Below are 144,179 nucleotides of genomic sequence, written 5' to 3'. Positions count from 1 at the left end.
CTTGGTCTTTGGTGTTGCTTCTTTGTTCTGAACACGATGAGGGAAACGGAGCTTAAGGATCTGCTCTCGCAGCTCATCCACAATCTGATGACAGAAATTTAAGAGTTTGAATTTGGGTTAAACAGTAAACACTGTGAAGTTAATGCTCTCTGTGCTTGCACATATATGAGGATGTCAAAGGTGACTATTAACCCAAAATCTCCAACATAAAACAACACTGTCTCTTTGTTCATCTAACATCAGATTAGGCATGGAAGCAGCAAATATCAGGAAGGTTTAAAAAAATGCAAATATGTTCACTATGCTGTTGTATATTTTGCACACAAAAGAAAAAAAAATAGTAGATGACACCAAATTGTTTCAATGAACAGCTGAACATTCAGGCTAGATTAGTGCGACATTTTTTAAAATCAAGACTGACTCAAACATAAGAAAAAAACATATGGAAACACCAGTTTCTACATTTAAAACCTCACCAGTCTAGTGTGCAAATGATTCTGTAGGTAGAGCCTAATAAGCTGCTGATTGACAGTAAGCATGGCCTAACAAGACAGCCATAAATGGAAATAATGAAAGAACAATAAAACTTCTTAAAGATGGTAATTCGATTTAAAAAGTTGTTGGTTATTCCCAGTCAGGCGTGTCTAACATTTGGAGCAAGTACAAACTGAAAGCGATAGGAACAGAAAATGTACAACAATGTACACCATGTACACAACATGAGATGGAAACTGAAGTTAAAGCTTTTGACTATAGGAAAGAAGTTGACTGAAATGGGATTTCCATCCAGAAAAGCCAAACGTAAACCATAACCTACAATTAAACCAAACAAAACAAATTTACAGTGGGCTGAAGACAGGAAGTCATAGACTGTGGATGACTGGATGAAAATGATATTCAGTGATAAATTCCCAATCTGTATTGGACTACAGGATTTGGTGCAGGCCAAATAAAACATAGATGCCGGTATGAGGAAAATTTCCACCATCAGTAATGATAAGGGGTTGATGACAGGTAAAGGACCAAGGAAGATAGCAGTCATCGCCTATAAATACACAGGTGGACACTTCTCATGCCATAAATCAAAAAACGGCTTGTTTGTTTACCTGTTTAATACAGAATCACCTTACAATCTTATTACTAGTTCATAAAGCATTTAAAGCGTTGGCCTCATTACATCTCTGACTTTCACACTGTTTCACCAAATCAGGTCTCTTAGGTCTTTTAGTTGAACCCAGAATTTAATTAAAAAAATTATTTAAGACAAAAAAAAAAGGAGATAATATTCCCATGAAAAGAATGCGTTTAAGACACACAAGTTTGATTCTACAAGTTTAGCATCGGACACTGTATGTTTAACACTTTAAGTACCTTGTTTCTAACATGGGCTAGTGTGCCAATAGGGAAGCCCAGACGCAGAACCATGCAGGGGGTCTTTGAGATGAGACGGACCAGGTAGAAGGAGGTGGGAGGCTGGTCAGATGAACTGCGGAACCAGAAATAACTCAATATTAGATTTTTCAGGGTCATCTTTTACAGCTGAGCTGTTCTAACATGAGTGTTTTGGATCAAAAGAACAAAAGGTCAGATGACATCAGTGATACAAAACATTGCTGCTGAAGGTGCTTCACACAACTCTGCTGGAAAAATCTTGGCAATAGCTTCAAATAAACACGGGAGAAGCACTTTCATAAATCTGGATTCTAAGCATGCTGAGAATGTGAAGTTTAAAAAAAATCCAGCTAAAATCATTTAGTCAAGTCATCTACTAATCCAAATCTGCAGACTATGTTTCAGCCAGCACAGATGTGTGGAAAGAGATCTTTTCTGCATCTATTGTCCCACCTGTATATGAGTTTTACGTATGAGTACCCTTCCACCAACACAAAGCTGCTGCAGTCCCTCAGAAGAGATGTGAGAGCAGAGTGGGAGATGCGACACTGAATGGTGCTGTATCGTCCGTTGTTTCCAGGTGTGTGCAGGTGTTTGGGGACAGGCCTGAAAAAACAAAATTACACCATGGTAATCAAAAAGTCATAAGCCGCAATGAACAGAAAAAAAATGTGGCTGATATAAATACTTAGGCAATGAGTTTGAAAAAAGGCTGAGAATTTTTTTCTTTCAAACATTTTAACAGCACTTTCTTCCTTTAATCTCTTCATTTTCAGACTTTGCCCATCAGTGAAGCTGTTACTTTATCTCTGGGTCGTGCATATTGTGATTTAAAAAGTAAGAAAAGGTAACATATTCCTCACAAGTCGTGTTCAAGGATGATAGCGATGCGATGCATATGGAGCCATCTCTGCCAGAAGTTGGCATCCATGGAGAGGATTGGCTTCCAGTACGATGCAAACTGGGACTGAGAGGAGTCTTTGGAGCCACTGTGCTGCAAAGACAGGACCTGGAAAAAAAGAAAATCTTTCAGTTAGAGGAGGTAAAACTAAGTCTCCTCATTTTCTCTCTCCTCCGTCCTCCTGCCTATGATCAGGAAATGATCCGCTGCCAAACAAGAGTTAAAAAAAGTGGGCTCCAAAGTCTGGATGTCTGATTTTGTTTAATGTTATCTTGCCTTCCCCTGTCCTCGTGTCTGCCTTTGACTCTTTGACAGAATAAACTCTGGTATGTAGTGAGCAATTGTGTCTCGGACAAACACAATAAACTGAAGTGTGTTTGCTTTTAGTTAGAAACAATTAAGTGTGGACAGCGGTCATTACAAGTGTCTTAAAAATCTGAATTGTTTTGGTGAACAATCATGGAAAACTATCACAGAGTGGGAACATGTTCCACCAGCTTTACATCAGCTTGATGGTGTATGTGTATGCCCAGAACAATCAGCTTATTGCTATTATAAAAACACATCATGTAGCAGTGTGGAGACATGCATGCAGCCATAACGTAACAGTTCAGGAATGAACACAAAACACACACACACTGTTCCCAACGTTCTAGATAAGGACTGTACTGTACCGGGGTAGTAGAGCCAGGTGGGATGTAGAACAAAGGGACTCCATTTTTGGTACTCTCTGGAATCGTGTAGTTCTCAGGGATTGAATTAAACGACTGGAGGTGCACCAGCATCTGATCTGTCTGGTTGATGCTGCACACATAAAAAAGAAGGAGATGGTCAGCAGTTCTTTCAGCATCAAAATCTCCGCTGACCCTTTCCTGACGGCGATGCAGTACCTCTGAAGTGTGTTCCAGAAGCGGCGGATAACAGAGGTGCGGTACGGACTGGTGATGGGCTTCCTCTGGGTGCAGCTGATGTCATGCAGGATATCATAGCTCCCCTCCATGGTTACCTCCACCCTGGTGGTTCTTTTGGATGGATCCAGAGGCCAGGAGGCAGATGCCAGGTACTCGATAAGCATATTGTGTTTCCACAACAGAACCAGCTTCACTTCCAGCTGAGTACCACCTACAGAAATCAGAGAAAAACAATTCGACACATGAGATTTAGCCTTAAACTTGTAACAAATTTTAACATTTCTGTCTTTAATTTTAGTAAAGACAGATTTTTACCTTTTGTTAGGCTGATATCTCTGATGGTGTAGCCTTCTCTCAGTCGCACTGAAACCACACTGACTAAATGAGCATGAACTTCCTTTTCTGTGTGCTTCTTTCTCCTCATAACCAGAGCAGGGTTGCCACTGGCTGACACCAGGTGCTCATTAAACAGTTTGGGCTGGGAAACTAAAAAAAGAAACACATTAAATAACAAGTATTAGTACCTACAGAAATGGGAAATACAGCTGTCCTACAGAGGTCATAAATACTTAAATATAAAGAGAGTTGACAACATTCGGCTCAAACTTGAAACATTTTGCATTAAACTGATGCATAACAATAAAACCCAGAAGTACAACAAGAGTCCAAATCAGACAAAAAAAAAAAAAAAAACATCAAAGTAATACTGGAATAATAGTAAGCGTCTTTGTCTCACCACAGAAGTATTCAGAGTTCATAGACTCAGGGGTCTTTAGGAAGGAGTAGGTTAGGAAAGCCTTGTGGTAAGCATTCATCTCCCAGCTGTTCTGGTCCACGTCCGGACAGCTGGGCAGGTAAGACCCAAAAGTAGCTAACGATATAAACTTCATCAGCTCCACATTTGGGATGTAGCCAAAGCTGCAGTCATAGGAGTAGGCACCGCCAACCTGGACAGAGACAAACACAAGTTAAAAAGAAGTAGTAAGACTTCATTACTGCAACTCCTACATTTTTTTCTTTACTCTACACTAAGACAAATTTTTTCATTGTCAAAAAAATCTTTCTCAAAAGTTCTCTAAACATAATAGTATACAGACTTTTAGCCTCACATAACCTAATCCAAACATTGGGATGCCCCTGGGATATCATCAACAGATTTGGATAATCTGGTGGCATCTCTGTGTGCAAGGGACACAGCCGAAAACCAGTATTAGATGACAATGATCTTTGGGCCCTCAGGCAGAACTACATTTTGACTCTGTCATGACAATCACTGAATGGGCTGAATGGGAACAGTTCACCATTCCATTCCCAAAAGTACTGTCATAGAAAGAGGAGGTCATAAATTCCACTATCATCTCTGGACCAAAACATATTTAAAATTAACTGAGAAGATTAACTCAAATTTGACACTTTGTCTTCTGAACTAAAGAGAAAATGGACCATTCTGCTTGTTCACAGCGCTCAGTCAGCCTTGGGGTGGTTATCTGCTCCCATCCAGACGATGGTTTCAGGAAAGGCCTTGCAGATTTCAGCAAGAAAATGCTAAACCACACACTGCATCTATTACAACAGCATAGCTTTGTAATAGAAGAGTCCAAGTGCTTGGCCTGTCAGCAATCCAGAACATTCACTACTAGAAAATGTTTGGAGTTTAATTTGTTCAACAGGACTGTTTAGTAGCTAGAATCCTCTATCAGACCAAAATGATAAAACATTTCTCTCTCAAAGGTCCAGCAGCTGGTTCCAGAGGTTGACAGACTGTAGTTAAAAGAAGAGGAGATGCTGCACAGCGGGATACATGGAACTTTATATGATGTGTTGCTGCCATTAAATTCAATGTGTTGTTTTTTAATGAAATAGTAAAATCTCTTAAATGTGTATGATTATGTTAATAAACTCCTGATTTATGAGACTTACAGATCAGTGCGTTCTGCCTCTATTTGCATTACACACAAATGACCAACTATTTTAAAATTAGGTTTGTAAATACCATCCTGGTTTTCAGTATATTCAGAATACAAGGTTTTTACGCACAGAGCTGCAAACACTAAGACCTTCTCATCTTCACCTGTACAAAGGAGCATGCAGTGGTTCCACTCCTGAGCTGGTTCAGCAGCGTTTCACACACAGCTACATCAGGAACACTGGTCACTCCATCAGTGATTATGATGATACCTGCAAGACACAAGATAAATTTCTATTCCATCAGATTATGAGAAGAGTGTCACCTCATGTGTTGTAGACATCTTACAGTGATGGAGCATTTATTACAATGAAAAGCCAAAATCTAGAGGTTCTGCAGTATTTGTTGCAGACTTAACAGATATTAACTATCTAAGATAAATGTCTCTAAGTGTCAGAGGTCAGTTTTCTACATCTCAATTAGATTTCCTTGTTTTCTCCACCCTTGAAGGCTGTCTGTGTTTGTGGCAGGATAAACACAAACATGGAAACTGGCGGACAAGACAGAGTATTCAAAACATGCTGGTTGAGGCTGATGAGGATCTGTTATGGCTTTTAGGAAAGAAGATTTCTGCACTTATTTAATAATTCAACACCTCAGAAAGGGAGGAGTGAAGGGGACTCTTAACCTATTTAGCTCGGAGCACAATTATAAACTTGGGATATAACACAAATTTACCTGCACTGGAGTTTGGAGGCAGCAACTGAAGAGCCAAGATCCCCTGGCGTACCATGCTGACAAGACCCATATCAGCTGACACCATGGACATACCCTGCTTCCTGTGTAGCTGGTCCTCCATGTTGTTACTGTGCTGGTTTAAGCTTTGTGCTGGGTCCATTAACTACAAAGCAAAGGAATAAATAACTTAAAGAACATCAAATCAGGATACAATGATAAAGAATGAAAATGCAATATATGATACACACAGCAACAATCACTATGGGATTATAAGGCTTCAAAGATCATCACAGTGTGCAGTGATGACAGGTCTCATCTACACAGCAGTTTTTGTAATAAAATATAAAAGCTGACTACGTGAACCTACATGCTCTTGCTGTTGATGTAGGACTTCTGCAATGTTGCTCTCTAATGTTCTCAGTTGCTGGTAGATGTGATGCAAGAACTCATTCAGGTCTGTTCTATCCAGCTGGCATCCTTGCACCAAAACCTGGAAGATACACCAAGACTGTTAAGAATGCTGCGAACAACACATCAAATCAGCATGCAGAATCAGAGCAGACACCAAGTGCCAATAAATAAATACAGCCTGTACAGAAGGGGAATTCTCTCATTAGACTAATTAGATTCCCAAGTCAAGCACAAAAAAACATAATGACCTTTTACCTGATGTGAAGTGAGGCCAATAACTGATGAATAGGCCAAAATGGTGACGAAGATCTTTGGCTTGAAAATCTGATCAGTTCCAGGGACTTTGAATGGCTGAGCTAGCCCAGAAAGACACCTGGACAACGCATGGAACACTTCATCAAAGATCATCTCTCCTGTGCTGTCATCCTGCAGATTAGAGCACAACACACTTCAAATACAAACAATCCAAATCATATTGACTTGTGTCACATTTCATTCAGGTACTCATCCATAAACATTACATTTAAGTCTTACCACAATCCCTGTGGAGGGGCTGAGGTCCAGCTCGATGATGAAGCGGTACCTGCGGGCCAGGAATGTGGCCCGGGTAGATGGCATCAATACACAAGGATAAGCTGAGGGGGAGAAGTCTGGTTGCCATCCTTTAGGTAAGACGCTCAGCAAGTCCAGTTCGTTTTCGGAGTTCAGCTGGAAATGAAGACATCACTAACTTGCCATTTATAACTTTAAAAAGATCCAACTACACAAACACTTTCTCAGCTTCAGAGTGTTGAAATGCGTGGGATGACTTCCAAAAGTTTTGTTGCCTTGAAACCATTTGTTCAACCTTGTTCCTAATACTGCTGCCTCATTTAAATACAAATAGTTTGGCACTGGTGTATTACCCATACAGGCCACATATGGTGTGAAATGCTACCATGTGCTTTTTATCTCTTCATAATGAGAGCCCCCTGTATAGGGAACAGCATAAAATACATGCAGTAGATAAGATCTTGGCACACACACACTAGGTAGCACCAATTCTAACATTTATGATATCAACAAGACAGGGAGACCCTCGGCTAAAATACTCTACAAGGCATTGGTATCAAAACAAAATACAATTCAAACCCCAATCAATCTTATGTGAATGTAACAAAAACATGAGCACATCACTTTCTTCTTCACTAGAGTTTCTTCAAGTTTCGCCACTTCAAGCAAACCACACAAACAAGGTGTCAAGATGAAAGCACAAGACAACTGATTACAATGGTCTGTCACATCGCTGTGGGGCAAAAACTATGAACAAGCAGCCAGAGTCACAAAAAAATGAAAAATAAAAATCATAAGGCATGTCTTACTTTTGCTTACTCTGCTAATGTGTTCTCCTATGATTCTTGCTTCATTTGAAATCATTCATGAAGGTCCTGGAAGCTTGTGAAGATGAAAGTGGTTTACAGTGAAGTATTTACAATTCCATTTTGGAGTTTACTTCATTCTAGATTTTCTACTGGGTTCCATTAGATTTTACTCTGACATAGTAACATCTTCATTCTGACTTTCCTGCAGTAATCTCACATGTCTTGGCTTTCCTTTGAGAGGAAGATTTTACATACAGCCCTTGTAGTTGTGAAGATATAATTAATTTATTTTGGGTATGTCATTTCTGACAGGAGGCAGGAAGAGGTTAAATGACTCATTCATAACTGATACTTCATGCTATAATTTCATAATAAAAGATAACTTCACCTTGTAGTGATGTTTTTGTAAATGTTTTACTATTTTGGTTAATCTTGTTGGCATACTTGAAACTTAATATTCTTCACACATCTGACTGTACTAGCCAACCAAGTGACAGTCAACATATAACTGTAAATAACTAGGCAACGAAAAAGGGGAGTAGAGCTAGAGCTGAGCCCGTGGAATTCTGTGAGAGCACAAACACACCACAATTAGCAAATACAGCCACTTAGAAATGCCCATCGGAGAATCAGACTTAAAGTGAGTGTCCCACAAATGAAGCAGTCGGCCATAATTGGCTGCACCTGTATAAGCTGCTTTCTTCTATAACTCTCCCAGTCAGTGTGTCCCAGTCTCCCAGCTCTGACTCGGTCTATTCAGTTTTGCTACAGAACATCTCCTCCAATATGTTCCCTCTTTTCCGTGGTGCAGTAAGTTCAGTAAAAGGAAATGTTTAACATCAGTTGGCACTCCTCATACTTATAGAAGCTGGGTGACACCTAGGAACTTTACTTGGGTGCGACTGTTTTAAAACAGTGGAATAAGATTGTGGCATCATTTAGGTATGAGATCTTACATCTCTGTAGTTAATTATTTAGGCTTCATGGTAGGTTTTTAATTCTATAGTCTGTTAAACCCTGTTTGTGATTCAATTTTGATAGAAAATTGTATTTGAGGAAGTGTGTGTGTGTGTGATTGTGAGTCTCGTGATTTTGTCCCTCTGTGACCTGCTTAAACCAAATCTCATCTGTGCTCTAAATTAGCAAATTAGGCACAAAAATGTTCTTTCTCATTTGCTAAACCAACCATACTGCAGTGTGGCCTTGAACTGTCTCTCATTCCTCACTCATAGCATATAGTAAATGCCTAAAACTGGGGATGTTTAAATACTGTACTCATTAGGCAGCAGATGAGCAGTGGTAGAAATTCTTTGCATAATAAATTAATCATGTGTATAATTATATCCTAGCCAAATATTGACATGGAGGGAAAATTACCATGGAAAAACACTTCATCACATACAATTTTGATAAAAGGGTGAGAATATGTTCAGTCAGAGGCTTCTTCAGCGCCATTGAACCCTTCAAATAAATCAAATTTATCCATTGTCAAACCAAAAACTTTAAAGACTCCATATTATGTTCATTAATTACTGATGGGAACTGAAAACTGGTTCCTATTTTTCAAAAGCATCGGAATTGTACTTGTCTGAGTTTATTTAATCCTTTATCAGTTTCAGCAGATTCTGAAGAAATCCACACTGATTGCAGATCAATGTCATAGGCATGAATCTTTATAGGCTGCTATAAAAATAAAGTCCAGACAGAGATAACGAAGAGGACCACAGCAGGGCAACATTTCTCAAAGAAAAGCAAAAACTAACAGTTTCAAAGTCTGCAAAATTATTTTTTCACCAGCAACCCAGTGAAGCATCTTCATGTGATTCATTTCCATCAGTGCCTAATATCTGATGCTCCTCATATGTGCAACACAAGAACTTCTAATACTGTTTACCAACCCCTATCTATTACATTAGGTGATATTTAACCAATGGTAGATATAATTTCACACATTTTGAATGTGTCTAAAGAGACAACAGCTACAGCAACAACTAGACTGATCAGTTAAACCATTTCATACCCGCTGCACATGAAGGGGAAGAAATGAGCGAGTAAAGATTGAACAGGTCTCACACTGCAACTTTTCTTAACAGTTTAAAACCTTAGATCTTTAGGTTTGTTGTAATGGCAACTTCCTTTTATCAGCAACTTCATGTAACAAAAAAACCCACCCATTAATTTCAGGAAAAACTTTCCCACAAAAGCTAGCATCACACACAGAGAAGTCCAAACTGTGGGTATATACAAGTACGTAGGTACACAATCTGATTCTCAGCTTAAGTTTGATCCAAACATGAAACCGAGAACGAAATGAGGACAACAAAGAATTCAGCTGATGCAGAAGTTGTGTTTCTTAAGTGTATTCAATTTAATTTCTATCAGACTTTTATAATACTGTAATTCATATGTTGCTATACTGGCTTTTCTGTAAAGAGCAATAGCCTAAACACTTTTGTCAAAGTCCATTTAAGAAACTGCGAAAAAATAGACTGAATTTAAGAGGCGGCACCAACTCACCACTTCAGGTGTTGAGGCTGGCCAGATGACTTGATTTAGTTTACTAAGGAACCACGCCAGACGCACATTCCTAGATATCCGATAGTCCTCCTTCATGAGCAGGTAGATCTGATCAGCCTCTTCTACCTGAAGATGCAAAACACAAAGTACAAGAAGATATTGTTAAACCAAGCTCACTCATGTCAAATGATTGTGTGGCTTAGTCATCAGTTGTTAAGCTGACAGCATCCATTATATTGTGTGCTTATGTGAACTTAATAGTGCTTCACTAATGTGAAGTGGAAGCTACATTTGAAAGAAATGTAAAGTACTGAAGTTCAGTTCAGTTAAATCATCTCTAAAGTTAATCAAGTGAACACTAGATTATATGGGAATGGTTTTAAGTAAACCCAAATTCAAAAACAGGATAACTTTGTGCTGATTAAATGAGCAAATGTTTTCACGAAAGGGGAGGTTTCATTTAACTTTGTTTCAGACAGATGGAAAACAGTACTTACATTCGTCTTATATCTTACCCATTACTCACCCAGATAATCAGACCTGAGCTCGATGTCTGTAACTAACCATCTTAATGCTAACAGCTGCTGCTGCTGCTAGCTGTGGCAGCTAACGTCAATAAAAACTCCGTCAGCTCGAGACGTTTTCATTGTGTTTCACTTTGAACTGAACTTTATCGAGTTCTGACTGCTGGTACCAACCTACAAATGAAGAATGGTCGGTTTCTCTAAATGCACGCACTCTTGAATGTTACCTCATTGTCTTGTCTCTCTGCCATGCTTTGTGTCGCATAGGAGCAGCAGGAATGTCCGCGAGCCCCAGCCGATCAATATCCACTGTGGTTTGTCAAAAAATAATCTGTATAAATACTTGTTTACCATCTGCCTTGTCTAATGATCAGGTGCTCGTGCTGCACTGTCAGCTCCGATGTGGTCTCATGCAACTTCCGCTATTGTATTTCAAATTACAATTAGCCATGCTTGAACCAGAGGTAGTTCAAACTCTTTGTCCTGAAAGCAGGAACTCTTTAACGAGTCAATATTAATTTTAGATTTTTTTAAAACACACATTTTTAAACGCCATAATCTAACACGTTGATCTTGTGCTGTTATTTACTTTAGAAAAGAACAAATCGATTTTCCTATCTGTTCGTGTTTTACTTTGAATTTTCACAAGACACTTCCGGAATGTTTTTTTTTTTTTCCTTCTTTCTTTTTTGAGCGGCTTGTGACCCGGAAGTATCGCTGAATATTTGTTTGTTCACTTACTTGTTCGTATTCTCATTTTTATGACCAGGGAAGCGGAAAGGTGTTGTCACAAAAGCAAACAGGAAAACGGGAAGTTTAGCTTGACAATTGTTTGAGTAACTGCCGACCTATGATAAAACAAAGAGCGTCAGGGGTAGTCAAGTCCTTTATCGAACTATAATGATTAAAAGAGAGAGAGAGAGAGAGAGAGAGAGAGACTAAAAGAGCTTTAGGGTTGCATTTTAAACTATCTAAATGTCTTTTTGTTGTGATAACTATAGGGAATTCAAAGGCAAAGTCTTATTCTTGAAATTTGCCAGCCACTTATGTTGAGATTTATTTGTTTCTCGAGTCTTTGAATACTCAATCAGCGCCATCTGCTGATGTGTTGTACTTCGAGAAATGGTACAGTATGTAAGCTGCTGTGCTCTAGTTTTTTTGTTTTTTTTCTCGTTCCCCATTTTATGTTAATTTCCCATTATAATCTTCACTTCCATTAAAGACCTTAAATTATATTACTAGCTATTTGTTTTTCTAATAATTAGTTTTTTATTAGCATATTTTATTATAAAGATATTAGGTCATTAGACTATTTCACCCAGGCAAATATGTCGTTCTTATTACATGCTCAGTCTTACTCATTAAAACCACCAACAGCCAGCCATCTTAATTACACTGGGTGATAAAGAGCACTTATCTAACTAGATTTATATGAACAGCATAATATGCTAATTTCTAGTTCTATTTTAGCATAAGTGACTTTACCCCTCCATTTTTACTTTTTATTTGCACCCATTTTATTTAAAAAAAAATATTGCCAGTCCATGCTGCTTACAAATTAAATACTTGATAATAAATAAATAAATAAATAAAACCTCCTTACTCTTCCTTCAGAGCTTTTCTTTATATATCTCATCTCTATTTCTGGAGCCAAACTGGATTCTGTTGTGCCATTAATATATGATAACTCATCTTTAGACCATAGCCCAGACAAATATATATTTTATATCAGCTTGAAAAGGTCCCAAGTGACTCATAACATGTTCAAGCTGGTATAGAAAATGAATAGATGTCTATGTAAATACACTCACAATAACTTTGTCTTATGAACATCCCACAAAAGTCCTGATATTACTCTACACAAAGGGTGAAGTAAGAATGTTATCTGCAGGACCCAAGGCCAAGCACCTCCCTGAAGGCCAAGCACCTCAATCAGAACATGGAACCAAGACAAAATGTAAACAGATGTCCTGTTAACATCTTGAGGAGAATACTATAGGAAACCAAGAGTAGGTACTGAAAATGTCTTTTTGATACCTTATTGAGGTCTTCTTGTTTGCTGGTAACTTTCTCCACTTAGTTTCTTACCTTACTTCTGCTCTGTATCCATGGTGTTTACTCTTCAACTTGATGGAATGGGTCTTAGCAGGAGTTAGGAAACTTCAATCAGCTTTCCCTGCTTGTAAAGAAACTCCTTTGTTGGTACAGTTACTCATCATAACACAATGTTAAATTTGGCAAGTAAGAGACATTACTGAAGCAGCACAGCATCCAAACCAAGACTTAAAAAAATCACAGAAACAGATAAACATAAAAAACATCAAAACTCAAGATATAAAATGTCCCTCTTATCTACTTGCGAGATGGTTCATAAATATATTTTCTTGTCGAAAAAAATAATTAACGTTTTGGGACTCTTGCTTTCTTATTTAAAATTCATGAATTATTGTGTTAATACTCTAGTATGTAACACCAAAGGAATATAGATGTTATCCCATTAACGATTAGAAGAGTGTGAAGACTGATTAAACCAAGCAGATGGCTCTAATGCTTCCTCTTCGCGGATGAGCTACTGCAAAACATCGAAGAAGTGGTGGGTCGCGCGATGATGACATCATATTTTGCGCGACATAAAACTGGCTTACCCCACGCTGTCAGCCTGGATTTTAAGTTTGTCTGTTAGCAAACCATGGAGAAAAAAGCGGCTAACCCTACCAAAAAGAAACCAAAACCCGAAAAGATGAAAAACTGCGATGATCCTGTCAAAAACTTTGAGAAGTGGAAGAAAAAGTACAATAAGACAAAAGCACGAGTGAAACACGAGAAAGCGCAGAGGAAGAAACCCGAGTGGCAAGTTGAACGAGAATACATCAACAAGCTTGTTAGTAGGTACGGAGACGTCAACATCAAGGAGGTTGTCAAATTTTCAGATTTCCCTCTTTCCAAAAAAACCTTGCTAGGTTTGCAGGAAGCTCAGTTCAGACAGCCTACTGAGATCCAAAGGCAGACAATCGGCTTCGCTTTGCAAGGTAAAGATGTTCTCGGTGCGGCGAAGACTGGCTCAGGGAAGACCTTAGCCTTTCTCATTCCGGTGCTGGAATGTCTTTATCGCCAGCAGTGGACCTCAATGGACGGCCTCGGTGCTCTCATCATATCTCCAACCAGAGAGCTTGCATACCAGACCTTTGAAGTTCTCCGCAAAGTGGGCAAGAACCATGAGTTTTCCGCGGGGCTGGTCATCGGTGGCAAGGACCTAAAAACTGAGTCAGAGAGAATACCCCAAACTAACATTGTCATTTGCACACCTGGCCGGCTGCTTCAGCACATGGACGAGACAGCCACTTTTCATGCCAGCAGTCTTCACATGCTCGTCCTGGACGAGGCAGACCGCATCCTGGACATGGGTTTTGCAGAAACACTCAATGCCATTGTAGAGAACCTTCCCAAGTCCCGACAGACCCTCCTTTTCTCTGCCACACAGACCAAGTCCGTTAAAGACCTGGCCAGGCTCAGTCTCAAAGATCCAGAGTATGTCTGGGTCCATGAGAAAGCCAAATTCAGCACGCCAGCCACCTTGGAGCAAAGCTATGTGGTGTGTGAGCTCCACCAAAAGGTAAACATGCTTTACTCATTTATAAGAAGCCACCTAAAAAAAAAAATCATGGTCTTTTTTGCCTGCTGCAAGGAGGTGCAATACCTTTTTCGAGCCTTCTGCCGTCTCAGACCTGGAATCCCCATCCTGGCCTTACATGGTAAGCAGCAGCAGATGAAGAGGGTGGAGGTCTACAATGATTTCCTCAGAAAGCAGAATGCAGTGCTCTTTGCTACGGACATAGCTGCCAGGGGCCTTGATTTCCCTGCTGTTAACTGGGTGCTGCAGTTTGACTGTCCAGAGGATGCAGACACTTACATCCACAGGGTGGGCCGAACAGCGAGGTACAAGGAAGGTGGCGAGGCCTTACTGCTTCTGTTGCCTTCAGAGGAGAACGGCATGTTGGCACAGCTGCAGGAGAAGAAGGTCCCCATCAATAAGATCCAAGTAAGACGACATGCATCCACAGATCTAATACACACACCTCACACACACAGTAAGCAAAAATATAAGAAACACTGAAAAGTGTTGCAGTTTATGCTCAATGTTAATTGACTTAAAACCTAAACAACAAACAGATATGAAGAATATTGCAGCTTTCCTGTCATAAAAACAATTTCATCAAAGGATAAAAAAGATTATATGATAAGAGTTTCATTTCATTTGTAATATTAATTTGAGTATAGTGAAACATATAGCAGCTATACTAAAATTAGATTTTAGTTGACGAATGATTCAAACAAGGGATTGTAATTGGCTGTGTGGTTGGTTTTATTTTTAAATAAGGTTTTAAATTTATAAATGACACACTTGATGAAAAGTAATGCAACCAGTACAGCACACATGTTTCCACTGGCCTTTTAAGTGAAGAACTGCTTGTGATGCTGTGTTTGACAGTGGATTTATATTTATTTTGTATTTGGTACACGGCTGGAACGTGCACGCAGCTGTCCTCTGTGTTCAAACATCACATTTTTGTCAAAATGCAAGTAGAGCTGAAGCCCCTGAAACCCAGTGAACATAAATCTGCTCTTGTGTCACCGGGTTCGATCGAAATATTAGTCACTTCTCTCAAAACCTGTAAAACTGAGCTGTTTTTGTGAAGATGATGGTTATGTAAAAGGACTATGATCATTTGAAAATTGAATCTATTTATTTTAATATTGGAATTTAAGATTTAAATATTAAATATTTTTTATGGGCCTATAAAGAGAAAGTTATTTCCCTTGGCAGTCGGAACTAAAAGATTACAAATTAAATGGGCAGAAACATAATTTGTCATCACGGTGAACTAGTCCTTTATTTAATTTTAAAATTAATTTGGTTGTGAGGCAGCGAGAAATCGTTTTGTTCTCTGTTAAATTTGGACAGCAGTTTTTTTTTTTTTTTTTTTGTTTGTTTTTTTTTTTACAATTTTTTATTGTTTTCAACAAGTACAGCATTCAGACAGCAATACAGGTACATTGCTATAAAATAATACAAAAGTTAAAAAAACAAACAAACAAACAAAACAAAAAAAAAAAACCTTAGTGGCGGTTTTAGGATAGTATCGGCATCAGCACCATGCATTCTTGTTACTGATAGCGCCATATTTATTATATCAATGTATGTGTTAACCCAGAGAGGCCCGTTAGGAGCATGCGTCTTTTCCAACATGTCAGCTGTAGTGAGGCGGTATAATTCAAGAGTAACACACTGGGAGAACAAGGTACAGTGATATCCAGTACAACAGATAGATTAGCACAGCCTCGCCCCAAAAAAGCCTCATGTCTTTACATTCCCAGTACATATGCATGTATAATTAGAGAACAGTTTGATGGGACTGACCAGCTGTCTGACAATTACAGAAACTGGAGAAATGGAAAAGATGTTTGGCAATTTCCCTGTTGTGGAGCTTTGTGAACAAAATGAAAAGCACCGTTTTATGTGACTTTTAAGATTCATTAATATATTTTCAGACTACATAAGACATTGCAGTTATATAGGTTTAATCTGAGGTTACATTAATATGTATTTCTACAAATCTATGATGCAAACAAATCTGTGTGAGAACCACAGTTTAAAAGTTTTTCATTTTAAAGCATAAAGTGGAGAACAGTAAAATTGTGCAGATGTGCTTAAGTGGAATTTGTTTTCTATAAAACAGCTAATGATGTGCTTGTTTTTTTTCAATATAACATCTTTATAAACCATTTATATAATTTCTCGTTGTGTTTGTTTGGCCACTGTTCAGTCAAACAGGGAAAGAAAGTGTTTCTTTGTTTTATATCTTCATCACATCCTGGTAGCTTAAAGTGAGCCATGTGGAACTGAACATTCGGAGAATATTTAGGTGTACCTGCTGTCCTTGAATACAGTCCAATGAGTTATGGCCCATGTAAACAGCACAAACCTAAATATTTCACTGTTCCAAGACCAAAAAACTCAATGGCCTCCTCACCGTTGATTAATTTCATTGTTTGTTTTATTCCAGGTGAACCCAGACAAACTGCAGAGTGTACAACAGAAACTCGAGGCCTTCCTGGCCCAGGAGAAGGAGCAGAAAGAGAGAGCACAGAGGTGTTTTGTTTCCTACCTGCGTTCGGTCTATCTGATGAAGAACAAAGATGTGTTTGATGTCTTTAAACTCCAGATCCACCCGTATGCTCTGTCTCTGGGCCTTGCTGTGGCTCCTAGAGTGCGCTTCCTGAATAAAGCTCAGGCACAGAAAGCTGAGGCAAAAGGACGAGTAGAGGAGGAGCAGTCCGATGAAGAGGAAGAGCTCATGAACTTTAAGGCCCAGCTCAAAGGGAAGGGGTCTCATGATGAAAGCCAGAACTCAGAGTCAGAGGCCTCCGAGGATGATGAAAGTGCAGAGGAAGAAGGTATGGATCAGTCCAAAATGCTGCTTCTAGGTGACAATAGTGAAGATGATGACGATCTTCGAGACGTGGACCTACTGATGGTGAAAAGAAAGGATGTCTTTAATCTCACAGAGGACCAGCAGATGCCAGAGGAGCCTAGTGAGGACTCTAAAACAACAAAGGGAAAAGAAACAAAGTACAAAGAAGCCAAAAAGGTCCTCAAGAGAAACTTTCAAGTCAACACCAAGATGACTTTCAGTGAGGCGGGAGAGGCTGTGCAGCTGTGGCCTCCTGTACAGCGGGCAGTGGCTGGAGACGAAGATGAGGAGGAGGTTTCAGGTATCGATGTGGAGAAGGCTAGAGAGAGGCTGAAACGTGAAGATCAGGAGTTTGACAAGCAGGAGTACAGAAACAGGGTGAAAGCCAAACACAGAGAGAAGAGACTGAAGGCGAAGGAAGCCAGGAGGGAGGCGAGCAGGCAGCACAGGCAGATGTCTGAAGAAGAGGATGAAGTTGTGGCGTACTTGGCCAATCACAGTGAAGACGAGTCTGATTCCTTCTCCCTACCGGACCCTGACAAACCACAGTCGTCATCATCATCTGAGGAGGAGGAGGATCAAACAAAGTCTGTTAAACGGCAGCACAGCAGTGAAAACAGCAAGGATGATGAGGACGAGGAGCTCACTATGAGCAAGAAGAAGAAAATGAAGCAACTGGATGATGAGCACACAACTCTGGACACGGGTCTGTCTCTGGCTGAAGATGAAGAGTTGGTCTTGCATCTATTGGGTGGACGAAGATAGAAATGAAGATTCAGACACAAGAATAAAAAAGTGTTTACATATACACTTAAGATTCTGCCCAGACTTTGAGTCCAGTTTCTGTTGACTTTGGGGAAAAACAACCAAGCGAAAGGGCGACTTCACCGGAAATCAGAGGCAGATGTGTTTTGTTTGGACGAGCTAAAACAATTATTACTGTAGTTTAAAATTTGAGCTAGAGATGAATGATGTTTTTCTGTGGTGATCTTAACAAACCCCCGATTTATATATATTTAATCTATGTGGACATTTAAAGAGCTGTTTTTATCAGTCTAAATATGTGTAAGCATTTCATGGCTTCAGCGCTGTAGAACAGACAGGTCATAAACAGATTTATTCAGGCAAGCCAAAGGCTTTGTGTACAGATAGGTCTGTGCTAATCGAACAACCTTTCTGTTGAATGTTTTCTTTTGTATGAATATAAACTACAGCCAGGAGGCTCTCTGTTTCATACTTCTTTCTCAGAGATCTTGTATGCTATTTAAAACCTTCCTCCAGTAATAAGGACTGAGTATTTAACAGGATCTAAGTCTTATGTATTAATAAAATCAGATAATGCTGTAACAGATTTGATATGACCCTGCTAAATTACTAATTAAAGAGTTTTATTGCCCATTGAGTCTTTATATAATGGTATGAAAATAATTTTGATGATGGAGATATTTGTATGCATTTTAGGTACATTTATTAGGTTAAATACTCCACATGATAAACTATTTGGGTCACTGAAGAGTCGCACAGGTAGTTAGAAATGGTAAACAAGTTTGTTTCCCATGAGGTACAGCTGGTCCAACAACTGACAAGTCATTTTCTGAAGAATGAAAACACATTTGAGTAGGAGGTTGGATAAGTACTTCACTTCCACAATCCTACACCCCTGACCAGTTGCAGCATTAATACACACAGGTCTGGATTCTCCTGATGAAAAATTAAGTTCTAGTCATTGTCAGTTCGATGCATCACAAAAAATATCTTTTTGCCCAAAAGAAGACAGCCAGTTGGTTCACAATTATGTATCTGAAGTCACACTTCACCTGTCATGGTCATGTCAACACCCCCTTTATATTACATGTCACTTAAGAATATCCTTTTTATGGCCTTATCTGGGTAACAAAATGTCAGAACCAACAAGGTGCTCAGTGAGCTTAAATACCATCAATGAAACTGTAGTTTTGCTGTAGTAATTTATATGAATGACTAAAACAAATATAATGTTGTATTAAAACAGTAGCAGTACAGTTTTGTAGGGCAAAATATGAATTACTAAATATCAAAACTGATATGTAGGTAATCTGACAACAAAAACCCGTTTTATGACGTTTAAATTGAGTATGACACATCTGCATCCAGCAGGTGGAGCCAAAGTAACTTATTACTTGGGTAATATAAAAATTTTCAGCTCCAGTTTATCCTGTTATCTGTACTTATATATGTGGTTGCATGCTACATTCCACATAATTTTGTAATAAAGAAAATAGATTAATAGGTTTTAAATAGAAATCCAAAGTAGTATAGGGCTTAATAAATGTTGCAGTGTGTTACCAGCTTGTGGTTTTTAGAATACAAATGTCAAATGCACTCTCAGCACTTTCATTCATATTTATTTCACTTAAACTTCATAAGGTGAGTCATTATGTGGCTGCAATATTCCAATCTGCAGTTATAAATTTTTTTTTTAAATCGTACATCTGGATGTTACTTGCACACATCCATCTTTCAGCAGGCAGTTTCACGGACGTGGTCACGTATTAAAACGCCTGTTTTTTGGGGGCATTGAACGCTGCAGTAAGTAGCAGCGCGCCGCCAAGCAAACCCATAACCTGGCTGGTCGTCTAGTAATGGACGCGGTGAGTTCTGGTTGAAGCCTAAGATTGTGGCAGTTTTAACGTACCATTAACAATATAAACTAACTTAGAACTCGTATTGTATTTTGGTAACAACTTCAACCACGTGGGTGATAGTCATTATTCCTTTTTTTCCGATAAAAGCGATTTATTTAAGCTATGTCAGACTTGTTTTCGCTAGCAAGCTAACTACGGAAAACTTAAGAACATTTTCCGTTGGTAATCTTGATACCACCTTCAGCACATTAGTCTTGTTTTTAAAGACTGATGTAAAGTTTAAATAAAACCAACTGGTCGTGAAGTGACAATGACATGGTCTCAAGTTCATTAAAGTAATTAACACGAAATAATCGGGTTTATTGGTTCTTCACCCCCCCAAACAAAATTTAATATGGCATTTAAGAGATCAAACCCTTGTAAATTCATTTGAATTACAATTATGCTCGTTTGTACTAATTCTTACTCTTTTTTTTTTTTTATCATACTATCCAGGCAGAAAAAAATATGATCACCGGTAAGGCGATTAATGGCGACCAAAAGCTGGACTCATGTGGGGCACCAGTGAATGGTGACCCCTCTGTCCAAGTCAGAATAATGCAAGTTCCAGCCAAATGTGGGCCCATCACTGCCGTGAAACCTTCACCTTCTGCTGCTAGTAACTCCTCACAGAGTGAATCTGTTGCTGGTACCGGCCCACATAAAGTTATCTCCAATATTCAGGGGTACCAGCCAGCATCCTCTTCTGTTCCAGGGCCTCTTACTACTTCATCTGTCATGGTGTTTGGAAAGACAACAAACCCAGGAGGAGTGGGTTTCACCAGCCAGCAAGTAGCTGTGAGTCAGGTTCCCTCCATAAGTCAGGTCACTACACCAGGAAGGACAGTGGTGATAACTGTGCCCAGATCAGCAGTTCCACAGCCAGCCGCCCCAGCGCTGCCACAGGCTGCTTCCCAGCAGCTACCCTCTAATATCCAGATACCACCAGGTGAGCTGCAGCAAACCACTGATTGCACACAAACTGGGCTTTTGATTGATTTTAAAATTTGTACTTAAATGTGTACTGTGTACAGGTTGTGTATACAGTGTTTCTTATGTTCATAGTTTTTGCTTACTACATGTATAGTCCGTGTGACTTAAATGTAGTTGAGGACTGTCCAAAATGTCCTAGAGATGTGAATCATGGCTTATTCATTTACCATTACATCAAGCTGAATTGTATTGAATTGAATTGATTCGCAGTCTGATGTGGACCAAAGAAATAAACTGGTCCTCAGATATCATAGCAAAGATATGTCAACAGTATGTCAGTTCAAAATAATTATTGAAATGCATACAACACAAGCACAGGATCCAAAAGAAGTATCTGATCAGATGATGATACACTTGATATCCCAGAGAACTCTGCAATGTGTTGTTGTCTGGTTTTTAAATTTGAGATATTTTCTCAGAGAGCTAACAGAATAGATGAAGAAAATGTTCATCCATCCATTCGTTAGCTATACCTGCTGTTTCCAGTGCAAAGGTGCCAGGAAGGACAAAACCAAATACATTAAATGGAGAGGATAAAACAAATCAGTTCAAAGGGATTTTAGTAGGAACCCAACTTGCGAAGATTAGATAATCATTATAGAAAGACTAATGATAAAATCAGAAAAGAAAAAAATGGTCTTACACTTGGCAAGCTGTGTAAAATAGTTTTTGTTTTATGTTTTATTATGTTGTTTTTTTGCAATTTTCATGAAACCATGTGTGGCTTAAATTGGTTTAAGAAAGTGTATCTTGCATAGATTGAACAATGCGTGATATAAGCACATTTTTACAGCTTGTTCTTCCTTTATAAATCCCAGAATTTGTCTTGGAAAGGACATACTTATAGTTTTTGTGTGTTTTCATCCTGGTGCAGATTACAGTGCAGCCCTAATGTTTTCAGCAGCTGGTGAAAAATGGGGTTCTTTACCACCAAATAACTGTAGACCTTAAGCTATGAAAGCTGCCACAGCTTGGTTTATGCAAATCTCCGAGTTAGAGCACATTAATTCTTGGATGGAATATGGAGTTTTCAGAGATTAGGGTTTTTTGTTTGTCCACCCCCCTTAAGTGGGGTTGTTTAAAGTGCAGAAGAGGATTCATGCACAGAAGTTTTCTTGGTGAGTGAGCTAAAGCTAACATTGGCCTGCATGCTGTCTGATAGCAAAAGCCTGTGTTTAATTTAAAAACATTTGCAAGACTATTTGGCCATATAGACTGTGTTACATGAACTTTTTCAATGTAACTGTTTGTGGCAGAAGGGATGCTGTGTAAATATGGCTCTTGTTCAAACCACTATTATTGCTGAATTCTGTCTCCCTTCTGTGGATCATCCCAGTGACATTAGTTAAACATTGTTGCTACATGTAACTACTTTAACTTCTAATTGTTCTTCTGTTTTCTTGCAGTTGATCCTACTGCAAAGACATTTGCAACATTATTTTACTAAAGCAAGAAAGACACCAGTTAAAAATCATCTATTTTCCCTCTTTTATGTTCACATAAGCATTCTTCAGCCAGCTGTTTTTTTTTCTTTTTTTAAGGGGAAAAATCCTTTAATTATAGTGGGTTGCAATTTTGAAATCTTCCTCACTGCAGGTATGATGCTGATCCGCAGTGATGGTGGTCAGCTGATGTTGGTGACTCAGCAGGCTTTGACACAGGCTCAACTGGGATCAAGAATTGTCAGTAGTCAAGCACCCAAAACACCAATCCAGCAGGTATATATTTTCCTGCTTTTCATTTATTGCAAATCCTCTAAAAGAAGTCCCTCTTTACTATCACTGTTGTCTCAACTAAGGTTGACATGTCTGGAATTCAGGTATCGACAGCTGTTGGAAATAAAAATACTGAGAAGGTAACAGTGATCAGGATGGCAACCACATCTACTTGCCAGCCAGGACCAGTCCAGAAGACAGCTGTGGTAAAGATGCAAGTACTTGTTTACGATTAACAGACACTAACAGCAGATCATGGTCAAATTCCTTGGGGTGTGTTGAGGGGCAAGTAAAGGAGAGATGTTGACTTGTGAATATGTTTATAGGAATGCAACAATACAATGATTTGTAATGTTTTCCTCATTATTTTACCTTTTCCAGTGAAAATAATCCAGTCTGTTCTGTTCTTGAACAAGGGCATTGAAATCTGGCTGAATGTCTGAGGTAGCTATGCGAAGGACCGTTGAGAGGTCATCTGTGAGGATCTGTGTTTAGATTTGTTGAACTTCATCACTGAGAATATCTGTTCACATACATAAGTAGATCCAAAGAGGACTAGAATCCTCTGAGCATGCCTCCTCTTGTGTGGAAAGTTCTCTTCTTTGATGGAGGAATAAAAGTCTAGCAGTGAGACTGACCTGAAGTGCTCTCCCAGAAGTGTGTCAGACTGCAGGTCAGTGAGTTCCATCTGGACATCCCTTTGAGGATTATCCACACTGCAGTTGAAGGGAGAAGAAACCATATGCATTTCATTCTCAAGAGCTTTGAAATCTTGAAATCACATTGAAAACTCTGCATGCAGTGCTTCTAACATGGCTGAGTACTTGTGGAGGTGATCTGCTGATCGTGTGGCCTTCACTGCACTGTACATCTCATGCACAAAAATGCCCTTGCACTGCAGTTTGACATTTAGTTCGTTCACATTAGTGCAGTCACATTCACAGCGAATCCAAGGTCTGCCACCCAGTCTTCATCTCATTCTTCATCAAGCTCTGGGATGTCATGTCCTTTCTTTACACAGAAATCCTAAATCTATTCTGTCAGGTCCCAGACACTTTTCAGTTCCTTGCCTAGGCCGAGCCACCTGCCAGGGCAGTGATAGCTTATGTCGCCATGTTCCATTTCATTTCCCTCCAAAACTGAAACAAATTGTCTGTGATTTAATGCTCGCTCTGTTGAAGGTAACTGTTCTAGTTACAGCATCAACAACGTGGTCCATCTTTAACACTGTCTTACACAACACTTCCTTATGTATAATACAATGCAAAAATGTCCATTTCTGCACAGAGTTAATTTCTGTCACTTTATCCTGCATTCTCTTTAAAAGACCAACATTTTTCCCAGTCAGATTTAAACAACCATCTGTTGTCACACCTGCTAGATTGTCCAGTTTCAGTCATAACTTGTCCAAACACGCATAAACCTCTGTGAATAAGTCATAACCAGTGGTTGTCCCTTTCATTGACTGCATTGCTGCCAGCTCCTCTGTGACTTGAAAGTCTGCAGTTATTCCACATAAGAAGATGAGAAGCTGGGCCGTGTCATGCACATCGCTGCTCTCATCCAAAGCCAGAGAAAAATAGTCAAAGTCTGCAGCTCTGTTCTTCAGCTGAAGTTCCAAGTTTCCAGCGATGTCCTCAACCAGCCTCGTCACAGTGCATCAGGAGAGTAAGCCGTTCTCAAACATGTCCTTTTTCTCCGGGCATATCAGTGCAATAGAGTCCAATAAGCACTCCTTAACAAACTCTCCATCAGAAAAAAATTACTTTTTCTGGCAATTTTGTGAGAAATGACATAACTTGTCCTAACTACTGGATCCTAACGGCTGCATCTCTGTGAAGTTTGGTATAAAGTCCTTGTTGGGTATGAAGTTTTGCCAGCAACACTACAGACACCCCTGCATGCTCTTTTTCAAACAGATTTTTGTATTTGTCCTCATGTTTGGTTGTGTAGTGGCGATTCAAATTGTAATTTTTTTAACACAGTGACCTGTGCAATACAAATCAAGCACACAGCTTTACCTTTAATTTCTGTGAAGAAGTACTTGGCAGTCAAAGTATTGTTAAAAACACAACATTCGTTATCAACTTTTCTTAGCGTTAGCTGACATCTTGAGGGTAAACTTGCTAGCATCACTTGTCGCTGTTCACCTTAACTCAAAGCGTGCATCACGCACATACGTCAATACGGAAGTAGCTTAATGCTTTTCAAAATAAAAGCAGCACGGTTTTATTGTGCGCACAACATAGATATTTTTATAATCTATCTATGTTGTAATTTCTGATTGGCCTTACGAGGGCGGGATAGGGACGCACAAAGGGCCGGATGTGGGCTGTAATATACCCAGGTCTATACTAAACTGTGGCTTAGAGGTTTTCTTGCATCATCTCGGGCTGTGGTTCCTGTGAGTGATTCGGTGGAAGTAAGACATACCAGATTATGTAGCAAGGACAGGCAGAAGAGCTGTGTGCATCGTTTACACAGAATAAATTCAGCATTTGTTTTCTCTAGTGGAGCAGATGCAGTGGGGTTGAAACCTCCAGAGATCAACATGAATGATTTGCTGTTGTTTTTAACGTTGCGACAACTGAGCGGAGGACATCAAAGACAGCACTTGACATCAGTGGTGGTGCAGGCATTGGAGTCTGATAAATACTCTTGTAGTCATAGTTCTGTGAAACCCAAGATGCTGCATTCCTGATATTCCTGCTACGTCCTTACGAGTACTCTAAGCTCATTGGTTTATTTGCCAGTCACCTCACATTCTTTATTATGATCAGGGGAAGAGATGGTTTGAGCTTTTGCCATCTGCCTGACATCCACAGTGTTTTCTCTTCAACTCATAAGTGATTTGTGGTCAGATCTTAGATTTGTGGATTAGTTGTGCTTTGGAAAGCTCAGTCAGCTCCTCTGATTTGTGAAACACTTATCATCTTAGATGTGAACTCAGCTGTTTAAAAAGTGTCAGAAATAAAATAAGAAATCAACAGCTTCCACACCAGCTTAGAAAAAGCAATGTTTTGTTTCAGAAAGCTACAAATACACATAAAATGATTGGGGCTGCTGCAGCTTGCTGCCACTTGGTGCAACACATTCTAAAATTATAAGTGGGTCTGGCATTAAGTTTGAAAACTCAAAATGACACAGCAAAACCCCACCCCGCTGTGGACAAAGTTTTTGTGACGTATGAAATGGCCCTCTTCACTATACACCTCTTCACTCAGTGCAATCATTAGCTCTCATGGTTTCTCCTACCACTGCTATGCAGATGACACTCAGCTTTTCCTTTCTTTCCCACCTGACGACACAACCGTCTGAGTGCGAATATCGGCATGCCTTGCTGATATCTCCGCATGGATGAAGGATCACCACCTTCAGCTAAATCTGTCCAAGACCAAGCTTATTGTCTTTCCAGCCAATCCTTCTTTACCGCCACAGATGAGCGTGCAGCTTGACTCTATTACGTTTGTTTCTACATCTTCTACCAGGAATCTTGGTGTCATGGTAGACAACCAGCTGACCTTTAAGGACCATGTTGCCTCGGTTTCCTGGTCTTGCCGATTTGCTCTCTACAACATCAGGAGGATCAGACCCTACCTGACTGAACACACGACCCAGCTCCTGGTCCAGGCTCTGGTCATTTCACTCATTGACTACTGCAAGTCCTTACTGGCAGGCCTGCCTGCATGCTCAGTTAAACCTCTGCAGATGATCCAGAATGCAGCAGCATGTCTGGTCTTCAACCAGCCCAAAAGAGCTCGTCACTCCGCTGCTAATCGCTCTTCACTGGGTTCCAGTCGCAGCGTGCATCAAATTCAAAACTCTGCTTCTGGCTCACAAAACAATAACCCAAACGGCTCCTGTCTACCTCCACTCCTTAATCCAGAGCTACACTCCCTCTCCATTGTTACGCTTTGCCGGTGAAAGACGCCTAGTGCTCCCACCACAATGTGGCACAAAATCAGTAGCTATACTCTTTTCCTCTGTTGTTTCCCAGTGGTGGAATGATCTACCTAACGCCAATCTGCACAGTCCTTATCCACTTTTAAAGAGCAAGCTAAAGACTCAGTTGTTTAAGGAGCATTTCTGCACTTAGCTTAACTCCTCTACTCAACAGAATGAGTTAGACACAGACACTGAACTACTGCAATAACTTGTGAAACCCAAAGTGGTTCCTGTCAAATCATCAGAGTGCACACCCTGACAGGTCCTGCCTCCATCTTGTAGTAGCTCTGTTCCTTCTGCCTCTACCTGCCTCAGTCATACACAACTTGAACAAGTCTTCTTTGTATCATTCAGAATAATTAACTGTGAATGATTTCAGTGCTTTTGGTTTTGGATGTAAGTTTGCATTAAATTTAGGTGATTGGTGTTACTCCCAAATCAGCTGTACCCCAGAACCTTAGTTCTGTGTCTGAACAGGGGAGCCATGCTCGCACTCAGGCTGCCCCAACAGACACCAAAAGGCAGCCACCAAGGACGTTTAGTCAGGTGAGTTTAATCATTCCTACTTGTGAACTGTATATATTTATTCTGGATTTGTTAATTAACTAAACTGTTAGCTGCTTTGCAGGAAGAACTTAAAGTTAGTGAAAAACAAATGGCATAATAGAAAGCCTTTACTTCTTCACCTACTCCTGATGATTGTGAAAATCTGTACCATGTTCAGAATTAGTACTGATATTTAGGGCTGGGTTCAGAAAATCGATTCATCGATTTTAATCAATTCAAATTAAATAAATCCAATATCGATTCATAAATCTGGAGATCGATTTTTCTAATTGTCCTCATTTCCGGTAACGCGACCCTACTCTTGCATGACTTATCGAGGCTCGGCGAGATCTTAGCATATATACACACAACTGGTTTTTCTCTGTTTCCTCTGTCCAAAATCAGCTTCTCTTGCTGAGATAATGTCAAGTTCAGATGTTTTTTTTATTCACCAGTGTGGATAACATTAATCTATAAAGTCTTTTGCAGCGCTAACGCTAAGACCACGGCACTCATATTAGCAGCTAATGCTAACCTGCGCTGTGACATTCAACAACAGGAAGTGATGTCACCACGCACGTAGTTTAAAATTAAGCTGATATGGTAATTTAAAGTCAAATTTCCTCTAGAACAGGTTTACACTTTGTCCTTTATCAAACAGTAAACAGTCTCATGCTATCTGGTTTACAAGAAGGCATGTCATAGCTGTGCCTGCTCTCAGTGTTCACGACAGTGAGCACACACACACACATGCACACACAGTTTGCCATCAGAGGCAAGCGTCAGAAAACACGCCAATCAGCTGGAAACCAGACAAAAATATGAGAGTTTTCTAAATTCTCTTGGGCAGCTGAAGATGGAAGCATGTTGCTCTGGTGAGGAGCAGATGGAGTATTTCTCCTGCTCTGGTGTTACTCTGATAGTGTCACGGTCGTCACAGCAACGTGCACAGCTGAACAAGCTGAATCTACCGTCATTAAAGGAATTTCTGAGTCGTATTACGGCTTTCAGTGGATCCGATATTCTTTGTAGGTTTTATTAACATCAACATATAATCTGAGATCTGTACTTTCAAAATATTTAGAGTGACTTCACTGAATGAAACAGTTTCATCAGGACATTTAAAAATTTGAACTTTTTTCTGTCCTGTGGGTTTTTTATATATTTATTTACTTTTTTTTCTTATCACAGCATTTCTGGTTCTGAATCTGGGGAAACACTGTATTAATATGTTATTTCAGGAATAAATGTAGATGTGTCAGATCAGATTATTACGGTAATCTGATTACTCCCAGATAACTGATTTTGATTGTCAAGTAATTGCACTGTTTTATATAAAATAAACAAAACAAAACAGGTGGTGTTATGTAATTAGCTGTAAATGAATCGATATTGAATCAGATTTAATCATTTAATCGTAATCAAATTAAAATAGGCTGTTGTGAATCAAATTAAGGAAATTAGCGACGATACCCAGCCGTACTAATATTTTAAATGTACAAAGGTCACCCTGGTGAAGAATTGTTCTCATTCAGCCTCCTGGTGGAGGCAGGAAAGTAAAAATGAGCGTATTACTCTGAAAAGTATTTGTGTTGCTTAGCCAAAGAAATTGAAAAATGAATGTGCTGTCAACAATTTTCAAAAGAAAAGATAAAATTACCTTAACATTGCTATCCATTAACACATATTTTCAGAAGCACTGTTTGTTGTATCTGTTTTGAGCTGATAATGTCCAGAATGATGTTGTAATTTTTTAATGTCAGACCAGATATGTTTAAGAGCATCTTCACAAGTATTTTATCTTCTTTTGTGTATTAAAATACCTTTTTGATTCTCCTTGTTTTCCTTAGTGGGAAAAAAGATGATTTTTGCATAAACTTTGATGCATCGATTGCAACCAAACATCCATGGGATTTTTTATTACCTCTCATTTCGCCATCAGGAGACTCTGGAAAGTGTGAAAAAGTGTAAGAACTTCCTGATAACTCTGATTAAGCTGGCCTCCAGTGACTCCAGGTCTGCCAGCATGGCAAACAACGTTAGAGGACTGGTCCGGAGTCTGCTGGTAATGCTTCCCAACTTATCACACACCAAAATTGGGAAATAACAGGATCTTGGGTTTTCTGGAGTACATTAAATGTTATTGACAGATGATCATTATAAGTCTGGATTGAGTAAAAATGATAAGACATAACCAGGAGCAGCTGGCCTATTGGAGGCGCTATAGAGAGCGCTAGGGCACCACCCTCTATTGGCCAGCCATGTCTGGACATACCCACATTACTATATAGTCAATTATTGTAGCAAAATTTAAGACATTTTAAAAGTGTCAACTTTCCCACAAAACAGACATAAAAAATTCTTATTTGATAGTAAATGAACATAGTTAAAGTTATTTTATTTTTTTTACTGTTGCATGCGTTTCATCTGGTACCTCACTCAGTACTTTGTATTTATACCACTTGCCAAAGTATTAATACTTTTTGTTTAACCAACAGGAAGGGAGGATGGAAGCAGAGGAGTTTACAGAGCAGCTCTATGATGAGTTGAAGTCAACTCCACAGCCCTGTTTGGTGCCTTTTCTCAAGGTTAGAAATTCTAGCCTTATACATAACCGGACTGCACTTGGCCATCTTAAATTTTCTCTAGTCATTCTTAAATAGATCCAAAAAATCGTAAATAAGTGCAGCTATATTACGAAACATGCAAACATAAATGTTCCAAGGAGCTTGAAAGTCAGTATTTGGTCTGAGCAGCATTCTTTACTACAGTCCAAGCTTTCTTCTTATTTATTTATTTTTTTTTTAATGGTCTTCAGGAATAGTTCTCCAGGCTTCTTGAAGGCATTCCAAAGCTCTTTTTTGGATGTTGGTTGCTTTTTGTTCATTCTCAGTCAAGATGATCCCATACTACTCAACTAAACTTGAGGTCTGGGCTCAGAGGAGGATTCATCACTCCATAAGACCTCCATAAGACCTCTTATTTCAGTCCTTGTGTCATTAAAGTGGCTCTATTGTGCTAATTTCAGGTTAATTAATCCAGAATTTTTCACAAACCCCTTTATTTATTTTATTTAGATCCTCTTAGATCACGCTCTGCCAGAAACAAGCAGCAAGACCCCTCATTTACACTGGGGGTGTGTGTGCCGCATAACGGCTGCGGCGTGGTTTTGTGGCGTCTTCCGTGGCATGTCAATCCACACCGGGAGCGTGTCAGGTTCAGAGCGCCTACGAATGCAGTCCTCATAGCTAGATCTGCGAGAGCACAAAATCACAGGAGAATTGGCGAATCCTGTGATTCTCCTCTTCCAGGATCAACATTTAGTCGTCCATGAAAAAAAAAAAACACTGAGACACCCTGACCGATTATTGGCGTAATGTTTACATGGCTCAGTGAGCAAAATTAATCACAGGGGCTTTTATTTTGAAAATTACTGAAAGCTTTTACACTGCTCCCATGTCTTATTTGAGTTTGACGTATTCTGGATGCATTTTCCGTCCATAATAGACTTGGTTGTATGCATGCCCCGTGTGAACCAAACCACTGACTAAAACGGCCACGAAAACCGTAACGCGACGCACACGAATCCGGTGGAAATTGGGGGTGAGACTCTTCCAGCCTGAGCTCCGCCTCCCCTGATGCGGACTGCCTCTGATTGGTTAACTGCCGGGAGTAGTTGTCAGATGCATGCACTGTTTTCGTCATAGAAACACTAGCAGAACTCGTAAATAAACCAAAGCAATATAAACACTCAGTAAACCATCCATCCATCCATCCATTTTCTGCAGCTTATCCGGAGTCGGGTTGCGGGGGCAGCTGCCTAAGCAGGGAAACCCAGACTTTCCTCTCCCCGGCCACATTCACCAGCTCATCTGGGGGGATCCCAAAGCGTTCCCAGGCCAGCCGAGAGATGTAGTCCGTCCAGCGTGTCCCAGGTCTTCCTCTGGGCCTCTTTCCGGTGGGACGTACCCGGAACACCTCACCAGGGAGGTGTCCAGGAGGCATCCTAACCAGATGCCCGAGCCACCTCATCTGGCTCCTCTTGATGTGGAGGAGCAGTGGTTCTACTATGAGCCCTTCCTGGATCACCAAGCGTCTCACCCTATCTCTAAGGGAGAACCCGGCCACCCTGCGGAGAAAACTCATTTCGGCCGCTTGTACTCGCAGTCTTGTTCTTTCGGTTACTGCCCACAGCTCGTGGCCATAGGTGAGGGTAGGAATGTAGATTGACTGGTAAATCAAGAGCTTTGCCTTTTGACTCAGCTTCTTCTTCACCACGACAGGCCGATGCAGAGTCCGCATCACTAAAGACGCCGCACCGATCCGCCTGTCGATCTCCTGCTCCATCCTTCACTTGTGAACAAGACCCTGAGATAAGTGAACGCCTCCACTTGGGGCAGGACCCTATTGCAAGTGTAGAAGTTCATTGATCTAGGAGTCTTGTTACGTCACGAGTGAGGGAAGGATGAAGTGGGACTAAACAATTTCAACACAAAACATACAGCTGTACATTTTGAGCCCGAATCAAACCCCGAAAATGAGAGTGAACAACTCGGCAACCCGCACAAGGAATGCAGCAGGACAGATCTGTTTGGTAAATACATGCCCCTGTTAATAGGTGTAAATGTGGCAAATGTACCACAATCGGTGTTGTTAGCCTGGTTGTTAGTTTGCAGCATTTCCATCTACAGTGTTGATCACTAACTTTCTGGTCATCATTACATGTGTGTTACTTTATGGTAGCGATCAGATGTAAGTGTGGGTTAATTCCTTTAGTTTGACTGTTGCTCATGCAGTAATGATCAAAGCAAAACAGAAACCTATTCGGTTTTATGTGGCTTTTGTGACAGTAAGTAATACCTTGATTTTAGGAATAGACCCTCCTTTCAACTAAAGCCTGGTCACAAATCCCTGGTTGTACCGGATGTCATTCATCCAGCAGTCTTCAGTGAAGCACCAGTCACAAATACAAACATTGGTGCAACTCTGTGGCTGGCTCCAGAAAATAAACTCCATCCATTTCTGTCTAACCGTTGTTTCCTTCGAGAATTTGAACAAATGTTGCTTTCTCTCACAGCCGAAGAAGTATTTCTTGTCACATGTTTACACTGAAAACGTTGTGGTGTCCACCGCTGTTCTTTCGTCTTTCTTCTGTGAACGTGCACAATCTGGAGATGACCAATAACTGAGTCCTATTACGTGTTTAACTGGATCCAATACTCATTGCAAGTTTTATTAACATCAACACGTTATCGGAGATCTGAACTTTAGGAATATTGACTCCACTGAATAAAACTGTTCCATCAGGACAATTAAGAAGTTGAACTTTTCTTATGTCCTGTGGCGTTTTGGTTTTTTTGTTTGTTTTTGTTTTTTTCTTCATCGCAGCATTTCTTGCTCTGAATCTGGAGAACACTGTGATGTTATGGTATTTTAGAAATGCATGTGGATGTGTCAGATCAGATTATTACAGTAATTTCCGTAGAGGAAGTGGGGGAGAGAACGATGTTAGCCAAACTGACATCCATTATGAGCAACACCTCTCACCCCCTACATTACACTGTGGGGTCCCTGAGCAGCTCCTTCAGCAGCAGACTGTTACACCCACGGTGTAAGAAAGAGAGGCTCCGCAGGTCCTTCATCCCAACTGCTGTCAGACTCTACAACGATCTGTAACACCTGAATCAGGCCGTCATGTTGTAGTCTGTTTACACTGTTTACACAGTCATTTATACCGTCACCTTATACTGTTATTGTTTTTATGTTTATTGTGTTATATTTAATTCTTAAGTTTATCTATTTATTCTTTCTTTTTTCACTTTCTCTGCTTTGCTGCTGTAATAAGTGAATTTCCCCGTCCGTGGGATCAATAAAGTTTATCTAATCTAATCTAATCTAATCTGATTACTCCCAGATAACTGATTTTAATAAGTAAATGCAAAAAAAAAACGGTATCTGGGAATGTCTTTAATATTCAAGAAAAATAGGTGGTGTTATATATTTTAACTGTAAATGAATCAATCTGATTTAATCAAAATCTAATTAAAATAGGCTGTTGTGAATTGAATCGATTCAGGAAATTAGTGACAATACCCAGCTCAAGAATTCAACACCATAACACTGTAGAAAGCTCAAAAAAGCCTAAATAGCACAATAGGGCCCCTTTAGCACACCTCAGTCTTTTCTTCCTTTTTCCATTCCTCAACAATGGCCTCTTAACAGCTACCATTTTGTTAGTGAGCATTTACAGTTTGCAGTGACTTTCAGATACTATTCATCCGCTGTAGATGTTTTTTTTTCTTTTTCAGTTCTGAGAATTCTTTTGCCCTACACTTGTCGAGTTTCCTCAGATGCTTTAAGAATATTCTGCACACTCCTGACATGTGTCAAGTTTTTAGCCAAAAAACACGTGGGAAATCCCCTTGTTTCTGCAAAATAAAGATACTTTGATGTTTTTCATAGATACAACTAATAAAATGGGAGCAGATAAATTGTCTTTGGTACAGGCTTCTTCATCCCTTTGACTCATAACGCCTAGCTCACTGTTAATGTCTAAAGTATACTTCAGTTACTTGACTGAGCTCATATATTTCTTCTCATCTTTTTCACACTTTTACCAGAAAAGTCTTCCCGCGGTCCGTTCACTTACTGCAGATCCCCAGTTATTCATCCAGCAGGCTTCAATTTCTACCTGCAACCAAACAACTCAGTCTTCCAGCACAAAGCAGTCCATCTCCAGTGCAGGACAAATCATCAAGACAAGTCAACAGGTAACCACATGATGTTTGGTTGGTAGATGTAGGAAGCAGAAAAGTCCGATCAGTCAATTTTAGAAACATTTGATTTGAGAAAGTTAGGAGTAATGTACAGTGTAGAATTTGTGTGGTCATTTAGTGTGTTTACACATCTGTTAGTGATCAGGTTTCTTAAAGAAAGGAATTGGATTTTTCCATGCGAATGCTGGTATGTCAACTTTCCCAGTTAACTTTTATAGGCAAACTTACAAAAAATGTAATTTGTACCCTTGAGTAATTTTAATTAACAAAATGGGTCTGACACATTGATTGTTCTTAAAAATTCAGGGTATCCAGCATGCAGAGGGAGTGGCTGTAAGACCTGGGTTGATGACATTGGCCCAGTCCAGAAATTACATATCTAAGAGAGGCGGACTCATGCCAAGATACACACTAGTCCAATCAGGAAAACACATCTCAGGTAACGGTTATTAGCATTTGGAGTTGAAACCATAAGGATTTTAAATTTAATTTTTGATGATAAAATATGCTAAATTGAATTATATTGTAGAACTACTTTAATGTTAAAGCCTGTTACATTTTTGTAGTGAAAGTATAATTCGTTAATTAGTATTAATGGTACAATGCATATTTATTTACAAGCAGGCAACCACAATTCCTGCCTGCATTCTATCCTGTACACTGCTGTGTCAAGATGGACGTGTTGACCCAGACCACCGTGCCTCTAAATATGCCAGAACCATATTTTTAATCACAAATAACTTTCACATTGATTGAATGAACTGTACATTTTTACAGTTCACATAGGCAAATTCTTTCTTACTTGGAGCCCTTAAAGCAATGTGAGTGCAGTCAATCACACGATTACATTTGGGAAACTGGACCTTGCTGCAAACTGCCTTTTGATGTTGGCCTGTTCTCCCACAGTGAAACTTAATGTACCGAGTAGACTTTTTTTAATAATGCCATCCAAAAATGGCTGGAATTATTGGGCTCAGGGATGGCAGAGATATATTCCAGACCCAAGGATAGAATCTTGATGTCAAACCAAGCCTACCTGTCGGCTAATTCCTGCAGGAAAGAGCCGGCTGCCAGAAACCTAATAGTGGTCAACAGCTGCAGATGCATCAAGATTGCATGGTTCTGGTTGGTCAATCTAACACTGGGCCCAGTTCTGCACATAGCTCTAAGAACACTGCTCTAGGGAGTCGAAATCGGCATTTCAGCTAGTCGTCATCATGGGCCAGGAAATTTTTGTGCTCTAAAAACTCTCTCCTTCCTGATCCTGCCATTGGCATAATCTTCAAGCAGTGCCAGCGCATCCCTTGTGAAGCCTTACGCATCAGTGTCACAGCAGTATTTATATGTTTACTCAGCAATTACACTAATTAATACACACCTTGTAACAATTAATGTACCAATAAGTGCCATTGCTATATAATTTGAAGATGTGCATATGAAGATACTGTACTGTAACTCTTTAATGAGTTCCCATGGACTGTATGGTTTCATCTAGGAACTCATCTATAAAATTGCCTACAAGTCCGATATGAATGATTTAATGCATAAGATTAATGTGGCTTAAATTCATCATCTCACCAGTTGGGCAAGGTTGAGAGTTTGCGTATAGGTGCGCACATTCTCCCATCAATTTTGTTTGTATAATTCACAACCTTTGTGCAGAAAATAACGTACACAACTTTCAGGCCCTGTTTTATGTGTATGCAATGTTTATAAATGAGGCCCCAGGTCCTTTGGCTACAGATTAAGCCCTGTGAGAAAATCTCAAATTCCATTTACATGTCAACTATGGTTGCTCAAGAAACTAAAAAAAAAAAAAAAAAAAAGGCACCAAAAAAGTTCTGGGTCCACCCACCATTCGCTTCTCTAAGATCATTGCTGAATGATTGCTGAACACCTGAATGCTGCAGAACAAGCTGACAAAACTGCTGTTTTTTTATAGAGGTGCTAACACTGATGATGCTTAATTAATCAAGTTTATTGATTAGCATCACCTATCTGCTACTGACTCTTAATTCTTATAGGCGCAGTAACCATATACTTTTTGTATTTTGGCCTATTTTTTGTAAATAAATATTGGGCCAGTGTAAAATTTCATGTGTTGGTGTTTATCGGAGTTTGAATTGACCTCATTTTACCACCTGATATGGACTACACATTTATTTTATTGTGTAAAAACATAGATTTTAAGTGAATTGCATCACATAATGTGAAAAATGGATTTTTCATATTTTCATAAATTATTGCAGTCATAGAATTAAAAGAAAGAAAAACAAAACAGTTTAAAATTTCTTTCTAATTTTCAAGTTGAGGATTTGAAGTTAAAGAAACTACATGCCATAGAAATAAATGTACAGACAAAATAAACCGCACTGACTCTTCAGACTTTGCTAATTGAAATCATTTCTTCTTTATATGTTTTTCTTTCTTTTTTTTTTTTTTATAGGATCTTTTTCCATGGAACAAACTGTTGCCAAGGATCCACCTCATTCTACCAAATTTGCATTCAAAGAAAATTCAGGATCTTGCAAGTAATGCATGTACTGTAGATGTTTGTACTCAAGTTTTATGTGTTTGTGGCCTTTCAGCTGTGTTGACTGTGATGTAGTTTAAAATGGTCACATAACGTGTTGTCAGTAAGTGTCCTCATAAATTTAGCAATATATATGTTTGTTTCCCAGAGACGACGATGATATTAATGATGTAGCTTCCATGGCTGGAGTCAACCTTAGAGAGGAGAATGCTCAGATTCTGACAACCACTGTGGGCTCTGTGGTGCAGTCATGCCAGGATCAGTTGTTCCTTTCACCACAGCCAATGCGCATCCGAATACTTCACGCAGGTGCAGCAAATTCATTTTAATTTTACTTTTAATTATCATGACTAAATTAAAGTTTATCAGTATAATTGCTAGCTTGTTTATCACGCGCACAAAAAGGTTTTTAAGCAATACGAAGAGGGCAACATTTATTTTGTTTTTTTTAAACAAATTTTATTAGAATTTTACAAAAAAAAAGGTGACATGTACAGAAATCCATTAATGTCAAAGACAGCCAAGAAAATGGAGAACAAAAAGAAAATACCTCAAGCAACAAAACAAACTGGCTAACAAACACCCCTCACCCACCTTCCTAGGACAATGTTTTTTGTTTTTTTTACTAAATGCTTATTAGCATGTGCTTATTTGTGTGATGTTTCATTTGACACTTCTTCAACCCAAAATAAGGTAACTAAAGCAAGCAGGAACAGGTTGTGATGAATAAAGGTGCAGAAAATAAGAGTAGCTCCTATAGCTCGTCGTGTAGAGCGTGAGGCATGGCTGGTATGTTTCTCATTACAGCCCTGTGTATGATAGTCTTTCATGTTTCGAGTAATTGTGCTGCTATTTAATTAAACGTTTATGGTGCTGGCAGTGTACATTACCATTTAGAGAAATTGAGATACCCTTCAATTCCTGATACATTTCCTTGAAAATGAAATGAATGTACCATTTTTTTTTTTTTAAAAACCTGCAAACATAAATGTAAATACAATATATGTGGCTCAGCTTTATCTCTTGTTTTAGTAGCCTTTTTATGTAACAGTTCATAGGTCATTGTTAACTGGTTTAATAAACAAAAAAATCACATTTCTCTGAAAGTGGTAAGGTACAAAAACAAAACAAAAAAAAGTCCAAAGTTTTGCTTCTTGGAAACAAAAGTATAAAGAATAAGGGACTCCTCACTACTTTTCCACAGTACTTGTAGTATATTTTCTAATCAGTGTTAAAATTTACTTAATTGGGAGTGTGTCAGTCAACATAAGCTGGAATGTTTTTGTGACTCTTGTGATCTTGCCAGAGAAGAATGAGAGGGATTTGAGCAAGAGGTCTTTACGTACCTATATTTTTGTCACCTCTCTTTAGGACAGGCACTGGGAGTGACTGATGTTGGTCCAGAGGTGGTAGCTTTGGTTTCTCATGCTACTCAGGAGTGTCTGCGTGGGCTGTTAGAGAAACTGACTGTAATAGCAGAACACGGCAAAGCAACCCTGAAGGTACAATAATCTTACCCTGACCTTGAGCAGTGTAAATAAAAAAAATTTGTATTACTTCATACAAGTTTACAGGAAGAAGGGGGAGTGGTTTACTTCCCACCTTTCTCAGTCCTCATGTTGAAGCATCCTTGGCCAACATACTGAACCCTTGTGTTGTTTCTGTTATGTATGTTGGCGTGTGATTGAGATAAAGCATTCTGTAACCTGTAACACAGACTAAGGCTCTGTGCACACAAACGGATCTGGAAAAATTTGAATGTCACCAACTAATCTGAGGTAATTTATGACCTTAAAAAACCTTAAGAAGTTGAAGTGTCATTTTAAGTACTTTAACTAGCAGCGCTGACTGTTCTCCAATTAAAACAAAAATGTACAATCTAAATCATGTTAGAGTACTTTTTAAATGTTTTTGTCCACACTCCTCATAAATAGGCATTAGTAGTCATCTGACGGTAAGCCAGGGCGAGATCAGCCAGCAGCAGCTTTACACGTTATTTTCAGTCTGGTCTTGAAGCAGAGATGAAAGTCTCCTGCTCAGAGTGCTTTTGAATAGTAAATCCTGAACATTTCATCCTTCTTTGATTTTATACACACACACACACACACACACACACACACACACACACACACACACACACACACACATATATATATATATATATATATATATATATATATATATATATATATATATATATAATCGGTTTCTTCAGCCAGTCAACAGCACATTCAAGTGAAAGCACATGGCTACTTAAGCAGCTGTTCAAGCCAGGAGCTCATATTACTATTCAGGAAGCTGCTTGTGTTTACATCGTTGAATGAAGATGGACACTGGAGAACATCCCTAATCTAGAGCTGACCTTAGCGGAAGATGAGGAAGACGAAGAATCCATTGGACTCGCTTTGGAGGAGCTGGACCATAAGATATCAGAGCTTTCTCTACTTTAACATTTAAAGACAAATAAAGAGAGACAGAGAAGATTCGTAACTTTGATGACTACATTTACCAAGAAGCCCCTGACGTAAAGAAAGCATCCCAGAACCTCTTATATGATCGGAGGCAATGAAGCCTGCAGGAATACTTTTCAGTTTCTCATGGGGTGAGTTTTACAATGCAAAATTATGTACACATCGAAACTGCAATCACATAAGTGTTAATGGGATGTTTAGGTGTGAAATGTGAGCTACTGGTATTAATTGGAATAACAGAAAACCGTGATGATGTGCTAACACACTCATGTACCGAAAAAAAAGTGTTGACTGTAGTGCTAATGATGTAGCAAGGTATTTAGGTGTCATGTAAACGTAGTCACTTTAGTAGAGGTACATATTCTTTATTAGAAAATGGCCCAAGTAAAAGTTAAAGTCCCTCTGAGTGCTAGTACAAGTCAGGGCCATACTTTATGCATACTGCAGCTTTGGGTGCATGTTTTTTAATTTATTATTTTATTTTGTAGAAAGTAACTAAAATATAAGTACAAAAATGAAGCATTAATACTTTGTTACATTACACCTCTGTGGATGTATGCATCCAAACTGCCCCAAAGTGATTGCTTTACAAGCTAAACTGCCTGTTAGCATGAACCATAATCTGAATGTACCAAAATCTGAAAGAAGTATTTTCTTTGTTTGCCTTTTTTAGAATTGGCAAGGACACATTGACTGACTTTGATGAGAATGGGGTAAGACCACGTTTAAGGAAGAAGAGCCAACGACCATAGACACACAGGTTTATTAGCCATGAACAGATCAACAGAGCTGTGGAATTTATAAAGAGCTACGCTGAAAACAAAGCCATCATGCTGGCTGGCCGACATCCTGGGCAAAGGGATTTGCTTGTGAAGTTACTGCCAACTCATGTGTCCAAGGCCTCAGTGTGGTGTCTCTACATAAAGTCTGCTAAGGAGCTTGGTATGTGTAAAAATAACAAATAAATTATAAATAGTAAATGATACATAATAAATAAACACATAAATAATAATCACCTGTCTTTTCAGTGGAGCGTGCAATTTGTAAATTAAGCTTTAAGGCACTGTGGAAGCAGCTACTCCTGCACATCAGAAGCTGCAGGCCCCGTACGGATCTCTGCTGGCAGTGCCAACAGAATAACAACCAGCTGCTAAGGAGTGCAAACCTTTCAGAGGAGAGAAAATCTGAAGCAGTCAAGAAGCAGCAGGATCATCTTGAGCTTGTGCATAAAGAGAGGGGTGTGTACAATGAGATGACTGCTGCCTGCAAAAAAGACCTGCACAAACTCTCAGTTGTCTTTTGGTCCCTTCCCCGCCAGCAAGCAAGAAGATCAGGATGCACTACAGTTTTGATTTTGCACAGCAGATACTATTTATCACATTATTTTCCCTTAGGTCCAAAACTTGTTTTGTTTTTCCTATAGTTTTTTGTTGTTTGGTTTATAAAGACTGGTATAAAAATACACACAGCTTAATTTTATCTAATCTCTTTTTCCTCTGTCTTCTTCAGATGCACTTCCCCTCAAACCCTGTTCAGCCTGGTCTAATGTCCTTCCTGACACCACGAAAATGTGGCCTTTTTGGTGTCTCCTGTGAAGGGTTGCAAAAACAGGTGAATTTCCTGATCGATGAAGGCCCAGAGTCAACACTTTAGCAGACATCACCAAGGTTAGTTTATTTTATCTGAGTATTGTGTATATATATATATATATATATATATATTTATTTTTTTTTATAGTGAATACAGCCGTGCAGAAAGAGCTGTTTACATGTGCGTATATGATGATCATATCACTTTGGCTTTTCCTGCCATCCTGTCCATTACACCCAGAGATCCTCCATCACAGATCTCCGCTGGCTTCAGTTCTGCCCGTCCAGCCGCTCGCTCTGTTCCTGGAAGACCTGCAGCATGTTGAAGCTGCATCGCTTTGCCTCTGCTGTTCAGCATCTAACAGCTTGTCCTGCACAGCAGCCAGAAGAGTGTCAGCCCTTTTTCTATTTCATGGAAAAACAGGGAGGGTGGAGACAGATACTTAACACATCAACTAAAATAAAATATTTTGAATTGTAATATAAAAACTCAACAAAATGCCTGTACAATGCAATAGAATGTTTTTTTTTTTGTTTGTTTTTTTGTTTGTTTTTTTTACCAGGTCCAGGGATGGCACAGGGTGCTGGCAACTGGCTGGTACTGGCTGATAGTGGTTGATGCTGGTTCTGGTTTAGTTGCTGAATAGATAAGCATTTTAGAATAAAAAAAACAAGTTATAAACAAGGATGCTAATAAAGTTATAATACATAGTGTAAAATTCTCAATTGTCCAGGAGTGCACAAGTTAATAGCAGTCATTTCAAATGAAATTAAAAAATTAAGTTTAAGTTCCATTGAAATGACTGAGTCTGCTCTTAGAATCAGTTCTGTTAAATAAGTATATAAGCCTGTTTACATTTGACTTTTGTTATCTCTATTAAATCAAGAACAGATCTTTTATGTGCATTAAAGCTGTTTTATTTACCTGATTGATGCGGCAAGGGCTGCTGGTGGCAGCAGGAGCATCCAGGATGCTGTTTGACTCCGTCTCTGATGAAGTAAATATGGATCAGAACCATATTATATACAAAAAAGATGGAAAACGGTAGATCAGCTCAGTTGTTTGGGTGATATCTGAGAACAACTCACATATATCTATATCTATATATATAGATATAGATGTGTGTGTGTGTGTGTGTGTGTGTGTGTGTGTGTGTGTGTGTGTGTGTAATATGTCCTTTTTCAAATAAACATTATGGGTCACATATATATTGGTAGTTATTGACTTTGCTTCAGGTACAGACTATTTGACCTGTAAGCATGGATTTACAGTTTGGCTGCTTTTGGGTTCTCACACTTATTACCATCTGACAAAATAACACGAAGGCCAAAAATAGTCTGAAAACTATTTTGTAACAACAGGAGGATCAGTGGCATACCAAAGTGAGTGATGTCCGCTCTCAGCTTCGCTTCCTGGAGGAAATTGAGATGTTAAAGAAGAAAAGAAAAGATGAAGAGGAGAGATACACACTAATGCGTTTGGCCAAGGTAAGCAGGGACAGAAAGGCAGTCTTCATGTGTGACTGAAATTAGACTTCAATAAGGCAAAACAAAAAAGAATAAAATGAAATGATGAAATAATAAACCTGGGAAAATTTAAAATAGCATATACTAGAAAAGCATATAGACACTAGTCTTACATATTTTAAGCAGGAAAAACCTAATCCTCTGAAAGTGCTTTAATGCCTGCAGATCTATAAATGAACTAATCAGAAACTGAGTAAATATTAGCACTGCCCTATAAAAACCTTCAGATAAATAATGTACAAAAACAATAACTAATACTAATTACATTCAGATGTCACAATATTGGGTAAACAAGGTCCACCCGTGTGCAGTCTTAAGCCTGGATATGCTAAGATCATAGTTATACCTGAAGAAAAAAACTTCAGATACTGACTTTTGGGCTATATTTTTACACCAAGGGATTTGGCTACTTTTGCAAGCCACTGCAAATACAGTCTTCGCCTTAAATAATTTGCGACTGAGGAACATTAGCATAGTAAAGGTGGTCAACAGAAGGTAGACAAAAATATTGTATTTATTGATATCGTTTATTTTCTGAAAATGCCAAATTTCCATTGTGGTCTTCAAGTACGTCACTTTTATCTGAAGGTGCTGTTTCAAATAGGATTTTCCTGCAGATAAGTTGCAAAAACAAGTTTCCATGACTTACAGCCAGAATCTATCTTTTGTTTTAATTCTGTTTAGGTCACACCAGCCTTTTTGTAAAACCACTGCACAGTATGACTTCAATTTCTTTCCCAATTTTCCCAATTTGGAGCTTAAAATGCTCCACACGTAATGTAGATCTGTCTCTAATCACAGAGTCGCTCACACACTGAGGATCCACAGCTTCAGCAGCTCAAGCAAAGGGCTAGAGAGGTGTGTACATGTTTTATTCTGTTTTCTCTGTTAATTTCAGTAAAACATTGATCTTGAGCTGAAAGACTTTCTTACCTGTTCTTTAGTTGTCTGTGGTTCTTTTATGAATAATGGTTCTGCCACAGTGTCCTACAGTCAGAGATGCTAAGAGTCCAGATGTAAAATGTGAACTGCTGTGTAATTTTATTTAACCATTCATCAATTTGACCCTCATTGTATCCATCCAACTATCATCGTGTTTTCCGTTTTACAGTTGCAACAAATAGAAGCAGCTCAGTTGCAGCAAAGAGAGGCTAACATCACTGCTCTGGCTGCCATTGGGCCTCGCAAAAAGAGACCCTTGGATCAGATGGAAAGTCAGGTAAGAAATCAGGCTTTGCTAAACATTTAATCAGAGAAACACCTGGTCATACTGGACAGGAATGGATAAAGGATTTATTCCAGGAATCCTCTTGATTCCTGTGTTTGTATATGTGTAGTATTGTCTGAATTAGTTGGCAAACCCTTGTAACAATGTACAGTTTCGGGTGTGGGTGTTTGTGTAGGTTCTCCAGCCTCCTCCCACACAGAAAAAAAAATTCCAAAAGCCTTCCCATAAAATATATACATATACAAATGATGTAGCTTACAGTGTGTGTGTTTTAGGTGTCTCTGCTGCCCAGACAGGATGTTAGGAAAGTGACCCGAGTGATGCTGAAGGATCTGCTGGTGTGTATGGAGCAGGAACCCTTCCTGCGTCACTCTCTCATCCTCTACAAAGCAATGTTGTCATTGGTGTAACTTAACGACTAAATCGGTCTAATTATAATCAATAGTTTGTTCTAAATGATCTTGAATGTTGGGATGTTTTCATCTGTTTTCTCCTCATTTTGCTGAACTTTGTTCTGGTTACATGATCTTTTTGTTAGTTGATGGGAAGTAGCAGTAATGCTGGATCAGTTATGTTACTTTTGGTTTTTCAGTTAATATATTTGGGTGGAAAAAGGTTATAATAGTCATGTTTTGTTAAGAGTTGAAAAAGTACAGTTCCAACTTGAGTTTGAGTTTCTTATTTATTTATTTGTTTGTTTAATATTTCATTATTAAACTTAAATCAGTTCCATCAAGCTTGGGTTTTCTTTCCCCTCATTTCTCTTACAGTAAACAGCTGATAGCTGAGAGTTCAGGGACAGATTAAGATAAAGGGACAGGTTAACAATCTATAAGGCCTGATAATCTTTATATATCACAACACTGAGTTTGTTTCCAGTTGGGGATCACAGTTTAATTAATAACCAGTTCTCAATATAAAGCTATTATAAGAATTTCAATTCAGAATCTGTTGTATCCACTAAAATGCAGCAGTTTAAATGCGGAGCAAAATGTTTATATTCGTTTTTGTTTTTAAAAATATTTTTTTCTGGTTACAATAGAAATACTATTGCAATAGAATTAGCTGCATTAAAACTGCATGTTTATTCATTAGAATCCTTCCAGCTTTTTTTCAATAAAGAAGAAATTAGTTCTTTTCTAATCTGTGCAGTCTGCAGGTCTGTTGGATAGCAAAACCAAAGAGCTCACCTGTTCACACTGATCTGCTGATTATTTCTGAATCATAAATGAGTTAGAGTTGTAGATAATGTGGACTTATACAAATTTTTGTCATGCTTACTATGGAAAGGTATCGGAAACATTTGTGCTACATGCTCATTACACATGCACATACACACTGGCTGTGTTCATGCACAGCAAAATTCAGATTACTGACTTTAAGACAGTATTCTGATATTGTGTGTATGAACTGAAAATTGTATTACTATTAAATTAACACCATTAAAATGGGGCTGTGCAGTGGTGTAGTGGTTAGCACCATTGCCTCACAGCAAGAAAGTTTCCTGGTTGGAGCCTCAGCTGGGAGCTTTCTGTGTGGAGATTGCATGTTCAAACCATATGTGTGGCTTCTCTGTGGGTACTCCAGCTCCGGCATAGGCTCCAACACCTCTGTGACCCTGCTTTGGAATAAGTGGGAATATAAAATGGAATGATGGATGGACTTGCTCCAATTCGGAGGCTATCCCAGCAGTTATCAGGTGTAAATTGGTATTTAAAATCACCAATATACAGATTTTATAATGTTACAAAAGTTTAGAGAACAATGCACATTATTGGAGATGGCATGAAAAGTGCAGAGTGTGTAAGAGAATTTAGGATCAACATCAATACCTTCCTCCTTAATTACCTGGTGCTTTTACCAGAGACAGCTTTGATTAACCAGCTCACTGCTGTGGCAATTTGTCAGAGCTGGACTGACACTCCTGCAGCCTGAAGTGTCCTCATGTTTCCACCTAAGCGGTTATACTTGTAATGAGAGTGTAAGTCCACAGCTAGAGAATGAATAAAATGTTTAATTTCTGCAGAGTTTAACTGCAATTTCACATCCCAGCAGTTTGGTTTGGTTGTTTGCCTCATTTGTGCCATTCATTTATGTTGGCCTGAAACCTGTCAATCACAATTCTCATCAGAGATGTGCCCAGCATCTCAGAACAGAGATGTTGCTCCTTTCTAACTAATTTAATCTACTCAGTGATCATTTTAATCATTCATCAGGTGATTCAAAGAACACTTTTCCTGTGATGTGACAAACTCAAAATATATTCATATCTAATTCTGCTCAATTTAGTCCAATTTAAAAAGTATGTCGTTTCCACTCAAAAGTCAATAATACTAAAACAAAAAGTTTTTAGAAATCTAAAGAAAATGGAAAAAAATGACAAATTTTTAATAAGATTCTTAGTCTCTGCTGCAGCACCTAATTGTATCCAGCAGCTTCTATAATCATTAAGTTAAGTGCATAAAATATGACAAGAAAACTGAGTGGATTGGACATTTGTGTTCAACATGTCATAGTACATTTACATGTAATGATAAAAAAAAGCAAAGGCATGTAGTCAAAGCAACCATCTGTAGACTTCTGCAAGAACATGCTAAGAAACATCTTAAGTTTGAGCGTGTCAAGGAGCCCTGTGGCCTCAGCAGCTTTTTTCAATTCAACATACAAAATTACAGCAACATACATACTTTCTGAAGTGCTGGTATAAGTTTTGCAGTACTGTTTATACTACATTAGCTCCATGTTTTAACGTCTCTGGAGGCATTAAAGCAGGGTGTAAATCAGACTGTTTTACTTTAAATAATGTTATAAAGACGTGTAATCCAGTGGACTAACCTAAAAACAGCGCATGCTGTCATTTTTTTTTTCAAAATTTTCTGTATATGTATGATAGTATGTCACATTGTGAAAAAAATTTGTTGTAATGATGCTGAGCACACCTTGTTAGTAATCTTTATAAAAAGTGTCTAAATGCTAACACATGATTCCTGTCCTCTAATGCCTCATCAGTCCCTGCACTTATGGAGGTTTTCTTAATAAAATCTTTTTTTTTTCATTAGTGATGATACTTTCTAATAATCTGGAAACTGTGTAAAGTAACAAAGACGGTAAAATTCAGTCACATTTCACTGTAACACTGCATTCATGATGCCTCAGTTGAGTCCAGGGTTTCCTGTTTGATGGGTTTAAAGGTGGAGTGATGGCTGCCTGGGACCTCCCGCCGTAGAATGTATTCACTAAACTGAGAAGAGTCCATCCCACCACCACTCGAGCCGGTGATGCAGAAGCCACTTTGCTGTAACCGCTCCAATACCTGCAGTCACATGAAAACCAAGTAGCAGCATACACGGTAAGTGGGACTTGACCAGGAGATTTGAAGCAAGACATTTATATAATTCTCTGAGGAAGTTCTGACAGCTTCTTTCCGTTGAGGTTTTAAAATCTGGTACAGATGTTTTATGGTTAAAGTTACAACTTGGTGGTGATCTGTCACCTCGGATGGCCAAGAAGTGTGTTCCAGGCTGTAGGCATGTTTGGTGCTGCATCTTACCCTGTTTGTCTTTGTTGTGTTGTGGCTCAATTTATAACCTACTACTACCTTTTTATCATAAAAACTTAATTTTTACTCCATGCTAGACAAAAAAAGTGTAATTTTTACCTGAACTGAGCTGAGGTGGCAGTATCCATTAAGTGGGAAGTGAATGATGCATTTGGAGTCCTGGTTCCAGCTGGTGTTCAGAGAGTTGGACAAAATGTCTCTGACCTCAGGAAAAACCTCCTCTATCACTGCTCGGTGGGTGCTCACACTTATCCTCTCACCAAACTCTGGAGCTATGTGAACCACGACGCACTCACACTCTTGACACTTCCCCTTGCACTCCTGCTCAGTCCTCCATCGGTCCAGCTCAGCCTGTAGAGGAGCAAGCTGGAAGAAAGTGGCCTCCTCATACAGCAGGGAATATTCCTGCACACAACACGCAAAACAGAGAAGAACACATAAAAATAGGCACCTGGATGCCTGTAAACATATGCTCACACCTGTTAACATAGTCAGAATTTATCTTTGCTAAAAAAAAAAAAAAGACTGGATTACTCTTCTGGTGTGGACACATGAACGTTTAGTTGCTTAGTTATTTAAAAGGAGATGTGGAAAAAAGGACACTTAATGTCTGATGATTAATATATTCACCTCTGTTGCATCGCTGCAACCACAATATCCACAATCCCTCCTTTTTGAAGGGGAAGCCTTGAATGTAGAGTGATGACATAAGCGTGTTTGAATTTGAAATACATATAAGGTTTTAAAGAACTTACAGAATAGATCAGTTTCTGACATAGTCATGCAATTGTCACTTATAGTTGCTTGAACGCCCTTGTGAACACAGATACACATAAATCTTTATCTATATATAGACACTCAAACACATTTATCAAATCAAACTTTATTTTAAAAGCACTTTTAATGCAAAGAGCAACACAAAGTGCTTTATATAATAAAAAACTATTAAAAAAACAATTTATACATATTAAAATACAATGAAGATAAAATAAGCCTCCATACACCTGACCTTAATCTCTTTCACACCCAATCACACACGTACATTACCTCTTTCCCTCACTCCCTATTCTTCACAAACCTGAACTCCAACCACTAATTTATGTCTCTTAACTGAATGCGGGCGTAAAAATAAACATCTGGCTTGACGTTGCTGTGAGGAAATGACATCTTGGAGACCCGTCCACCCCAGGAGCCAGCCCACCCATGGCCACAGAGGGCGCCACCACAGAAACTGCCCAAGCCTTTATTTTATAGATTATAAAATGATACATTTATAGATGCATTATTGCTGAAAACTTAAGTCAAATTAATGTTCGTTTGAAAATGATCTACTTGTGAATGTCAGTGGAAGCAACATACTGATTCTCATTTTTATTTTCATGCCTGCTGCTGAAAATTAGAGGAGAAAAGGTCAGGCTTATACATGTATGTTTCATGTATTATGCTATACTTAAGCATTTACTTTGTTTTATTTATTATGCAGAGCTCGCTCGATTAAAAAGTTAAAGGTTTGTTTCATGGTGCCTGATTTAATCTGTAGACGATGCCCCATGTTTCAAATATTCGTTTAATAAATTATGACTGAAATAATTAATGGATACCAAAAGTTGACAAAATATAAAATACAAAACCAAACAAAGACAACCTTTAGAGTTTATAAGGTATCTAACAACCTGAACATTTTTCTGAAACATTACTTTCTCTCAAATCCCTCAGTAATAAACTGTAGTCGTACCTGATCCAAGCTCTACAGACACTCACTTTAAAGTCCTCAGGGATGAGGAGTTTAGAGGTCCGGAGAAAGTTAAGTATGTAGCGGAACATTGGGCCATCTCGATCGATGAAATAGTGCTGCTTCAGGCTGTCCAACACTATGGGCTCCGTTCCATCAAAGAGACGACCGATTCTGCCCAAAACAAGAAACACAGAGACTGCTTCACACCATGATAAAAGAATAAAAGAAAAATAATTAATCACCAAATAAATAATATTGTCGAAGTTTGTCAGAAAAGTTTATGATCTAAATAAAACAAATAAATGAAATCACAATAACAAGAGCAATTTGTCTTTATAGATGAAGTACTCATAATTTAAGGCTATTACTGTAGGCCAGAGTTTTATTTCATGACACTCCCTGGTGCAGCTGAAAAAGTCTCAAGATACATTGAAAGGGCAGCTTTCCTCTTACTACAGTTGTCCTCAGCAGCAGATCAGTCCCCAGTACAGAGCCAGCCTTCTTAATCAGTTTCTTTGTCTCCATCTCTGATGCTGCTGCTTCAACAGATGGCTGGAAAGCAGACTGAACTTTCCAACAGACATAAAGAAAAAAATGCAGCATTTTCCTACAAACACTGAAGGATCTAAGCTTCCTCAAAAAGGTATCATCTGTCTGGTCTCTTTTAAGTAAACAGCCTCCAGTTTAGTCTGTTGTACAGCTGAACTACAAAACTACCACCTCCTCCTCTCCTAGGATAGAAATAGTTATTAGCTTAATTCTACACTTCTTTAAATCCACAGTAATCTCATTTGTCTTTACATTTAATATGAGGCATTTATTTCCAAATCATTCAACAAAGTGTCCTAAACTAATTCTCTGGACTCAACCTCCTGTCCATCATATATGCACCACAAATCTGAAGATTGACCTTGATTTTATAGCAAAAGTTTTAGTTATATAGTGTGACCAGAAAATGTTCTGTTGGACAGATATGAGCATAATAAGCTAAGAACAAATTCCAACCCAGGACTTCAAATGCTGAAGGATGATTTATTGATCAACAGTGCCAAAGACAGCACCTAATTCCAAGACAACTAAAATCAGTCTCCTATGTGGACTCAGCAGTAGGTCATTGTCCACCTTAACAAGTATTGTCTGAGCTATAAAATATCTGTTGAGACTTTAAGTAGAAAATTGTTTTAGGTCTGATGTTACTTAAATATAAGGGGGTTTAAATTAGGTTTCTTTAGTGGTGGGTGAACAATGGCATGTTCAAAACTGTCTGGAAAAGAACCAGAGGCCAGAAACATACTAGACTTTTTTAGGATAGCAGGGCTAACTATGGGGAATACTACTTTAAGCAGCCAAGTGGGAACAATATCTAGAGTGCAGGAGAAGGGTGTCAGACAGGAGACTGTATGCTCTGACTGAAAGGAAATTTTAATAAACCTGTGTTAACAAGGCAGAATTAACACAGGGAATGGGAATCGTGGGGTTTTTAGCAAGATTTGGGTTCAAGTGTCTTTGAGCAAGGTGTGGCTTTCACTCACCTTGATTCTGGGTACCTGGTGAGGGTGGCCAGGCTACTGGTGTACATGTGTCCCCCTACGTCAATGTGGACCGGTGCATTTGTCTTGGTGAGCTTGGCAGATGTGGGAATACCTGTAGACCCCAGAGGAGACATGGAGGCCAGCTGGTGAGTCAACATGCTGCTGCTGCCACGGCTGTCCTAGGACACACAGGGATAGAATAGAATAGAATAGAAATACTTTATTAATCCCTTCAGAGAGCCCTCAGGGAAATTTGGGTACGAGTAGCAATACAACACCAACAGTAAAGCAGGACAAGCACAAGACACAATAAATACAGGTACAAAGCAAAATAGAGGCAAATAGAATGCAATAAATTTAACAATAATAACAATAAGATAAGTTAATAAAACAATATAAACAAGTATTGCACACAGTAGAGGTGGTACAGATTCCCAGTTCACTATTGCACTTATAAGTTATTGCAACTGTTTGTATGGGTTATTGTGCATGTGTTCTATCAGGTGGATATGTAAGGGATAGGACAGAACAGATACAACATAGTGCTGGTGCATGGACACGTGCACACACAGAAATGTTCTCACCTAAATACAGATTTTTATGTACATCTTATTCTAGCTTTCTGTGCATTGTAACTGTTTGCTTTTATTTGTACACTGGTGGAAAAGTGGACATCTGTCAGTGATTTTAATCACTGTTGCTAAGTGTTATTGTATCTTTTGAAGTAAAATTAGACCTGATCAGTGTGTACTGTGATCAGTTCTTTTAAACAACTACATTGTAGGAATGGTATTACAAATATCTAACAAAATGTAAATAAAGAATAAAGTTATGCAGTTATTTATTTGGCTATCAGACCACTGTCAATCAAACTACAGGTGAACCTCAAAAATATGAATAGTGCACAAAAATTGAATTTTTTTTAGTAATTTAACTTAAAACAGGAAACTAATGTATTATATAGACTCATTACATGTAAAGTGAGATATTTCAAGGATTCATTATCATTTTGATTATTGTGGCTTACAGCTTATGAAAACCCAAAAATCATAATCTCAGAACATTATATTACATGAAATCAATAAAAAATAGGATTCTGAATACTGAAATGTTGACCATCTGAAGAGCATAGTCATGAAGGAAGCATTGAGTGCTCTAAAATCTCCTGATTCTTGTCTCCTGTGTTGACTCTGGACTTATAAAGCACAGTGGACCAACACCAGCAGATGATATGGCTCCCCATATCAACACAGACTATAGAAACTTCACGCTGCTCTTTAAGTGTTTTGGATTGTTGCCTCCATTCTTCCTCCAGACTCTGGGACACTGATTTCCAAATGAGATGCAGAAGTTGCTCATCATAAAAGAGCATTTTGGACCACTGCTCAACGGACCAGTTCATTTTTTCTTTAGCCCAGGTAAGACGCTTCTAACGCTGTGTTTTGTTCAGGAGCAGCTTGACAAGAGGAATACGAAATTTGAAGCCCATGTCCAGGATCCGTATGTGTGTGGTGGCTTTAAAGCGCTAACTCCAGCCTCAGTCCACTCCCTGTGAAGGAAGAACTAATTTTCCTGTTGATTCTCTCCAGGCTGCAGTTAATCCCTGCTGGTTGTGCACTTTTTTCTTCCACCCTTTTCCCTTCCACTTAACTTTTTGTTGATGTGACCTTATAAAATCTTGAAGTACTTAGATTAATTTTCCAGATTCTAGGCCTTCTTAAATCAGTAGGTCAGTTTAGGCTACTTGACAATTTTATGTTTTACTAAAATAGCTTTAATAGGCTATTTCTCAATTTTAAATGTAGAACTTTTCCAAATAATTAAGTACTAACATTTAAAAGTTGTAAAAAGTCTTGAACATGTAGCCACACAAACTTTCAAGAACATCCTAGATCCTAGGGCATTGAGCATCTATGAATTAAGATTAATGGTTAAGTGATAACTTCAAGTTCAGTTCTGGATTTCTAGTACTACAAAGTTCATTTCTTACCAGGTTGTATCACCATGGCAACTGATGCTGGAAACCAAGAAAAAAGAGCAACTGTAGAGATGTGTTTTCAGAAAGGAATGCTTGTGTAGTGTAAAACAGAATAATTAAAGTTTGTTCTAACATACTTTCAGGCATTTGGAGCTGACCTTAAATCTATTTTGTATTTTATTTTTTTGTACAACAATCTATATTTTCTGCTCTCGGTGCATATCAAACTTAGCAAACTGTGTAACATTAAATCTGTTAATTTTTATGCCCACATTTATCTGATAAATAATTATTAAAATTTGTTTAAATCACTGGACAACAGTCCTTTTTGTTGAATGTCAGTGTTGCATCTTACAGAATTAAGACTGATGAATCTCATATAGGCTATTTCAAGAATGAACAAACTCATTTATTAAAACACAATGATAAACGGTTAGATATCATGTTTTACTGATATGGCTGTGATTTTGGTTGATTTATTGATTTATACAGTCAGTTAGTTGGATTAAAGATGGATTAAAGGTATCCTGGGCAGGTTATGTTGAACCTGCTGCATATTTAGGGTCCTGGTCACCTCCAATAGCCTAAGTGAAACCAACACCCCAACTTCCCGGTCAGAGATCACCTGTCAGGTTTCACTTTTAAGATCACATGAAGGCTTTTGTGTTACCTGTGTCGACGATCGGAGGTCCGGGGGTGTCATGTGAGACTCCGCGGCCCTTAAAGGCACTAACTCTTTCTCCTTCCGCTCCTCTGGCGACTTCTCGCGCTCCACAGGGCGCGTGCACAGCTTCTTGGCAGAGGGAGCTGCTGCATCCTCCTCGGCGCAGGCTCTCCTCGCTGCCGTTGATGGTGATGATGGCTTAAATTTCGTTTCTGATGTGTCTGTTGTTATCCGAAGCGAATGAATATCCGAATCATCGCTGAGCTGGTGCACGTACGGTATAGCCAAGCGGAAGTGGGACTGCGCGTGGCCGTTGGCTGTCTCCGAGGCAACGTAAAGCGTGGTTGTCACTCTGAAGCCCTTGGCACCCACGATGCTGTTGAGCGTTGCTATGGACACGGCGCCGATGCAGTGGTTAGTGTAAGTCTTGGAGAGCTTGGCAGCGCGCGATAACATCTGCATCCTTGTGCCCAACAGGTTTTTTCCGATGGCTTTGTTCTCATACCACGTCACATCGCTCGCGCAGCAGTGGTCCCTGGGGCGCTGAAAGAATGCCCTGCAGACTGGGTTCCGTTTGGACACGTACTGGACAAAACTTGCATATGGGCACTTATCTGTACCAGTCTCGTACATTCGTGGCAAGGTATCCTCATCTGTTTCTGGATGCTTCTTGGTCCAGGCTGCGGAGCGGGACTTGTGGTACGGTCCAAGAGCCTTAAAATAGACAAACTTTTTCCCATCTTCATCCACGGCCAAACCGAACGAGTCCTCCTCCAGCTCCCGTTGGTTCTCTCTGCCCCTGGTGCAGAAATACATACAAGTCTCGAACCAAACTTTGTTTAGGAGTCCGAACGGAGTGTCGCTGTTGAAGACAGAGGAGTCGTATAATTTCTGTAGATCTGAGCGCGTGATGGCTTGTTTCTGCACCACGGGACCGGCGCCTTGCTCCTCCAGCCTCCGTATCACCGCAGCCAGGGTCAGATTGGCGCTGCGCAGCTCCGGGTCTTTGGTGAGGTCTAAGGTACGGCAGTAAGGGGGGTCGTTTAGGTATCGGTTCAATGAACTTCTGATGCTGATGAGGGAGGACTTGCTGTACACCTGTCCACTTTTGGAGCGCGCCTCAGCATAAAAAGAGCGCAGCACAGCGCAGAGCGCATTCTTGTCCAGAGTTTCAAAGTCTGGATTTTGGGCTTTTTCACTGAGGTACTCTCTGAAGATCCTCACTGCATACCGGGTGGCCAGTCGGGTGTTTTCGCTCAGCCTATTCCGCTCTGCCCACTGGAGGTCCTCATCTGGGTTAGACTCCAGCCCAGAAGGGGTTCTGCTGCTTATCGAGTCCGCCTCTTCTTCCCGCTGTCCTCGGTCCGTACTCCGCATAACGACTGCATGCATGTCCGCGGCAGAACCACTTGAGTCCACATCTGTGCTACCTGACTCCCACTCAAACTCCACACCATCTCTAGCAGGATCCTTGTCCTCCTCCTCCTCTTCCTCAGTGATATGGACCTCTTGAATCTCATCTTCATCTTCCTCATCGTCACTCCCATCTCTATCCCTTTCAGGGCTCCTATGTTCCTGCTTCGTGTCTGTGCTGGCAGGCATTCTCGCCATATTGCGGTCTGTGAAGGAGTTCTCCGGCAACGCGCATGCGCTATATTGGACCGCAGCGCTGAAAGCCTTTTGTTTTTAAGTGACCTTCAACAGTGCACGCGTTTTTTCTAAGGTACAGGCAGCTAGCGCAGCGGGGAGTGAATTTGGATGCGCGCTCCCTGACAAAAAAGCTGCAGTACTGGACTGGATATGAGACCAGCGCCAAATGACTGTTATGGAGGAGTGACCTCCAGCAGACAAACATCATTGTTTCTACTTTATTAAGCTGCAGCAATAAGACAAAAATGTAATGAAAATCAGTTCAATAAACTGAGGGATTTAAAGCTTCTTTAATTATTAAGATGATGCGTTTGCTGCAGTTAGTCTGGTGTCTAGTTGATGTGTTTTGTGTAGCTTATACACATGGATGAATAAATTGCCCAGCTTGGGATGAATAAAGTACTTCTATCTATCTATCTATAGAAGACTACAATATGATAGATGAATTACATGGCAACACAAGTTGACAAGACACTTCATAAAGTTGTGCCAGAGCTGTCCACATTAATACATAGAAAACCTATTAAATCAAATGACCAAAAAGTAAGGTTCAGTGTTGCAATAAGGAAACCTATAACTTATTGTCAGGGAATTTGCATCACTAAAGGTAAAATAAGAAGACCTTACATAATCACAGTGTGGTTGACAAGTGGCCCTGGGCCAAAAACAAGCAACTCACTTAAGTTTTTATTGTGATGCAAATACAGAACATAAATGGAGAAATGTCAAGAAATAGCAATATTAATTAAATGGACAATTAAATAAGGTGAACTTGTTAAAAGAACTTTAGTATAAAACTTTACTCTCATATGAAACCTTTTTTTTTTATTTCAACCCTTTACTGTAAGACTCACTTGACTTTTGTCACATTCTTGAAAATTTTGATCACTTTTATACCGTATCTCTTTATTTATGTTTAAATGCATTTGGTCTCCTTTCATGGTACTGGAAGAAAGTGACATTGATCCATGAAACATCCCAATTCCAACATGCACTTGTTGCCTGAGTAATTTTAACAACTTCTTAAAATAGCATCTCATTTTACTCCCAGCCTAAAGCACTGGTTTCTCCACTGGGCAAACATGACCCACCATGTGTTGCCCTGTTGCCATTGCTATTTTAAATATTTCTTACACTCACTATCTGATATCAGAATACTGCATTGGCATTATATATATATATATATATATATATATATATATATATATATATATATATATATATATATATATATATATTCTCGTATTGGACTTAATGGCAAAATGTATACTGATACTCTCTTAATACCATCTTCCTGATGTATCTGTAGAGGTTGGATGTTTCATCTTGGAAAGAGGCTCTGATGCTCACTAGTCTTGTGCCTCCCTCTTTGCAGTTAGTGTCTAGCCTCAGGATATTGGATTTGGGGTGGAACTCTCATGTTTCCTGCATTGGCAGGCTTTTTACAGATGATGTTTTGTTTGCTTCTTCAGGCTGTGATCTTCCACTTTCACATCCCAGCCAGTTTAGGATGAAGTTAAATACATATCTAGTCCAAAAACCTTTTATCAATAATAACCTAAATATTGACACTTTTACAGCATTGGTTTAAATTTAACGTCTTGTTCACAAGTGGGGTAAGAATGGAGCGAAAAATTGACAGGAAAATCAATGCAATGTCTACAGTGATGCTGAATGTTTGGATTTGCTTGTCAGTCTACGTTCCTACCAGCATCTATGGTCCCGAGCTGTGGGTTCTGACTGAAAGAAAGAGATTATGAGTACAACTGGCTGAAACGAGTTTCCTCCACAGGGTGGCCTAGCTCCCACAGTGTTTCTCAATCCTGAGAAGAACACCCCGCAGACTGGATAATTCAGTGGCTTCATTTTGACAGACAAGAAATGGTGTCATTGCATCACTCTTATACTGCCATACCTACAAGCATACATCCATGTCAGAATCTATTCCAAATTGTATTACTTGTTAGGATTGTAAGTGGTATACCATCCTACTTTTCAAGACTGCTTCCAAGTCCAGTCAGAACAGAGTTCTACAAACCAATTACTCTTGAATACTCCAGGATCAATGCTCACAAACAGCTGACAGAGACTCAGTCTGTGGTGGCCCCTAATCTGTGGAACTGCCAAACTTTTATTTATTTATTGATTTATTTATTTTATTTTTTTATTACATAATACTTTAAAAATGTAAAAGACTGTGTATGGTTGAACAGAATATTTAATATTATTTAATTTAATTTAATTATTTTAGTTCTTATTTGTTACCCAGTGATTGTTTATCATAGTTGTATTTGTTTAACTTCTGCAGCACTGTAGTCAACGGAGGTTTTTTTTTTAATGTGATGTAAAAATAAACTTAACTCTAAATTTGCTGTAATTCAATCAAAGGCTTATCAGTAAGGAGAGATTCTTACTGACAATGAAAGGATAACACAAATTCATTTGTGCACAAAAAATTAGATAAAATTTGCCAGTTAGACTCTACAGCATTAAAGCAGAAGCTGACATGAAGGATGACAAGTAGAAATGTAGATGTTGGTGGAGATCTTGGAGGAAGCAGCCCTTTATTGAGGCTTCATCTTAGGCCACTGCAGCACTGGCAATGATGTGACAGTGTTTTGTGATTAGTTTGTGATTTTTAAGCAATCGTTCCTTCCTGCTTTGGCTGCAGCAGCTGTGTTACCTTTTAGTCTGTCAGGAAAATACAGCTGTGATTGGTCATCTGCGGTCAGCTCTGCCCCTTTTACATTACCATACACATATTCAGAGTCAGAAAACCTGAGTTGAGTTGATAAACAGTATTGTTGTATTGCTTAGTGAGCTCTCCATTGTTAGGGTAAGTTAAACCAGATAAACCAGAAGATAATATAATATAATATACATATGTCTATAATATAATTTCTAATATAAAGTTGTTTGATATGGAATGATTTAGGACTTAGGTGCTATGCTGATTGCCATGAGAGTTTGTAGTCTAGCAGTTCTGCAGTTAAAAGTGCAAGTTCATACACACAAAAACACACTATGATTTTAATGATTATTATTTTGCCAGTGATGATATACTAACATTTTTCTATTATATAAGTATATAATTTACTCTTAGATTAATCTAATGTGTTTGCATAAAACAGTTTGGTAAGTGGAAGCAAAAGAGCCACAAGTTTATTATGCAAGGCACCCAAAGCCAAGCTGGCCTGAGAAAAATGAAACACATTCAAAGACGGACTTCTCTGAGAATGTAGTACCATTGCTCCATGCTTCGAACTGTTTCACCCACCCAGCAAGGGGTGTAGGGAATAAAAACTCACTCCGAACAGGCAGAAAGGGCCAACATTTAAATCACGTTTGTGATTTCTTTTGCTCTCTCTTTCTCTCTCTCACTCACTTTGCCATTATTTTCTTACTTTCTTACTGGACACTAGTAAAGAATGAAAAAAGACTAAAAACAACCCCCTAGAAAGCTTTTTTGTTACAGCTTTAGGGCCATCTGCTGGTTACTGAAGCACAAGCAGCTGTTCATCCAACCTGCAGAAAACTGCAACATCCACAATAATGACTGAATGATCTGTGATGTTCATGTACTCATAAAGAGTACACCAGCAATGATCTTTTTGGGCTTAATTAAACTTATTTAGTTGTTAAAGATAATGATCATCATTATTATTGGTTAATATGTATCTGAATATATTCCAGCTGGTGTAAAAGAACAATCCTGGGACTTTTATGTTAGCAAGTTAGCAAAAATCATATTAGCATCAAGCAAACAAAAATCAAATCATGTTGTGCCTTTAGAATCCACCAGTCTTTGTTGGATCAAGTTTGAATTTGTAATCAAGACAGGCCAAACATTCCTCACATACACTTTTACCTTTATCTAGACATAAGTTTCAGGGTGAATTTAGTTTATTGGTATGTGGTAAAATCCAGTTTTAACTAAAACTAGAACCAGTCTTTAGACTGTGGAAGGAAGCTGGACAACATGTTAACGCCACGTGTGTGTACATGGCAAATACTGATTTAGAAAACAAGGCAATTGTAGGTTTCTTCAATTCTGACTGAATTTTAAGAAAAAAATGATCCGCATTTATGCAGCAAATCTGTCAAATTTTTTTTCGGACTAAGTAATAAATAAATCATGTTCAAGTGAAGTTATTTTCTTATTGGTCATAACTGAACCATACAAACTAGACACATAACCACTGAATATGTCTCTATAACCCAAACATATCAGATTCCTTTCTTCAAATTTGACCACAATTTCCTGTAAGATTTTCAGTCCCAGCCAAATAATAAACAGTTGAAATTCATAAACCTTTTTATAGCATTTAATCGTCATATTACCACAAGTGAACAAGATCAGATAAGGTTACCATAGCAACTGTATCCAGCTGTACTGCTTCGTTCTCTCAAATGCTTACAGTTAGATATTTAGATGTGATTTCTGCTGTAGGGGAAGTTCAGTGATGAATATAATGTGGGTGCCCAGCCAGTTTCTGTCTCCAAACCGCTTCTTGCATTGAGCACAAGCACACAGTTTTCAGTAGTGCTTCTTTGCAATTTATTCCATTTTAATGTGAAAAAAACAAAAAACAAACCGGAGGTCTTTCTCTTAAAATAGACTAAATTAATCTATTTGGTCAGCATAAGAAGAGTCACACTGAAAAGTTCATCCTTGCCATTTTTTGTCCTTTGTCCTTTGTTGTTTGATGTTTTGTGTTTATAGTGCAATACTACTGGAGGTAAGTCTTCTTGTCATCGGTCTGGACATTGAAAGTGGGTTTCCTTTCCTTTCTCATCATACAGAGGATAGCACTTCCCCAGATACCTCCATCTCCCTCCTCTCAGCTATCTCTACATCGATGGTCTGAGCAGTGACTGAATCTTGTCGAAGTCTGGTTGCAGCAAACGGTGCCTTGATGAAAATCTCTGAGTAACATTTTTTTAGCCTGGGGTCTGGACAGAACAGGAATTCATACAGGGCTGCAGCAAGAGCGCCACCCAGCGATGGACCCACCCAGTACACCTGAGACACAGAGGAAACATAAAGAGCACTGGTAATTCTGAACTATAATTATCAAAGTATACTTCTACAAATATCTGTTTACAATTTAGAAGTAATTATTTTTACAGTATGTTGAACAGTATAACTTAATCACAGGGAAAGTGGTTTATTTGATAGAGATGGACAATCAAACTTTTTAATTATTATTATACTACTTTGTGATAAAGAAATAACACCACATGGAAAAAAACAGCTTAGATTTCATTGGTTAAAAAGGATTTCCTCAACTAAAATGAGGAAATAATTTGGTTAGTCTGGTTTCCAAAGTTACAAAGACATCTCTACATGGTATTGTTTTGTACAGATCTGACTGTTGGTGTACACAGAGGGGGCTAAAACCAACCAGAAAATGGTCAAATGTTATGAGTATCAACACTATTACTAACTTCTGAAACTAGACTGGGGCTGCTGGCCGTCAGAGTCATGCATTTGTGTCTTTAAATCAGTAGCACACAATAAACATGTCTTTTTTTCCTCTCTCTTCTTTTTTTTGTGCATCACTTTTCCCATCTGTTATTTCTACAAACATCAACATTCCCCCCATAAACCAGACTGATACACTGGGCTCTGTTCAAATTTTGGCATGATGTTTCCATTATTATATTCAACCCTTCTGTTTATTGACAGTGAGTGTTTCTGTGTGTCCCAGCTGAGAGAAAATTGTGTTGCTACTAGGGCTTCAAAAAGAACTTGAACTAATTTCCATTCATTGCTGGTATTAAGCTTTTATCTGGACTCTTTGAGTCTGGCAATGATAAATATCATAAATAAACATCCTATTAGATTATGTTGAAAAAGGTTATTCTTGGCTAATTGAATTATTTGTCTACAGTCTAACTTCTTTAGACTGCTTAGCTGCTGAATTGTCATCTGTCAATTGTCAACTGTCAGTTAAAGGATTTGTCTCCTACCCAGTGATTTTCCCAGCTCCATGTGATCATGGCAGGACCCAGGGATCGGGCAGGGTTCATGCTGGCTCCAGTGTAGGGAATCTGAGAGGACAATACAACAGGCATGTTGGACATGTTGGACAATCACAGCATTTTCCTGATTAGTGGGATGCAAACTGGTCAACATACAAAATTGCGACCTTTGTAAACAAATATCCACATGGCACAAGGTAAAATATGTAATTAATTTAAATTCAGCATCCAGAGTTGTTTGTGTAATTTTCAGTGTTTCCAGAGAAGAAGGAGTTGCAGAGGGTGGTGAAGGCTACACTGAGGACTGTAGGATGCAGTCTGTCCACCACCATGGACATTTATACCTCCAGGTGCAGGAAACAGGCATCCTGCATCGTGAAGGACCCCACTCAGCTCGCAAACACTTTGTTTGCCCCCCTCCCCTCAGGCAGGAGACTGCGGAGTATAAGGAGCAGGACCACCAGACTGAGGAACATCTTCTACCTGGCAGCTGAGAGTGGTGAACGTGGGAGGACCTCTGTAGCCCCTCTCCCTCCTCTGACAACACCCAACGACAATATCTGCATGCTGCAACACTTGTACAGAATGCAGTTTTGCTCAACTCCGAACATTGAACAAGTGCACAATGTTACTGTAAACTTCCACTTGCACGCTACTTCAGTGGTACAGACTGTTGTATATTGTTGTCTTTCATTGCAGTAAGTTCCCACTATTATAGCGTGATATTGTATACTGTTAGCTTATTTTGCATATTTTTCTTGTTTATAGATAATTATACAGATACTGTTTTACACTTTTTTACTTGTTTGTTATTGGGCTTGTAAAGGGACCAGAGTTACAAATTTCATTCCACCTCATGATTTCAACATGTGTGAAGAATCCTTGAATCTGAGAATAATTTCTGTTTTTTAAATAAAGTCCAATTAAACCTTTGGTAGTATAATTTAACATTTTTCATCTGATAGTTTTGAATGGATTTAATACAGCACCAACTTTATCTGATTATGGCAACAGTTGAACACATGTTGGGCTACTTACAGCAAACAAGTGACCAACACACACAGACAGGCCGATCGCCAAAGCAGATGAACCCTTGAGGTCCTTACGTTTGGCATCACAGGTAGCAAAGATGGTGAATAACAACTGAAAGGTGATGAAAAGTTCAACAACAAGGGCACCTCCCACTGAAACATTTGTATTCACCTGGAGAAAAAAAAATATATAAGCCATTTCCTTACAGAGTTTGTAATCCCCAGTTCTTCCATTGATTTAAATATGAATCAAATTAGTATAAAAGGTGGGTCTCATCTAGACAATAGATTGACATGAACGTTTGAGAACATAAAGCATTATAATTTTAACATTACTGCCAAATAAGCAATAAACATTTAACATACATAAAAACAAAAGCATGTATCATCACTTCTGGTCTTACCCGAGTGACCCCCATGCCCCCTCTGACAGAGTCTGGAGTGATGCTGTACAGGATAGCAGCCCCCACTATGGCTCCTACACACTGAGCCAGAAGGTAGAAGGCTGCTTTAGACAAACTAAGCTTCCTGGTCACCACCATGGCAGCTGTGACGGCTGGGTTGATATGGGCACCACTAATATGGCCGAAGCACTGCACCATGGTGGCAATGGTGAGGCCAAAGCAGAGTGAGATGAGCACCAAGTCAGGAGGACGGGGCTCCTCCTCCATTTCCCCCCAGCTAATGGTTGAACCCAGACTGAGCAGGACAAAGAGCAGCATAGCAAAAAACTCAGCTCCTACACACCGCCAGAACTCCTGTGTCCAAATACCTTTGAAGGCAGTCATGGTGTTGTGTACAGAAATGTGCCAGCACTGAGAGTCTTTTGTACAGCAGGGAAAGCAGCACCTCCTGGAAGCAATAAGAGAGGAAAACTATCTTACTATGTCAGTGACCTATGAATTAAGTTATTTTGAAAACAGCAGCTTTTTTCTGATTGTGATAGTTACATAATCTTTGACACATTAGCGCTGTGATGTGACAGTGAACCAGTGGCAGTTTAATTTTAAGCACAAACAACACATATGGAAACTTTATTGAGACCTGTTGTCTGACTGGTTAATGCTTGTTGCCTTATTGGTTGACAAGCTTCAATTCTTGGAAAAGCCACCAAAGGGATAATGAAACAATGCACACAGGTGACAAAGCTCAGCAGATCTGTCAGTATGAGCCACAATATTAGCTGACAAATAATGTCCAATTTAGCATTTAACTGTTAACTGGCAAGACTTTATCTATTAGCCATCTATTTGCCTCTTGTGCATATTTAGAGCACATTATATATAGAAAAAATACTTAAAAAAGTATTTTATGACAATGTGTATTAAACTGAATTCAAGTTTAAATCCTCCATATTTGCTACACATGGCTATGTCTGTCTCAGAGCTCTTTCATCCACAGCCCCTGACTCATTTGCTTGCAGACCACAGAGCTTTCTTTGTTCCCCTTATTTATCTGGGACCAATATAATCACATCCCATCCAAGAATTTCATACAATAACTGTGTGGCGCTTGCACAAACACAATGCTGCTGTCACACTTCTATGGCTGTTTGTGTTCAAATTGAAGTAGGGCATATTTTTTGTTAATTATTTGAATTAGCATGATTTTTACTCACATGCCTAATGCTTTTCTTAAGTTTTTCTAAATTATGTTTACTTTTTCAATAATTTATTAATCAATCATCTATCTATCAGTAAAAACAGAATATGCTGCAAAGCTTGTCCTTGTAGCAGCAGAAGCCATAAAAGCCAAAATAATAACCAAAACAAGACAATACAAGAGGTCATGTAACCTGATGTTTATATTTTTTCACCTATAAACCGAGTAATTGCGTCCAGCAAGTCTAATTAATAATTATAAAAGCAATAAATGGATTTTTTATTACATACCTTTATTCGATTTCAGCTAAAGTTGTCTTTTATACATGTGAACATCAGATAACCATTACAAAACAGGTTAATCAAAATGCTGCAACCTTTAACAATTTCTAATCTGAAAGTGTCTGATCTTTTGGTGAATCCCTGCTGATCTCCATAATCATAAAAAATAATCTTACTGTCCTGCTCTCACTCATGTTTAATGACACTTTTATCAAATCATTTAAAAATGTTCTGAATAATTGGATTGGCATTATCATTTCCAAGTTAACCCTGAAAGATTATTGCAGACAAAGAGCAACCTTCAGCGGAGCAGCAATAATAATTCATGTTCCTCATGTCATCGCGTTCATGCAACATAATTTCTGACAGTTTTATGTGGCATTTGTATATTTTCTATGCCTTTCGTGTCTTTTGAAAATAATAATTTGGTAAGTAGCCTATTACAGTAAAAGCACACGGCAGGATGTCATTATGCGTGGGATGACATGCATAAATGAGACGGTGAATGGAGACGCGGAAAGTTGTTATTAACGCGCTGTTTTATGAGACTGGAGTGAATTAAATCATTGTATTCTGAACCATCAGTTAGTGCTTTAATTAAAAGTCAAGATCAAACTTTTCAAATGGATAATTATCTCTAGATAATACCCTAAATGCAATAAATAAATAAAAGAAAGAAAAAACAAACAAACGATTAAATACATCCTGTAACTACATCTTTTAACACCGTTTTCCAACCGCGTTCTTTTTCCGACTCAGACATGAAGTCGTTGCTTACCTCAGGCGCTCCAGAGCCCCACCGACCTCCGTCATGACTCCACCACCCCCTGGATGCTACAGTCTTTTATAGCTGAGTGTTTATGGTTTGGATCTAGTTTATCCTGGTCTGACCTGGATTGGATCGGGAAAGAAGAAAAAGAAATGACTGGAGACAAACATATTAATAAATAAATAAATAAATAAATAGTAGTCTCTGCTTTCTGATGGTATTTTATCAATAATTCAGCGTGAGGTTAAAAATAAAGGAAGGTTCGTGTTTGCTAGTTTCGTGGGCTCTAAAACTGTGCAGCTGTTGAACCTTTTTTTTAGTACTGAAATTCTTCAGAGAGATTTACCATAAGTTTCTCTTGCCGCACCACAACGCTACTCAGAAATTTGCTGGCAGTTCCTAGTTTCACAGCAGCAACTCAGGCTACAGCTTCACATACCTGTATCTCAAAAATGGGTGTAATATTTCATAACAATATCAAACCTAACACAAAAGATAAGGAAATCTGTGTTTTAGACAATTATTTATTATTTTCTTTAATAATACCAGACTGTATTGTATTGTACATCATTGTAAAGACTTTACAAACAACAATAACTTGTAAAAATCCAACTTCTGTAGAATGGGCAATACAGCCCATCATTTGCTGAGGACCAGGTTGAAGTAAATTTGTTTTGGTAAAACTGTGCTGCAGAAAAAGTTTGAAGAGGCAATTTATATCTTTAATCTCTCATCTTCTAAGACATTTCTGTATTGAACTCCCCATACCAGAATCACTTTACCAGGCAAATACAGTACCTGTATTATATTGACCTACTACAGGTACTGTACCTGTATTATACTGACCTACTACAGGTACTGTGTTATATTGACCTACTACCTGTAGTAGGTCAATATAATACCATCCATTCATGCTGTTGTAGTGGACGGTAGAGATATGCTTAACATGGATGCGGTGGTAAAGACTTTATTTATCTTGTTTTAGTGGCTGTACCAAAGCTTTAAAAAACTGTTTTAAAGGCACCACTACACACTACTTTTGGTGACAAAGCAGTATAAGAGGATCAACTGTGTCAAAAATGCACTAAGGCTCAAAGAACTAGGACTGAGCACTATCTCTGTCATCAACAGGAATTAAAACAGAATTATTCACCTTGAGGAGGGCAGTTTAAAAGCAGGGGTGTTTTGGAAGTCAGACTGAAACTGAAAAGGGCACTTGTATATGGGTCTGTATTAATGCTGGAAGGATCCAGTCTACATTTGAAAATAAAAAGAGGTTGCACACAAGTGACTTTACAATAGGCCTGAATACATCCAGTAGACAAGAAACTGAATGAATTAGAGTTTATAGCAGTTGTTTCACAGAAGCTCTGACTGACTATATTAAAACTCATTAAAAATACAGTAGGACAAAAACTTTTCAGACCACACTACTTTCAGCTGGAATGCTGTGGCGTCTACAGAAAACTGAATGGACAAAGAACCAAAGGATCTCTTGCTAACATCTCAGTAACAAACACTCCAATATACCCTCACATGTCCTGACTAGCAATAAAGGTACAGAAGCCTTTTAGCAGCATTAGGAAGACATGTTAAATAATAGGCCAGTATATATATATATAATGCTATAAAGAAACCAATAAATTACGTTAAATCTTAAATTCAGTCACAGGACTTTACACAGGACTCTTCCCTTTTCCTTGAATCCTTGCGGACTGTCACTAGAACAAAAACTGGAATTATTCAAGACTTAAGCCTCAGAGAAATCATTGAATTAGTACTGAATGACTAATCTTAAGCTGTCTGATCTGTGTGTAAAAATGAATGGAACTGTGTATTTATAGAAACAACTGGTACAGGTACATTTTCCTTTTATATGAAGGAGAAAATCACCAATAAAGAGAGGAGACAAAATGGCAGTCTGAAGGCTCACCAACAAACTGTCAGTGAGTGGATGCAAATACAGAGTTTTTAAGCAACAGCTAGTGATGATGATCTGTTGCCACAGCAACATTCACAGCTAACACCTGACAGGGAGGACAGGCAGGGAAGATGGAAGCAGAAGAAACTACAGAAGAAATTGAGAATTTGTACTCATTTCATGCAGAACTCAGGTGAAGTGACGCATTATTCTAAGTAGTTACTTAGATTTTCAGAACTGCAGTTTTAAAGCCTTCTGATATTATATGTTGTAAATGTAAACATCATACGGATTAATTACAAAGACTTATTAGTCCCTCATAAATTGTAAGAAGACAACAAAATGAATTATGACTATGCTTTTTATTCCCTTTCCCAGAAGCAGATAGAAAACCAAAACTGAGGATTTAGTGTGCACTTTCAGAGATGTCAGCTACGTGATATCATTGCCCTTATACAGAGATATTTTTCCAGCATCGTGCTACTTATACACACCCCTCTGCAGCAAATTGTAGTGGGGTCATGCATAAAATAAGCAGATAAACTTTTTTTAAGTACTTTTGTTTTTGTTACTTTTGTTTTAAGTACTTTTTGTTTGTTTGTTAATGTTGATTTTTGTTTCTTTGTGAGATTTAAAGCACTGAAAAAACAAACAACAAAACAAATTATTTAGTTACATCTTTACTTTTTGCACAGTTTTCTATTAACTGCTAAAGAGAAGAGACTGAAGACAGTAAGCTTGCTGTGCATGTTGTTAGTGCTTGTGTCTTCGAAAGCAGCAGAACCCATAAACCCCAAACCAAATTCAAACAACTGAAGACGCTGGCAGTGTTTATGTGTCCTCCAACAAGCTGATGGAGCAGCCTGCACATTAGGTGTGGGTTTTACAAAAGGTATATAAGACTGACAGAATGTTACTGAACTGACAAGAAAAAAAAATATTTGAAACGCGAGGGACACAGTTTCAAAGAAAAGGGGTTAATTATGTAATTTGCTGGCATACTGAGCTGGTTTCTATTCAAATTATCTATCAGAAAACAACAGTGCAGTGTTCTGTTTTCACTAGTTTAATTCACCGAGTTAACAGGTTTTATGTAGACAGGACCAAACATGCAACAAGATTTAGTAATATCCAACAGATTCACTTCCTCACTTCCAGCTGAGGAGTCACCAAGCCACTGCAGCAACAAGTCACCTTAACTTTAACAATGTGACTGTAAACCAGCAGGGCCCAAACATCTCAGTCTCCTATAAATTCAGCCCTTTTTGGTTGCAGAGCAGTTTAAATTTAAATGATCCAAATATATTCCAAATTGGTGAAGTGAAATTTTAAAAAATGAAGGTTTTAAAGTTGACTTTAATGTCAGAATTCTGACTTAAATCCTCCAACAAGGATATCTGGTTTTCTGAGACGCCTCTGTCTCGAAGAAAATCATTAATATCCAACTTTGTCATTTCTCTCCTGCTCTCCCATGATGACACATAAACCACTGGGGGTTCCTTGTTAGTAGCAGTCTTGGGAAAAAGTCAATTCTGACATTAAAGTCAGAATTCTGACTTTTTTCCTCAGAATTCTGAGATTAAAGTCAGAATTCTGACTTTTTTCTCAGAATTCAATCTTTTTTTTCTTCAGTGGCCCTAATACTCTTCCGTACATATGTGAAAATGTTTTCATAAATAAAGTTCACCTAAGGGTAAGTGTGTACAGTGTACACACCTGTTGTGGAAGAGCCAGACAGCACTACTTTGCAGCAAATAGAGACCTGAAAACAGTGAACACCACTATGAGCAAGACAAAATGCATTATATAAAAATAAAATAAAGAGTGACAAAAAAAAAAAGAAAAAAAGAAAACTGGAAACGTGTACCACTAAAGGTCACAGAGTTGGCAAGAAGTAACAAAAAGTCCAGAGGGAATGAGCCGTAAAGGAGCTGCAAAGATCCACAGTGGAGACTGGATCTTGCAGCTGTGGTGAAGTGAGGTGAAACTAAAGCTTAACAAAACTTTTCAGTCATCAAGGAAAACACCACATGGGACAGTAAGTGGTTACACTGCAGCGAAGCATGGGGGTGGGAACATTATACAGTGCTGACAATCATAAAAGAGTTCCTGTAAATTGGTCAGAATTGATGGAGCAATAGATGGCATTAAATACAAAAGAAAGCAAAAGCAGCGTTTGAGTGGTTTAAGGGGAAACATCTAAAAGTCTTGGAAATCAGTCCAAGTCCAGACGTTAATAAGAATTTGTGACTTAACCTTTTAAAGTTCACACTGAGAAAATAAGCAAAAGAAAAATGTTTTTTAATTTTTTTTCCAGTTTTTTCTTTCGCTGTGGATAATTTTAATAACAATCGGTGTTTTATAACAAATCGATAAGATGAACATTTATCAACGGAGGCCTTCCAGCTTAAAGGGACCGGAGCAGTTTTGCCTTGAGGAACTGGCAACAACCCCTGAGCTGAGATGTGCCAAACTTTAGGAGACAGGCCCTAAAAGGCTTGAAGCTAAAAGGTTGTTGCAAAAGGTGACTCAGCAAAGTATTGAATTCATAAGGGGGTAAATCTACTTCTGCATGCTCATGATTTCCTTATTTCCTTGGGCTGATCCAGGACCAATGAGTTCCATTGTATTGGCTCCTTTTAGTGGATTCTGTTCTGTTTGCAGATGAAACAAAGCTTATGTGAAAAAAACCCCCCAAAAAGGCAGTGTTTGCTGATAAGGTCTGCGCCATAACAGTTAAATGACCAGAACAGGCTGAAAGCAGTTCTGCCTGACTGAGATCATCATAAACAGAAACAGTCAATGCATGGTTAAAGGGCATTGTAAGAAGTCATGGTACTTATTCAGTGATTGTGAGTTTTGAACAGCGTAGTGGAGTAGTTTCACTGACATCAAGAAGTGAAAAAGAGTAAAAAAAAAAAGGTAGTCATCTGAACAGGTGATCAGTATTACTGTACATCTAAATCTTAGTTAACTGCCAGACTTTGTTTGATAACTTTTCAGGGCAAATTTCCACAAAACTGCCTGTAGATGTTGAAACGACATCACATAAACTTTGCAGTTTTTTAACTGAAATTGTTATCGTTTTACTGGATTCATAGAATTTTGCATATTTTTGCTTCTCAATAAAGAATCTCAGCAGTCGTTAAAGTGTATGACATAGACAAGACCGACTTCATCTAGCCATGAATGTTGATACGCCAACATGGGACTGCAGTTTATCTTCAGCATCTCAGCTCATGTAGAGTATGTGGAATGCTGCCTTCAAATTCCTTGTAAACCATCAGGTTTTAAGCTATTTCTAAACTGAGCCTCAGGTTGACTTGGGTTAATGTGAACAGTGGCAAATTGTATATTCTGTCAACAGTAAACACAACCATATGAAACAGATTACCTATATGCAAAAAATATATACATACATCAGGAATAGGGAAAATCTTTTTCAGTATAGTTGCATGTAGGGAATGAAATCTAAATACTGATGGAAAAATATGAAATACTTTGAAGAAGAAAGTCAAAATGTGAAGAACAAACTTTTAAAAAAATTAAAACCAAACTACTAGATTACATAACATGGACAAAAATGCTTCAAGTAAATAAATTGGTGAATCAGTTTTATTAGCAGGGATGTTGTTTTTATTTTAGCATAGTGAATAATTCAGTGTGGCAATAAGTAGTGGTATTTTCAGAAGAATGTGTTGGAGTACATGCTGAGAAAGAGAAACCTTTAGGTTGACTTAAAATGTTGTCATCATTTTGCCAAAGAACTCAGAGGTTTGGGATCAAACTACAGACTTTCCAACCAGTGAATGTTGCTCTGTCATCTGAGGCAGAAAAGAGCTCTTACAAGTTAAAAACAATTGAGTTACAAGCTGGAGTTTAATAATGAAAATATAATACTATTGATATATTTACAATAGTATTTTATTATAATATCACTATTCATTGTAATATATCTCAGAACTTACAAACAATAGATTTGCTTGGAATAGTGAAGCAGTGCCTCATTCATTCATTCATTCATTCATTCATTCATTCATTCATTCATTCATTCATTCATTCATTCATTGTCTTTAAAACTGGCTGCCTGATGGTGGATGGTAAGCACTGTTACGTGGTTCTAATCTCAGCTGCTTCTTTCTGTGCGGACTTCCCATGTTCTCCACATGCATGTGTGGGTTCTTTCCAGTTTATCCAGCTTCCTCCCATAGTCCAGAAACATGCATGTTATGTTAACTGGAGATTCTAAACTGACCCTATGAGGGAGTGACGGACTCAAAACCTGATAGCAGCTGGGAAAATCTCCAAATTAAGCAGGTAGAAGAAAATAGATGGATGGATGTCTGTAAAACTGAAGTATAGCGTAGACATTGATGAGGAGAACGGACCAACATTATCTGCAACTTTCATAATAGAACAAATGCTGTTTGCAAGTGTAAGGTTTAGCCCCAGCCAAAACCTTTAAAAATGCAGAATGGCGACGTCCACTGAGTTGCACATCCAAAAATAGACCACATGGGACTCCAGAGTTGGCAGAGCTCTGTTTCTTTTTAATCCTTTCTTTGGTGCATTTACATAGTGCATAAATTCATCTTCTCCTCGACTCACATTTCGCACAAGGTATATAAAGACTATGGCCACCACCAAGACTCAACAAGCAGAGGTGTATTTACATGGGTGGCCCATTAAAAACATTCAATACAAAACTAATGCTATACCATCCAAAAAAGGCTAAATGACATTACACCATAACCATTACTTAAATTAACCTAATAACTAAAACTAGTAAAGTAAAGAAAAACTAACTACTCCTCCTACTACTGTTTGACTTGCAATGTATGTATTTTTACAGTTATTTTGTTTTTATTTATCTAGATTTCCAGACGGTTCTGAGAAACAAGCCTCTCAGGTTACTAATTTGCTCCTTCTGTTTGCATGCTACTGTGTGAAGGCTGAAAGTCTGCAGTGCACATGGGTGAACCCACATGACAACAGGATAGACTGTTCTTATTTTTGATAGAAATGCCTCATGTGGAATCTGATTTTAAGGATTTTATTGCTGAAGCAACCAACAAATGTGTTTTAAATATGTTAAATATTGTTCCTGCACCCAAAAGAATGAGGAGTTTGGTCATTTTTGTATGTTTGATAAAGCTTTATGCAGCAGTGTTCTCCATCAAATAATGAATAATTCTCTTGAGAAGTTTAGTCCATTCTGCCTTTCAAAGAGTCCTCAGCAAAACTTGTGCTAAAACTAGACTTCTTCTTTTGGTTTTTAAAAATGTTTCTCCTTTTAGCTGAAAATCCTTTTCAGTTTTATATAGCTAGTTAAGTCTCGGGTTTATAGGCTGTTGTGTGCATTGTTGAAGTTGCATGTGTCTCATTTGGGTAATTGTTCCCTGTAAAATATTCACCCACACACGTAAAATGTTTTGGTCATATCATTGAAGGCACGAGTGGTTGTAGGGAAACTAGCAGCTGCTTTGTAAATGTTGAAAACATGATGCCTGGTGGATGGCATCTTTCACTCCTCTCAGAAACATCATTGTCCCTTATCCTTGAGATGCAGGCGAGCATCTAATTCTTGACTTGATGAGCTTTGTGCCCTGTGCTGTGCTGTGTACTTGTGGTTGTTTAGTTTTCTCTACAAAAAATCTGTAAACTCTTTGCTGCACTGAAAATTTTCACAAGGACATTTTAAACACATGATACAATTCATTGGATGCAGTAAAATAATGAATATCATCATCTTGTGCAGGAGTTGCTGTTGCATAGAGTCACAGTGCACTCTCCTCCACAGGTGATTTCATGACCATTTGCATGTGTCCACATGTGTTTTGTGACATACATGTGACCACAACCACTCACAGGTTTTAATGTCCCCCAAAAAAGTTTAATTTAGAGGTGAAACATCTTTCAGAACAATGAAAAGAAGTTCAGTTCTCTTCTGTTTAAGCACTTGCAGTTACAATAAGCTGGATGACCAGGAATTTGAAAGACTTCCTGTATGGACTGATGAGAGCACTAGAGAGCAGTACAATACTGCAGAGCAAAAGGACTCACAATACTGTGGCTTTATGATTATCTTCCCTCTTTGTCTTTTAAACTCAGCAGTCATAATTACAGTCTCCTTATCTATGATTGTGTGCAAAAAAATCTTTTGAGCTTCAGTGAGGCGATTATTTTTCTCTCTTCTCTTACTCACAGAGTCTCTCTTTCTCTCTCAGTTTTGTCTTCCTCACATACTGCAGGTGTTTGTGTTCCTGGCAGAAATCAACTGATTGATTCTGACATTTCAGCAGCCAGATCATTTCCTCCTCTCCTGCATATGACTGAGTACAAATGTTTGCCTTGGAATACAAAGTATTTTCCACTGCATGACGATTCTGTGTGTGAATATATGTGTGAATGTATTTACATGAGTGTATTTGACACACAATGAATTTGCACAGGGATTTGATGCTGTTTACTGTACAAGAAACACTCACACTAAATGGATTTATTTATTTATTTGTTTATTTATGTGACTACAGACATTGATTGATGTAAGTTGCATTGAGTGGATGTTGTGTACTTTCTCTGTCTCGTCTCTGAGATGATTTCTATTGTGAATTGACACAATATATTTAAACTTTGCTGAAGTTAAATAATTAATATATGGTATGATGGAAAATACATTTGGCATTTCTATTGAGGAGAGATTATGTCTGCAGTTTTTGTCTTGGGAACCAATGTGCGATTTAAAAAAATTCACATCAAGAAAGAGAAAAAAGAGGATTTGCTTGCTGTCAACTCATCATCAACATTAGTCACCTTAGTCACCAATGTTTTTAGTACTACTTCATCTTCTGGCATGGTAATATTTACTGTACACAAAAGTAAAAACAAAAAAAGTACTTAAAAATATCCTAATTTGACTTCTATTTTTTTAGTAGTGTGAACTTACACGCCAATAAAAAGGTTATGAGGGCTTCAGGGTAAGTGTTAATGAGATATCTTTTTTGTGAAAAGCAAAACATCCTGAAGAAATAACAGTTCTTCAATTTATTTATTTTCCTTTAACCCAGATTAACGGGCCTGACTGCATATGAATCTTCCTTTGGGATTAATAAAGATTCTAAATCTAAATCTGAATTCAATCAATCACTGATAGTGAACAGAAAAGAATGTTGCTAACAGAGTAAACTCAAGTGGAGCCAGGATGTCATGCTGTCTTGTGGCAAAATTGAATGAATAAAGATTTTATGATGTATGATGGTTTCTTTGGCCTGCTGAACACACCATGCTGCAGGAGGACATACCCATAACCTTCCAATAAATAAGGTACATGTCAGTTCTTAATGACTAAAAAATGTATGGATTTGTCTTAATGGAACAAATAATTTAGCTGATTATTCTGGTTCAACTAGCTGGAATTAGGAGTCGTGCATTTGGAAACCTCGTGAGAATCCATGGATTGAAGATTTTAAGCTTTGAGTGTAGGTGGAAAGGAAGACTGACATATATGTGAAGATTTCTGTGGACTTGAATTATTTATTTTTTTTCTCCACTTTCATCTAAGGGGGATGGGGCGACAATAACGAGCTCTGATTGCTGCACTAATTAACTATACACCTGCAATTAAAATCATATATCCACCCTCCTGCTTCTCTGGAACTCAGAAGCTAAAAGGGCTGTCAACCTACTTCATTTGCTTGAAGAATATGCCTCACCTCTCTCTCTATGCACACACACTTACACAGACACACATGCACCAACACAAAATGAGGTAAATGTCAGGGCTATGATCCAGGCAGAAGCTGGGCTCTGCTCCTGCTGACAGAAACAGCAGCAGCAGTCAGAGGGAAAATGGCTGCTGGATCCACCGGCGTCGTGTGTGTTTATCTGACAGTTTGCAGAATTCACAGAGCCAGTGATGCACTCAAACTCAAGTCAAATGTTAACTGTCTGAACAAATGAGATGGGGCTGATGTTTACACCTCAGGAGGACAAAATTTTAGAGACTTAAACCTGTCTAAGCATAGAAAAACAAAGACGTCAGTGTGTCATGTTTCTTTTCATTTTTCAGCCGATGTAAACAAGTCGACACTTCATTTCATGTAAAGTCATCCTCAGCTGCTTCAGGCTGTCTCTTCATCTTTGAAGTCAATGTTTACTTATTATGATCAAAGAAACATCTGTAATTTTGTTCTAATAAAGATAATTTTAGATTTTATTAGGAAAGTAAAATGAGTAATATGACTAGTGTGTATTTCCAAGGATAATGAAGAAATGTTTGACCCGAGTTTTGATGAAAGTTTTAAAAAATAAGATGAGTTGGACATTGTGGGAAAACGGATGTGACAAAACAGAGCAGGATGAGATGTCCAAACAAAAGATAATGAGGACCGATGAACGGAAACAGATCTTCCTTCCTGAACTTACATTTCACACATGGGTCTATTTAAAGGCAAAATAATATGTTTAGCTAGCCTTAAAAAAGTAGCATTTAATGAACCAAACAGCGAGTGAAAGCAAACATACTGAAAAAAATCCTGAGTAGAGCAGCAGACAAATGGTCTCTTTCATGACAGTGAAAACACACAAACTGACAAATGTTGACAAATGGTGTAAATAACAGCAAAGATAGAGAACTGGGATGCACTTATAATGCAGCATGAGGATTTTTAATATTAAGCAGAGCTTCCCTGCTTGCCTCTAAAAATTCCCAAAATAAACGAGACAATACCTGAGAATGAAAAGGCATTAGTAGTAACAAGCTAAAATGTCTTTTCCATAATCCCCCTCCTTTAGAGAGAAATATCTTCTTTGAAACCCAGTAGATATTAAAGAAGTAATCCTGAATTATAAACTACTTTTACTGATGTGTGAGTATAAAACAGTGTACACCAGAGGCTGTATAAATTATACATTTTATTCACAGTCTAAGTTTAAACATTAACAAGAAATCCTGAAGCCCCAATGAGCAGATAAATAAATCTTCACAGCTTTGTCCAAGTCATGGCCCTCTGGCTGTTTAGCCACCTGCATGGCCCTACAATATAAAGGACTGGACAGAACAAATTCCTACAAGTTTAAAATGTTGTGTCTTTCATCTCCATTGTGGCGTTTTCCCATGGTCAGTTGTGGTGTTCTCTGTAACACATTTGGCAACCGTGTAGCTTTGATTTTGACATTGGTAGGGACATAAAGAGATTTCTGGTAGACAAGTGTTTTGTTACGCTAATGACAGAGGTTGCCGTAGCAATTGAGTGGATAGGACATCTAAACAAACAGAAGTTTATAATGTAAAATATTCTATTCAGCAATAAGACAATAACATTTTTTTACTTAGTGTTTTGTCTAAACTGAATTCAGAATTATCTTAATTAGTGATTTCTGTGATTTCATGAGTTCAAGACATGTTGGTATATAAGACATGTTGGTATATTTTTATCGCCCAGACAAGGAAGTAGTTTGTACCATGGTACAATCATCATCACAGAAATGTAGTTTAATCACACAGTAGAAGAAATCCACTACTTAAAATCATCAACTTACTGAAACCTACATCATCAGTACATCATCATCCTTATGGCTGTAATAATTTTGATAAAGAAAATCTAGTAATGATCACTTTGATTCACTGTAATTACATAGAATTTGTGATGTTGAAGGAAATGTTCATTTTTACATCATCATTCTTCTAATTTTTATTGAAAACTGTTATGATCACTGTCATAATTTGTGTTTTTGGTTTTGGTCATTATTTGCTCATTAACTTCACCTGTTCCTCCTTAATCCCTGTGTGTGTGTATACCCCTTGGTTTTATTTATTCATTGCCATTGTAGTGTTCATGTCTTGTTTTGTCCATGTACTCTTAGTCCTTGTAGTCTCCATACCAAGTTTTGTTCAAGTACTCTATAGTTTTTGTTAAACTCTTGTTCCTGCATTTTTCTGTCTCCTGCCTTTGTCAGCCTGCATTTGGGTCCACACCTCACCCACGCCACAGTCCTGACAGTTGATGTGTAGTCCCTCACTGAAAACTAAATATGACACAGCATTATCTTAAAATTAATGTGGTGCTACCAGCTAGATTAGCACTGCTATGTAGCTTCATGCTTCATCAGGTTAATAGCCTTTCATAACATTAGCATTTGTAGTTACTCAGGGGAAAAAAATGTACAGCCAAATGTCAATTTCTAAAAGGTGACTAATTAGGAGACCACTTTGTACTGACACTAATGATCCGGTCTGGAAGGAAATTTCTGTCCTCCTCCTTCAGTGGCACTTGGTGTAAGATTTCAGAGGTGACCAGTACCGCACTGGCCTCCTTCAATTTTTTTATTTCTTAAGATGTCACAAATAAAAGGTATCTCATGCTGAAATGATAAGCAATGGTGAATTGTTTAGTTGCTTTTTATGATTTGATATCAATGGAAGTGACTGTGTTAAAGCACATTATGATATTGTCTTATATTGATCTCTAAAGCTCTGGAATCGAGTCAAATCACAATCGTATCATGGCAGAATTTATAGCAATAGCCCATGGAATCAGTACATGATGAAACTTGGGATTTACGCCTTTTTAAATATGTTTTAATATCGGAATTAATCCAACTATAAAAAAAATTGATGTAAGATTATTTCATAATCAACACTGATGTCTCCTGATTGGTTCTTTGGTAAATTATCTTCATCTAGTCCTCTGTTTTTATTATTAGAAAGGATTTAGTAGTGCCAAGTGTCATTTCTAAATGGTCCTGTTTGTTCTTTAGCAACAATGTATTTTCTCTGATTATGATTATAAAGAGTTACCACTTATTCCTCTACCAAACCTCATACCTCCCAGCAGATGTTACAGAAGTTTATCTTTTCATTTCTATGCTGTTGGTACATCACAGTATCAATGCCAAAGGACACGTCAAGCATATCCGAGAGCTTCAGAAAGTCTTGACATTAAAAATATCTATAAAATGATAACTTCTTTCTCTGACAGTAGAAATAGCTGTTTATTTCTAAAAGGAACATAAATATTTTAATGCTGCTTAAAATGTATTAGAAAGTGTACATGAACCACCGGTGTGTCTTAACCAGAATCAGCCCTCAAAGCGTTTGTGTTGGTTTCTTTGTGTTATGTCTCCAACTTGCAAAAGATAAATAAAAAAAAAAGTTTTTTCACCAAAATGAAAAGATAAAAACATGCAAAAACATTTTAATTTGTGATCCAAATTACACATATACAAGGATTCAAGATATTAGCATGTCATTTTAAGAGACCACATAACCAGAGAAAAAATACAATCTGTACAGATTTCAGATTACAGTGAGTAGCCAGTTGTTGAGTACCAGAGAAACACTAAGGCAAATCATCAGCAGACAGAAGAAACAGTGCCATTTTGTATTTAATTAACACAGCAGATTATCAATAAGTATCTTTGCTACAAAACATTAACTGATGACTCCCTTTTTAGCAATCAGCTGCATAAGTTACAATGTGATAAAAGCAAAAATTAAAACATAAAAAAGGAAAGTGTCTATCTAAAGTCTAGCGTTGCTGTACACATCTTCTCTCTCATGAGCTTTGGAAACCCAGACTGGCAAGATTATGCAGCTCTTTTGTACAGCTCTGGGTCTGAACATCTTTCACACTTGCTCTTTCAAAAAGGTTAATGACAACTTTTGTTGTGCTGAGATTCATTAATAACTATAGATTCAGCCTTTTCACTATGAAATATTGGTCCTGAGAATGGGTCTGGGATTTTCTATGATAATGAAGATATTCAGTTAACTTGATTTTAAACTCCCAATTATGAGCCTGAAACTATTTTCAACAATTCATTGATAATATTTGGGAGATTAAAGGTGAACAAAACCGAACATTTTATATCTGTAGGATGCAGCTCAGCTCCGAAAACCTCCAGATATCAGTAGATATGTGTTTGTGGCCTAACAATTCAGGACTGATCAGGTGCCACAGGGATAATATAGACCGTGTCAGGCAAGCAGCATGTTTTGGCTGATTCATCCATGAAGCTGTTCCTGTAAACAAAATATGTTAATCCTAACTCCCAAAGATGCTTTGGCAACAGTATGGATATCAGTTATTTCTAACAGCTTTAGTCTCCGTTTCATGTTTCTCCTCTGACTCCAGAAGTTACAGATGAATGGTGCTGGATGAGTCGCAGTAAGCAGCAGATCAGTCTGGATTCTGCTGTACCATCCAAATATTCAGCTTCACTCCACTCAGAAGGTTAATCCTTTTCTCATTTAATATCACAGGAGTTCCACACACAGAATGTTACTACTACTCTTTAGATTTAGTTGTTTTTGTTGGTGGCCTTGGTGCATTGTCATAGATCTTCCTTTTGATTTTCTTTCACCCACACATATCCATAAATTGAAATATTATTCCCTCAAGATGTCTTTACTTCTAAGCTAAAATAACCCAATTTTAAACAGGTTATTATAAATGCAAACCAGGGCCATGACTATAACATCTGAACTGCACCACAAACAGGATGTTAGATTCATTTTGACATTAAACATCTACGACCATCCAAGAGTGCTGAAAACCAGAGGGGGAAGCCATTTTTCGGATATGTTTTCTTAACATTTCAGTCTATGGAAAAAAAATATGTTTGCAGAGGAAATGAGCGTAGCAGGTGATCTCAACTCATTCTGTCAACAAAAACAGTCACAGTAATACCAGAGTAGTGTATATCAGTAGCATATGTCAGTTATTTACCTTTTCCCAGGTTTATTTAAACATGACAAAACTATTTATTTCTGAAAACATCATCTTTTCCTGTATATATATATATATATATATATATATATATATATATATATATATATATATATATATATATATATGTATATGTGTGTGTGTGTGTGTGTGTGTGTTAAGACATAAGTAAGTGTATGACATGAAGCAGAAAATGACTACATTTACTTCAGTTGATGATTCAGTTTAAGACCCAGAGCTGCACAGTAAAATCATGTTTTGCTGACAGGATCATCCAAGGCATCTCAAGAAGACTTTGCCCTTTAATTTTTCCATCCAGTGTGTCTCTGTGGAAATGATACACACTCACTCTCACACACAAACATGTACAAGGAATGAGGTGGAAACCAAAATCACACACTTAAACTCATTACAATGGCAAAGTGCTCCTCTGGTTGCTGTTGCTAAATCCCAGGAGCTTTAAAGCAACAAATAGAATCAGAAGTGAACACAATCAAAAGAATGTACAAAAAGGCACATTTGACCCCAGTGCTGCTGTACTGTAAGATTCAAGTGTAAATGAGTGTCTGTAGCATGGCTGTCGTAGCTCTCAGCCATCAGAGAGAATCTTAGCACTTTCCTGATGGCTCACATTTGTTAGAATAAGAGCTAACGCTCAGATCACGTCCATTAGCCTGAATTCTTGCCAGTGCCAGGCCTTACTAGGCAAGGAGTCAGCATGGTCCCTACTGTCATCAACTGTCCACAAGAGGCAGCAAGTGTCTTAACAAGCTGTCCAGTGGAATTACAGAAGTGCTGATCCATCCCCGTGGTTTCCCATTATTATCCGTCTTACTCCACCCACTGTCTGAGACTTGAAGCAAGAGTGGGGAGAGTGGTTCTTGTTCGTGGAGGGTGAATGTGCTAATCATCCCCTCCACCGTACAGGTCAGCCAGCTTGCGGAAGCGTGGCCCCCAGTCACCGAGGTAATCGTAGTCCTGGTCTCCACAGCTTGAGGATGAGTGCAGGGAGCTGAGGGTGCCGGCGGTGGAACCACTGCCCTCATAGTCAAACACCAGCAGGGAGTCGTAGGGGGGAGCCGTGGGGTCATTGTCTGCAGCCTTCAGGCCCTGAAAAGGAAGATGAAAGAGACAGCAGAGTGAGAAAAAAAGAGGTCCATTTTTTTTTTCTGACAAGATGAAAATGAAACTAGAATGTCCAGACTGCTGCTGGTCTACAGTCTTTGTGTTCAACCAACCATTAAATTTATTCTACTTATGCAAAGCAGGTTTCAGGAAGGGAGCAAACACATGTGACCCAGCAACACTTTCCAACTTATCCTGGGGTTTCTGAAGCATTACAAGGCAAAAATGGGATATACAATCCCTTCATCTTGCTCTGGGTCTCCACAATGTTTCCTGCCCAAAGAGCCAGCTTGTGCCATCGGGAATCAGCACAAGGCCCCCACCTTTAACTGCTGCCCAGTTCATACTGCACCAGCCTCAGTTTTCTCCCAGCAGGTGGTGAGCTTATGTAGAGGTGGCATCCCATGTTTTCTTTGGCCTGAGTCTGACCAAGCCCTGGAGCCAAAGTTCACTGGTGAGCTTTATCCCTGTGCCTGGCTCCTCGAGGGTACCCTGGTAATGATAGTATTGCTCCTTGAAGGCCTTTGAATTTCTGTCGGACTTCTCAAATTTACCTCCTGAAACCCCACCACAGGCTAAGGCCCCCTACAGCACAGCTCAAAATCAGGAGGTAGATATTACTTTTGCTTTATCAATATCACCAGTGAATCAGCTGGAGGTTCTATGACAGGTATTGGATATTAATATAGCCTCCACGTTTGATATGTGATGGGGAGCATCCACAGTTTGAGAAACCTCATGTCACAAGCTAATCCATGGAGTTTTAAAGTCTGCATCTAAACAAGTGAAGACTGTATGAAATAATTGGTGAGCAGATGATTAAAAGGGGACACTTCCATGTTTCCATCAGACTTTCCATGTGCAAAACCCACACCCTTCTGTTCCTCTGTGACTGAAAAAAGACAAATTTACGGTTGAACAAGCTCCAAGACTCTCACAGTATCTTGTAGGGGATTAAAGTAATCCTATATTTATATAGAAACTGTATAGAAAACCTTCAGGCCTTATAGACCTTGTGTTCATGCCTTCATTCTAACACTGAACAACATTAGACCCATGTACAACGATTGAAACCCTGTCTGATGACACATGTTTACACCTTAAGACCACATGAAAGGGGTAGGGATCACTTTTCACAAACAGCTGGGATTTAAAATATTAACCTTCATTCCCCCTTTAACTGTAGCTACCAGAGAAAAAGGTACCAGAGCGAGACGAGGGAGAGGTCAGCATGAGGGACAGGGAGGGTTAAGCAGAAAGGCTGAATGTGTGTCTGTGTGGAAGGTTGAGATGGACAGGAGGGAGGGCCGAGGGAGAAGGAGGGTTACAGGGATTATGGAGGAGTGTAGGAAAGAGAAGGATTTGGGTCAGGCTGGACAGATGCTGCCTCTATCTCAACGAGGAGATTCAGCAGATTACCCAGGATGGCCTAAACTTAAACCACAACCCCCTTATTTATTAATTCCCCTTTAAAAAAAAGCTGAATTAAAGTCAAATTTAAAATTAAAATCAAAATAAATTTGACCAAGTTAGAGTCCAGAACACTTTTATTTATTTTTGTATTTATTTGCCTCTTGCTGTCACTCAGAATGACTAACAGGAAAGAAGTAAATCTGATAAGCTGTGAAAATGTTTTGAGGGCTCCATCTGTTGTCTGACTGAAGATGCTCCTGTCACTGTGGAAGGAGAGAATTAACGCATAGAGGAAGAGGCAGGATGAGAAGCATCAGCTTGTCATGTCTGTCGGATTAAGCTGTCTAGATCAGCTTGCCATGTCTGACAGCTCCAGCTCATTATTCATAGCTGTTTTTGGCAGATGTCTTAATGCAAGTTAACCAGACACACACACACTCACACACATACATGCAGACAATATGGAGGCAACTAGTGCACAGACAACAAAATCCCTTTAGATGCATCAACAATGATGCCTCTTTACACCTGAGATGATGTCAGTTGTCAGTCATGGTAAAGGAGGAGTTGAGTCTCTTTAAGAAGCCAATCTCATTAACTCTGAGAGTCATGTTAATCCATCTGAGAGCAACATAGTTCGCAGAGCCAACACATACTGACACATTTTAACCCACATACAGCTGGATTTATGAGTGACAAAATACACCAGCACTGGCCATTATCATAATCTGAAGAAAAAAAAACATTATAATGATATTTTAAATAGTGTAGCATTTATTTTCTGGTCGACAAACAAAAAAGATGATTGGCTGATGGGTATATAAATGAAAGTCTTGAAGACATACATGATTACATAATCTATTATCTCCATAACATTTAGCAACTCAATAATTTCTTGAAGTCATGTTGAAATTACCTGACAAAATCAGGTTTAAACACCTATTGTAGAGATGTTCTGGTGTATGTTTTCATCTAATAAAATATGAATATTGCCAAATGATTGATTTCAACCATGTAACGTCTGCAGGTCCACCATCTTCCAGTGAAAAAGGTGGTGGTCAAAAACCCCCAAAATGGCTAATGAGCAATGTAATTTCAAAGTTTAGATGCCAATTCACTCACTAGATACCTTAAAAAGATTAGTTATGTGAAGGCATAGATTTATATATTTTTTCCAAAAAAGATTTCAGCTTTGAATTGGAGAAACACCCGTCATTTCTGTTCCCCAGTATCTGCAATTATCTGATGCTTCAGATGAGCTTCTACACAGGGAAACAGATGGAAGCATTGGAAAGCTTGGAAGGTAGTAGTTTCTTTGTGTGTGATGGGTGAAAGCAGTTTGGATTTAAGACTGATGGAAGGTCTGAGGCGGGCTGATCTGGACCATTAGTAAAGCTGATTTAAAGTTAAATGTCCGTTCTACTCCATTATTTTCTTTATCACTCCTAGTTTTTTAGACACTCATTTTAAATGTGTATTTACCATCATACAGCAAATAATCATTTATCATATTTTTTTCTCTTTGAAATAGTATTTAGTATTTCTTTCCTTCATCATTTGAAAGCTGTTGAAGAGCTGCTGAAAGAACATGCAACAATGGCCTTGAAGAAGGGGAGAGAAATGGTACTCTACATCCAGAGGTGGCCATGTTTTTACCCCAAACTGAACATCTGTAAAACCTGAATATCATTTAAATTTACATTATTTTGTGATATCTGTCTTGCTTAAACAGTCATATTCTAAATCAGTATTTCTCAATCCAGGTCCTCAGGACCCACTGCCCTGCACGTTTAAGAGGTAACCCTACTTTTACACACCTGAATTAAATGAATGGCACGTTAACAGGTTTGCAAATAATTTGATGAGGAAGTTCAATAATCTAACTTAGGTGTGTTGGAGTAGGAACACATCTCAAATATAAAGGAAGTGGGTCCCGAAGACCTGGATTGAGAAACACTAGTCTAAATGATAGTGGAAATTTTCTTATTTTGTACATAATATATTGTCACCACTCTTTGATTCTTTATATTAGAAAAGAATGAAACAAGCAGAGTAATATAAATCCAACTTTTTTTTATAGACCCAGTACTGTTTTCAGGCAGCTTGTACTCTTCTGAAGTTCCATTTTTAGTGTGAGCCAACTGGACCATCTATCAAGATCAGTTTGTTTAGTTTTAATTCCAGACAATAGATGCAGACCGGACTTATTTTAGTACCTCATGAATGAAATCTCCTATATCTCCAGGGTGAGGGGCAGCAGAGCGGAGGGGGTACTGATGATCGTGATGGAGAGGCCTCTCATCCAGACGTCTGATCCCCACTTTGACACACTCCGGCTCCAGAGCATCAGGCTGCTGCAGCTGGCTCAGATCGTAGTCCTAAACCCAACACAGAGTCAAACACATTTACGTTAGAGCTGCAGTCAAGCAAAAGAATTTATCTGTCAGTAAAAAGTGCAGATTCATCTATTTAATGATTTATTTGCTTCAAGGGGAAAGGAAATCCATAATACAACATTTAACCATAGTCAGGGTATTTGTATCTAGTGTTGATCGTTCTTGTTGTTGCTGTTTATAAGTCTTAATTCTAATAAAAGTGAACTACTGGAAGATAAAAGCATCACGTTTTGTGCCAACTCCACTGTATTTAATAATAAGGTATAATGTAGCAGCAAAGTGGATTAACTCATTGACAGTGCCATTATGCCAGGCCACTTGAATGACAAATACATAAATAAATAAATCCCACGGGTTTTCTTAAGGGGCAGTGCAAACAATCCACATTATATATACAGTATATATATATATACACACAGCTCTAATGTGAAATCTTCTGTGATCAAGCTGAGCTCCTCTAACATAACATCCACCATTTTTCCATGATTATTTATCCTTAGAGAGTGAGAAACTAACCTCTACTATGTCTGATTAGCTTCAATCTTGAGACCAGAGGGGATGGTGTGTCATAGCCTCTGATCTATTGCTGTTGAATGGTGGTGTCGGAGTCACTCCAGCATCCACTTGAAAAGCAGTTTGTGCTTTCAGGTCTCTAGAGAAATTGACTCAAGCAGCCCTTTTAGGACAATAGCAGCAAGCTGTGGACTTGGGCTTTGTTCACTGTAACAGCCAACCAATAGAATTTTTTTTGCTGAAGAGTGAATAAGAGTCCTGCAATAAGCTGGAAGGCAAGAAGGAAATGCTGTTCACTGCTTGGGTTTCTATACTTCAAAAGACTGACATCCAGGTTAATCCTGTATTTAGTATTCCTGGGAAATTTGAGTGTGGTTGCAGATCAGAGATAGATAGCTTAAAATGGGCTGATTTACAAACAGAGGAGCAACCAGCTGATTTCAGTAATGACTTAAGCAGTTAGCCAGGAGCAGCACAAGTTAGGCTAACAGTCACTAATAAGCAGACTTCTAGATGATCAGGTATCTGTCATTTAGAACCCTGACACAGCTGGTTTGTTTACAAGTACTTTCGGTCCACCTTTTAAAATAGTCACTTACACATATTGGCAATTTAATGTCATCTGTCCCCTTAAATGCAAATCCAATTTTTAAATAATTTTCTGTATGTTTTTGGGTCTTTCTCATTTGTACTTATTCTCATCAGCTGCAGATGCTGCCTTTCCACTTGGATTTTCAGAAGTTTTTGAATTGGAAAGTATCTCTCTTGTGATTGTGGAGCTTTTTTGGTAAAGTTACTTAACTTTCCACTTATAACACTGTCCATGCAGTTGGCATTATAATATACTATATAATATACTAGTCTCAGTAGTTGGCTGTTTTGGAGAAGACCTGCAGTGTTAGCCAGGAAAATATTCATCTAAATGAGCAAGATTCACTTTTTTTTTTTTGTTTTTTTTTTGTCTTTATTCTTTATTTGACAAAGTTATCTTCTTTTTAAATACTATATCTTGTATCCATGTTTCTGGGACCTTAGTCAGCTGGTGACTGAATAGGCTCTTTGTCAATTACAGATACCTGACAGAGCCAACATATAACATGTGGCCTTGTGATAGTAACAGCAGCAATAGGGATGGGTCCTCTACTTTCTGTGCAGGAGGCTTGAAGTGATGAGTCTAGTTAATTTTGACCTGTAAGCAAAGTGGTCCCCATCTTGAGAAAACTCCTGTGTACCACTGAATGTGTGCATTTCTGACAGAAAGATAACATATTCTGCCTTCATTTATCCATTTACTACAATATTTTGGGTTCATCTTAATGTGTAGGATGTGTGGGAAAAAATAAATGGAAAAAATATATTTAAAAAACTGTCTAGTCAACATAAAAATTAAGCACCCCCCTGCAGTACATCTTCTGACCTGCTAGGGGTGACAGACCCTCTGTTGAAGACCTTTGGTCTAGAGTCCAAAAAACGGACAAACAGTGGCTTTTTAGGACGACTTTGCATGAGAACTTCCTCCATTTTTGTAGCAACATGGCAAACATAACATTAGAGGCTAACAGCATGCATCAGTTCAAGTCGCAACCAGATGCCCCCCCCAGTTGGTGGCAGTAATACGCCACTTTAAAGTTGTTTGCACCCGCCCAACATACTCGAAACACTAATACAGCCTTTCTTCAAAAGCTCCCGGCATCTCTACAGTTGATGTCTAATCGTCTTCTTTTTCTTCCTGATCTTCCATTTCTTGTCTGGTTTGTTCCTTTCTCTGGCTGCATGTCAGCTCTACTGCTCAAATCTGCCCCCACAGTTTCTGGTGGTTTTGCTCTGTTTGCTGCATCAAGCGACATATCTGCAAGCCCCCCAATAACGGACAAAATTACATGCATTAACGACGCAGCAGATAGTCGTAAACGTCCGTCCATCAGGTGTATCCGACTTCTGCGTCGAGCAAAAATGGGCCTTTAGCCTGCAGATGAGGATGTGTCTGCAGAGAAATACACAACCACACACTTCTAGAGGAATGTACAAACTCTGAAAGAAGAGAGAAATCTGTTGTCTCTCTCCTAGGACTGCGAGAAAAGAATCATGTAATTATTTTTCTCGCAACTTCTTGTCATTGTCTGGGCAGAACATTTTTTCATGCAGTCTGACAACTACTGTGTGATTGGTCAGAAATGCAGAAATGTGAAAAGTTGTTTGCTTTAATTACATAACTTAATTACAGTCAATTCAATTAAATTTGATCATGACTGCACTGAGACAGAAAGATTAATTTATTCAGGAATATTCTTCATGTTTTTTTTTTTTACCGAGCAGAATAAGACTTTGTTGACTATGTATGTAATGCAATATGTAATTTAAAAATATGAGTTATTACAGTAACTGATAGTATCTACAGGCTACCCGGTCTAAGTAGTGCAGAAGAAGCTCACGTGCATATATGCAGAGGACAGAACTGACCATGTCATGACAGTTTATATTTATATAATTTCTTGGCCATACAGACTTTAACTTGGCTGCTGCTGTGAAAAGCTAAATATTCTCTCAGCCTCATTGGTTGGGCAAATAAGAGTTAATGTTCCCCCAGTAGAAGTGCAAAGCAGCTTATGTGCTTGGCATAAGCAGAGAAGTTGTTTGGAGAGACACATGAAATTGTTCTCCAACAGAGAGCAATTGATCCTGTTTCGAGCTCCTCTTTTGTCATATATTTAATCTTAGCTGGAGGACAGATGATTGAAAACTGCAGAGAAACAGAATGTGTGTGTGCTTGTGTGTAATGCATCCTGTGTGCTGTAACTGAGAATGTGTGTTTCAGTGTTTGACATTGAGGGGAGCGTGAGGGGCACGTCAAACAGAACCTTCAAATTAAAAAAAAATGTATTAGGTGGTTATACATGTGCGTACCTGATCTTCTTCTCCTCCTCCCTCCTCATCATATTTGAGGATGTTGTCTCGGACGTCGTCCTCTGGGTCGATCAGAAGCTGCTTGGCCTGACGCTCCTTATCCCTTCTTTTCATCCACATCACAATCAGCAGCACCAGCACTGCAGGACAAATGCGACAAAACATCAGAGACAAATCGATCTTTACCGAACATCAGTCAGCCTCCTAAGTGGAATTCAGGGACCACCCAGCAGTTCATGAGATAACTGAGAATGCACAAGTGTGTTATCATTGATGCAAGATTTGCATCCCAGCTGCACCATGCAGACAGTCGCAGTTTAATACTAAACAACAGCTGAAATCAGAGCATATGGAATGGAAGCAGGTTTTCAAAAGAATGATAGAAACTGGTGGTCCTTGTCTCATCTGATCGTATTTATCTGGGAGCATTTGTGAGACAGAAGAGCTCTGTACTCGTGTATGAACCTGCACAGTTTTACCTGCAGGAGACAAAATGCATTGGGGTGCTGACTGAAATTCAAAAAGAGAACAATTAAGTAGACCCAGTCTGAAAAATAGCTCAATAACAAATGCTAAAATTTCTCAGTGAAACCATCAGGGTTGTGCTGTAGCAGTTTCTTGGTTTATAATGTGATCATTTTGGGCCTTGAAGCGTATCTTTTACCTTCAGGTGAAGTGGTGGCAATGTTTTCTATCAACCAGCAGCTGCAGCAGCTCATTAAGCGTGCAAGCTTTTTCTTTATCTGCTGAATAATTTACATATTTAGACTTGTGCAAGTATTTGAGAAATAATAATTAAATGGTAATATCACATTATTTTTCTATACTTCATTTAAAAAAAAAAAATCATTTTAGGCATTTTTTACAAAACCAGAAGGTTCAGCTATTAAATAGCTGTTTTATGTTATATTGATATTTTATTCATTCATTTGTTTATTTATTTTACAAAACAACAAAAGCTGAATAAGCACCCTTCAGGTGTGCTGCTTACATAACTTTTATCAAGAGTTGTATCTTTCACTAGTCTAGATTAGTTAGGTTTACAGTGTTTAAAACTACAAATTGGTCAAGAACAGCATATAATTGGATTAGTCAGTGCACAAAATGAAAATTAGAAGAATAAAAATTGAATTATATTTGGTGAAAACATTTTACAGGCCTGCAGGTTGCGAGATAAGAGGCTATTCTTTCATCCCCACAGCCTGATGCCGTCATACCACATTTGACTGTAAGGCCTTCATTAAATGATGCTCAGTGCCTGGTCTTCCTCATATGGTGATTTTTTTTTGTCTTGGTTTGAGAGTCATCCAGTTGCTTAGAAACAAATTCAAGTGTTGGTTGTGACATGCCTTTTATGAATGTGAGCTGTCTTGGGAGAAAAAAAAGAAAAATAACTTTTTTTTCTGCTATTTATTCTGGTCACTCATAGCATTATGACCCTGATGAGTGAGCATTGCTGCTCATCTTGTTCTGCAAGGAAAATCTGGATCCTGGCATTCTCAAGGGTGCGGCCCACCTAAACATTTCTGTAGGCCAGTCACCAATGATTGAGGATTATTTAAAGCTCCTCTGTGCCTCTGACTTAGTGGCTGTTACTTCTCCTCCCTTCCTTAGAAGAAAGGATACTACTTATTCTGTGGTATTAGGGAGAACAGTGCACAGAGGCGCATGGCAGTGCATAACAGTCTTTCCTCAGCATCTCGTCTTATCAGGGTGGGAAATGGATCCAGCAACCCACCCACTCGAGGAAGTAATCTGTCAGTGGGAAAGCAGGGAAATGGCTGAATGGAGAGAGGATTGGCCAACATGCCCCCATATAAAGAGCCGGCAGTCCTCACACAGTTCACTGTGCACGCCAAAAGAAGCCCAGTAAACAAGTAAATAAGTAAAGTAAGCAAATCATACTGTATAAAATGACTTTTCCAGTCCAACTATTTCTTCTCTGTCATGCTGGTGGAAAACAAACATTGAGCATAAGCCTATTTAGGTTAATTTCATTTACTTGATGTTGATGCTTAAACTGATAAGAGTCTAGATCAGAATGCTGAACCCCTGTTCTCATTCACTCTCCCAGTCGACATGCATAAAACAGTCTGCAGTTGGTCTTCATAGACTTTACATGAACATCTTGATCCACCTGTGCACCAAGCTGTTTAGGTGGTTTCAATCATCTGCTTAACTAATGTCTAGGGCTGATTAATATAACCTGATATCAATATCACGATTAATTGAGGATGTTACCTCGATTAAAAGTAGTTAGCATTTATTTTAATATTGTTTAATGTTTAGTCCTCACAGTTAACAGAAAGTTTTAGTTGCCAATATTTTTATAATAGAAGAGCAGTTTTCTCTTTAAACAGCAACAATTAAAATATTTCTTAATATATATAAAATACAATATTTATGACAAAGAAAGATGAAATTTTCAGGATTTACTAACTAAAAGGTAAAAAAATCAGTAGGATGAATTTAAAGCTGTGAAGTTGCTTCCTTCTAAACACAGAAGAAACCATTTCTGATTAATTTCAGCCATCAGGTGAACAGACAGAAAGCAGGATTAGAGTCTCACAGCTTCTAGATGGTGAGAGTAGAAAGTAGAAAGTCCAGGATCTCAGCTAACAGCACAGTAAAACCAAACACAGTTGCAAACACAGTTAAGACAATAAACAAAAGATCGGGTACACAAAGTCCCAAAAAATATATCAACACAAATATGGCTCCCCGTGTCCACCTGACAAACGACTCCTCTACTGAAAGCACACGTCTCACAGACTCCAAACCTGTAAGTTTCATCTCATTATAACCAAGATTCACTGAACCAGAGACAAAAGAAAAGGCCCAATTTATGCTTCACGTTTGTAAAACATAGTCACAAAACACATCTAACATTTGCTGTCTAGCATCAAAACTTATATCTATCAGGATAAAACCGCATTTAGTTAAAAAAAAAAATACAAACTACATTTCTCATTGTCCTTTGGGAGCAGTTTTTCTGCCCCTGGGTTTACATGGGTTTTAATGGACAGATAAATGTCAGTTCTTTTTCTTCTTTTTTGAGTGCCAGACAGAAAACATCTCTTCATTTTAAAAACCCGCTCTCTCCTGACTACATCAGACGCACCCCTGCAGCAGGACCCAACATGGAGGAAGAGACAATGGACTGCAAGCCTCTAAAACTTTAAGGGATAATTTAAATAATTCACATGCGCAAGATTACATCGATTATTGGTTCTGAATGTCGGTTTAGATTAATTTTCAATTAATCGCCCTACTCATGTTTCATTTCTTTGAATAGTAATCACAGATTTACACACCTACAGAATACTGACTGAGCAACAATGACGGAGCATCAGGATTAGTGTGGTGCTGTGGAGATTACACCTTTATAAAACGGCATTTAATGATCACAGGTCACAGGTTGGTCTTTCTAAACAAACATCTCTACATTGTATAAACAATATGTTATGCCATAAAATGCCTGACTGGTCAGTTCCTGCACCAGTAGTTATTCTTCAGAACATTTGATACCTTCTGTTATTTAAATAACTTTGCTGCATGTTCCTGTTTGACATAAACAGTCACATGAGTCACAGTGTTTACAAGAGTCTGCTGTAAACAAACATCAGACACAACAGAAATTGCAGATTATTCTGGTAGAATTCACAACTCTTGATTTTTTTCAGAGAAGTCATTTCTTTGTTTACTTTTTTGACCATTGGAGCTGATCCTGATAACTCACTCTGGCTGCACAGCCCACGTTACATCAGCCAGATCAACCAGAGTTAAGTTATCATACATAAGGGTTCAGCCCTAACACAGTGTGCTTGTTCATGTGTGTGTGAGAGAGAAACCCACCTAACAGTATGATGATGCAGATGAGGATGGCAATGATGGCTCCGGTGCCCAGTCCAGCTGCAATGGTTCTGTCCATGTTCACACAGTCTCCGTGGTGGTTACACTGACAGACCTTGACCCTCAGGAAGGACGTGTTAGACATGGGCAGGTTGCCAGAGTCAGTGATGATGACAGGAACCTCATAGATACCACTGGCCAGGGAGCCAATCTTTAGTCGAAGCTGGGCTTCTACACCTGGAGTTTGAATAGATGAAGAAAAAAACGTTAGCTGATATGAGAAACTAATAGATTGGTAAGCATGGAGTGATTGAAAATGTTTGGGACCGTTTGCAGACTGAAAAGTGGTCTCCTTCTTAGGAGCTGCATGAAGGACAGATGTGCAATCACAGAAGTGGGTCTTAATTTGATGTTTGATTTGTTTTTCAGAGGGATTGAAACCTTGGATCATAAACCAAATGAGATAAATGCCCAACTAGTTTCACTTTTTGGTTTTGTGGAACATTAATGGGCACAGCATCTAGATGCTTTACAGTGTTTAAACCAAATAAACAAGAACAAACTGAATGCAGCACAATGAAAAAAAAGAGGGAAGAGGGACAGGATTAAAATGTGGAAATAATAGTTATCTAGGCTGCCTAAAACACACCACAAAAAAAAGAATAATAATACAAACGTACCACAGTACTAGATGATACATAAAGAAAAATAGGATAATTATGATATGTAAAAGTATCACTATCTTAATAATATTGACACATCCAATTAGGGACAGAGGGAGGAGTTTCCATTTCTCTGCCATGCTTGTCTATTTGGTTCAAATAGCTGATACTGAACATGAGTTTTGGATTCCTTAGGATTGTGATGCCAAGATAGACAACGTCATCTGTGGTAATGTTAAATGGTAGGTTGGCAAGGAAAGCTGGGTCATTGTCGTTGGACAGGGGCATGAATGCACTTTTTTCCAAATTGATGGTGAAACCTGAGAGTTGGCCAAATTTGCCTCTCATCGCCAACAGGAAGGGGGCTGACGTTTTTATATCTGATAAAGTCAGTACCACATGGTATGCCCTGCGTATGGGCGTATAGTACTGCCATTTGTTTTTATCCCACTCATCTATGGGTTAGTTCTAAATGCAATGGCCAGGGGCTTGAGTGCAAGAGCAAAGAGGGGGAAAGGCAACAACCTTGCCTTCTGCCCTGATACAGCAAGAACGGATCTGTAAAGATTGGTCAGAACATAGGATTTTGGGGAGGCATATAGCATCTGGATCAGAGCCATAATCCTCCTTTGGTCAAATGCTTGCTAGGCATCGAGAGAAAGATAGCTGCTGAATTCAGTGTATCATTAATCATTAATATACATTACATTTGACAGCCGGCGTTCGAGAATGTGAATCTTTTTGGGACAAAACCTGACTGCTCAGAGTGGATGAGTGCACCGATATGTTTACTGAGTCGATTGGTCAAAACTTTTGCAATGATTTTCTGATGCGCTGTTTAATAGGCCTAAAGGGCGGTAAGAATCAACATTAGTTACATCCCTGTCTTTGTTCAGAAGAAGACAGATATGTGCATCATACACAATTTTGGTAAATTGTGTATCACAGAACAATTTACCATCTGGAGCAGAAGTGGGGCGACTACATCTACTTGAGCTCTGTAGATTTTTATTCCAAACCCATCTGGGCCACATGCCTTACCACTTGGAAAAGAGGTGATGGCAGACTTGACTTCATCAAGTTTGAAGTCAGAGTCCAGGACCTCCCTGGTGGCCTTGCTAAGTGATGGAATATCAAGAGAATTAAGAAAAGTGTTGAACTGTGAGTCGCTGTGGATTGAACGGTGTATAACTGACTATAAAAACAAAAAAACGATCATCAATAAGCTTAGAGTCGGTTAGCAGCTGACCAGTGGATGAGAGAACCTTAATGAAGCCCCTGATTTTACCGGACTTATCTGTTTGATGACGTGTTGAATGAGATAAAGGTTATATATCTTTTACAGTGCATGCCAGAAGATGGTTTCCTGAGGGAATAAATTTATCAATAAAACATCATTTTCTATATATCAGTCAAAAATGTTGATTTCTTTTGTTCAATTTAAAAATAAAAACAAGGGATATACAAACATCTGGGCCAAGAGCTCTGATAGTAAGCTATTTTCACATCATTATCTTCTCAGTTATAAACGCCATGGAGAAATGGCAGACAAATGGAACCATTGAAGCCATTGTAGTCTGAAACCAAGAACACTTTCCAAGAAACTGTTTGTAGTAGAAAGATCCAGAAGGAGATTTAGCTGATTTTGCACACCTTTTTAAAGCAGCTGAAACTTAAGAAGTTGAAGTGGAAATAACAACAAAATAAAACTGTAACACTAGAATGGTATAATGGGAATTTTTTTCTAAGTAATAGTGATATGCTCTTTTTTAATTGTAGCCACTAAAAATAACTGCAGCTGTGGATCATGACGGTGTGTAATGGTGGATTGGTTTGAAAATCAGAACTGAGAAATTGTTCTGATTATCTGGTATTAAGTGGCTCATGGAGCATATTAGGATGCCAAATACTTTAGAAGAAACCAGCCATCATACCATCTTCAACTTGAAGGAACACATGCTCATGTCATACTAACCATTGAGGCGATATAGGGTCCAGTTTCGACGTACGTCTGACGGGCGATTGGCTAGCTCGAAAGCAAAGGGTCCTCCATTGGGGGTCAGATCAGAATCGATAGCTGTGATGTTGATGCCACTGGGATCCGGCTTCTCACACATCTCCACTTCAGGAGGGGAAACTTGAGGGGCATTGTCATTTATGTCCAGCAGGTACATCTGGAGGGTGCCTGTCCCGCTGGCAGGAGGAATGCCTGGACACCAGTCATGAAAAATTAACAAATTAGTGTTTGATTTTTTATTTTAAAATTTATTTAAGTAAGATGCCATCGTTAGGCTTTGGTAGGCTCCAAACTGGGGTGAACTAGTCAGGGTTGCCTAAAATATCATTCTGTCCACTAAAGTACCCCAAATAAAAATGGAAACTTAGTTTTACCATTTGATCATGTTCATAAAGAAAGACTAACAGCCAAAAGACTGAACAGCAAACATGAGGGAAATTTGACCAGGAGTTTAAAAAATATTTTTCCATGCATGAAGGTGCTGAGAAGCAAAAGATACCAGACATCGATGCTACACAAACAAAACTGTCAGGGATTTTAAAAATTCTTTATGTGTCATGTGTTACTGGATAAAAAAGTACTCACAAGGTGTTATTTAGAAAATATGTTATATATAAAAATTAAATTTACCCTTACCTCAAACAAGTTTAGAACAATAGTTCAGACAAACATTATACTGTGTATTTTTACTACATCATTTCTGCACTGGACAGTAACACAGTCCTCAACACCACCTGGACCATCTGCAGTTTATGTTTAGAGACAAAGAAAACAGCTGTGTATTGCAACATTTTCTCTTTTCAAAGCTCCTTCAGAGCAGCTTTTAGCTCAGCTTGTCTATCAGGATTTGTTTCTGATTCTCCAAACTGAGAGTGTTCTGTTTACTGCAGCTAAAACACCAAACCCACTTCAAAGAAAAATAGATATCCCTTCAAGGACAGGGCTGATGATTTTCATTTTTCTTTTTATCATCAATCCCTTTGAAAAGTCTGAAATCAACTAAATCAGTCATATTTACAATCGAGAGCAGAGTGTAAAAACAGTTAACTTGATTTATTTTGTTATGAAGTAGGGAAGTACAAAGTACTCTCTGTTTTTTATTTCATACCATCTTTTTAAAATCATGAGCATCATGAGCTTCAAGTTGTCTCAGTTATGGAGACATCATAGCCTCAAACCCAGAGCTTTGTAATTTGGCTATAAACTAATTTAAAAAAAATTGTGTGTCTGACAAATGACCTCGTCGCCATCAATAGAAATAGCTGTTTTTGTCAATTTTCACCATTTTTTGTGCTCATTATATTCCACATCTAGAAAAAAATAGCTAAAAATTGTACATAATGAATTTTCAGTTTTTTAAATAGTAAACAAATAAAAAAGATTGTCTTTAAGTTAATTAAGAATTTAAACTAAAAGTTTTGTGAAAGAGAAATGCAGGATTCCTAAACTGGGACAAAACCCCTACCTCTAAAACAGGCTGATTCTATAAACCAGGTTTGTATTGTCAGAAGACAAAATCATCAACAAAATTCTGAATGAAGCAAATGTGGAAAAATCAGAAATGTAGATACTGAAAGAAAACAGCATGCATGCCTACTAAACATGATATGAGAACCAGCAGTAACGTGGGTGCTTCACTGAATGTTGGAAATTCATGAATGCATAATGGCAAATAAAAACCCAGCAAATACCATATTAAGAGGTGACCAAAGCATAGAGTGACTACTGAAACCCTGCAGACATATGCGCTTTGAGCTTTTGCACAAGTTTTGTTGTGAGTGCGTGAGAGAAAAGGACAGGGAATTTGCTAGGATGGTCAGCTAGCAGGAAGTGCAGAACACAGCGAGCTCTCTGTACAGACGGGTGGGATGGACGGAGCTGCTGCTGAATGGCATTCTTTTTCAACAATTTTCCACTGCGAACAGAGATTCCTCTTTCTAAAGGCTATAAAGCAGGGTTGTGGTCTGAAAAAAAGAGAACGACTTTGGGAAAAATGCACGAAATAGATAGGAAAACATCTGATTTACAAATCAATGACAGGACTGTGCCCAGAAGGATGTCAGTGTAATCTTACAATAATTTAAGTCAAATTAAATAAGGAAGAAACATGCTACCACCACAAAACAAGATGGAACATGATCTTTTCATCAGTTTTATGACTGCTTGCTGCTGCTCGACTTTGGAGTCTTTGCAGAAAATCTTGATCCTCCTGTTTTGGAAAGTGCAGCCTATTGCAACATGTTCTATAGTTTCCCAGCTATACATGATATCCTGTAACATCAACATGATATTTCTGTGCGCTTGGTGCTTTATAGCAGCTTCAGAGAAGCATGGAGCTTGTTTACTGAAGAAAATAGGATATATAGTCCAGAAGAGCTAAAGTCATTCTATCTGCGGCAGATGGCTTAATTCACCAGAGTCATACAACTGTGATGTTTTCAGTTTATTTACTAACTACAGTAAATTAAAGACAACGTATTGAATTAATTAATATATATGATCTGATGCAAAATGTGAAAAAGCCTTACTGGTTGTTACTGTAACGGAGCCACAACAGCTAAAAATAAGCTTATAGATCCATGTGCTGCTGCTGCTGCACATATCTACCCTGCAGACGTCGACTATGACACCAACTCCATGCTGAAATCAGCAGCAGTGAACGTAGAATACCTCCATATGTGGGGGTTACTGCAGGACAACAGCAAGGCCCACATGTCTCACCGTCATCAGAAGCCATGAACGTGACATTGTAGAGGTTGTTCTTGATATATGGAGACTCTCGGTCAAGGATCGCCACGGTGGAAATCCGTCCGTTAACTGGGTCAATCTCCAGCCAGTTGGCAGGGTCATACAACTTGGAGTACCTGGGTTTACAGAGAGAGAGCTGTCATGAGAAGCCACCACACAGAACCTTCTTTATCTGCTTCCTGGATGAAAGCCAAGCAGCCACTGAGGAGCTGATTGGTTCCAATCCTATTTACTTCCACTGAAACTGACTCTGCTTAGACTATAAAATTAAATACAAATATATTTTTAGTTAAATATATGTAAACAATTAACGTAATTGAGATTAAAAATAATTGTAACCTGCTGATGAAATGTATTAATCTTGTTCAAACAGCTGCAGAGATCAGGTGGCACAGATTCAACCTGCAGGCCATAAACGCACCACAAAAGAATAAGGAATATTGCCAATTTAGTAACTGTTTCTAAAAGGATAAATAGTCCAAAAACGCTTCTCTGCATGTAAAAATTTGTTTAAGAGAAGCAGCACCTATAGAACAGAAAGAAAATCATAAAGCAGAATGCCCTGCTGGCCGACTGTAGTGCACAAAACACTCGTTATGTGTTTGAACACGAATGTGCATGCACTCGCATGTTTTCATGAACACAGTAAGCATCCACCATTGGCTGTTGCTAGGTTACAAAGATTTCAGCACCACATTTAGAAACTAATAGTGGGATGTAAAAGAAAGAAGGATGGGGACAAAAAGCAGCAGTCCTGCAGGCTCTCTTGCTTGGCATTGTTGTTGAGCTGTCAGCTTCGTGTAGCAAGAAAACACAAAACACATTTTCTTCCAGACCAGATGTTCATAAGAATATTTTAGCCATATTTACTGCTTTAACGTGAAAATAAGGATGTAACAACCATCGTGTTGCTATTCTGTTAATTTCATAAAAACAAAAGGACATGAGGATATATTGTATCTTCCATATAATACGTTTGTTTAACAAGAATAGAATAAAAAGAAAACTTCCATTTTTGCAGAAAAACACTATTTAAAATTTGGTGCTTTTTTTTTTAATCATGAGCCAATAATTAAATAATTTAGATTTTTTTCAAATATAACCCTGTAAAGTCTACATCAATCATAGATTAACTTTTCAATAATTTCTTATCAGCAAATGAAACATACTTGAGTCTGCTGAATAGAAAATATATCAATTATACATTTTTATTCCATATATAGAGACACATATATGTTGTAAATTGAATGAGCTTCCTCTGTGGGTTATTTACCGGACAGACTGTCTCATGGATCGATCTGGGTCCTGAGCAGTGAAGGTGGTAAGCAAAGACCCAGCAGGTAGACCTTCCTCCAGTTTGATGGATTTGGGGTTGGGGCTGAACTCTGGACTCTCATTGATGTCCAGGATTCGTACGGAGACAGTCGCTGTAGACTGACGGGGCAGATGGATGCCACGGGCCAGAGGGACCTCATTCTCTGCCTCCACGGTAAGCATGAAGGAACGGGTCAGCTCAAAATCTATGGGCTGGACAGAGGTCAGGAGGCCAGTTTAAAACAGGATCTACTGGATATCTCGGACATGAAACTTGTCTGAATGTTACACATTTCTAATTTCAACCTCAAAGAAGCTAAACAACAATGTGGATTATTGCTTTAAGGAGAGACTTTCGACATGCCCATGCACGTGAAGAGTTTACACTGCTTATCTATGATAAATCTATAAGAATTCCTGGTCAACTTTTACTGAAATATCAATTAAAAATGCCAGAAAATTCATTTTGAATTCTTAAACATTTTCAGTAAGGATTAACTTTACTTATGTAAATTCCTACTTTCTTTCCCCTTTTTATTTTTCTTTTATATCAAAGCTTTACTGATGTGTGACACTTGCTGAGTGTCTGTCAGCTCTGTATTATGGGAAGAGGGGACAGTTTAATGTTTCCACACTGTAGTTTTGTCAAATCAATCTGATAGTTTCTAGTGAGTTGTACTTGTAAAGATCAAAGCCCACCTTGACAACAGTGAGTAAGCCTTCGTTGGTGGTGGGGTCAGTTGGGATGGAGAAGCGTCCGGAGGGGTCTCCGGCAATGATGCGGTACACAGTGCTCCAGGCCGGCGTGTGGGGCTGGTCCTTGTCTGTCACAGTCAGGTTAGTAACAATCACGTTCACCCTGTTCTCGTGAACCTCCCCAAAGAACTGAAGGAAATAAAAAAACCAACAAAACCAAACAGACTCTTTAAAATTTTGAAACCAATATGTGACTGAGACACTATAAACAAACCTGTGTTTTTATTTTTTTTATAATGTTATCTAAACTGACTTCTCCTCTTGCATGCTACCTTCCACAAACACTCTGTCTCATGGAGCAACCTGTTCAGCTACACTAAGGATGATAAACATACTGGATGTTTCATTGGCTTCTCACCCTCCACCATCTGCCAGCTGTCTATAAAAGCTCTGAAAGCTTCAGCATAATTTAAAATACCAGTACCTCAATCCTGTTGGCTGATTTAAAGCCTGTACATTTCCTCTTTTTGTGTGTAAGTGTGTGTGTAAGTGTGTGTGTGTGTACCGTTTCTGTGGTGAATTCAGGGGGATTGTCATTGACATCAGTGATCCTGATGACAGTGGTGGCAGTGTTGGAAAGGCCATATGTTGGATTTCCCTCCATGTCAGTAGCCTGGATGATCAGGGTGTACTGTGTGACTTTCTGGAACCAGACAAAAAACAAACACTGTCAACAACCATCTCATTATTTGTTAATATTAATAATAAAAGTAAATATGGTAACAGAAATAGCTAACCATGTGGCAACAGACTTGACTGCCTTTCTTCCACCAGGGGAGAAATGACATCATTTTTTGGACAAAGGAAACAACTTGGACTTCACTAAACGCATTCAAATGTGTTCTTAACACATTTAGTAAATTTGACATTATTTAGCAGTTTGATATTTAATGCTTTAGGATGTTTTGACTTTCACTGTCATTCATTAAAAAAAAAAAAACAACCAGTTCAGTCTCACTTGAGTTGACAGAAACTGAAAACTTCATTAGCTGGTGAGGTGACATGTTGAGATCCAAAGCTACAGAACCACAGAAAAACTGAAATATCTTGCGTTTGTGATAAATGTGTCATAGTCTGAGCAACTACGACTATGTCAACAATTTTGTCCAGTTGTGTGTAAAGAATGTAAAACACGTTGAATCAAACAAACAACTAAATTGAGAACAGTAAGAACACGTTTTCATTGTACTGACTCAGCTTCACGCTTCTTGACTCAACTCCTCTCCACTTTGTTTTCCACTCATCAGATTAGGAGATAAATGTGAAACTGTGGCAACTTCATGCAAGAAGCCCTGAATTATTCTAGAGACATTCCAGAGGGTTGGCATGTGAGAACATGAATGTTCTCAACTTTCATTCTGAAGTTCTTGTAGAGATTTTTGCAGCTGTGTCCAGAGTAAAATCTATGGAAAATGATGAATGTGGTAATATGCAAATGTAACAGTTAATCTACTAAAGTATTTACTGCAGGTGATCGAGTGTGTGTGCTAGCAGAAGTTCTTGCTACATACTCTTTTCTGCTTAAATGCATTTTGCTTTCATCTAATTGATACGTTCAAATGTGGTATTGATATCAACATGAAAACAGTTATTAAAGAACTCCATCCATCATTCTCCATGTGATGTAAACAAAAGCCAACTTTTCCACAGAGTACTTTTTGCCTCCTATAAAAAGAGACAGATAAAAAGAGCTGTAAATAGCAACCTTGCTTCTTTTCATGCTGAATGTCATTTCATGGTCATTATATACTGGCATACAAACTGCATGGCCTTAAAAACAGATGGAGTTCTGCAGGACCCATTGATGTAAGAATGTTACTGGAATAAGCTACGTGCTGATTTTATGCTTGAGGAAACTCTGCAGGCTGGATGCACATTTACTCGCTGAGCGCAGCTGCTTCAGATAGATACAGAAAGATGCTGTGCAAAATATCCACCCAAACACACACACAAACACACACACCTCCCGATCAAGGCCTGCTGCCACAGTGATGATGTCACCAGTTTTGTTGTTAATAGTAAACATGTTGGAAGAGGGGCTCTGGGGATTCTGGGAGAGGATCTTGTATCGCAACATCCCATTGGCTGTTTTTGGATCATCCTTGTCCACTGCTGTCAATGCCATCACAAAGGATCCTGCAGGGAAACACACAGCAAGTCAACACACATATGCATTCGTGTGTGTGTGTGTGTGTGTGTGTGTGTGTGTGTGTGTGTGTGTGTGTGTGAATGTGCATATGTACCAGGTTTGGATCCCTCAGGAACAGAACCATTGAAGATAGTGTGCGTAAACTCTGGTCTGTTGTCATTCTGGTCGATGACATTAATAACGATGTCGATGGGGTTTTCCACTTGATTCCCATTCAGGTCCACAGCATGGGCTCGCAACTTTACACAAAGACACACAGTCATCAAAGATGCTGCAGTAAAATGCTAATAAACTGATTTTAGAAAGGAAGAAATTAATTTAGTCAAATCACAGGTAAACAAAATGTCTGTAGTAATTAGGTTAAACAATCAGGGAAATCAGAGGACTGCACAGATTGTAAAGAAAAGCATGCAAATCCATATTTTCTTTGCGTTTTGTACTAATGCAGAGCTGATCTCTCCTGATTTACAGTTACCAGCTTCTTCAGCCCACATGGCCAAAGTGTTGTTTGTTTTGGAGAAATGAAGACAACAGTTATGAAGAGATTGAGTGTTAAGCTAGCCATTTGCTTTCTGCTCTCCCTGCTGCCTCCCTTTTCATGACCTCATTCACTGAACAGCAGAAGTGCTCTCTCACCAAGAGACTCGACAGCCCACAGCTGAAAATAATGTCATCCAGCAATGCACACAGTGCATCACAGAGTGAAAAAACAAGAAGGACAGACATTTACTGGTGTCCTAAATGTGCCCAACAGCTTGCTGTGTTAGAGCCTGTAGAACCCAGTGATGCATACTCATATAGGTATATGGTTGCCATGTTTGGCCATTGGATGTGTTTGAAGAAGACTTCCAATTCTTGAATTCCAAATGGGAGCAGCTTGCTTGACTAGGTCTTTGCATTCAGCTTTCCAAGAAAAAAGTCACCATCTAGATTTAATTTAGCTCTAAATGAAAAGGCTCTGCAAACAAATGTGCCAAATCAATTATGTGTAACTATATGAATATACTGAATAACCAAGTTTTCTCATCAATATTTTTGTCCAAGATTGTTTTCCACAAAGGCAGGGGCACATGTCAAATCAGGCTCAAAGTGTCAAAGATGCTTCAGGGAGCATGAGATCATTCTCACAAACTGGTTCCACTAGACCTTTAGGGATGTGCTGAAAAAGACTTTACACATCTGACTCTAACATCATTAATGCAAGACTTTCATAGAAAAATGAATGTAGGATAGAAATAAATTCGCTCTGCTCCCCGGCTCTAGAACTCACTCCCATCTGAGCTTTGGAACATTGACTCCCTCCCATCTTTCAAATCTGCACTTAAAACCCATCTGTTTAAACTGGCCTAATCACTATAATTCTTCTGTTTGTTTTATGTTGTTTTAATCTTAATCTAATCTATTCTATTCCTAATCTATTTAATAATCTAATTAAATTATTATTATTATCATTCTTTTTTAACTCTTATGTAATTCCTTTTTTTCTTTGTGTGTAAAGTGACTTTGGGTGTGGAAAGGCGCCAAGAAATAAAATGTATTATTATAATTATTATTATTATTATTATTATTATTAAATGTTATGACACTGCATGAGCTAACTGAAATGATGCCACAGCGAATGGAAGCAAGAATCAAAGTTAAAGGTGGGCCAATGAAACATTAGAAGGTGGCTTTTATTTTTGACCAGGCATTATCTTTGCGCTGTATGACTGGAGTTCATGTGATGTCACATCTGCCTCATTGGTTGTGAGTAGCATAAAGTTGTGTGCAACCTAGCGCATTGTAGACCACAGCGTGTTTAGCGAACATGTTACCGATAGTGGAATGTTTGATTATGGAACGACTGAAATTAGGATACTGATTGAAGTTACTTCAGTGTTCCTTGTGAAGCCATAAAAGAAGGAGAGTGAGCCAAGAATTTTACAAAAAGAAAAAAGCAGCTTGCAAATCTTTCCTTGGGATCAAAAGTAGCTGAGTGAAAGCGTGCCAAGGTTTGCAGTGATCACTGTTAAGGGTCTGAATCACTGTACTTCTATTGGTTAGGGTCCTCCACGATTAGCTTCAGCTATGCTGTGGGTAAATTAAAAGTCAAGAGGTAGTAAAAGTCATAGCAGCTTTCTTTTTTTTCTTGTCGAGCTTGCGGTTGTTAAGGACAAAGAGAACAGCAGCACGAGATGAGCTAATTTTAAATTCAGCTAAAGTTTTTGCTTTATTCAGCAGGGTGTCCCAGAAATCTTTATGATGAAGACCGGGCTCCAAAGAAGAATCTAGGCCATGATAAAGTAAAACAGTTGGTGACAGTGTGAGCTTAATCCTAATACCTTTCACCCATCCAGTCACAAGGAAGTTATAGGCTTTCATTCTGATGGTTTTGAGAAATTAAGGAACTAAATAGATGCATATTTCTCCAATTTAAAGCTTAAATCTCTTGAAATGTATATAGATGTACAGCATGCCATCACATAGCTCAACTTGGTTCAGGTATCTACTGCGTGAACTAACATCAGTCAACAGTAAGTGACAAAAGAAGGTTTAGAAAAAAGGTCGCTTTCTGCAGCTTATAGATCCATACGTGACCTGTGGTCACCAACATGCACCATTCTGAAATATGCCTGATTCGTTCTTTGATTCTGCTACAGCAGTGCCATCTGCAGTAGAGCACACTTCTGCATGACTGTTGATGCAGACTAAATAAAAGTGTGTGAAATTAATTTGAGTCAATCAACTTAGTATCTAAATAACAGAAACTACTGGAGAAATGCAACAGTTAAATAAACTAACGTCTCTTTAAAAATCCAAAATATAGCATAAAACATTAATGGCCTTTTTCAAACTAGCAGCCTCTGAGGTGATTCTACCCAGCATAATTTTGTCGAAGATGCTGAATATAGCAACTGATTGGCCTTGATAAGTCATTCCTTTACAGAGCGTGTACCATCAGCATGAGGCTCTGAAAGAGCTAAAGCCTCCCTCATGCATAAACATGTAGGCCAATCTCAGCTTCTAGCACTGACAACTACATCCAGTTACATGAATATTCATCAAATGGCTTAAATGCAAATTACCCTGCTGTGACTCCAGATTTCAATTCTCCCATGTGATCTGTGTGTATTCCTGCAGATCAAAAGGTTAGACTGTGCTCTCCGAGGTGTTTGTGACTGTATTAGATATAGTGAGCTAATACCGGGAGCCTTTATTTATTTATTTATTCTTCTCTCTGTGCATGATAGAAAATAAGTCTAAGACACTGTGACAGGAAAGATGAAAATAAGAGGAGATAGGGATAGCACATGACCAGAATGGTGAGGCAGACTGGAAGCAGATTCATCCATCCAAATGCAGGTGACAGTAATATCGAACTGCAGTATAACTCAGTTCTGAAATCCATATCAAATCTTAAGTTGACAGTTTATGTTGGTGCCTTCATTAAGCAATAATCCAGGTGCTGTCTACTCTGATTTAAACCATCTACTTCAGCTGGAAAAAGACTTACATGGAAGTTGGAGATGTGCTCTCTGTCCAGGGGTTTGGTGACAGACAGCTGGCCTGAGATTGGGTTGATGATGAAGATCCCGGTCGGTGGCTGGTCGGCCCCGGGCCCTGTTACGCTATAACGCAGCATCCGGTTCTTGTCCCGGTCTGACCGAATCTATCAAACAAAAACAGGAAAAGAGAGACAAAAAGATAAGGATTTACAGATTTAAAGATAATTTATTCTCAGAGACAAGAAGAAGAAGCTGGAACAATTAATAACAGTGGATGGATTAAAAAAAAAAAAGTTCTGTATGGAAGCGTTTGCACAAATAAACATTTTTTTTCCATTTCACTTTTGCTGTCAGTGTATCTTTGCAGATATGTCTGCTATAGAACATGGCTGCCTGTATAAAGATAAGATTATGAAAAAAATACAAGTAGTGCAAAGCTTTCAGAGTTTGACCTCAATCTGTCTTATGTGTCAGGACGACTTAGACTTGCACAGACAACACTCAAGAGTGCAGCTACATAAGTAAAAGAAATCTGATACAAGATGAAGTCATAATTAACTATGATGTCACTTAAATCCTGCAAATTTTCCAAATCATGAAAATTAAAAAATAAAAAAGGAATGGAAGCACCATAAGCCAGGATCTTATTGCCCTAACAGGCAAGTTAAAAAAAATCGCTGAAAAAAGAATAAAAACAAACTAAAAGATAAGAAATCCTTTTAGGTTCAACTGCACTTGTATTAAGTTAATATTTTAACAGCTTATTGTAGAAAACAATGTCTGCTTAGGGGTCGGTTTCAGAGACAGGGCTGAGAGTAAACCAGGATCAAGCCTTAATCTGCACTAGTTAAACTGGCGTATTTAAATCACTTTCCTAATCTTGGTTTAAAGTTGTTTTAGTTAGTCTGAGACTACATAGTCCTGGATTAAGTTAAGTAAACCTGGTGATAATAAAAACCTGAAATGGAGTAATGTACTAGTGTGAATCTGAAAATAAAAGAATGGCAGAGGTAAAAATAAGTTGTTTAATAAAATTCAAGAAAAGATGTAATTCAAATTATGTAATGATATAAAATCCATAAGACTGCAACTGTGATTAAAAAAAAAAGCATTTGAAAATTTGCTGTGAATACAGCACATGTAATGCAACCAGAACAATTTCAGGTAAGTTACTAATATCTGTTGCACACTTCCGATATTTATATATAGTGAACGTGTTCCCTCCATTCCTTCAAAAAGCTCCCAATCACCTCTCGGCAGAGACCCAAATAGATGACCATTCACTAGAAGTTAGCCAAAAATATTTCATGAGCAAAAACTAAAATATCTGAACATGAAATTAAAGTTGGAACAGAGAGCTATGATACAGAAAATAAACATTAATGAGACAACTGTAATGTACGGAGGCCCCCAGGGGACACGGGAATTTTTTTTCTTTTGCGTTACCATATAATGCTTTTGCGTTCCCTCGCAATAATTAACGTCATCTCAATAATAAAAAGTATTAAGAGGTTAAATAATTAACAGTTGTGAAAATGTTTATTTAATAAATTACCAATAAATCATATTCATCTCAAATATACAGTCTAAACACAACAGTAAAGCAGCAACACTCATTTCATGTGAATTAGGCTATATACCTGCTCATTAGACTCTGTTAATTATTAAGAATTAAGACATTGTTAATTGTGTCAAGAATACAAAATAGTACATCGTTCTGGCTTCTCTTCTGCCTCAAATTGGATAATTTAATCTTCTTTCTTATATATAAACAATTTCATCTGCACTCTACCTAAGCAGCGTCATCTGACCGCTGTAACTTGTCTTTTATCAGCTGTTATTCATGTCAGATCTGCCAGGTGAGGCAAACTGGAAAACTAAAGTCATCCGAGAAGAGACAAACACAAAAGATAAATTAAGGAGGCAACAGAAATCAGAAAGCGGGCCCAAAACACCGTCAGCAGTGATGAGGAAGTATTTATGCTCTCACTCAGAGACCATTCGGTGGCGAGGCAGGTGTCAGGTCCGTCAGGTCGGCCGTGTCTATGAATAACAGCTGATGAATGACACGTTACAGTGGTCAGATGACACTTCTGAAATAGTGCAGACAAAATAGTCTATATTTGACAAAGAGGGACATAAAGTCATTGTCAGGTGTGTGTGTTATGTTGACTTAATGCTGAGAGGGACAGATGTAGACCAGAAACACATAAAGAAACAACAAATGGCTTTAACAGGCTGTGCTTGCTCTGTGATCGTCCCTTTTTTAAGGTAACACAGGACTTATTGTGAGGGAACGCACAAGTACTGCGAGGCAATGCAAATAAAAGAAGAAAAAAAATCCTGTGTCGCCTGGGCCTTCGTACTAACAAACCTTCATAAGAGATATAATAAAATGTATAATCCTTTTTTTTTCATGAGTGTGTCAAGATCACTATAAACCAGATTTTATATGAGCTTTGTTTATTTATTCGGTCTTATTGAGGTTTTATTTTGTACATAAATCAAAAAGAAAGAAATCAAAATCTAACAATATGAAAAACTGAAATAGTACTTTGTGAAAGTATCTCTGAGTGTAGTTCCTTCTTGGTTGTAGCTTTTTACATACAAAACATTCTTGAAAGTTTATTTAATCAAAATAAACCAGTGGATTTCTACCATCCGCAACTGGTGTTGTGACAGGCCTTTTGTGGAATGTGCCAGTCTTTATTTAAAAAGATAGTTCATACTCCCCAGCAAACATTTCTAAGCAGAAGTTAAACCTCCTCCTTCAAAGGATTAATTTAAGAATCAACTTAGATTAACACTAATCATCCCTCTTGCAACTGTTTTAATTTAATCCAGAAAAGGGTAAACTTCGAGTTATCTAAGCCAAGTGTATGCAAGCGACTCTGAGTAAATTCAGCTACAACAGACTTTTAGTCTGGGACTAGCTTTAAGTTCTGTCTGTGAAACCGACCTCATATGCTCTCACAATATTAACAGGAGCACTGGAGGATAAATCAGGCAAGTTTGATTTGCTTTTCTTCTAATTCAATAAAGTCAAGATAGACTCTCTATGATGTAAAATTGCTTCAAAAACTCCCTAAATATATTGATATGTGTTTAATATATTAGACTATTTAGTCTGTCTTAAGGTCTTTCTCTGGGTTTTGATAAACTGTTAAATTGGATTTAGATTAATTTAACAGATTCATTTAAGCATTAAATTAATCTGTCAATTGAAATTAAAATGGTTCCTTATGAATTTGATTAGCTGTGTTTGTAGTTGGACAGCCCATGAGAACAGAAGACTCACAGGACAAGAAGATATGCTGTGGTAACTCACATTGGGGTTGCTGTGTTTAGTATTAAAATTAGATTAGATTTTATATATTATATATATATATATATATATATATATATATATATATTAACACTATGAGTCTTTGTTTTGTTTTGAAGCAGAACTCACAGCCACTGTAAGAGTTTTGTGTATGTGTGTGTGTGTGTGTGTGTTAATGTGTGTCTTACCCTGACTAGATCCTCGGGGAACTGTCCCCGTGAGTTCTCGGGGACGTTGATAGGTGGAATGACCCAGTCTCTCTTCACACGCCTCAGACTGCCATCACCCCTGACAACCACGCTGCCCCATGGAAACAAGATCTGTGGTACCTGCTGAGTCAGTGCTGCATCACTGGGCTTTACCTGCAAAGACAGTAAACAAACATTGTACAGAAGGCTGTACACACACATATACACACACACACAAACAGCACAGCTGAGTGCTGGAGAAGCTTGGTGACTCAGAGTATTTCTGACCTCATTCCAGTGGCTTGGAATAATGCTCTCATTATAGTCTTCTTAATAAATGACTACCACCTGTCATCATTTGTGTGTGTGTGTGTGTATGTGTTCTCCGCAGCCACAGAACTGCATGACTGGAGCACTGCAGGAAGTTTACAGAGACAGATAACAACAACAATTGGTTTCTCCTTTACTGTGCCCTCTTAAAATTCAAACATGCTCATGAGCAGTTCGATCCCTGACCTTACAGATGGACACGTTTATTCTCAGCAAGTATTGATTTAGTTAAACTTTATTTACATGTGTGTAAGTTCTGGGAATTTAGGGGTTTCATCATAAAAAATAATATAAAAATATGAAAAATAATTAAATGATCAACAACAAAAGCTGAGTTAACATGAGCGACCAACTCTTCCTGTAACTAATGCCAATGTTTTTTTTTATTTATTTTATTATTAAAACAGACCAAATCAATCAAACAACAGGCACCATAAACAACAACAAAATACGATTCACCAATATGTACATTTACTAAATTAAATGTGTCAATACAATTGATACAATTTGCATTCTGGGTATTGGCATTTTATTTTCCTTGACTTCTGAAAAAATAGTTTAAGGCCCTTCCATAGGGAAATTCCCACAAAGATGGCCCAATGATGCTAAGCTGCAGACATGCAGCCAGTTGATCCCCATGCAGCCTGCTGAACTGGCTAACAAAACTTTAGTATTAAATTATTTGACACTGTTCAGGAGTCCTGCATGAACCTTGTGGCATTGATACTGCTACCTGTCCAGAGCTCTCTTCTTCCATTGCCTTTCACTCTGTCAAAAAATATTTTAACAGGCTCATCTGAAATTGCTACTAGTAGTTAATACATTACGGTGCATAGATGACATCCTATATTGTTTAAGCTAACCAGTGTCCACTTTATTAGCCTAGCGATAGCGTTAGGACCAATTAGTTAACTTTACATGGTATCACATTTTCTGTTCATCATCAGTATCTTTATGTTTGTTTAACTTGTAAAATCTGAAGCAACTTGTCAGCAGCTACTTTTCCTCTCTTCGGACTCTAAATGTAACAAGCTTGCTGGGTGATCTCAAAGTTTACTTTGCCTGTGGGCTTAACTAATGAAGTTTAATTAGGCCCCACTTCTCATCCCATCACCGCACTCTGCATACTGTGTAAATTTTGACATTGCCCATGTGAAAAAATCTTAAATCATGGCATGGCTGAGTCACTGTAATGGAAACACTGCAGCTTTCTAGACAATTTAGAATCAATCTACACAGAAGTTAAACCAATTTAATTTTTTCAAAAGTGTATGCATCTGCACAAAACCACTAACATAGCCTAGTCTATATGCCAGGCCTGTAAGTGAGGCTGTAACGCTGCCACAGAAAGACACTAAAAACAGAGAATAAGACATGGAGCATGTGCATGAATTTGTGTGATGTAAACAAACATACGCAGTTTAGATTCAGCTATAAAAGCTATATCATGCTCATTAGCTTGCGTGGCACAAATGCAACTGTAATCTGCCATTGTTCTACTGATGGAGTTTTTGGGCTCCTAAAACACACAGACAGGGGAAAAAAAAACCCTGGCAGATACACATAAACCCATCTCTGTGTAGACATGGCCTTAAAAAAACAATTAGTGACAGGTAAGGATATCATAATTAGGTATACAAGGAGCATAAAAAATGTAGTCTTTTCAAGAAATTTTGTAAATCTAGTACTGATAAGAAATCTTCCAAATCTATTGAGCAGAATACTATGAAAAGATTCAGGAAATCTGAGGACTTTTCAGTGCATAAAAGTCAAAGAGAGAAACTCCTATTGGATCTGTCTGATGCAGGAGGGCCTTGCAGCTGCATCCAGAAATATGATGGCATGGAATGTAAAAGGAGGACTGGAATAACTAATGGGGGGGTTCACACTGGCATGATGGTCTTCAATTTAAAAAGGGGGGACTGGAAGTGTCCTCCAACTACCCGGGGAATCATAGTACTCTGCCACACCAGACAAGTTTGTCAGATTGTTGGAAAGGAGGCAGTGTGGTTTTCATCTAGGACCAGCAGCAGAACAGTGGACCAGTACTTTACCCTTGCAGGGTTACTGAGGTGTCATGGGAGTTGATCATCAAGTCTACATGTGTTTTATGGATCTGTAGGCTCATGACAGTCTTCCTCAAAGTATTCTATGAAGTGTGCTGCGAGAGCACAGGGTACCAGAGCTGCTGCTGTGGGCTATTAGAGCCTTGTATAATCAAAGCAAGAGCTGTGTCTGCTTCCTTGGTACAAATGTAGCCTGGGAAATGCGTTATTTCACATGACACAGTTACTGGGGTTCTTTTGCTGTACCGGGATGGCAAAACAATAAAGGCAATAACAATAAAATGATCAAGAGAAAATATGGCAGTGGGCTATGTAACAGCAGTTCTTTTCAACACCTCAGACACTAAAAGTTACACATACCCTGGTTCTTGTAATTTTTTCAGAGGACATGCCAGTCTCCACTCAGTGCCACCTTAAGGCTCTCTTTTTCTAGAGATCAGTCTAATGACATACATGCAAAAATCTACTAAATAATACAAACTGCAGCAGAAAACAAATCACAAGCCACAAACATCACAGAATAAAATAAACAACACTTTTAGCCATTTCTAAAAGACCTCAAAGGGGTATTTCCTATGCCTAAGTGAACGATTATATTAATAATTTATCACCTGGCTAGTGGCTACACATAGAAGGGGTCATTGTGTGTGATGGACTCTGCGAGGGCCCAAAGTCACCAATTCTGTTTGTGGTTTTCATAGGCAGGATCTTGAGGTGCTGAGTGTGAATCCGCCAGGATGAAAAACTGCTCCTCTTTATCTGAGGCCATATTTCTTAACAAAAAGGAGCGGAATGCTCCCTCTGGTCAGGGATGAGCCACTGTCTCAAGTGGAATAGTTGGAAGTATCTCTCAAGATACTGTTTAAACTGGAGTGAGAGATGAGAAGGAGGATTGGTTCTTCATCACAATAATGAAGATGTTACACTGATACACTGTTGTAAAGCGAGGACTGGTCTGAAACACTTTAAATGTACTGGTCCATTTTCATTCAAGCCCTCTTCAAGGTGATGAGATTTGGATAGCGACTGAAAGAATAAGATCACTGATACAAGCAACTAAAATGAGTTTCCTTTGGAGAGTGAAGGGACTCAGACTAAGGGAAAGAGTAGTGAGGTATGTGTGGGGAGCTGGGAACAGAGCTGAGATGGTATGTGTATTTATCAGGATGCTGCCTGCTCGCCTCCCATTGAAGATTTTTAACCAAGTAAACTCTAGAGAGCTCATACATCTCTTCTGGCTTGGGGATGCACTGAGTTCCTCAAGGAGGAACATGAAAGGTAGCTGGGGAGAAGGTTTCCCTCGTAAAACTGTAGACGCCACAGCTCGATCTCAGAAAAGCAAATGAAAATGGATGGATGGAAAACGTTTACTCTTCTTCAACTATTTTATTGTAGAATATCATCCCATAATAAGTGAAAATATTAGAATTATAAAGGATATAATATGTGCCAAAATGATCTTCTATGCTTGTGATTATCCTATTTAAATTATGAACTTGACCACATTTAGAAAATACACTGATCAATTAAATTCTGCTGAAACATTTACACAAATATTTTCTTTGTTTATCCAAAACCAGTAGAGTTGGAAATATCAACAGTCTGCAGTCATGCAGTACTGCTCCTCAGCTGAGGGGTTCAGTGCTGACACCGCTTCACTGGCTGCTAATTGTCATGGCTCACGAGTTCTTCTTATGAAGGATTTGTTGACGCCTTCTTTCTCTTTGATTCTCAACTAGTGCACAAGCAAGACTGCTGGCATCTGAAGCATATGGCAGTCTGCTATTTCTGGGCTCTGTTTAGAAGAACAGCCAATCAAAGCCACTGCCTTATCTAAATACATGCAGAGGGCCTTATTATCACTGTTGTACATGAAACAAACTAACAGATGGCTGCTTGACTCGTTTTGTCTCCACAATTAGCACTTGGCCAACCTTAGACTCCTGCTGTTAAAAAGCTTGGATTTTCTGTCTCTTTACACTGAAGCAGGAGTATGTGGGTGGAAACTGCATTTTTCTTACAGACGGACATTCTCAGACTCAGAAGCAAGTAATTGTGTATTGGTGAAGTCAGCTTATGTCTCAGTGAGAGAGGATTAATGACATATTCATTCATTAATATTGCAACTGGGTGTGATGTTTAAAATGTTTGTAAACCATCTGTATATTTTGTTATATAATGGTTCTCTTAAAGACTTCTCAGTAAATACATCATCAAATACAAGAAACCTTCACTGGTACAATGAACTGTGTTTGTCTTTATGTCATTTTCCTGTAACAGGAGATATTGATTCTGTTTCAAATAAATTCACCATTAATTTTCTGTTGCTCCTATGATGTTAATGTTAATTAAACTCAGCATCTCTTGAACATGCGTTCATTTTCAAACAACTGAGGATGGGAGGATTATGTCTTTAATTTTCGAAAAATATGTGCAGGAAGCAATAAGTTTCATTAGCTTGGCTTTAGATAGATTAAACTGGCTAAACTGGAAGAGGCTTAAAATCATTAGTGAAGGAAAACAGTGTTCTGTTTGTGAGAGTAGCAGCGCTCCAAATGACTTAGCTCTGTTGTTGTAGAATTAGTGCTGCAGATCCCAACATTATACCACAATCATCAAGACCACATACTCTATGTTGAAATGCTGAGCTCTCCACAATAGATAGAGAAAACAGCAAGCTCTTTAGCTAATAAATATTCAATTTCAGCTAAAAAAAAAAATAAACAGAACTATAAAAAGATTGGTCCAAACTCACAGAAAAGCTTTTTGTTCATCTGTATCAATAAGACCAATAAAATGACTATTTGGAAACAACATAATCATTAAAAAGCTGTGTTTACTTTGCAATGCCCAGCATGCACAAAGATGCTTCCTAGTGTGGTTTTGGAGCCTACCTATGCTGATGTTGTTTATGAATCAGGGAAAATAATACTAATGATACCACAGAGAGGATTGAGGAGCTAAAGGATAGCATTACAAATTGAATACATCAGTCTGGTCACCAGTTTGTGAATAATCCATACAGCCAAGCCCTGAACAAAATCGTTTTAAAGCTAACACTTGTTAATGTTACAAGCCTGGCTACACAGATCTAACAGAAAATAGACCAAGCCATATGCCTGGCTTCAATACTCTGTCACAATACTGAAAGAGAAAAGACACACTGTATTTCTCTCTTCATTTCTTTTTAATTGCAGCTGCAGTTGTTCATTTGTCCAACAACATGGACATAAATCATCTGGGAGCAGCAGATTTAGCTGAAGGTAATTAGATGAAAAGTAGACGGAGAGACACTGAAAGGATATTTGCAGTAATTTCATGAATATCTGTCACGGTATTAGTCGCCTTTCTTCTCAATGTACAGTACGGCTGCAGCCCATGCCTTCACTGTCAAAGTTATTAATTTAGGCAGGCTATGGTTTAGGTTTTTTCACAGTCAAATACCAAACCAGTCTTTCCCTGATGAAAGTTAATAGTAACAACACTGAAATATGTCTGGACTCCTTTACTGGTGGTACCTGTTCCAGGGAAACGTGGCTGCTATCTGGATGAACATGGAGATGCACTCTGGATTTCCAGACCTGCTTGGACTGCAGATCTTGAGCATACACAACCACCTCAGCCTTCTTCCTTTCCCCCAGGTTGAGACGTCGTCTGGTGTAGACCACACCTTCCTCACTGATGCTGAAATCAGAAGAGTGTCCAACCTTGAACCACACCTTCCCTTGACCACAGTCCACGAAGGTCACTGAGGAACAGAGAAAGACACGCACAGGCATCAGACTGGGTGAACACAAAACATTAATGAGTGGTTAGATGTCTAAAGACAAAAACACAACCATCAGCCAGATTTCTTTCTTTTCTATTGTCAGTGACCCACTGAGGGTTTATCTTTGCACACATTCATCTATTTCGCTTCTAAATTTCAGACATGCCTTACTGCATTGTGTGAATTGTCTTCAAAATTAGCTCTTTTCAGCAAATACTGTAAGTTTGCAACTCAGAGGTTTCCATTTCCCAAGGCAAAGGAAAATACAGTGATCAAAAGGGGAAGAGAGTGCTAATGAGTTCAGTGCTGAGGTCAAGTCTGCAAATTATGCTTCTTCTGGGAAGGGTTATTATTGTTCCGAGTCTAGTCAGTTTTGAGAAATAGCTTTGTAACCTTTATTATGCATTGACATTTTCCAACTTTCTCATCTATTGTTATTTTTTTCTTGATTTTGATATTCTGTGACACTGCTGAGGCCTTTAAGAGAAATTCATGGCTCTGAAAAACAACTATTTCACTGAAGATTTGATTTACCAGGGCTGGTAGTGATCAGGTCAGGGTTTGTTTTGTCCACCTGCAACCAATTATTAATGCACTCTGGGGTGAATACTTGCTTGCACAAATCCAGATAACCTTTGACCCTTTTGCTTTCTTTCATTTCACTGTCACCTAAAAAATAGCTCTTGCTATTAATCTGGTTTAAACATCCTCCATCGTGACTATTGGTCTCTCTACTAGGTTTTTGTAAATGCTCATACATTATTCATGTTCAAAAACATTCACACTGCTACATGTTAGCCTAATATAAAACCCCCACTCGACACAGCAGGGAACTGGGGCAGAACTAAGTCTGGGGGTTTCAGATGTTGCAGTGCTGCAGTGGCTCCCACTTCAACGGCTTATGATCAGACAGCACAACACTTCAAAATGGCCAAAGATAGAAAGAAACAGAAACAAGAAACTGTAGCAGGAAGTTACGGGCAAGTAAAATGTGATTTCACAAAGTCTGACTTTGCTCTTTCCTTTTTTTCTGCATAAACTGCTCAACTTTTGAGCATAACTTATGTTTTATTTTCTGCCTTGCCTGCTTTATCTTGGAGCTGGAACTGTTTGTTTTAGTGCACCCAAGTTAGATATGCTGCGCTCCAGAGTGATTCATAGGTCACTGACTGCATACTAAGAACTATAGCATAATGTTTCCCTGTTAGTATGCAGAACAATCAGAAAGCTTTGGATTTCAGAATCTGTCTGCTGATACTGATTTACAACACAATCAGAAGTCAGTACTTCTAACAACTCTGTGATAAAGTATGAAAAAATACTGATGTGCTTTGTGCATTAGCTGAATGTTGTTTTAAATAAATGATTAGTGGCTAACAGTGAGTAATTTATCAAGATATCACAGTTTATACTGAATATAAAAGTTAGCTGCAGAGTAGACTTGGAGAAAGAGCGGTACAGCTCCCCAGGCCCAAAACACTAAATAAGTTACACAAAAAGATTATTAGATTACTGGCATCTGATTAATTTTAAGAAGAAAATCAATCCAACAGTAGTTTCCCTTGACAGAGTCCACAACATGTGCACACACACACACACACACACACACACACACACACACACACACACACACACACACACACACACACACACACACACACACACACACACACACACACACACAATATTGCAAACAGCAGGAAAGTCTTTAAAAACACATATCAGGGAAAGTCTAAAGTCTCATATTAATGATTTGTTTGGACTTCAACTACCAAATTCTATTCAATTTTGTGTCTCTGAAAGGATAGAATCCCAGTGTCTTCTTAAGTTATTTATGTCAGGGTATAAATGTCAACAATCACATCTAGGCCTCAATGGAACACCCAATCTATTCCCTGACATAGAGACTGATAGACTGACAGTGAGAAGGGCTGGCAGGGCCTGAGGGCATGTACTGACCAATTCATTTCACATTTGACTGGCTGGAAATCCTCCCACAGGAGGCTGGAATGATTTCACTGGTCAAATATTTGACAAGAAAAATAATCTGACCAAATCCTTCTGACAAACCTTTGGCAGTCGAGTATGAACCAAGGCTTCTGGTTTATTTATAACTATGAAGAGGATGGAGTGTTTACCACTAGATGCAACTTACATTTGATTTTAAGTGTCATATTTGGCAATGTTTGGTTATCCTTAACTTACTAAAAAGTAATTAGTACCTTGTACTTGACAATTAATTGTGGTACAGCCAATTGTGATAGATCCCTATTATTTTTATACCATTTTAAAAAAACAAATGTGTGAGTTGCAATCAGTCTCCAACAAATAAAATTCACATATGTGGGGTTGTACTTCATTCATGTGGTTCTGGAAAGACATTTTTAATTGGCTTTCATCAAGTTTGTGGTTTAACTTGCTCCAGATTTGTCCATACTTTTATTTTGGGTCCCATCACCGACATTATAACTACTTAGAGTAAATAAGAAAGTCATATCCTCAATATGATGTTAGTATATTTATCTATTTTTATATTTCTTCTGATCTTATCCTTATCTTGTATTTTTTATTTTTTATCTTTCTCTATTTGTTTTTTAACTTAATGATCGTGCAACTTTTTATCTGCTGGTGTCTGCTGGTATTTCCTGTATGTCCTCAATTCTTCCTCATCCTTTATTTAACATTTACAATCCGGCATTAGAACCGGCGGTGGGACGGAGTGGAATAAGTTGTGCTGGTATTAATACTTGTTTGTATTGGTTTATTGGTGTTTTGGCATTTGCACTCTGTAAAGCATGTTGTACTACATTCAGTTTTTTATTTAAACTGCTACACAAATAAATTTTGATGGATCGATTAATACATAAAGCAAATTCTAAAAGCAAATGATTTATTAATTTGCTGCTCATGACACTATCATAAGCACTATAACACTAGAAGTACTCAGAGAGTACAGACCTCAGCCAAGCCATTGTAATTTATGTATTTATTTTATTTTATTTTATTTTATTTTATTTTATTTTATTTTATTTTATTTTATTTTATTTTATTTTATTTTATTGATTCTGGGCATTAGTTTTGAGTTAGAAGATCTAATGGCAAAATTATCAATGTCTCCCCACAGTGAAGAATCCTCTAAAAATTCCTGAATCCAGGCGGTGATCCAGATCCCCCCCAAAATCTAATCACTTGTTCTTTATTCAATTTTGAGATTTCCTGAAAATTGAATCAACATCCATCCATAACTTTTTGAGTAACAGGCTGACAGACAGACAGAGAGAGAGAGAGACAGATGGACCAATGCCAAAAACATAACCTCTGCCTTGGAGGAGGTAACAAATGGAGTCCAGATGCATTTTAACAACTGGCTCGTTAACATTACTTTAACCAATCTGTCTATGATTACAGTTACTGCTACTATCTGACACGCCATGAACTGTACAGCTGGCTGCTTATTTAACCTGTTTAACAGAAGTGGGGATGTTGTTGATTCATGCACACAAAGTGGAATCAATGCAATGCCAACAGAGCAAAGAGTGTGTTGAACTCGTGCCTGCAGGACGATGTGAATGTCAGCTGAATCTGATTACAGATACCATAACCTGAGAAGACATTTTTACTTCATTTGATAAAAAACTTCTGACCAAGAGAACTTTGATTCAATCTGTCAAACTCATCCAAATACATGAAACGTAAAAATCTCAAAGCAAAAATCTTGTGTGAAGTACTGTCTGGGGCAGCACTGTGACAAACTCAACACACATATACAGTGTGAAAATCAAAGTGCCATCAACTGTCCTGATTTCTCGTCATTGACCATTAAAAATGTAGTAAACATGTAGGTATAACGGCTTAAACAAGCCATTCAAAGCCTCTCCTATTGTAGGAGTTTATCATCAGTGCTCTGGAGGCTACAGCTTACCAGTGCAGTATACCTTTACATTCCAGAGCACTGGGGTGTAGCATCACACTGTGCTGAAACAGCTTGTAATAATTAGGATTCTGGCATCATAAGACTTCATATTTCATCCCAAAGCAGCAGTAAAAAAAATTTACTTCCAACTGTCTTAATAACAAGCAAAAATTAAAAAAGTCTGTAACAGTTTTAATGTCCTGAAGGTCGTGTGTCCCCCACTGAAGCTGCATGTATTGCAGATTCATTTTCCCATATATATTTTTGTTGAAACATGCACCTTGACAAATAAATTCTTACCATTTTGGAGGACCTCTGCCTACCGCCATCTTTCTGCCACTCCGGTCACACAACTTACACAACAATCCAAATCTTCGATCGCGTGCACACGTCCTCGACATTTTGGAAGAATTCTACAGTCCACTGATGAGAATATAGTATTTTTCTGAGAACTTTTCTGTTTTTCTACAGATAAGTTGGCAAGAAATCTGCTTTTGAATATCTGTTGAGATGGCATCAGGAAACAGAACATTCAATTTTTCTAACGGTGCTAGCAAAGCCTCACAGGCTCAAACAACCAGCCTTGTTAACAGCTTCAGGTTTAGCATCGAGACACCAAAATCTGACATAAACCCATCTAGTCAGAGCAGCAATGCCTTGAAAACTGACTGCAACGGCTTCAAGTTTTGTGGTAACATGGAAGGCTCAAACGCTGATGAAAACCAGCCTTGTTATACCACCAAGAGCCAAAAACATGAAGGAAAATTGCAGAAGTCTGAGGTGAACAACCTCTGTGAACTGACGGATAAGAAACCAGAATCAAGAAGTCAGAAATTAGCCAAAGAGATGGCTTTCCAGTTAGAACATACAAGGAAACTGTGGGAGGAAAAAGCCAAATCTGAGACATGGAAATACCTGGGTCAGATTGTGAAGGTATATTCACCAGAGACAGAATCAGCTCCGAAAGAGGAGAAACAAATGGAGGATGAAAACTCACAAATCCAGAGAGAAGTAAAATATTTGGAACAGACAACCAATAAGGCTTTTGAAGACAATCGAAAAGTGGCACAAATCAATAAAGAACAACCAAAAGAAAGAAGCAAAGTTGAAAAACAGAAGATGTTTGAACGAGAAAGGAGGGAAATGGAGGCAGCATTTGGAGCCACTGATCAGGAAAAAATAACACAGGTGGAAATATGGCTGACAATGAAAAATCTGATCAAAGAAATATGGCAGGAGAATAAAGTTCTGATGAACAAGATAAAAAACTTTGATGACGAAAAGAGAGAAATTGAGGCAATAAAGACTGACTTAGAAAAAGAGAGAAAACACCTACAGGACCAAATCCGCAAAGTGGAGGAGAGCTACAGAGAGATTGACCAACAGAAAATTAAATTCAGCAAGACAAAATCTGTCTGGAACAGGAGAGAAAAAGAACTGAACATGGAGGCAAAGAGACTGGAAACGGAGAAAGAGGAATTGGAGCTGCTGAGAGATCAGCTGAGGCAGGAGAAAATATCTATTCTGCAGGAAAGGAAACAACTGGAAAAGCAAGTCCAGGAACAGCAAGATGGGAAAACACACACTGAGGTGGAAATCAATAAAGAGGGAAAGAGTAACAGAAAACTGGAGCTTGAGAAAAGAAAATATACACAGAGACAAAGAATTTGGAGCAGGAGATATAAAATGCTGGAAGGTGAGCTCAATAAAACAGAACAGAAGAATAATCAGCTGTTGAAGGAAACAAATAAACTCTACGAAGAGAAGACACAGCTGGAAAAGGAGAGAAAAGACTTGGTGAAGGAGGAAAAGAGAGCACAAACTCATGTGGAAATCAGGAATCAACTAAAAGAGGAGAAGAAAGAGTTGGAGTTGGAGAAAAATGAACTCTTAGAGAAGAAAAAACAGCTGGAGCAGGAGAAGAAACAACTGGAACAAGAGAGAAAAGCAATGCAGCTGGAAAAACAGGTTGAAGAGGAGAGAGAAGTGATTGAGCAGGAAAATACTGGAAGCAGAGAAAAATCATGTGAAAGAAAAGGAAAAAGAAACACAGGATTTTATTCATGCTCAACCCTTGAGTCTCCCTGAGTACCAGGGTGAAATTTCAGTTTTCTATTCACATCCATCTCATGAGGAATCTCAACCTTGCTCCACCTTCAGTGCTCAAACACTCTCTTATCCTGTCAATATTTCTGAGTTATATCCAGAGACATCCCATCTTTCTTCCTCTGAACCTGCGATTGATGACACCATCCTCACTCGACCCTTGGCTGTAGATTATACTGATTTTCCGGTTCTCCATCCAAACTCATACCAGATTCCTCCCTGTGACACCTTCATCTCTCCACCCTGCAACAGTAATCCTCATAATTTCCTGTTGTATGATGCAAATTCATACTGGGACGGCTGTGCCAACACCAACTATGGCACTTTCTTTTTTCCAGCCTTGCAATAAAAATAAAAATATATATAAAATAAGTAATTTCTTAGACTTTTTCCTTTTTTAGTTTCTATAAACTCCTAAAAATACAAGTGTTGCACATTCTGGTAGCTGAATGTGATAATGTTAAAGGTCCTATTTTATGCAAAATTCACTTTCTAAAGTTCTTCTAACAGTCATATGTGTCCTCATAGCCTGTGTATGAGGCCCAAAAATGACAAATGTCTGTCTCCTCTTTCATATAGTCAAGACCTGAATGTGCCTAATAGAATGTGTCTTGCATAATGCTATGTTTAGATTCTACCAGAAGCCTATCAGCCTGTCCATACATGGAGTCTAAAATTCACTAACCTTAGCAAATAGCAGTCTGCTTACAGCTGCAATGAAGTATACTCCTAATCTATGTCATTTTAAATAATTCTAATTATGAAATGTTGAGAATAAGACATTTCACTGAATAAATGCACAAAAGAAAAGGTTGACAAAGTGGGTGAGTTCACACCATTTGCCACAGTTTCATTTAATTTCAAGCACATTTTTTTGACCAGTGTAAAAAGGACTACATCAACAGCTGGGTGCTGCCAGATAAACTAAGAGTGAAGCCAGAGGCAAACTTCCCTCTCTGTCAACAAAGTTCCTGCAAGCACATAGTATGAAAGGCAGATTATAGCACAAATTTAACTGAAGAGGCTCCTGCCAACTGGGCCATTTACAAAACAACTTAGAAGATAAGAAAGGGTCATTTTGACAGGCGTTGGTTACGCTGCAGTAGAAATGGACAAACCTTGTAAAGTGGACAAATTCATTGATTTAAAGTACATCCACAATGGCCTGAGTAAATCTGTAACAAAATATTTTTCTAGGGCAGCATTTAGCTCAATGAATTTGAGCCGGCCCATGTACAGAGACCATAGCTCCTCTGTGCAGCTGGCCTTGGTTTCAAGTCCCGAACTGGTGCCCTTTCTTTATGTCATTCCCTGCTCTCACTGACCCCCTTTCCTGTCAAGCCACTGTTGAAATAAAGGCATTAAGAGCCCAAAAATCCTTTAAAAAAATTCTCGCAGACCTAACCCTCTCTCTTTCAGCCCCCAGTCAAAGCTTTCTTACTCTGTGACGACACATTGACGTCTGCAATTGGAGGAAAGTCTACAAACTTTTCCAACTCCTTGCAATAAGGATGTAATGAAACCATACTCTCTTAGTCACTGCTCATCTCCACCTCCTCATCAGCAAAAGTAATGTCAGGGCTTTTCTCTAACTGTATGACAGATATTGCCTGCATCAGTGCCTGCAGCTGTAAAAATTTGCTACTTTCTGGATACCTTTGCATTTGCCTAGCAACTGAAACCAAACTTAGATGCCTACCGCCACATCCTATGTGACAGCAGTTCAGAACTTCAACTCAAAGCTGACATTCCTCTGCTGTCATTATAAAGCCTTGGCTTAAAAGAACAATACTTTGGAATACAAATGTTTTATTAGAGTCACTCTGGTTTCCCCTGGCAACTGCCCCACTTTCTACATGGAGCTGCCCTTGTATTTTCCTCTGGCCTCCTAGGGCAGGACAGCATAACAACCCCCACCCCTCCTATAGAGATGACACTGGGGAGCATGCAAAATCAATCAGAAACAGCACTGAAAGGCCAATATGTTACTAATAAACACACAAAGTAGGTTTACTGCTGTGCCTCTACTCAGATAAAAGTAGTCCTGTGGTCCCATATGTACATTACACACTCTGTCAGGGTATTACCATGTGAAGAGAGCACAAGGTTGATGGATGAATTACAGACAATACGACCTCACAACATCTGAGAGACTACAGCTCATTATCATCGACTACTGTTCAAAGACCCATCCATTTACGGACCCACCGGTCCTTCCTGTGTGACAGCTGGCTGCTTTATTCTGCTTGAATATGTGTTGAAGGAAAAATCTCTTCTTAAATGCACTTCACATGTGGCTGCAGTCCAGCAAACAGGCAGCCGGTGGGCTCATTGTGAATTTTAGGGAGTTTAAGTCTCAACAGTACAGCTAAATAGTCAATGCTGTGGAAATATACAAACAAATTGCATCACTCCCAAATGCATGCTTTTACTTAGGTAAAAATCACGGCATCATAGTTGTTGATCTATCCGTCTGACTCTTACCTGACTCTTTGACAGCCCAGATGGGGAGCCACTGCTATAGACAATGTGTATGAAGGTTCAAGGATTAGATGCTGCCAAATTAGCTCTACCAACTTTATATGATTCTGTCAGGAAAAGAAAAACCACAACTGTTGCACTCATCAGGATCACATTATTTTACAATATCATGCTGTTTCTCAATTCCTTTCTCCTTTATTTAACCAGATAAAAACCTAATTGAGATTAGAGAATTATTTTTTCTAGCATGACCTGGACAAGAAGGCAACACGACCACAACTTTCTACTTTGCGTCTGATAAAATACAATAACTCATTTAAATGAACTAGAACATAAAATGGTTGTGCTAAAATGAACATTTATTGTATATTTATGTTAAATTAAATGAGTTAATACATTTTTTATATTAAATGATCTTATTAAACTATTAAATTTCATCTACCTATCTATCCATTTTCTATGCCTGCTTATTCAAATGCAGGGTTGCAGGATCATATCCCATTAATAATATTTAAATAATCATTTTAATCAGTTCTCTTTTTTTAATCAAATCATCATTTTATTCTAATTATTAAATCTTTATCAAATTAAATAATCAGCTAGGTAAATTTCCACATATAATTACAGCTCACAGCAGCCAAATCGACATGGCTGCCAGATTATGGGCATTTAATTTTTGTTTTCAATTTCATCAGCCTTGAAAGAAATCAGTTTGTTCAGATTGCATCAAAACAACAAATATTAATTTTTAATCTGAACTAGAAAACTATTAGCTTAAATCATATTGTGCTTTTTAAAAGAAAATGTACATAAACAATGCATAAATATTAGGAAATGAATGGAGTGGTCAACAGGTTTCTCAATGGTGATTTAAATTTCAAAGCATGATGCTGTCTGTTATACACCATACACTGTTTTGTATATTAATGTACTATACCTTTCTAAATCATGCTGCCTGGTGCCTTAGCATAAATCAGCATTACTCTATATAAATGCTGACTCACTTGCAGACTTACAGCAGCTTTATGACTGCTATATAAACCTGCTTTATAATGGGTTTTGCATCACAAACACACACACACACACACACACACACACACACACACACACACACACACACACACACACACACACACACACACACACACACATGTAGACACAAACAATGAAATCAGGAGAGCTTGCATGCAGAGTGCAGAGTGAAGTGGTTTAAGTAAAGCCTCATCTTAACCAGAGAGCCCATCTGTTATTCTTAGAGTGTTAGACAGACAATCAATATCTGTTGCACAGATCTGCGACAACTGCTGATTGTCTTAGTGGACTCTCACAGCTAAATTAGATTTACTTTATTATACAGCTTTATCTAATTGTAGTAGTGCCAGTTCGGATCGTAAAATAGCCCCTGGAGAAATCCGACTGGCCAATTGGCCCATGGCCACGGAATGGGTCTCCAATTCATTTTTGAAAGGGTATTTTAAAAAACAGTCAATTTATAAAACCATAAAAGTCTGAGGAATTATATTGTATGCATCAAATACAGTTTTTGTATTTTTTACTGTTATGAGAATCAGAGGTGAAGCAGTTGTGTGGTTACAGGGCCCGAACACTGAATGCAGCACAATGAAAGGCCTTCAGTTTATATAGAGCTGGGCTTCCTCTCATTGAAAGCAATCTTAGAAATGAGCCTTCAGGATGAATAGCCCACAGTCATTGCTCACATTAACACACTTCAGTTTTAAATATTATGTTCTCATCAGACCTGCCCTGACCAGCCTCTACTCCCACCACATACATACACACACTCACACATTGCTGTATATGCAGAGTCAGACAAATAAATGTCTAAGAGATACACCCTTTTATCAGATTAAATTCATTCATGTTAACCACTGTTTGTCTCTTAAAATGTCATATAAGGGATCCTTCATCCCTTACGTGTCACTGTGGGGGGACTCAGCAGGACCTTCAGCAGCAGACTGCTGCACCTACAGAGCAATATCGCAGGTTTTTCAGCAGCAGCATTGCATGAACTGCTGCTCTTAGGTTTTCTCATGCTTCTCCTCCTATTCATCATGCTCTCTCATCAGGATGGTTACAACAAGTTTTAAATGCAGTTTTAATGTAAGTCCAGTAATTGATGTTTGTAACTTTAAAGATCATTTTTTACTTACACACTATGTGTATGCACATTTTTGTAATTTGTCTATTTTTTCTCTATTAAGAAGCACTCAGTGTGTGTACCCTTTACATTGTGTATGCTTTCGACCTTTATTTTATATCATCAACCACATACAAAATCATTTCAGTATTTTTGTTATAACTCTCAACTAGTCCTAGAAAAAAAGAAATAAAAATCTTTTTTTCCCACTGAATTTGATTTCGAATTTGAAACTATTTTTTTTCTTTTCTTTCTTAAAAAGATATAAATAAAATGGAAAATAAAATGAATTTAATCAACCAGCCAAACTTTCAACTTTAACAAAAAGAGCACAAATACCTTTTATGTTTTTTTTTAATTGTACCAAGCAGGACCTTCTCTCTTTCCCATTCTGGAAATCCAAAAACTAAAATGCTTCAAAATCTTGAATAGAGGTATTTGTTCAAAATCAATAGCAAAACTTAAAACATGGTATCTATCTGTTTATGCATCAGATTATACTTTACTTTTATCCCCTTTTTCTGATCTAAAAATATATGTTACATTAAAGAGCAGGATAAACCTTGAACTTAAAATAAAGTGTTGTATTTTTCCTTTTAGAAATGAAAAGAGAGGAATGAAAGATGATACCTTAAGGTTGATCATGTCATCATTAATTGCTTGTGGCTGTTACTGCATGAACAATGAGTTTACTAAACAGGAAAATAAAAAGGATTTTTCTGTGCTATGTGGTTGGTATGGTTCTTGATCACGGGAGAAGAAACAAAAATCTGATTTAAAAAAACAAAAAACAAAAAACATGATCCACAAGTTCAATCTAAAAACTGATTAAAAGTTGGACTGGTTATCCCTACTAATTAGTAAAGAAAGTACTGCATGGTGCACCATTTGACTTTTCACATATTAAGTTCATACTGCTTTCATGTGTTTTTAACAGATTGTTATGTTTTTAGATTCTAGTGGTCTAATATGCCAGTATCTTAAAAGAAAAAAAGTCATACAGAGGAGGATGACATACAGCAAGTACTCCAACTAGACTTTCAGCCTTATGTGGGGCATCAACATTTGAAGATAAGCTATCAGGTGCCCCTATTTTTTCCCTTTCAGATAAAGCGTGTTGAGCTAAGCACATCAACTGTGAGGGAAGGAAGAGAGATACTGACACACAACAAAGGGATGCACAAGTGAAGATTGCCACTTTTGAATCCAACACCTGAGCAAACATGAACCTATTTCCAATTATCTCTTCCTGCACCTGCCAACACGCACATACACACACTTAGCATGCCTTGCCCCTCTGCATTCTATAACTAAGGCTCTCCTCTTCACCAGGGCTACTGATTGTTAATGAAGACCTCTCCTCCAGTGAATGAAGTCATTCACAGGTCCACTCCTTCCCTTGTCTGCCTCCTCAACAGCCACCCCCATTAAAGAAAACAAGACCTTCATGAAAGGGAGGTGTAACACAGATCTTAGGAAACTACTGTGTCCCCTAAGATTATGTTGCAGCAGTGACTCAGCTAAAAACTACATTAAAACCAAAGTTGAAACCTAAAATGCAGCTTTTCAAACAGGTCAGAACTCTGTTTCTCCAGTAAAACAAACCAATGTGGGCCTGAGTCATATTCTTTCTTTTAGCTAAACATGTTACTCTAAAGTAAAACTACAACGTTACTCACTCTAAAAGAGATGACTGATCATGCATCCCTTTATACACATAGCTAGACTGTTTCAGGACAACAAAGAGCTTATGAGCATGAAATGCAAGGCACAGCAGGAGGAAATGAATACTACTCTATTAACAATGTCAATATATCTTCAAATTTTCAGGAATAGATTAGTAAAGGTGTGAGCACTAACATATTCTCCACTCCATTTTTTGAAGTTGTAGCAATGCATTTCCCTAAGGAAAATGTTTCAGAGGAATCTGCTGAGATGTTTGGACAGTCTGGTGTTACGTTGTATGGTGTACAGTCTTATAGCAGGTTGTTTATGAGTGGCGGGTTATGCTGGGAGTAGTCACCACTGCCACTTTCTGAAAGAAATCAGTAGCACTTCTAAGATCACAGTTTGTAACAGTGATAAACAGATTGTGACTCACACTTATTCACAGGCAGTTTTTCTAACACTGCTGCACATCTTGGGTTACTAGAACATTTCTCATTATAGATTTATGATTCTACTGTGTCATCTTGTTTATAGTTTACAATGTCTTTTCACAGTGATGCCTACCAAACCCAAATCAGTCAGCCTAACATATGTGTGGTTACTGCAGAGAGATCAAATGTTCTTTAGTCAAACGAGGATGGAAAAATTCTCCAGAAGCACAGTTTAACAGCAGGGGGATTCCAAGTGCTTTACAGAAACATTGAAACTTCAGAAAATAAGAAGCATAATTTAAAATTAAAAACAAGAGAGAAAGGAAAAAGAAAGAACATTTGATGAAACAATATTAAAACATGATCAAGTTAAAAAAGAAAAAGAAACAGATGCAGACTTGGACTTCTAAATAAAATCTATTGAATGCAGCAGAGAACAGGAGAGTCTTGAATTTGGATTTAAACTAAGTGTTTCAGTTGATCTGAGGCTTTCTGGGAGTTTGTTCCAGACATGTGGAGCATAGAAGCTGAATGCAGCTTCTCCATGTCTAGTTCTGACTCTGGGAACTGATAAAAAAAAATGGCTTCCAGATGACCTGAGGGTTCTGGTAGGTTCACACTGGGTCAAAAGGCCACTGATGTATTTTGGTCCTAAACCATCCAGAGCTTTATAGACCAGCAGCAGAACTTTAAAGTCTATTTTCTGGCGGACAGGCAGCCAGTGTAAAGACCTCAGAGCTGGACTGATGTGATCCACTTTCTTAATTTTAGTGAGGACTAGAGCAGCAGAGTTCTGAATCAGCTGCAGGTGTCTAATTGATTTTTTAGGTAGAACCTGTAAAAACACTGTTACAATAATCAAGCCAACGAAAGATGACAATCAGCTGTTGGAAACTTGGTTCAGCTCTGTTTTATTCTGCAGTAACAGCCTTGCTTAAAAAGCATAGTCAGTTATTTTGGTAAAATTCATAAATAAAACAAAAAACAGTGCAGTGTTAATGCAGCTGTGAAACTATAAGAGATTCATTACGATTCTGAACTCTTGGCACATTAAGTGGATGGATCTTGACTGTTGTGCCATTTAGAGCTTATATTGTCTGGCTGCTACCTCATCTTTCATTTTTCTGTCTGATTCAGCTATTATAGAATAAGATTGATGTCTGGAACCAAAACTAATTCTTCCTCATCAGTAGCCCCAGGCACAACTTCATCTGTAGCATTTTTGTTATCAAAACCCTCAACAGAAGTAAAACCTGTATGCAGCTACAGCTCAGTCATGCTACTATGACTTTCAACTGGACAGACACGGTCAACACTGTGTTTCAATTCAGAGACGGTAATATTGACGTAAAAAGAACATCATGTCAATCATTAAACTGCAACACATGTGATGTATAGTCACTTTTTTTGTTTGTTCATTTCATTTCATCTCTTTTTTCTTTTTTTAAAAGAAGCATTAATGAACTTGGCTAAGGCAGCTATTTGGAAGTATTTCCAGCTATCACGACCTTTTCTCTATACTGAAATCTGGTCCTGAGCCAAACTCAGTCAAACTCAAATTTAAATCATAACATTTCAAGATGCTACCTATAGAAAAAGCAGAGCATTAGTTTTCTATGAGCTCTTGAGAGAGGCTAATGCATCTAAACTGGAGGGACTGGGAAAGGGAAAAATACTGAAGAACAATAATGGAATAAGGTTACATGCTTGTGGAAGACTAATTCAGACGCAGGAGCTTAATTATAGGATCCTCAAGTGAATTTGTTAGACACTGAGTAGAAAATCCCCAAAAGTTTTAACTAATGGGTTATAGCAGGCTTTAGTGTCAACTGGCAATGTTAACGGGATGCAGAATAGTGACACAACGGAGAGTAGCTACACTATCACCATTTAAGCAAGGATATAAAACAATTTCATCCAGACTTTCTGGACAGCAAGACTTGTTCCTTAAAACAGAGTCCCTTTTCAAATATAGTAAGAAATCGTTATCATTGTTGAGCCTTTATCTCTCTCTCTCTCTCTCTCTCTATATATATATATATGTATATATATATATATATTGTTTTGTTTTGTTTTCTGTTAACCACTAATCTGATGTGTGCTTGTGAGAGTTGATCTTTTGTACAAAGTAATAATGTAAATCCCAAATAAATAGCATTTCGCTTCAGCCAAGCTTTTTTTTTTTTTTTTTTTACAAAGTTTTAAGCATGTGTTCTGTTCTTATTCTTAATCTCTGTACCAACTGGTGTTGTAACAGCACGCATTCTGGTGCTGTTACACTTGTCTGGAATAACATCCTGCACTCTTTACGTGGTTTTATCCCTTTTTTCCCCCAAAAAACTTCCATTTCTAAACTGAATAATCCATAGTACATGATAATCCATGCTTTAGACCTTGTAAATCAGCTGTTGCTTGGGATTTTCTTTTTAAATTTAAAGAAAAGTTTGACCTCATCAGCTCATCATCAAAAAACAGGCAGAATGATTAAAGTGGCTGATATTAAATATTAAGAAAATTGTAACTGATGCAAACTCAGAACGTCTCAGGAACAGGATTTTGAGCTACTGACCATCTTGGTTCACAATTCTCATGTGATCTACTTCATGTTGTGCAGTCTGATGGCACAGCTTAAGTCTGAGTGAATATTATGTTAAGACAGATTTATCTCTAAATGTAGGTTACAGTGGCACGATGTTTCCTTCAGAGCTACCCCATAACTCATATTTGATGACATATTTCACTCAAACTCAACAACTGAAATAACTGGCATATATTTATTTTTCTGCTGGTGTTGTCATTTTTTAGGTAAAACAGAAACCATCTCATCTGCTCACACTACCCCCAAAAATGATGTTTACATAGCATTTGGATGGATAATAATGAATGGTAGTAATAAAAAAGCTAAACACACAAAAAACCTTAATAACCTTTAATAAACTAATACAGTTATCATTACTGGCTGTTTTTACAGGATATTAACCTGATTATTAAGACCCTACTCTGAATAAACTCTTTTTCAAACATGAGATACGTCACATGTCTTCATCAACAATTTAAAGTGATGACAGTCATCACCACATACATTCCAATAATGTTCCTTTTCTATCCTTCAGATCTGCCTGTAAAAGTCATGGAAAGATCCATAGTGTGTCCAATATTTGCAATTCACACAAGAAAAGTTTTGGTAATAAAATTAATCTAATATTTATTCAGTGTTTTCTGCCATGTTGAAAGTAATTTTATCAGGTTCAATCAAGTCAGATTGTCTTAACCTTTTACAGAAAACCATCAAGATGGAAACTCTCCAATGAAACATTTAGGGACTTTAGGACACTGTCATGACAAAAATAAGGCTACATTTACAGTACGCAATAATCAAATTAAGCTAGAATCAGAATGCATTCCTTACTTGTACTATACACTTTTTCTGCAGGGCCCCCTTGTCATCAACAACAATAATGGCAAGCCCCCCCTGTTTCTTCTTTAATTATAGTTAAAACCATGTCCGTGGCAGAAGGAATTATCAGTTGCTCTACTATAGTGTGAGGTGTTTTAAACCAGGACACAATCTACTTCATGTGAGTTGAGCTTTAAATGAGACAGATGCTGCTTTTGTAAAACAACTTGTCTATATACTGTATGTAGTAGAGTAGGTTATTTATAAAGTAATTAACGGGCTTTTCTTTGTGTTCACGATGAGAAGTCCCAAGTAGTGTTATTTCTTGTTTGGCTTAATGCTGTCAGATGCTAATATTTTAAAACGCACAACACACTGTGGTCTCTCTTCATTACCCACCATTTAACCATTACCATTTCTTGACCATTGCCTGGTCTAGCCTGGGGCAAGATATGCCTCATCATATTTTGCTGTCTTTTTTCCTTTTTTTTAGTGGTTGAAATCTCTGTTGTTGATTCATCATCGTTTGCCCATTGGCATTTTCAGAAATTTGTCCATGTTTTTGCTGGTAGTCCAAAAACGTTAAGTTTTATTAAGTTTGGAATCTCTGCGATGTGATGACTAGACATGGAGAAGCTGCATTCAGCTTCTATGCTACACATGTCTGGAACAAACTCCCAGACAGGTTAAGAACAGCTGAAACAGTCCTTTTCTTTACATCCACGTTAAAGACCCACCTGTTCTCTGCTGCATTTTAATATTTTTTATTTGAAAGTCCAAATCCACACAGTTTCTTTTAATCTTGAATTTTTAGTTTTTATATAATGTTCTTTCTTTTTCCTTTCTCTTTTCTTTTTAATTTGGAATTATGCTTTTAATTTTCTAATGTGTCAATGTCTCTGTAAAGCACTTTGAATCACCCTGTCCTTGAATTACAAATAAACTTACCTTGTCTGATGGCTCAGATATGGTTCCTGCTGTGTTTAGAAGGAAGCAGCTTCATACAGCTTTAATTTGATCCTGTTGACTTTTTATCTTTAAGTGAGTAAATCTTGAAAATTTCATCCTTCTTTGTCATAACTATGTGATTTTGTTACATTAATATTTAAAATGAGATTTACAAGAAATATTTAACTGTTACTATGTAACAGTAATATAAAACTGTACTTTTTCGCAAAGATTTTTAAAAATGGTAAATGTTGCCCAGCTAACATGAAAGCACGTAACGTTTTCTCTTCTCAATGAGACGCTGCCGTAGGCCCCTCCCCCGTGTAATGAAAAATAAATGAACGAATAAATAATAAATAGAACAGAATAAGAAGTGACCCCAGCCTCTGATCTGCTGCTGCAGATTTGTATTATTTAGACTTCATTTAATTTTAAGAGCCTATCAGTTATTTAAAACAGCAACGGTGGGGCAACGTTGTTTACCAACTGCCCATAAACATCATGAAGGAGAAGAAGAAGAACAGTTGGAGAAGTGGTTGGAAAACATAAACGAGGAGCTGTTGCTGCAAAGAAAAGGAGCCAGTAAAAAATTTTACACATTCTGTAAGAAAACACTGGAATTTCTATTAGACAATCGTTAAAGTGGGAAAAATGCGGTGGAAGAAAAAAGTCTATTTCTAGTCTACGCATCAGAAATAGACCCTTGTTCCCCGGATCTGGTGGAAAGAGAACAAGATGGACAAATGGACATTTCAGCACACATACACTAACAAGTCGAGCAAGCGAGAGAAGTGACAGATTTTTCTCATTTTTGGGCCTCATACACATTCTATGAGGACACACATCATGGTTTAGAAAACCTTTAGAAAGTGAATTTTGCATAATATGGAATCTTTAAGTGGAGGAGTGGTGGTCTGCCAGTAAGCCCAGTGCCTTAAAGTTTATTTAAATAAAATGCTTTTTGGTGATATTGCATTACATACTGAATACTAAATACAAGAATCTTCCATATAATTGCATAACAAAACCAGAATCAGTAGCAATCTTTTATTTTCACAGCATAATTTGTACATTTTGTCGTTTTTGACCGTATTTAAAGGTAGTTTAATTATTATTCTTGCTTTTTTTCCCTTACTTCACCATTTTTTTGAGCACAGTTTAGTGTTTTGACAGATATGGATGTAATTATGACTTTAGATGGGTGCAAACATCACAGTCATGCAGGAGGATGTAATGTGACCATGAGCCATTAACAGGACTGTGCTCAACAGGAAAATGCTGCTTATTAAAAAAAAATCAAAATCGCAATACTGTCTGGATGATTGGAGGAAGTTCAAAAGGAAGTATGCAAAAAACAAACAAACAAAGAAAAAAAAATCGGGTATGATGTATGATGTTGTCCGGTCCCTCACTGTGTGAGACACATTACGGTTCACTGATTCCCACAACGAAGAGAAAAACATTTTTCTTCAACACATAATTACACTTATTCTTGTAGCCTGCAATCTTTGCTTCCAGTGGGCACCACAATCAATGGAAGACATATAAACACACACCCAGGATGTTAACAGTGGATATGCGTGACTCTGTCTGGAATTCATTCACCGGTGTCTCATGTCTTTCCATTAATTTAGGAATCTAAAGGAAATACATCTAAAGTTGTACTGTTTGGGTCTTGTTGACCACTCAAAGCCATATACACCTATTCACACACCACTTCTTAAAGGCTACACTGTGCTTTTGTTCTGTAACACACACATCAGAGGTAACATAGACTTCATCTCAACATGGGCTGTGTGGAGGCCGGGGACTGAACTAACTTATTGTCATTTTTAAAGCCATGTAAACATCATCTAAACTTCCACTGAATCCTCTCCACCAGTACTGTTGTCTCCATACTGTTTGGAAGCTGCGTCTATGTTTAGAACCATAGCTTAGCTTTAATGACATGTTGTGAGTAAAACTCACAACATGTAAAAACTTTACAGTTGCGTCTGAAAGTTTAGCATACACATCTGAATCTGTGCATGTAAGTAATTATGTCTCAAATGTGGAGGTTAAGATTAGAGATTTAGCCTGCTGTTGTGTTGGTCTGTACATGAGGAACAGACAACTCAGAATAACAGGACACACACAGCTAATCCACACAGGACAGCTGTCATCCTGTCCTGATTGATCTGATAAACACATACACACTGACGTGCAGAACAATGTGGCCGAAGGCTGTCTCCAGCCATAAACTAAAGAGTGGGATTATGGATGTAATGAAATCTGACTTTAAAATTGCATCATTTTAAAATCAACAACCCCCAGCCCTTTCCTCTTCATCATGAGAGATCCTATAATCCGCCCTGAGCCACGCCTTTCCCCAGACACTGGACCACACCCTGCTGCTCTGGACAACAGGAAAACTTCTGGATGCGATCCTTAATGCAGCAGCAACAACCCTCCCATGCAAGCATCATCTCCATCAGTAATCTTCACCTTCTCATGTCACCAACAAGTCAGTTATTAGTCTTTTTTCTTATTGTTACCTCTCTTTGTCCTGTGGGTGCCATGCAAGAAGTTCTTTGGTCCAGTAGTTACGTTTACTAGCTGATAGTAACATGTATGCACAGTGTTTAAACAGGACAGACGTCTCGCAAAAAGGCTGAATGAGAGTTTAAAGCAGAACATCCCAATGACACATAACAAAGTCAAAGCCACATGATTATGTGGTATGAATCAAAAGCACACACACGCACGCACGCACACACACACACACACGCACACACGCACACACACACACACACACACACACACACACACACACAGACAAACACATGCACACAAACAGGCTATGAGTGTGTTCTTTCAGACAGCTGCAGGAAGCTGTCATTATAAATGAATGAAAAGATCACTCATTCCACCCTCTCCCACCAACAACCCACGTACCAAGTTAAAATACTGTGAACACTTTATTAACGCCAGTGAAAGTTAAAGCATGACATAGACTTGGTGTCAAGCATGCTAACCTCACAGATAAATTTTCCATTTACAAAACACAGTTTTTATAATTTTCACCTCTAAAGAGCACTGACAACAATGTTATTTCTTCACTTCGATGTCCCACACTCCGGTCAAAGGTTCCTAACAGTGATATTCAAATCCAAAACACTTGATTTGTCCTAAGGCTCGCAGAGTAAAGTGACGAAGGTAAACCAAAACTACATGACAAACAATGATGACAAAGTTATTAAAACAAGTGCATTTTTTCAAGTGACAGCTTCATTTGAAGTGTTATTCCTGTGTGGATGCACATCTAAGACACTGATGCCTTTTCAGAGTTTATGGCAGGGTAACGACTGGCGGCAGAAACCCTTATAAACCATGTCAGACTTCTAACTATATTAAACCCCTGTTAGTCAGAAACAAACTCACCTACGATTAGCACACACTCACACAGCAGTGAACTTTAGTGTTTACCAGGGTGCCACGAAGTGTTACACACACGGGTAAATGATGAACCAGAGGACAGCAGGCAGACAGAGCAGCTGTCTGAATCCAGACAGAGACAGACCTGAGTGAAGTCAAACACATAGCTGCCATGTTCTTCTCCCTCTGTCCTCCTATAACACCTCCCTGGCTGATCTGTATCCTCTACCTCAACTAACATTTCATTTCACTTATTCAAAAGGGACGAAAACCGAAGGCAAATTAATTTTCATTTGTTAATGTCAATCCAAGAACTGGTCTGACTACCATACAGTCCTTCACCATGGTGTAACTTGCAATGCTATATTTAAAACTGAGAACTTTTTATCTGGTTTTCTTTAGTTTCTTTCACACATGATTTCAGCAGCTTAGTCAATCTGACAGTTTTTGGAGAAAACCTGCCTGAAATCTGCATTTAACTTCCAGTAAGATTTCCTTTTTTAAAGCCACACTGCCACAGCAGCGCTTTTCGTTCTGTTGAATCACCGCATTTTTCATCCACCCGTCACTCCGCCATCACGCTGTCTGAAGTCTGACTGAATGACAGGTTACTGAAGCTGCTAATCTGCTGGGTAAAAAGAAAAAGAGGGATTCTGCTGAGGTGTAATCACTGAGAATCATTTGGAAAATAAGGTCTCATTAACAGCTTTGTTCTGCGACTTGAGCTGCACGCTGTGACGCCTAAAGATACGACAGGCATGCTGGGAGTGTTGTGTTTACAAGCAGTCTGGGAAAATTGGGGCTTTGTTCAAATACAGTAGGCTACCAGTCAAAAGTTTGGATGCACCTACCCATTCAAATTTAATAAGCAGATATGTCCAAACATTTGACTGGCATTGTATCTCAGTATGGATATGCAAAGTTGCTTGGAACATCTTCAACATCTCAACCTGAGACATTTTAAGACATTTCTCATTCTGGAAAGCAAAGGACTTTATGTTTCTGTGTTTTTTCTTACACAGTTTGAGTAATAAATTAATAAACTATTTAAGGAAAATAAGAGAAATGTTAATAGAAAATTCAATAAATACTTAGCTGTAGCCTACTACAAACACATTTCAGCTTGAATCTGTACTTATGATGATCTGGATTCAGAGATTGTCCTCCCAAATACACACCCATGGGTTGTTTGTTCATACAGACCCAAATAACCTAGAATTATATTAGACGAATATGTTTATGGCAATCATGAAAATAATGATCACAATGTAAAAAGAATGGATTTATCACCAAAAATGTAATGTTAAAAATGTTATATTATAATCAAACTTTACACCCCCTTAACACAACACTAGTCCAGCCTTTGAGTTAAGAGCCTTCTTTATTCCTAAATGAGTCATGGATCAGTTTTAAGTGGCATAACAAGTAAAAACACAATCCTCTGAAAATGGTCAGGAGCAAGACTTTTGCTCAGCCTTGTACATATTTTCTGCAAATGCCAACATCAAATGAATGAACCTTTGCCCTACCACTGAAGAAACCATCGCTACACCAGCTCCATCACTCATAAATAATCCAAGACATGCTCTCAGTCTCTCATATTCACACACAGTCATTAGTCCAATGTGAGGTCATCCATGTAGCAGCCATCATTCATTTAACAGAACATGGCTGCAAAACAGAGACAGAGATGGAGGGAGACAAATGGGAGTACAGCATTTAGCTGAACATGAACAATTACAACTAGAAGAGCACCCGTGGGAGTACGTACACACCCACACACTGCACACATTCCAGTCATGTCTGTGGATCAGAGATGCACAGCCTTGGTTTTGTCACTTCAACAACAAACACATTAATGGAAACATATTCTAAAATGTTTCCTCTACACACACATTAAAGCATGTTTCAGGGAAAGTGGTCATCTGAGCTATGAATATTTAAAAACTACCTTGTAAGGTGTGTACAGACTGTGTTTGCAGATCATGTTTACAGCTCGGCTGCTAAACTCTTCCTACAACTGAGCTGTCATAGAGTTTTATAAAGGTAAATCACTTCAACAGGTTTATCCTCTAAGTTGGTAGTTTAAGCATGATTTTTCAAGAAAAACATTTAGACACACTGTTAATCTGATAGTGGTATTGTGATCATTTACTCAGCAACAACTTTAAGAGATGCTTAAACACAACATTAACATTCCTCCTCTACATCCTGTTTCAAAGTTCACGCTGACTTGGAAATGAAGACGGAGGACATTTTCAACAAGTTTTGGTTGCTGCTTTATGCTCTTTTCCTTGATTATACGTGATATTTTTAACTGATTATGATGGTGATGGGAGACGACAAATGGGCTGGTTTTATGCGGTGGTAGAATGAATGAAACCCTGATTGGCTGTGACAGGGCCTGGCTTCCATCTCCTCAGTGACCACTGGCAGTGACATAAATGACCACATGTCCTGAGTGGTGCTGACAGAAGAATCCCACCTACCTATCAGAAACAAAAATATTTAAATCTGCTGAAAATTTATCACATGAATATAATCAAGACCTCAATAATCAGCCCTAAAATGGAACATAATTCGATTTTGATTTAATTTATTTCTAACATGTTTTTAAAGGAATGTTGTGTTTTTTGTCAAAGTTGTTCTGTGTGTAATATTTATTATTAGTGGTCGGTGTCTTAGCTGCAGTAGGCGATGTTCAGAGCACACTCGGTTTGGAGAATCAAGGAGGTACTGTTGAGGTTTTTTTTAAATTAGTGTTTCTTTCAGAAGCTGGTTCAGAATGAATTTACAGAAAATTGTTAGAACCTTAAGATTGTGCTTCTTTACTGGGGAAAGGTGTGCTGACACTGAGCTGAGCAACATTACAGATAAGTTATTTCATGTTCCTTTACCTCTCTCACATATGCTCTGCTACAATACGAGTTTATCAAAATGTTTGTTAAAACAGTTTACAAAAAAATAAAGAAGAGAAAAATAAAAAACAATGTTATTGTCTGAATCAGTGGTTCTCAGGCTGATTCAGGCTGGGCATGTGAACGAGTCATTATTGCAGTAACACATTAATTAATTAATGCCATCAGGTTTATTGGGTGTTAACTTATTTTTTATTTGTTTTGTTTTTTTTAACTTTGTTGGGCAGTCATAATGTTGAGAGTTTGCAGTGAAAGTGGTCGACTGGAGCAGAACTCCTTAAACGAGCTCCACCTCCGCCTCTTGTCTTGCTGCAGCGTCACATCACGTGTAAACAAACAGGAAAAAGCAGGTTTATCAAAATTTTGTTTGGCATCGACAAAAGGAAGAAAGCAGAGTGCAGATAATACAGAAGTTAATTTAGCTTAGAGCAGCTCAGTCTGTCCTGTTGAGTTCCTGCAGGTCACAAGGCTGAAAATAAAAACATTTTCTTTAGTTAAAGTTGTGTCCCATTAAGCTAAACAGTCAAACTAAGAATGCAAAGTTTGAGAATTTCTAGGCAAGAAATCTAAATAAAGTACCACTAAAGGTGCATGGATGGAAGCTATTGTGCATTTCGAGCTATCTCACCTCATTCGGTTCTAATCCTGCTTTTTGTCTCTTCACCTGATGGATTGAAATTCATCAGTTCCCTCTGTGTTTGGCAGTTTTGCATCACTTTAAAATTCACCCTGCTGACTTGTCACCTTTTAATTAGTAAATACTGAAGTTTTCATCCTTCTTTGTCATAATTGTTTTATTTTATTACATTGATATTTAAGATGAGATTTACAAGAAATATTTTAACTGTTACTGTGTAAAGAGAAAACAATTACTAAAAGCTGTTTATTTGTTAAGTGTTTGTAAACTGTGTGTTTTTCAAATAGCAGTACTTTTACAGGAAAATGATGCAGTATAAATATATATATATATATATATATATATAGATAGAGAGAGAGAGAGAGAGAGAGAGAGAGAGAGAGAGAGAGAGAGAGAGTTAGAGTGATGTATTAAAAAAAAGAACAGAAAGGGAATGACACAGGCATTTTGAGGGAGGATGTGGGGGGATGAATGTGCTTTGAGACTGCTGGCTCACAGGATGGGGGTTTCCACTGCTGGGTGGAAGGGTCCTGACCAGCAGCTGGCTGCATGAGGCCATATAACTGATTAACACACACTACCTTAATAGGAAGGATGGATGGGAAAATGGGAAGATGAGAAGGTCAAAGCAGTCAGAACTGCTGCACTCCACAGGAAGTACAGGACAGCGACTGACCTCAGACTGACTCACACACACATACTCAGAGATACTGTAGTCAAATGCAAGCACAGCATAAGCAAGCACTAGAGTTCAAATGTACAAATACACACCCACACACTATGAGTACTGTAGTTGGAGGAAGAAACCAGTATATACTGCAGTACTGAGAAAATCATTTAACTCATGTCTGCATTATATAAATACAAACACACATAAATACACTTAAGATAATAAACAGGAAGAGGACAAATACTTCTATTAATACTCTACTGTAAAAGCAAACACCAATATATGTTTCTTCATAGTTGTAAACACAGACACACACCCACATATGAATGTCCACTGCCAAAAACACACCTCTGGAAAGACTCAAACACATCTGATGTTTAAATTTATACTTTTTATTTCTTTATCATATTAGAAATAATGATTTTAATGCCATTCTTACTTTAATGCATATGATTAGAGGTTTTTATAGTGGTGAGACTGACTGTTGGAAACATGGTGGTGATGCAGGGCTGTGTGTGCTCAGACAGCATGTGAGTGTTGTAGGATCAGATGTAACAGTAGTGTTGGACATAGTGCAACAAAGGCACAACAGTCCCACCTAAAACATGCTACGTCACTACAGAACCACACTTACTACCTGCTGTTACTGTTGCCATTTTTCCATTTACACAGCTCACACATGCCCACACACACACACGATCACACACACTTGAACATACGTTCTCACTCACACCACGTCACAGCAGTGTTGCTGGAAAGTTTTTGCCTTCAACTTTAACTGTGGGGAAACAAGCCTGTTTGACTACTTAACACTGTCTTAAACAATTATTAAATCTACAAGAACATGAGTTAAAATAACCAGATTCCAGGATAAGAAAATCTCTCTCTGACCAGTTTCTCATGTTTAAAGTACTCTGTTCAGCCACAGGTTTCTCTTCTTGTAGATAAAGAAACTGCACATATAAAAAATTATCCCTCTAACCCTTCGACTACTTTTAATAAAATTGAGGTGTAATAAAACAGAATGCGGGAACAGGATCATTAAAAAGGAAATGTGAACGGCACAAATACAGGTAAATAGAAACCAGCTAAGTCACCAGTGAATAACAAGTGATGCCACCCAACAGAGATAAAACATTCTAAGCACCTTTCATACATATATCCACTGCTTATTAATAGATATGCCAATATCCTGAGGACCAATCAATGCTGAAAACAGCATAGTCTTTTAGGACAGCTACACAAGTTTACACCTCCTTCTGCTTAGAAATTGTCATCAGACAGCAGGGCTCTTTTCTCCTCACATTCAAAACAGTAATGTGCACATTTAAACCAATAATTAACTAATCTCTTACTCATCCCTTGACGCAGTTTTTAAAAAATGCACAAAAAAACATAGACCACCAACCAACTCCTGACAGGCCAACTTCTCAGCAGAGTACATCCCAGCAGCTGGGGGATTTTGGATCAGTGTATCAGTCTGATCTATACTCAGGCTTCAGATGTTAGAAAGCTCCATCATGTTTTGAAAATCAGCAGGACTCTTAAACAACTCCACCTACCAGCAGGAGATTATTACGGGAACTGTCCCCACTCCAAATTTGTGTGTGCATGTGTGTATGCTTATGTAAGTGTGTGTGTACTGACCGTTGAAGACAGCCTGTCCCTTTGCCAGCTCTTGGTCCATTTCGATGATGTATTCCTCCTGTGTAAACCCCCGTGTGCACGGCAACAATTCCTGCTTGCTTAGCAACGACTGCTCTGTCTTTCCACCCAGAACGACCTGCAGAGATAGAGCGAGCAAAGATAAAAGCAAATGAAAACAATATTTTAATCTTTCTTTTTTTTGTTTCATTTCCTGTGTTAATTTGTCTTTAAATAAAAGTTTAACATAATTTAAAATCCATCTGTACACAAGGAAAAAAAAAACAACAGTAAAAGAAGTTTGCAGATGATAATTTGTAAATATTTTTGGTCCTTCATTCAGATTTTCAAAACTGTTGCCTTGAAAATGTCTCATTTGGTTTAAAAAAAACAAAAAGGCCTTGAGAATGATAAGTCTTTGCTTTACCTTCCATGTATTTATATAAATGACATGTCTGGCTTTGTATATATATTTCCCTGTGGGATAATGTTACTTTAAGCTTCTGTTCTCGGTTTTGTTTGCTTTCCATATATTCCTTGCTCAAATCTGTATTTCTTGGCTTTACATTGAGTTTAAATGAAGATTTTGGAAAAAAAAAAATTCTGTCTTGGAACAGCAAAGCATAAAGCATGCTGTGAGTCAAAAGGAATATAAAATTCAGTTCAGCGCCAGCCCAAACCACCAGACTATTATTAATCACTGAGAAGAGGAACAGACAACTGGGTCAATTAATTTTTATGATAATTAACGTCTAGACTTTTGTCTCTTCTGTTGTTTGAGCATGAGCCCAACATGACCCCCCTCCCCTCCACTTCTTGTCCCACATACACGATGACATACAGGAGCGCATATTCTCAAATTATTCCCTCTCTTCTACTTCACAGAGCAGCAGAGAAACATCTGCTGTACTGTAGGTGGGATGCAAGTGAGGGATGTTCTTCTGTGATTAAAGTAATGAAGCTAAGAAGGGTGCTGTGATTTGCTTCCACTTGAGCTAAAATCTTTAAACCCTCATGTCCAAGCTGCCTATCCTTGCGTGCTTAGAAGGGGTGGGGGGAGGGGGGGATTTAGCAGGGCTGGCTTTTATCTTGTCCCCAATTATCACAAGTAGGGAGGAAGTAACCGTCCCTTTCATATAGCAGTCAAGCCAAATTTGTTGTAAATATAAAAACAGTCCACCTTAAGCTGTTGCTTAAGCAGCTGTTCCTCTTTGGTTATTTATTCAGGCCAAATCCAGGCCTTCATCCCTTGAGTTAGGAGCCTTTTAATACTTCAATGATTCATACATTAAGTGGTGGCACGTTTCCCTGAAAACGATCAGGTGCAAAGACTGAAGTGAAAAGAACGAAAAAGCAGCAAATGTCCAAATAAATTTTTTAGACAATCCTGGAGAAGTATTTTAAAAGATCACAACAATGCTTGATTCCAAGGGATAAAAATGGAAGAAATCGGGTCTGAATCAGGAGTTTTTTCACAGTACTGTTAAATAATGTAAAACAACAAAAGTAAACAACTTTGTCTTTTTTCTCTTACCATGATATAAACATCTTGGGGTTACAGCAGAACCTCTATGTGATCAGGCTAATTCTATTTTATCAAGTTCTGTGTAAATATAACTGCAGTGTACAATTAAGGGAAAGAAGTATGCACTTCTTACAAATATGGAGGATATCGCTAGGTTTCAATGCTTCTGGCTAGCATTCCTATTTCAGGATCCAAAGCATCTAAAAGAAAATCAAACTTTCTTGGTTTTTTTTAGTTTTTTTTTTTACTGCAAACACATGTATGCAGTTTTCTGATATGTTGTTATCTCGGGAGAGAAACTTTCAACTGGTTTAGATTAATCAATCACAGAGGAAAATATGATCAAACTGACACAGAAAGCAAAACTTAAAGGTTTGTTCCAGCAGCTGAACGTCATTTTAGATCACACTCAACAGGCTGAAAATGTTCAACAGTGTATACTCGTCCACCACAGACTTACATGTGTTGCTACTGTAGCTTATTACCATTATAGTGTTTAACCTTTAAAATATTAAAGAAAAAAATCTGTTGATCAACCAATCCAATAATTATTACTCAAATCAGAGGAATTATAAATAGTCATGTATAAATGAAAATACTGTTCAGCTGGCAAATTATATCTGGCTGTTGCATTGTATAGCAGCGAGCAATAGTATATATTTCTGCAGCATGAACACAGTATTGTTTATATTTGTATGGAAATTTAATTTATATTTGCTTGGCTTTTTTGCTCTGCATATCGACACCGCAGTGTGGTACATTTTCCATCTAAACGTATAAATCTGCACAGCTGCCAAAGAGGCAACACTACCTGATGTGACACTGAAGAGAGCAAATCCTGTCTTCTTTGACTATATGTCCTTTATCTCCACAAACTTTGAACAATGATACTTGGTTTATCTACAAGCCTGTGAACCACTCCATTGTGAAATATACTCTAACTAAATCATCAGCCATGTTGTCATGTTTGGTATTTATACATTCTGCAACTGCATGCAGCAGCAACAGATTCATGGTCAATGCCCTGGTAATAAAAGATCAAGAAAAAAAAACTACTATTCGTGGCTGCAAAATAACAAAAGTAGAAAAGCAGATGAAACTGATGCTTTTACTGGATTTGAGGTAAGCCTTTTGGAGTGCTGACCCTGCTGTTCTAGGGGTAGGGGATCAGTGTTAGGTTTATATTACCACCTGGCCTTTGACCCTTTAGCAAAGCACTGGCCTCTTTATTGATTTATTTACATAGCAAGGATTTTTTCCCCCCCTGGTTACCATCGTTATATCCTGCTCAATGTGGAGCCTCAGATTTGCCCGTACAGCATGATTTTGTTGATTTCTTGTGTTTGTTTTAATAGAACATATTCTTGCTAATAATCCGTGAAAACTTCAGCAGAAGTGATTGTGGTATTTAAAATAAAGCACTGAGTGAGTGGTCAGTATGGTCCTTTAAAAGTTAGTGCGTCAGTGCTGGTTGTGGGTAACGGGCTGAGCAAACCTCGGTGTCCCTCCAGCAGTTCTTTAGCTAAAGCAGGCAACATTTGACACATGAACACGGTCTGATGCAGCAACACAAAACCTTTTTCTACGAATTGAACTGTAATGCCACCCAGAAATCCCACCATCTACGGATGAATGGTTACAGAGCCTGGAACAAGGCGGCTGGCCTCTGCATGCTTGTAATGAAACCAGCCCAGCCTGCAGCGGATCGCTGAAGGCGTCAGAGCTCTGTGCTCCACCGTGTTCGGCCGGGTGTGAGCGCACAAATAAAACTGCCATCTTTTCGATCGCTGCGTCGTCGACGATGCACATTGTGGTCTGAACTCAGTCGGAGTTATACCGGACTGCGACCAAACTAAAATCTAGCAAATAAATTTTGCAGGAAGCCAAATCAAAAGCCGTCACAATGAGTCAGAAAAGCAAGCGATAGACATCAACCTGTCACCGCGGATGTTCCGGATCTCCTGATGGAGCCTCCGTTTGGACAACAGTGTTGGATTTAAAATCCGCAGCTTGCCTCAAACACAAGAACGTCGCGCACCGAGTGTATTTATCCTGTTTGTTTGATGTATTTATTGCCGATGTGTAGGACTGCAGCAGGTCTAGGATCAGCAGCATTTTACTGACAGAAAGCTGTGGGAATATAATGCTCTCAATTCACTACGAATAAGCTAAGAATTCTTAAAATAAGCGTAAAACAAATGGGATGCACTCATTTCCTCGTAGATCGTTCTTCTTTATCTCCTATGAACGACCATCTCTTTTTAGCTGCAGCTACATCCTCCCAAATATATATATATAAAAAACATAAAATATTTACCTTAATAGTCGCCATCAGCATCCAGAACCAAAGAAGATTCATTTTATTGTTATAATTCCTCCTTCGACAGCCGCCCAGAAGTCAGGTTTTAATTCCAAGCAATGCTTTGCATGAGGAAGCCCTCCTCTTCAAAGCAGTGCTCCTCTGTGTCTGACTGTTCTCTCCGCCTCAGCCTCACTGGCACTCCAGCCAGCCTGGGACTGGCTCAGCGCCGACCCCTGCGCGCCTCAGTGTCGCCCTCCACCGGTTTCCAACCTGCTGTCAGAACCTTCAACCAACTTCAGAAAGCAGCTGCTGACACTAAAAATTTAGAGATTTGATATGCAATATTTAGGAGCTTTACTATAATAATAGAAACTGTTATTTTGTGAAGAAGTAAGTTCTA

The 144,179-nt window shown here is 38.3% G+C and overlaps 6 protein-coding genes across 20 annotated transcripts in view; 2 read left to right on the top strand and 4 right to left on the bottom strand.

Annotated features, from left to right (window-relative positions):
* The window catches only part of szt2 (SZT2 subunit of KICSTOR complex), a 71,402-nt gene extending 60,359 nt beyond the window's left edge, over nucleotides 1-11,043 (bottom strand). For 8 of the 9 annotated variants that reach the window (XM_042005369.1, XM_042005376.1, XM_042005371.1 and 5 more), the window contains exons 1-15: nucleotides 10,889-11,043; nucleotides 10,138-10,263; nucleotides 6,794-6,967; nucleotides 6,515-6,685; nucleotides 6,216-6,338; nucleotides 5,849-6,011; nucleotides 5,276-5,382; nucleotides 3,941-4,151; nucleotides 3,520-3,690; nucleotides 3,184-3,415; nucleotides 2,968-3,097; nucleotides 2,256-2,401; nucleotides 1,846-1,998; nucleotides 1,372-1,486; nucleotides 1-84 (exon numbers count right to left, since the gene is read on the bottom strand). The exon at nucleotides 1-84 is cut by the window's left edge and continues 122 nt beyond it. In XM_042005369.1, coding sequence (XP_041861303.1) covers nucleotides 1-84; nucleotides 1,372-1,486; nucleotides 1,846-1,998; nucleotides 2,256-2,401; nucleotides 2,968-3,097; nucleotides 3,184-3,415; nucleotides 3,520-3,690; nucleotides 3,941-4,151; nucleotides 5,276-5,382; nucleotides 5,849-6,011; nucleotides 6,216-6,338; nucleotides 6,515-6,685; nucleotides 6,794-6,967; nucleotides 10,138-10,263; nucleotides 10,889-10,912 — 2,130 coding nt within the window. In that variant the 5' untranslated portion in view covers nucleotides 10,913-11,043. Of the gene's footprint in view, nucleotides 85-1,371; nucleotides 1,487-1,845; nucleotides 1,999-2,255; nucleotides 2,402-2,967; nucleotides 3,098-3,183; nucleotides 3,416-3,519; nucleotides 3,691-3,940; nucleotides 4,152-5,275; nucleotides 5,383-5,848; nucleotides 6,012-6,215; nucleotides 6,339-6,514; nucleotides 6,686-6,793; nucleotides 6,968-7,620; nucleotides 7,638-10,137; nucleotides 10,264-10,888 lie in introns of those variants that run through there. The other variant, XM_042005377.1, reaches the window with a different exon arrangement.
* A 2,223-nt stretch (nucleotides 11,044-13,266) lies between these two features.
* ddx10 (DEAD (Asp-Glu-Ala-Asp) box polypeptide 10) lies at nucleotides 13,267-18,530 on the top strand. 2 transcript variants are annotated; one of them, XM_042007019.1, is made up of 3 exons: nucleotides 13,267-14,274; nucleotides 14,347-14,700; nucleotides 16,727-18,530. In XM_042007019.1, the coding sequence occupies exons 1-3, from the start codon at nucleotides 13,351-13,353 to the stop codon at nucleotides 17,897-17,899; spliced, it is 2,451 nt and encodes an 816-aa protein (XP_041862953.1). In that variant the 5' UTR covers nucleotides 13,267-13,350; the 3' UTR covers nucleotides 17,900-18,530. The 2 variants fall into 2 exon arrangements, with proteins under 2 accessions (XP_041862953.1, XP_041862952.1); XM_042007018.1 differs by having other exon boundaries at nucleotides 13,267-14,700.
* A 1,163-nt stretch (nucleotides 18,531-19,693) lies between these two features.
* Nucleotides 19,694-46,392, top strand: LOC121653455 (transcription initiation factor TFIID subunit 4-like). 5 transcript variants are annotated; one of them, XM_042006963.1, is made up of 16 exons: nucleotides 19,694-19,764; nucleotides 20,254-20,746; nucleotides 22,387-22,508; nucleotides 22,610-22,711; nucleotides 26,868-26,996; nucleotides 28,939-29,061; nucleotides 29,495-29,584; nucleotides 33,617-33,766; nucleotides 34,079-34,211; nucleotides 36,219-36,303; nucleotides 36,454-36,614; nucleotides 37,677-37,807; nucleotides 41,728-41,853; nucleotides 42,694-42,750; nucleotides 43,004-43,111; nucleotides 43,396-43,841. In XM_042006963.1, the coding sequence occupies exons 1-16, from the start codon at nucleotides 19,756-19,758 to the stop codon at nucleotides 43,528-43,530; spliced, it is 2,154 nt and encodes a 717-aa protein (XP_041862897.1). In that variant the 5' UTR covers nucleotides 19,694-19,755; the 3' UTR covers nucleotides 43,531-43,841. The 5 variants fall into 5 exon arrangements, with proteins under 5 accessions (XP_041862897.1, XP_041862898.1, XP_041862896.1 ...); XM_042006964.1 differs by having other exon boundaries at nucleotides 22,589-22,711; nucleotides 26,928-26,996; XM_042006962.1 differs by having other exon boundaries at nucleotides 22,589-22,711.
* On the bottom strand, nucleotides 45,762-54,190 carry LOC121653454. Of its 2 annotated transcripts, XM_042006959.1 has the most exons (5): nucleotides 52,595-54,190; nucleotides 49,947-50,125; nucleotides 48,441-48,585; nucleotides 46,779-47,084; nucleotides 45,762-46,433 (listed from the first exon to the last, which is right to left on the bottom strand). In XM_042006959.1, the coding sequence occupies exons 1-5, from the start codon at nucleotides 54,188-54,190 to the stop codon at nucleotides 46,263-46,265; spliced, it is 2,397 nt and encodes a 798-aa protein (XP_041862893.1). In that variant the 3' UTR covers nucleotides 45,762-46,262. The 2 variants fall into 2 exon arrangements, with proteins under 2 accessions (XP_041862893.1, XP_041862895.1); XM_042006961.1 differs by lacking the exon at nucleotides 45,762-46,433 and having other exon boundaries at nucleotides 46,863-47,084; nucleotides 48,415-48,585.
* A 3,845-nt stretch (nucleotides 54,191-58,035) lies between these two features.
* Nucleotides 58,036-63,957, bottom strand: LOC121653456 (aquaporin-4-like). The gene is made up of 5 exons (XM_042006967.1): nucleotides 63,916-63,957; nucleotides 61,659-62,106; nucleotides 61,262-61,426; nucleotides 60,212-60,292; nucleotides 58,036-59,261 (listed from the first exon to the last, which is right to left on the bottom strand). Exons 1-5 carry the CDS (start codon nucleotides 63,948-63,950, stop codon nucleotides 59,034-59,036), a joined length of 957 nt encoding a protein of 318 aa, XP_041862901.1. The 5' UTR covers nucleotides 63,951-63,957; the 3' UTR covers nucleotides 58,036-59,033.
* Nucleotides 63,958-78,672: 14,715 nt separating this feature from the next.
* On the bottom strand, nucleotides 78,673-143,958 carry LOC121653011 (cadherin-2-like). The gene is made up of 16 exons (XM_042006189.1): nucleotides 143,795-143,958; nucleotides 139,956-140,091; nucleotides 113,317-113,546; nucleotides 107,403-107,576; nucleotides 103,898-104,053; nucleotides 100,499-100,643; nucleotides 100,219-100,391; nucleotides 98,761-98,898; nucleotides 98,199-98,384; nucleotides 97,459-97,712; nucleotides 96,159-96,301; nucleotides 93,396-93,629; nucleotides 90,762-90,995; nucleotides 86,907-87,046; nucleotides 83,310-83,471; nucleotides 78,673-79,665 (listed from the first exon to the last, which is right to left on the bottom strand). The coding sequence occupies exons 1-16, from the start codon at nucleotides 143,834-143,836 to the stop codon at nucleotides 79,459-79,461; spliced, it is 2,754 nt and encodes a 917-aa protein (XP_041862123.1). The 5' UTR covers nucleotides 143,837-143,958; the 3' UTR covers nucleotides 78,673-79,458.
* Nucleotides 143,959-144,179: the final 221 nt, after the last annotated feature.

Source organism: Melanotaenia boesemani, chromosome 14, assembly GCF_017639745.1.
Source record: "Melanotaenia boesemani isolate fMelBoe1 chromosome 14, fMelBoe1.pri, whole genome shotgun sequence".
Lineage (NCBI taxonomy): Eukaryota > Metazoa > Chordata > Actinopteri > Atheriniformes > Melanotaeniidae > Melanotaenia > Melanotaenia boesemani.
This window is presented reverse-complemented; position numbering and strand designations above follow the sequence as displayed.

What these genes read in the sequence shown, in the direction of transcription:
- ddx10 (XM_042007018.1), top strand. Translation starts at nt 13,351, where the DNA reads ATGGAGAAAAAAGCGGCTAACCCTACCAAAAAGAAACCAAAACCCGAA. An exon ending in TCCCCATCAATAAGATCCAA is followed by an intron (nt 14,701 to 16,726) that starts GTAAGACGACAT and finishes GTTTTATTCCAG; the next exon opens with GTGAACCCAGACAAACTGCA.
- LOC121653455 (XM_042006962.1), top strand. An exon ending in CATCCGAATACTTCACGCAG is followed by an intron (nt 36,615 to 37,676) that starts GTGCAGCAAATT and finishes ACCTCTCTTTAG; the next exon opens with GACAGGCACTGGGAGTGACT. An exon ending in ACGGCAAAGCAACCCTGAAG is followed by an intron (nt 37,808 to 41,727) that starts GTACAATAATCT and finishes TTGTAACAACAG; the next exon opens with GAGGATCAGTGGCATACCAA.
- LOC121653454 (XM_042006959.1), bottom strand. Translation starts at nt 54,190, where the DNA reads ATGCCTGCCAGCACAGACACGAAGCAGGAACATAGGAGCCCTGAAAGG. An exon ending in ACCTCCGATCGTCGACACAG is followed by an intron (nt 50,126 to 52,594) that starts GTAACACAAAAG and finishes TGTGTGTCCTAG; the next exon opens with GACAGCCGTGGCAGCAGCAG. An exon ending in TCATCCCTGAGGACTTTAAA is followed by an intron (nt 47,085 to 48,440) that starts GTGAGTGTCTGT and finishes TGTTGTGTGCAG; the next exon opens with GAATATTCCCTGCTGTATGA.
- LOC121653456 (XM_042006967.1), bottom strand. Translation starts at nt 63,950, where the DNA reads ATGACGGAGGTCGGTGGGGCTCTGGAGCGCCTGAG. An exon ending in GGGGCATGGGGGTCACTCGG is followed by an intron (nt 61,427 to 61,658) that starts GTAAGACCAGAA and finishes TTTTTTCTCCAG; the next exon opens with GTGAATACAAATGTTTCAGT. An exon ending in GTGTTGGTCACTTGTTTGCT is followed by an intron (nt 60,293 to 61,261) that starts GTAAGTAGCCCA and finishes TTGTCCTCTCAG; the next exon opens with ATTCCCTACACTGGAGCCAG.
- LOC121653011 (XM_042006189.1), bottom strand. Translation starts at nt 143,836, where the DNA reads ATGAATCTTCTTTGGTTCTGGATGCTGATGGCGACTATTAAG. An exon ending in GGGACAGGCTGTCTTCAACG is followed by an intron (nt 113,547 to 139,955) that starts GTCAGTACACAC and finishes TCTGTTCCTCAG; the next exon opens with TGACCTTCGTGGACTGTGGT. An exon ending in GTTCATGGCTTCTGATGACG is followed by an intron (nt 93,630 to 96,158) that starts GTGAGACATGTG and finishes ACTGGTGTCCAG; the next exon opens with GCATTCCTCCTGCCAGCGGG.